The sequence below is a fragment of the Chenopodium album genome, chromosome 24 (genome assembly GCF_948465745.1).
Source record: "Chenopodium album chromosome 24, dcCheAlbu1.1, whole genome shotgun sequence".
NCBI lineage: Eukaryota > Viridiplantae > Streptophyta > Magnoliopsida > Caryophyllales > Amaranthaceae > Chenopodium > Chenopodium album.
Window position 1 is genome coordinate 12,328,394 of NC_137857.1, and position 144,179 is coordinate 12,472,572.

At 34.0% G+C, this 144,179-nt stretch overlaps 5 protein-coding genes and 2 long non-coding RNA genes across 9 annotated transcripts; 5 read left to right on the top strand and 2 right to left on the bottom strand.

Moving 5' to 3' along the window:
• Positions 1 to 7,816: 7,816 nt before the first annotated feature.
• LOC145612390 (uncharacterized) lies at positions 7,817 to 8,962 on the bottom strand. Its single transcript, XR_014106596.1, has 2 exons — positions 8,822 to 8,962; positions 7,817 to 8,233 (listed from the first exon to the last, which is right to left on the bottom strand). It is a non-coding gene; the product is annotated as an uncharacterized LOC145612390 (long non-coding RNA).
• Positions 8,963 to 31,731: 22,769 nt separating this feature from the next.
• LOC145611917 (uncharacterized) lies at positions 31,732 to 39,095 on the top strand. Its single transcript, XM_081667298.1, has 6 exons — positions 31,732 to 31,879; positions 32,742 to 33,976; positions 34,540 to 34,671; positions 36,747 to 36,791; positions 36,877 to 37,671; positions 38,612 to 39,095. The coding sequence occupies exons 2-6, from the start codon at positions 32,746 to 32,748 to the stop codon at positions 38,827 to 38,829; spliced, it is 2,421 nt and encodes an 806-aa protein (XP_081523424.1). The 5' UTR covers positions 31,732 to 31,879; positions 32,742 to 32,745; the 3' UTR covers positions 38,830 to 39,095.
• Positions 39,096 to 42,661: 3,566 nt separating this feature from the next.
• Positions 42,662 to 69,305, top strand: LOC145610406 (putative cyclic nucleotide-gated ion channel 20, chloroplastic). Its single transcript, XM_081665752.1, has 14 exons — positions 42,662 to 42,792; positions 44,653 to 45,166; positions 47,022 to 47,213; positions 48,087 to 48,185; positions 49,502 to 49,639; positions 53,371 to 53,619; positions 57,188 to 57,451; positions 58,248 to 58,393; positions 59,856 to 59,933; positions 62,355 to 62,484; positions 64,444 to 64,696; positions 65,513 to 65,675; positions 67,989 to 68,975; positions 69,089 to 69,305. The coding sequence occupies exons 2-13, from the start codon at positions 44,669 to 44,671 to the stop codon at positions 68,098 to 68,100; spliced, it is 2,322 nt and encodes a 773-aa protein (XP_081521878.1). The 5' UTR covers positions 42,662 to 42,792; positions 44,653 to 44,668; the 3' UTR covers positions 68,101 to 68,975; positions 69,089 to 69,305.
• A 40,575-nt stretch (positions 69,306 to 109,880) lies between these two features.
• Positions 109,881 to 114,249, top strand: LOC145611255 (protein HEADING DATE REPRESSOR 1-like). Its single transcript, XM_081666567.1, has 3 exons — positions 109,881 to 110,239; positions 113,126 to 113,451; positions 113,732 to 114,249. The coding sequence occupies exons 1-3, from the start codon at positions 110,128 to 110,130 to the stop codon at positions 113,933 to 113,935; spliced, it is 642 nt and encodes a 213-aa protein (XP_081522693.1). The 5' UTR covers positions 109,881 to 110,127; the 3' UTR covers positions 113,936 to 114,249.
• Positions 114,250 to 114,599: 350 nt separating this feature from the next.
• On the bottom strand, positions 114,600 to 120,442 carry LOC145611883 (uncharacterized). Its single transcript, XM_081667264.1, has 6 exons — positions 120,190 to 120,442; positions 119,678 to 119,911; positions 118,539 to 118,712; positions 118,320 to 118,426; positions 116,290 to 116,609; positions 114,600 to 115,549 (listed from the first exon to the last, which is right to left on the bottom strand). The coding sequence occupies exons 1-6, from the start codon at positions 120,340 to 120,342 to the stop codon at positions 114,855 to 114,857; spliced, it is 1,683 nt and encodes a 560-aa protein (XP_081523390.1). The 5' UTR covers positions 120,343 to 120,442; the 3' UTR covers positions 114,600 to 114,854.
• Positions 120,443 to 123,018: 2,576 nt separating this feature from the next.
• On the top strand, positions 123,019 to 127,827 carry LOC145611537 (uncharacterized). 3 transcript variants are annotated; one of them, XR_014106399.1, is made up of 6 exons: positions 123,019 to 123,635; positions 123,885 to 123,934; positions 124,134 to 124,192; positions 124,293 to 124,704; positions 125,294 to 125,409; positions 125,502 to 127,827. It is a non-coding gene; the product is annotated as an uncharacterized LOC145611537 (long non-coding RNA). The 3 variants fall into 3 exon arrangements; XR_014106398.1 differs by having other exon boundaries at positions 123,019 to 123,934; positions 125,502 to 127,826; XR_014106400.1 differs by lacking the exon at positions 123,885 to 123,934 and having other exon boundaries at positions 125,502 to 127,826.
• A 7,811-nt stretch (positions 127,828 to 135,638) lies between these two features.
• On the top strand, positions 135,639 to 138,469 carry LOC145612107 (aspartyl protease family protein At5g10770-like). The gene is made up of 2 exons (XM_081667479.1): positions 135,639 to 135,857; positions 136,883 to 138,469. Exons 1-2 carry the CDS (start codon positions 135,683 to 135,685, stop codon positions 138,148 to 138,150), a joined length of 1,443 nt encoding a protein of 480 aa, XP_081523605.1. The 5' UTR covers positions 135,639 to 135,682; the 3' UTR covers positions 138,151 to 138,469.
• Positions 138,470 to 144,179: the final 5,710 nt, after the last annotated feature.

Below are 144,179 nucleotides of genomic sequence, written 5' to 3' on the forward strand. Positions count from 1 at the left end.
ATATTTGTTATTTTAAAATATAAAAAATGAAGACGAACAAGCCCTTAAAGTCCTAATTTATAAGTGTTGTATAGTATATAAATTACTACGTAACGTACTAGGTATAAAAGAGAGTGAGAGATAGCTCAAGTGGTTAGAGCTTCCTTCCCTATTTCTCATCCTCACCCTTATGACTCTATTAACACCAAAAAAACGTAGTAGGTATTAAAAAAATGAGTTAATCTTGTTGGTCTTATGACTCTTATCTTAACAAATATAGCAATGTTGTGATTAGAGACTGTTATATTGCTTTATCATTGTGTTGCTTTCCCCTTTTGTTGGAAGCTGAACCGGCTTATTATGTTGTCTAGGGGGTTACATGTTATATATTGTTCAAGTATTTGCCTTATTCGTACACAACCAAAGTCCTACTAAGCATTAGTCATTAGATTTATCACACACAAAAAAATAAAAATATAAAAATCAACCGCAAGCATTTATCATAAATGTACCAATTAAAGAATTAATCCCACAAACGTAATTGGTAATTAACCAATTCAAAAAAGAAAAAAAAAAAAAAAAAAAAAAAAAAACCTCAATTGCTAATTTGCTATGCAATTAGCCTAGTTCATGATTAACCACCAATTCTTAAAACCAATCACTCTTTTCTTTGCTGATTAAAAACATTAAAACAATCATATTATCCTATATGACATCATAATTTATATGCCTTAAGACATGTATAACCAATTAGATTAAGAAAGGAGTAGACCAGAAGCAATGTACAACATTGAAGAAATGGTGAGAATGATGGAAGTAAGAGGGTGGACTTCTAAGGAAGCGCCATTCGATTTCTTATAATTTGGTGGATGATGAATTGCATTCGAACCGCCTCCACCAACACCCCTCCCAACACCCGAACCACCACCACCACCATGTCCTCCTGCCGCGGCTTTCTTCATATAGTAATGATACTTATTTGCTTCATTTTCATCATCACTAACCTTGTTATTTGCTTCCTCTTCATTTTGTAAGCTGTTATTTTCACCTGCATTTAAATGAATGCTTAACTATGATTGTAAGTATATATAAGAGCAACTCCAATAGTTGTAGCTAGGGACTAGCTTGCAATTTTAAATAGTCCCTAGCTACTAGCTCGACCATTGGAGCCAAAATATGTAATTAGCTTAATCAAGCTAATTTGCTTGAAAAAAAACTTGCCAAAAAGAAAATGTTAAAAGTCAATTAGTAATTAAGATATCAATAATAAATTGATAATTTAAATAGTAAGCTAATAGCTAGCTATTGGGGATGAAACTAGCTACAAACATAATTAGCTTGAAAGCTTATATGGCATGACAAGCTAATTTGACAATTGGCTTGCCATTAAAGTTACTCTTACAACTAAAATAATTCGAAATGAAGTGAAATTAACCTACTAACAAGTATAAATTTGATATAATAAGCTAAGTTAAAACCATATGCTATGAATATAATTTCTCTAAAATGAAAGGGAAAAATTTGGACCGACCTTTATGTTGTAGGAAGTCATTCATTTTAGGAGGATTATTGGATTTTGTGGAAGATGAATTATTCAACACAACTAGAGAGAAAAAGATGAGGAGCAACAATAAGAGATTTTGTAGATTCATGGTTTCTCTAATCTAGCTTTCTCTCTTAGTGGTAATGTTTGTAGTATACTAGTATCTAATAGTAGGCATCATAAGCAAGGAACGAATGAGGTTTTATATATGTGTGAATACAAAGCAACTAAAGAGGACTGAAACACGTTTTATATGGATCTATACTAATATATTGTAAAAGCGTTTTTACAATATAATTTAAACAAGCAAATTTCACAAAAGCTGCGACATGACACTCTTGATTCTTCTTTTAGTTGTTTTATTTTATGTCATCCATATATAAATTAAACGAACATACTTTGTACAAGATTTGATCATGTAATTACATCTAGTTTATATATGAAATTTGTGAACAAAAATCCCTTCATTATTTAATCCTATATGTTAAAAATATTGGTTGATATGGATTAAAGTTTTTTCGAAAGTTATAAATAATAAATTTCCTAATAAATATTGCATACTCCGTATACACTATACATATAACTTCGAATTTGTTTGTTATTTAACGAGCTGAGTAATTTTATTAAGGACTTATCCAACTAGTTGTTTGAATATTTACGATCCAATTTGCACATGATTTCTCCCGCTTAGGCATTGTAACAAAGGATATGTACCTAAAGGTATTTGTGTGATATGAAGTACTCCGTGTATAAATATTATTGCTATATATACCTTATACAAGGCCGGAACCCCATAAAAACTAAGTGATTTTATCATATCACAACTTTAATTTATGTTGTGCAACAAAAACGAAACCAATTCAAGTTTAATTAATCAACGACGTAATATTATTAAACGATGGAAGTATATAATAAGGAGCCAAAAGATATATATTTCATTAATACGGAGAAACATATAGAATAAAATCTTGTTTACTTTGAAAAGCTAAGTTGTATCTTGTAGGGAAATGGCATGCATTGACAGTCTGGCAAAGGATAGTTTTGAAATGAATCACTGTCCAAATTATGCTTACTCTTTGAAAGTGGTCATCTATGGTGTGGTGGACCTTATCAAGCTTCTGGAATTTGAAAACGGCTTTGCATTGTACAGTAGTATAAATTCAAATGGTGGGGTCTAAGATGTGACCATTCATTTGGCTTACTATCATACAATAATTAAAGCTTAATAATGTGGTTGTTAACGTTCAAATTCTTGTTTATCGAGTGAGTAACTAACTTACAAAGTTTGAATGTTAGGCTTCCCGTTCATTTTCCAAGTTCAATGGAAACTGAGATATAAAGATAGGATTATAACATCCTTTTCATGGAAAAAACAAATAGGTACACATCTAGTTTAGGAGTGCCTAGATAGGGGCTTCGCTAGCAACGACTTGTGGCAAATTTGGCTATATAACCCTCATGCAACAATTTTGTATGAGTATTTTTATTGCTCTAATCACAGTCCAATTTTTTTTTTTTTTTTTTGACAAAGAGATCTATAAATGAAAAGCAAGATTACAACCTAAACTAAGTAAAGAAAGCAGAATTACACGACAGAACATTGGGGGACGGACCATACAACTTCTTATGATTAGGAAACCAAGTATACCCGATAGGACAGGATGCTATTCTTTTAGAGCCGCTTAACCTGCTAAATAAAGAGTTAGTAAACCCGGGAGACCAATTTTGCAAAGTGGCAAATTTCCTTCTAAACTTGGGACGGGAAGACGAGACAAAACCCAACAATATTTTAGAGGAGGGCGTTGTTGGGTGAAAGGAAGTCTGTAGAGGGGAAGAAACCGGCTGAATTGGTAGGAGCGTTGATGTAGCTTCACAAGATGACTCGAGACTTGCCATTCCTATGGCTGGATCTTCTTGCATCAAATCTGGAGTTGTTTCACACCTATCATGCCCTTCCACAGGGGGGTGACTAAACTCCATTGGTGTAGAAGCATCTTGAGTTTCACCATTATTCATCTTCTTTAAAGGATTGGCTACTCGGATGGTGATGAAATTCTTATGGAGAGAACAATAGTAGTGTATTGTTCGCCCTTTGGAAATCGCTCCGTATATTGTTGGAGTGAGATGCAAATAGGAATCAATTCGCTTTCGGCTTGAGAACCGAAAACCTGACCCTTTCAGATTTGGGTTTTTTGTTTCTGAAGTTTCCTTCAGGACACAATTGGTATCAATAATGTTGGGCCTAAGATCTTGGTTGGTAGGGTTGACTTTACCCTCCAAATCCAAAGAATTGCCATCAACATTCTTTTCCATTTTGGTGTTGTCATTCACACCTTTACACCTTCGAACATGGCCATCACCATTACCATCTCCTTCCTTTCTTTTTCCTTTTTTTCCTAAGTTCCTACCATTATCTTCCTTCCCATATTGAACATAATCTCTAAACTTCTTATTCTCCCTTGTTACTGCAAGTGACTCATCAACGAACTCCGGAGACCAACCTAATAAGGAGATCACCTCCTTTAGTTTTTGATTGAACTCACTATTAGTGGGATCTAATTTTAGGGATTGTGCAAGATCCATGAAAGCTAAGGTAGGTTTATTAAGTTCTAACGCCGCAATCGCTCTTCTGTAGTACGCTTTCACATTCGTAGTATCAAAACACAAAACCGCTGAACATAATTGACCCACTCTATCATAGTCTTTTATCTTAATGAAACAAGCACCCAAATTCAAATTAAGGGACACAGCTATGCCCGAAAACATCAATTTATCCTCATCGCTACAAACCGAAGCAAAGGACAACAACTTAAGAGCAAGAGAGTATTTTGCTATAGCAAACCCTATTTGATTCTGTTTGTAAAACTTGTTTCCTTCATCTTTTAGACTTTTAACAAAATTGATAATACCATGAGGATTCTCCAAATGCCCAATTGTAAACTCCAACCCATGAGAAGAGACATCGTTCTCTTCAATATGTGAAATACATAACATCCCCCTTAGTTCTTCAAAGCTTGCCATACTAACTTAAAACTAGCAGAGTAACACACCAAAGACAAAGCTGAAACTAAACCACTAGGCTTTCCTAACTATACAAAAGAACTTACCATACCAGGAAGAAAGAAAGACGTCGATGAAGGAAACCCGTAGTTCGCAACGCCTTCACCAACGGGACAAAAGAGGTTATTGGAGGCTTCAAGAAGATGCTTAACTAGCGTACCGTTGAACCTTGATACAAGTTGCTTGAGGAAACCGAAGACAAATCCCCAATTGAAACCCTAACCAAACTATACTCCGAAAAATTGAAACCTAGTGAAACCCTAACCAACCTAGACTTTGGAGATAACGAAGTCTATTCAAGCAGGGAACCTTCGAAGACTGCTCGCCGGCGACCTTGTAAGAGCAGCAACGCTCAGGTCACCGGCGGCAAGGGAAAAGTACGGAGGTGGGCTAAGGCTCTGTTTGAAGAGAGAAGGCAGAGGATTTTTTAGAGAGAGAGTCTAATTTGAATAGAATTAGGTTTTTACAGTCCTATTTGTTTATACGTTGATGATGTAAAACCTAAAAAAATTAAATCTGAAATCTCAGGATCCGTTTAATATCGTTGAAATTTTCTACTATTGGTCAAAATGGTAATTTTGAAATTTAATAACTACAACTAGTGTGTGGCTCGGGCGCTGCCCCGAGTTGCTAGTTTGTAATTAACTTTTGATTATTTTTGCTTAATGTATTAATAAATTATCTTCAAAGTGTAATATTTTGAATAAAGATTTGTATTAGGAAAACCATATTCAATATTTGTAACAAAATTTAATATAAGTTGTTAAGTTATCTTATGATATGTAACAAATTATGCAATTAAGGACAAATTATCTTATCCAAGTTAATTATTATTTTGTTGGATAAATTCACACAATATGTGGTTAGCTAAGGTAGTAAGACTTGTATTGTAGTACTTATTGGTCTCAAGTTCAAGTCATGCTGTAAGCATTTTTTAAATGTCAAACCTAATTCTACGCTTTTTAATATATAAGTATAGATTGATTATCATTTCTATTATTTTCTAAAAAAAAAAAATCACGAACAAGCCCCAAATTTGTTTCCAAATCACAAACAAAGAATTGGTCTTAAAAAAAAAAAATTGACCTAGATATTTTTTGTATTGCAAAAAAATTGACAAGGTTAACGACAAATTTTAAACATTGTAATTTTCACAAATGTGATATTATACAATATATCTCCACAAACATCACTCATAACTAATATACATGGAATTTATGGTATTACCTCTATTTTCATATTATTTGAAACATTCTTAAAAAATATAATGGATGTTTTATATTATTTGCAACAATGTTTCTTTCTTGTATAAGTTGTCATTTCTTTTATCTCTTTACTAGGTTAAAATCCCATGCCATGTACGGTAATTTTTAATACTTAATACTCCCTCCGTCCCAAAATTACATTCCTCTTTCTAGCATTTATTCCTCACATAATAGAGAGAAAGAGGAATGTAATTTAGGGCGGAGGGAGTACTTATCATTAGTTTAACACTGTTATTTAATTATAAAAATTTATACTTAATTGCAAAATAGGATAAAAGTTCTGTAATTATAAAATAAATTTTTTTAAAAAATTTATCACACTAAAGAAAACAGGGAAAATAATATATGCATCACTAATAAAAATAATTATGAATTACAGTACAAAGTATAGATTAGAAACTATTATTGCATTATATTGTATAAAAAAAATACTTTTATATCTTTGTTTGAATGTGTACAGATAGAATATACTTATCAGATTGGAAATGAAATATTATTGTATAGTTTGTATTAAAAACTTCTCTAAGAAACTTTGGCCAGAAAAATTAAAAAAAAATAAAAATAAAACTTTTGGAGGGAAAATATTTAACCAGGAGATGACATGTGTCATTCCTGGTTTCGCCTTTAGTATAAAGCTATAGATAGATTATCATATGCATCTCTATCTTTTGTTCTCCATTTAACACTCACAAACAAATTTTACCTATTAGTCCATGCAACCTGACCTCCAAAATTGCAATTAATATGAAATTAAAGTGGTATAAAATGTTGATTTTTAGGATATAAAGCAACAATCCAAACGTTAGATATGTAAGTGTCTAAATTTAGAGACAACTAAGCTTTGTTTCTACGTCATTTTCTAATCAGGTAGCCAAATCCTCGTCAATCAACTCTTGAAGACTTCAGTTTACATGTCGGAGGTTGATGGCGTGCTAGATGATACTCAGTCTTTTTGTAGTGATTTTATGCTTTGTTCTTGATCTCATGTCAAAATGGATGGCAACTTTGTTGCACATTCACCTTGCTAAGCTAATGCCGTTTAGTGTTGAACAGATTTGAGTTAACCATTGTCCACCAATGATTTCCCCTTATGTACTATCGAACACATTGTCCATGATTAAATGCGTTAGCTCGGTATCCCATTTAAAAAAAAAAAAAAAAGAAAAAAAAGTATGGTTCTACGTGTGTGACTACTTCTAGCTGCTTCCTCTTCTAAATTCAGCCCCTTATGTGTGTTATAACTCCATAAATGTATTCACGTAAGCCCAATGTCATAAGACCCACAAGGAAATTACAACTGGATTTAAAGTAGAGCACATTAGTAAAAATGGACTCTTCCATTTACCCAATGTCAACAAGTAGGAAGCAATTTTACCCAACTTGTCTATGTTTTGAACAAATTAGAACTAAATTATCCAAATCAAATTAATCCGCCTTAATCCCATAACATAACATTACACAAAATCTCAAACATATCAAACCGATCCGCCTTAATCTATTACTCTATATACTAAAGCGGAATCATTTTTTGGAGGAAATTTCCACTTCTAAACTCTGATTTATTCTTTTTTTTTATTATTAATTTTTCTAAGAGCATTATTATCTTTTTTTTTTTTTTGAATGGAAGAGCATTATTATCTAATTATTTATTGTTACACATTTCTACACACTTCAAGTTAATTAATTAAAAAACTTCATTATTTATATATTTATTTATTATGGGTTGACTATTGACTTACTTTTATATAGAGATATCCATATTTCAATTACTCTTCCGTATTATTTATAAACCGAGCATGCTCGGGCATTATCTAGTTCCATAACATAACATAAAATCTCAAACATTAATGTGGTTCACAAAAATAAGGAATCCAAAATCCTTGAGGCAAAAATATCACAAGGCAAGGATATTCGACCACAAAGGATAAGCTTCCTACAACATGAAAAGTATATTTTTAAAGGCTGAAGATTAACACAAATATGTAGTTAACAACCATTAAAAAATTGTTCAAACAATTACATGAAAAAAAACAGAAGAGATTCCATCTTAATTAAGAAGTTATAAATTTGCCTAAATATTACAACAATAACACATCAAAAGATAATCAAATCTGAAAAACAAGGTAGGCAAAGGTAACATAAGCAAAGAAGAAGCAATTGTTGACAAGCCATGGTGCATTGCTTTTACGAGTCGTAGGAGCACGATTATATAGGTTTCCTCCGCCACCAGCGCCTCTGCCGCCTCGGCCACCCTGTCTCCGGTAGGCATGGATGGCATGATTTTCCCAATCAAGGTTATTATTTGTAACTTTGTTACATTTGATACCATTTCCATTTGAAGATATTTGTTGTCCATGGCATGACGTCTTATTTACTATTGTCTCATCTGTAACATATAAATTATAAGCTTACAACAATACATTCTTAACAATATAAATTCATAAAAGTAATCTTTTTAATGGTATAACTTCATAGAATTATAAATTATTTTATTAAAGTTAGACAACTTTCACCAATTTATATATTATACTATTATATACTTCGCTAAGTAGATGTGTTAACACTATTCAAAAAAAAAAAAAAAAAAAAAGAGTAGATGTGTTGACAAATCAAAGCACGTAAAAAAAACGTAGTAATAAGAGTTTTGATTTTTAACAATAATTATCAGATAATTCTCTTAAAAAAAAATGAATCGATCAAAAAGATGAACTATATAACTAAATATATATAACCAAAATAATGATCAAGAATCACTGAATTTGATAATACAGTAGTAGTTGATTATTGATCTAATGAAATTTTTACAGTACTCTATTACTAAAGTTAATGATCGAGCATAATTATTACTGTAACAATATGCTGCCACAGCAATTCGGAAATTTAGATCTTACACACGAGAGCAAATATATAGCAAAGATTTACGAGAAAATAGTGAGATGAAAATAATAAAAGAAAGAAGATTTATTACAAGTACCTTTAAAAGATGCATCGTGAGTAATTGGGGAGCTAGATTTGGCTACTGATACCAAATTTGAGAAGGCTAGAAAGGAAATGATGAAGAACACAAAAACAAATTTCATGTTTATTTATTTATTTCTTGATTGGGTGAGTTTAATTTTTACTTTGATGAATGTTATTTAAAGTTAGTTTGAGAACTAAGTACGAAACTACTTCATTGAATGATTGGTTTTGCTTTTGGAAAAGCGAAAGGTGCTTTCACGTGTCTGCAGTACGGTTCTTCAATCATTAGTACAAATTTTAATTATCTAATTACAATTATGATGAAAATTGTAGATTAACTATTGAAAATAATATTGGTGGTTGAACTACTAAAAATCTGGATGATTTAAGAATGTATGGTAGTTGAAATACTTACTCTCTCCGTCTCTAAATTAAAAGTCTTTTTCTCTTTATTACGTGAGTAATAAATTTTTGAGAGAGCCTTTGTATATTTATACTTTTATGTTGACTAGGGTAGCTAACGCGCGCGATGCGCGCACATAGCTAGTCATATCTAGAGACTCTTTCGACTTGGTCTTAAAATCATAAATTTAGTTGTTGACAGATTTAATGACAAAAAAAATATGTAAACAACTATGTTTATGAGTATATAAATGTCCAAGACAACTAACATTAAAGCATGAGAGCAAATAAGTACATAATTAAATATTTTAGAGGGTATAATTGTCCAAACACTATTCATTAAAAAAACTTGTATACATTAATGAGGGTATATATGTAAATACACATTTTAAAGGGTACACTTGGCATTACACTATTCATAAGAGTAATTTTCTACTTTTTATAAGGTAGGGAAATAAAACTTAAGCATGAAACTACTATTCACTTTAGAAAGCAATTTTGGTGAGGCATAGACTAGGTAATACAGAGTATATATTTAACAACAACTAGTCTTTTGGCCCGTACAATGTACGGGTTGTTCACAGAATGAAAACTGCATTGAGAGATGAGTGACGAATATCAATATGTCATTATAGATTTATAGTGTAATTGAAAATATGATTAAAGAAATTAAATTGTTGGAATTTTAATTGAAAATGAGGCTTAAATAAAGGAGGTTGGGGGGGCTAAAATTAGAGAGAAAGTCATCAAACATAATCTTTCATCTAGTGGAGATACATTGTCTTTGTTCCGTACAGTCATGAAAGATGCTGATTAGTAATTTCTTTTACGGTTTTCTCCAAATACCTAGCCCTATTTTTTTATTTGATGAAATAAAAATACTCAGGGTGACATTATAAATGACCTACATACTCTTATATAAATAATCCCTTCTTCCCAATTCAATCTACCTCATACACCACCATCTCTAGCAGCCGCCACCCACAACACCCTCACAACTACTAGGGACATATGTGGGAGATGTCCCTACCACGTTAGGGACATCTGTTGGAGATGTCTCTCCCACGGATTGAACATATGTAGGAGACGTCCTTACGGTGGTTAGGACATCTCCCACAAACGTCTATAATATTTACCGGTAATAAACTAGTATTATTTTCAATATTTGTTTAATTAACCTCCGGCGGTGTGATGGTGGTGGTGGTGACGGTGGCGGGGTATTAGTGGTGGTGGCAGTGTAAGTGTTGCGGTGTGGTGGTCTGAATTTGTAGTTTGAAGGTGAGGATGTAACAACTTTTGAAAGTAAGGGTAACATGGTCATTTATAATGTCAGCTTGAGTATTTTTTGTCGTCAAATAGCAATTCAGTATTTTAAGTCCACCATATACCCCAAAGTTTCTCAAAAATGCATCAGATGCTCTTAATGACTAACAACAAACATTAACTTTGTTTTATTATGACACGTGTTATAGTACAATTGTTTTTAAAAAATAACAATTTTATTAAAATTAATATGTGAATTACTTATTAAAAATAAATTTAATTTCTGCAAAATAAATAAATTAAAAAAAAAAAAATCTATGTACCCCCCGTATATTGAGAAGGTGAATGTAAAGTTGGAGCATAATGAGCTAATTCAAAGTAGCACTAATATAAAAAGGTTATCTATAGGTGGTAATTATTTTTATCAATTTCTTTTAAGTAAAATAATTAATTTTATTTGATTTGATTAATCTCTATTAACGTATTATGAATTTTTGTGAAATTAGGGGTACATGATCAATTTGAAAATGTTAAGGCATATTTGGTGAATATAATCAATAAATGGTAACTTGGTCTTATTATGTATTGTCCTTTATATGTAAAAGCTTGATTCTGGTTTTTTGTTTTCTTCCACCCTTCTGTTAATGGGTTGAAATCCTGTTTACAGTTCTGAATCTAAGATTGATCCAGTGTATACCTCATTGATGTTCTTTGCAAATCTCACTCCTGAAGAAGTTAAAGGCTGTCTGGTCAGTGCAAGAGCCCTTGCCCTTTCATCAACTTTCTATGGCAAGCATACAGTGTATGTGGTAATGTTACATGATTTTTTATGTTTTCAGGCCTGGATTCCGTACACCGAGGGTGACCCTGTTCGCCGGTGGTATTACGACAGTTGCATTGTTGTGGTTGTTGCCTTTTGATTTGATGTTGGTGTAATCACATGTTTCCTATAGTAATAGGAGCATTGCAAACTGCATATATGGATGTAATAGGATTATTACAACTAGGATATGGGTATTTTGGCAGTTGAATCAATGTGCTATGGCCTTGTGGTTGTGTGGTGTCGATAAATGTGTTTAAACCTGTTCATCCTTTTGTAAGCAAGAGGATTTACATAAACCAGTATCTCGGTATCGTAAATATTTCTTCAATGGTTTCTACTTCCAACCATCAACAGGTCCATCACATATCCTTTTTCTCTATGCCAGATTGCCTTGCCAACGCAAAAGAATGAAGTAAATACAAATTTTGTAAAGGAAGTGTCAAGAAGGTTAGTGAGAACGTGTCGCATACACTAAAGTGACAATTAAGTCTCGACACAAGACTTGTATATAGCTATATCATCAGTACTCCCCTCATGAGAAATCTACCTCATGTTATGCGGGTAGACAACTAGACATGAGGGCAGACGTTAGATAAAGATGCCAGAAACCCAAAATTTTCCATCAACAAAAGATTATGCTGGATTATTCAATTTGGTATATGATGATTCTCTGTTGCCATGTACTTCATTTAGCTCCAAGGAGACGCCTACACAGCTCCACTACCTAATATCCCTTGTTTCCTCGAATCCGGGCTCGCATATCAACCTGAATAAGAAAAAAGATTTGCTTTGTAATAATTATTCCTTTTACTCGAAATTTAACTTTCAACGAAAAAAGAATCAAAGATTAATCATTGCACCATATAGTTGTTAGAATAATCTAACATGACAATTGACAAAACAAAACTATTGCAAATGGACTATTTGCTCTCTGGTAGACTTGAAATCCACCAAATATATTAAGTGAGGCACCAGGTTAGCAGTAATAACTCTGGCTTTAATTAATTTTATTATTAGCATAATACGAAGTACAGCAACAACGTTCACAGCTTCACATGAGAGCAACATAATTAAGAAAGGAGTTCACATGTAAACTTGAGACAGCCATGTAGCCTTCAATTGTCATACGAGCAGGAGCTTCAAGCTCCAAACAAAAGCAACAAACAAGTTGTTCATCACTAAACTTTCCCTTTCATCGTAAGAAACAGTAAAGTCACTTAAAAAGTCAGAATGATCAAGACGATTACTAAACACGGATAGAAAAGTTTAAGCAGATACAAAAGCATTGAAAGATAATATCTAATATGAGCATCTAAAAGCACTCACGACTCACAGTTAAGATTTTTTTAAACTTTCAATATGTAAATATAGAACCTAAAAAGTTTCCTGTCCCAAATTACATACATACTACTCCCTCCGTCCCATAATATAGTTCCTATTTTCCTATTTCGAAGATCCAAAATATTGTTCCCGTTTCTATTTTTGCATAGTATATAAAGATCATTATACCCTCACTTTTTTAACTTTATTCATTGTACTTCCTAAATTACCCTTGAATTTTGCACATGCCTTGTACTTTTTTCCACTTTCTCTCTCTAACTTTTGTTTATAATTGTACTTTTCACTTTTATTATTGTATTTCATCCACTTTCTCCTCCTATTTCTTAAATACCGTGAAAAAACACAAACAAGAACTATGTTATGGGACGAAGGGAGTACAAATTAAACTGCTTTTCAATCATATTCATACATCATATAAAAGTTCCTTGTAAATTTAAGAGATAATCAAACATTTGTTTTTGCATGGTATAATTCAGGAGCAACAAGTCATAGATGATCAGAAAATTGCCCAACATGTCTTATAATTTCACGTAAAGGGGCATAATAGATGTGCTAATATAGGTTGTTCCTAAGCCTTACCCCTGTTCAATATATTTAAGACAACTTAGATAAGTACTTTTGCATATTTGGGCCAAGTTATTAGCCATTTTGGTGAATGTCAATCAAAATTCAATTGGTCGGAGTTGGAATTCTAATTTGACAAACTTTGAGGAGGTGGTGTTCTGAATTTTGGCTTTGTAAGTCTCCTTTGCTTCTTTCTTCTCTAGTTCGGCTCTTTACTTTGGGTCAATTTCAATGTTAGTTGCATTTAGTGCCTTATTCATTGGTAGTTTCCTTACGTTAAGTATGTTTCAGGTAGTGTTTGAAGCTGATTTGTATGTTTTTAGTTTAAAATTCTGCTTTGTGGTTGGTTGTCTCCTTTTTGGAATTGTTGGTTCTACAATTCCCTAGTGGAGTGTTGGATAGCCATGGTAGGCTTGTCCAATCTGGAAGAGTAAAGCAGGAAATAAATTTGGGTTCAGACTCTAGAAATAGAGTGGTGGGAGGAAGAGATGCCCTGCTCTTCTCCAATGTTTCGTGTCTAGAAAATGGAGACGTTGTCCTATTTGTAGTAGGTAAAGACTTCCTTGTAAGTGGGTTTGCTTTGAAGGATGGGTTTTGTGGAGGTCTTTTGTTTATAGGTCTTCGTCTATTAATTACGTAATTGAGCGGAAGAAAGGTTTGGTGTGTACATTCTTTGGGTGTTGACTCCAATTTCAAATTTAGAGGTCCTTAGGATTATTTAGATTTGTGATGGGTTGTGTTCTCATCGCATGCAAAAGCACCGCTCCTAAATTTTCTGGGGTTCATTGCATGCTGTCGATCATGAATTTCTTTCCTATCAATGGAAGAATTCGATAACCTATATACCGTGAATTACTTTCCTTATGTTTCTTGCTTTGTCTCTATCTTTCAAGCTCCAAAGGTTATCACAAGATTTTTCTCAAGGTCAATTACCCAAGCACCTTAGTTAAATAAAGAAAACTGGGAAGAATATGTTGTGTTACTCAAACTCTTCATTTCACCTCGAGTACCTATGTCGGACCCTTGACACTTGGACACGAATATGACACTGGACACTTTAGTTCAAAGTCAAGAAATTTTTTCACGAAATAGCAGAGGTGGGCACTTGGACACATACCCATGTCGGATACCCAAGTCTAAGTAACATAGAGAACATATATTTTAGGCTTCAGCTTGCTAGAATCAAGGCAGTGTTACTGTTACCTACAAAGTGGCTCCAACAGTCTAAGCCAACAAAAAGAGCAGTTTCATTTACTTCAGTTTTTAATATTGTGTTTATAAGAGCAAGTGATGATCATCTTGATCTTGTTAGCTTTGTTCTTGTTTAGGTCTTTACAGGCCTAGTAGTTCTTATTGTATTAAAACTATTTCAATTTATGCAAATTAAGTTAATGTTACAAAAATATTACAAAAAAGGTTATAGAAAGATAGATATAGAAAGATTTTCATAGAGTTGCTTCTTATGGCATTGTGAAGTTTTATGAACTCATATTTCACTAGCTTGCATCTCTTCCTACATTACAAGATCCATAATGTCCTGGAGCCTTGTTCCATTATTTCAAGCAGCTCCCTCTCCATAAAAGAAATGGGAGTTAATTTAATGACACTGTAATTGAATTGACTTTCTACACCAGAAGTACTATCTACTAAAGTGTGATGCATATGGTAGGAAAGCAGCACTAATATCTACATACTTTAAATATATATAAGGCACCTTTCATGAAGTAAAGTTACTTTGTATGTTCTGCAATTTCTCTTATCAGGTCCCAAGATAAATTTGCCATACATGTTCTAAATTTTTATTCAAATTTCTTCTGTTAGAGAAATATTAAGGCTCAGCAGTGTGCACAGAAATACACATCACATATATTCAATAATTTTTTTTTTTTTTTTTTTTTTTTAAACTAGATGAAATTGTGAAGATTGGCACAAAAGGAAGGCATACCTGGCCCCTCTTACAATTGAAGTATGTTTCTCTTAGACCAACACAATCGCTAGGTATACAAGGGGTTGTCTCCCCTGCACATTCCCTAAATGACCTCTTCTGCACCTACAAGTGAAACATCAAGTCCATGAATGTGCCTGCCAAAGATAGCATCCAAAGAATCACAAATACCTAAGTTTTCCAATCAAACAAGTAGGCTACATGCAATGACCAAGATATCTTGGAACAAATTTTTAAGCACTCGTGCTAGTTCTTTAACTGAACAGGTCTGTACTCTGTAAGAGATTCATCACAATCATCAACAAGTGGTTGCAAACATGGTACAAAAATAGGAAATTAGGAATTGCTAATATAAAGGAAAAAATTTCAGTAGTTATCTATCCTCCTTAAAGGATATTACTATAGGTTTAAAAGAATGGAAAAGGAAAATTTCAGTCTCATTTTATCTGCAAATTTATAAAATTAAATAAAACAAACCCTTAGTCCCAAAAATTTTGGGTGTGGTTCACAGAAGTACTTGAAAGTTGGAAAAGCAGCTATAAAGGTGACTGAAAGTTGCTTACCAGCTCAGAAGGTATCTAAAAGACAAAAAGGTTGTAGATGAAATAGTTAAGTTTGCCTAATAGAACCATCTTAAACGTAAAAAGGTAGTTTAAGATGACAAGTTGTCAAAAATTAGAACGGTACTGAGTTGAAATTAGCTGAGATAGGGGTTACTTATGAATGTAGCTGAATTAAAATGATAAGAATTAATCCATGTTAAAAATTAGAGTTTTTTGAATCTTTTGATTAATGAATGGGAGCTTACAAATCGTCTGTAAATATAACGAAAGGCAAAAACTAATTGGTGGATATGCATTTATTAACCTAAGAAGATAATATAATCCAAGAAACTAGAATACAGAGAAGTATATACTCAGATTGTGCAAAGGTACCAAAATGATGGAGGATATTAATTTAAGTTTGCATAGATATATCCAAAAGAGTTTGATCTTTAATTTATTAGTATTGCTTTGAGGGAAGAAAAATCAATAGAAGTAAACAATTTAAGCTTTAGCAGTCATTCAGTGACACAATAGGTCATGGTGGTCTTTCCCCTTTACAGAAGAATGCAATGTGAAGATACACCAGAATTTTACTATGAGCATGCAGCGTCAGTTAAATATTATCAACCATCAGTTGCACACTTGCACCACATAATCAGTCATTACTTGCATATTTAAATTGCGCCATCAATTCAATATTTGGCTGCTAATAACATAATATAAAATTTGACTAATGACTCCATCCATCTCACATATAATAACTTCGCATCTCTCTCTTATTGCTTGTCACACAAAAAGCTTCCCAATCTTCTCTTAGCTTTGGATCTACATGATATAATAATGTTCTCCCGTCATACTAAATTATTTTACTCATCATCTCTCTACTCCCTTAATATAATATGGCCCTCACTTTCCCTCACCTCAATAGAAAACAATATAGAATACCCACTATTTAATTTTTTAATCCATGTATACTCCTCAAATAATTAGAAAAATTAAATATTGTGCAACATGGATATGGATGAGGAAATATAACATGAACTATGGATATAATTCATTCATGGATACCTTTAGCATTATCTAGTTGTGCATAGACAGATAAACTTACGAATAACTTGGGAGCAAAATTGGTCAAAAATTGCTCATAAACAAACAAGCATACATGGACGGAATTCTGAAGCTCAATTACTTTGATCAGCACAGTGTTCGCTCAGAATAATAAATCAAGAATGTAGTTTATATAAAACATACAGAGTGGTTTTTACTTTGATCAGCATAGTGTTCAGTCTGAGTATATTCATAGTGAATCAAGACTGTTATTTATGTAAAACATACCATAATGGTTTAACATACCATAATGGTTTTCCTTCAAAGACTACAGTCTGCTTATTAAATTAGTTAAAATTCAATATTAAATATTTGATATGCTTAAACTTCAAGTAAAGTCACTGCAAAGACACCTTTTGCCTTAAAAAATATGTAGAATTCCTTATGCTGGCAAGCAAGCTCAAAATATTTTTCTGGACAAGAGTATAGATTAAACAGAAAATCCTACCCTTGCCAAAAACTTTTTGCTATACTCGACATTCAGCTAAAAAATAAATTAAAACATGAACATCCCAAAGCTAGTCTCAGGTTGTTAAACCGTAATCATGGGTAGTTGAACGCATAAAGTGAGTACATAGTGAAAGATAAAAGGGAGGAAAGGTGTGAAACAAGCCGAAAAAGGTTATTTTTTGAGATTTTTCCCAAGTTATTGAACTTTTGGTTTTCTAGCCTTGGTTATGTCACTTACAGGCATATATTCTAAAAGTTGAGCTGAGATATCATCTCTTGTCTAAACCCCATGCCCACCCCATGTATAGCTTCAACCACCCCTCTTATTCAATTTCTATGCCAAGTATACCTGAGTGCTTGACATAGTTAATTTTATTTTATTCTTTCAAGAATTAGGTAAACAGAGAATTGCTCCCGCAACTCACCATCCTTTCAACTCACCCTCCCTAATGTGCTAGGGATGGTTGGAACACTTGGAAGATAGGGTGAAAGACATACAATCCAAGCTAAGAAAATCAAGAAGGTATAACATAATCTATCTCCCGGAGGTTGGGATGGAAAGAGTGCTACCAGAAATCTGACTAAACACTAAACTTTAGTGGAAAGCAAAGCTTGAACATTGCACTAAATCATATAAGTGGCCCAATATTATGATCAACATATCAAGAAAGTTTCTAGGTACAGAAACATGGAATTCAACAAAATCCATTACTAAAGGGAAGACTATTCAATGGATACAATACATATGTAGCCATTGTAATTGTTTTTAATCTCAGCCATTAAAATGTTAAGAATAAATCTTTTTCATTTATCTGTTTGACTTTGGAAGAAAAAAAACCTGTTAGTATTTTAAAAAATAACTGTTAGTTTTAAAAAAAACCTGTTCATTTATCTGTTCATTTATCTGTTTGACTTATTTTTAAAAAAACTGTTGTATTTTAAAAATAACTGTTAGTTTTTTTTATGAAAAATAAAATCTGTTTTTTGTCGCCAAATACAAGCAGTTTCGCTTTATATACAAAGCAAATCTCTCAATCTCCATAATTGTACAGCAGCAAATTACCATTGTTGAATTTGTATTATCATCAAGAATCAAGTTATTAGATATTTTATCCTAAACTCTGTATCTTCTTTCCCACTAAAATATCACCCAACACTAATGTTATACGAAATACATTCTACGGAAGTCGAATTTCGGAATCAAACGAGAATCAATGGAAGAAAGGGTTTGAAATAAACTTTAAGGCTAATTGATCGAATCTTAAGTGTTTATCGCTACTAATTTTATTTCAAATAAAACTAACTTTTATTTATTTCTATACAAATGTATCAATTATTTAGTCAATCCTATTGTTGCCCTTGATGTTTTGATGATAACACAAGTCAAATAAACGGACTAATGCCTTGATAAGTTGTGTTGTTTGTTTGTTATAAGTTGCAGGATTAATTCGAGGCAAAGGAACAGGAGCTTAAATGAATAGAAGACTTGTTGCAGTGTTCCTGTGAAGGAACAAAAGGTTCAGAGTAGAAGCTGGAGAAAGAAGACTTAAAGTAGAGACTTCTTAGAGAATTATAAAGTCTAAAATATTTCATGTTCCAGGGATGTAAGTGAGAATAATTAGGAGTTGATACTTAGTAGAATGCGATTTGAATTTTGATAAAAGAAAGAGTTTTATGGATTGCTAAAAAATAGGAAAGTTGGTTTTAAAAATATCTTTCTGATTTTATCTTCAAAATATTATCTTTTTCTTTCAGAAAGTTGCGTGCAAACTGACTCCTAAACTTGCGCTACTAGCTTTGAAATAGTTCTCACCACTAAACAAGGAAACTGCTTCATGGTGGCCAAACGTGTCCTGAGGTTTAGGACATGTTTGAAGTGCTGTGAGTCGTGGAGATTGGTGGCATTGAGGTGCAGCAGTAGTGGCGTAAGTGGAGGAGGTTATGGCGTTTTCTTTAAGCTATGTTTTCCCTTTAAATATTGAAGTTAATTTCTGGAAAATTTTCACCTTGCTCAATCATATTTTTCTATCTTCTTTGTTTTCTGAAAGAGTCAAGAGTTGCATTCTACTTAAGTTGTTAACTTTCTTAATTACTTTCATTAAAGTATTTTCTTTTGTGAATTGTAATTGGGAATTGGGAGTTTAAGTGAACTCTAAGAGAAGTCAGAAGAGAAAGAGAGAGAAGAGAAAACTTCTTCAAGTTGAAGCTAGACTCTTTAGCTTGTAATAGGTTGTTTGCCCTATTATAGTGAAGAATCTTTCCTAAAATCCCAAATGGTCGTGGTTTTTCTTCTTGTTAGGGCCAAGAAGTTTTCCACGTAAAATCTCTCTGTGTGACTTTAAAGTTACTTTAGCTTAGTTTTATCAATTCCGCAAAAAGTTAGCTAAATTCTCCCTTACTACAATTCACCCCCCCCCCCTTTTGTAGTATTATTCTAAAGTAACATTTATGAATGGTCAAGATTTAATATTAAATTTTAAAGGTCTAAATTGAAAGATTACAATGGCTACAATTTTATTGTGGCCATTGCAAAATTGTCCTTGCTAAATATATTAGATAAAAACCATTTTTATAGCATATACTCCCTCAGCCCTCCATTCCCAAAATTTTGACACACTTACTTAGGGAAGTTTGGAACATGTAAGTGGGTGTAAGAAAAAGATGTACCAAGAGAAGTGGAGTAAAAGGTGGATGGTGCAAAGAAAGAAAGAATGAGTGGAAAGGTGTAAGAGTGTGGGATACAAGGAATGAGGTAGTATATGGGGTTTGGCAAAAATAGAATAAAGTAAAAAAAGTAGTTGAACATTCTAAAGCACTAAAAATAAAAAGTGGAGCAAACTTTTAGGGCGCATTATATAATCACATTTTAACTTTAGTTAAAGCTCTCATACAACCACATTAGTCATAAGAATATATTGTTAAACACATAGGCTCATTGAAACTATTAAGATTCAAACTAGACTTATATATCAACCATTACAAACAATTAAAACCATTAAATTCATCACAAAATAAGAAGGTATACTTCATTGGATTACAATGATATACTGTTATTCCAATTTGTCATTTCATACTATGATAAATAAGAAGCGAAATGCAGTCTTTCACAACCCAAAATAATTTTTGTTATTTATGGAAGGATCTGCCTCAACTAGATATGTATATAGATTGATGTTGCCATGAAATAAAAAAATGTGTTGAGAAATGGATTTGGCCATCTTACAAAAATTAGTATAATAGTATATGTGTCTAGCGGTATAGCCCAAAATGAAGTGGTGTGTACATTTTTCATAAGTTCTAATAAGTTTTTGAAGTTGAAGTAGTGTTTGAAAAGGTGTTGCTTAGGCAAAACGTATTAGGAGCCATGCGCCTTATGTTGTCCAGGCAAAGAGATTTTGGTGAAGCGCAATTGTGTTGCACTGAGGCATTGGTGCACTATGAGATAAGTGAAAGTCGGATGAATAGAACGCACCCTTAGTAGCATAGATAGAAATATATGCAAATATATCAGCCATATAGGCATACACCCACCAAGTATCCATATCATATCATCAAAGTAACAAGTTCCGACCAAATCAATCAGACTATTGCCATTGTAAATGTAAGCAGAAACATACTATGTCATCAAAGTAACAAGTTCCCACCAAAACAATCAGATTATTGCCCTCATAATTGTAAGCAGAAACAAGTCTGTGCCATATTTTTCCTACATGGGACATGGGTTTATAGCAATTGAACCAAGAATATCAGAGTTCTAACAAGCATAAACGGGAATAATAACAAGGCCAACCATGTAGAGCAGCAGTTTGCGTCAATGCTTCATTTGTAGGGCCGAGGGAGCGAAAAGAACTACAAGTCCACAACCATACCCATTTACAGAACAAGGTCATAATTTACATAGCAACATTAGCAGAAAATCCCTACCAAAAGTACAAATTAGATGAACATAATGCCAAAAAATCAAAAGGGTATTCCAAAATTCCATCTCTACCACACACACCAATGTAAAATAATCAAAAGGGTATTCCAAATTCATTGAATATCAACATCTCCACCTATTAATTAGTCAAATATTTCATCAAAATATAAACCCAGTATCATCAAATCTGTCAAAATACAACTGTAATCCAATACATACAGCATTCAAACAACAAATTGGGATGTGATAAAGATGGAAATTTGAACAAAAAAAACGATTGATACAAAAAAATAAATAAATAAAAATAAAATATAAAAAATAAAAAAAAATTAAAGATGATAAGAAATACCTTAACACAATCAGACTCGCTAAGACACTTGACAAGCTCCTCTGCCAAGCCTTTGCAAGACTTTGCCATAACCAGCCACTCTATCTCTTGCTTGTAGCTCCGAGGATTTCGCAGGTGAATTTAGCAGCAATTCTTCTTCTATGCTTTCGTCTGCCTTATTAGAAAAGTTTTTCTTGAACGATTTTTCAAAATCATATATGATATGACGTAGTAGCACGTAGATCTATTAGAAATGGACCCAAACCCGAAACTGATTCGAAATGGAGAACTATTTGAAGAATTGGGCTTTTGAATCCGATCCGAACTTTTTCTTTTTTCTTATTTTTTTTTTTTACAAGCAACAAACAATATTATCTTTTTTGAGTTTGCCCCATCCGGTTCACCGGAGCTTAGCTCCGATCCGACCCGAGTTGCACACCTAGCTTATGGTGGGTGAGTCTCCCAACAAGAGTTTTCTGCATTCGGTGAGGCTCGAACTCGAGACCTCCCTTAAGCGACATCAAGCTGCTTACCACTTGAGCCAACTCTTGTTGGTGCAACAACAATATTATCATTAATAAACAAGTGAATTGTTTTTTAAAAAAAAAAAAAAAAAAAACAAGTGAATTGCTATTCCTCGCTCCCATTTTACATAGTAACGCTCCCATTTTGACTTGAATGGACAAATATGTCCTTTATCCAAGTTGTAATATAAAAAGAGGACTTTGTTCCCTTCATGCACATTTTACCTACTATCGGTCCCCTCAAAGTAGTACACCGTGAATCCCGAGCCCACCACATCGGTCCTCACGACTTCAAACCAAAGCGGTCCCCACGACCACCTTAAATATTTTTTTTTAAAAAAATTTTAATCATCAAGTTTTTTCCGACGGATCTAGGATGATGGACGGTTGGGACGACTGGGACGTTCGTACGCCAGAGAATGCGGAAATTCCAGATCTGCAAAATCTGGGCGGAAGTCGGTTTTGCAGATTTTGTTTTTTTTTCATAAAGTTACCTGCTCGCCGCCGCCGACTCCGCCATAGCCTCCACCGCCGTTGCCTCCACCGCCGGCCAAACCCCTCCCTCTGTGTGTGATCCTTAGTCGCCGCGAACCAGCCATCCTTTTTTGTGTACGATCTTGTAGATTGTTTGTTGATGATTGTTGATTTTTTTTTTTAAAACAATTCAAATTTCAGATTTTGAATTTCAAGTTTTTAAGAGAGTTTAAAGTAAGAGAGATGATGAATGTGGTTAGAGAGTGAGCATGTGAGTCGTTGAGTGAAAAAACCGTGTTTATATATTAAGGGTAAAATTGGAATTTCATACAAAAAATGGGAGCGTTACCGGAGCCACGAATAACAATCATACGTCATCTACAATAATTATAAAGATTGATAAACCACGCATTAGAGAAAATAATACGAAGTATAATTTTACAATCAAAATCATAACTATATGGCATATTGGGTATAGTTCACACTCCACCGCTTTAAACTTGACCTTATTGAACATATTGAAACTTATTGGATTTGATTACACCTTATAATTATTATTGTTATTATTACTATTATTACTACGAAGTACGGATTATTATAAATCAAAAAATTTACAGAAAATCAGTGGGAACCCAAGAAACAATTTGAGCCCTCACTCCTTTAGTTATTGCAAAATTAATCTTAACCAAGATGTGGGTTGCTGCTCAAGCCCCAATATCTTGGGTCTTGAAAAAGTTCTAAACTTATTAAGCAAAGTAACGGCATCCGTTTCTAATTCTCCTAATGAAGAAAACGAGAAAGGAAGACATACATACTCACTTGTCTCAGACTTAGCTTGATACTTAGCACGCTTACGACGAGCCGTATCTATTACCACCCACCCGAGTACAAAATCAAACATTGCCAATTGTGTCATGGGCAATTATATATTAAATTCGCTGGGTGGATAGGTTTGTCCACTTCACCGCACCACCCAATATCAACCTCTACATCTTCAGAAATCCCAGTCCTATAACAAATATCAACGAGAGTGTCACGAACAATTTTATGCCGGTGTAATGCCAACAATACCAGCACAAGACACAATATTATCTCCATAAATGTCACCAACGAATACCTTGGAGCAAGCAAAGCATAGCCTCAATGCAGTAAACAAGGGGACATCCAACCAACCGGTAGCATAACACACACCGGTAAGTTTTGTCGTTCATAATCTGACCCAAACTTGATATTGGGACCGCCCTAAGCCAATCAGAAGTATGATCTCCATGTTGAGATTTCCACAAAGCAATTTCCCGAGGAGTTAATAAAAATACATTTTTAGTAACGTGTGTGAAATATATATCTGCCAATTTTTTCATGAATTTGGGTGCAGCAATCTCACATGAGTTTATTTAAAATGTCAGTCTCTATAATTGTATTAAACAGAACCACATGATCATCAAAGGTAGGACTAGATGCAACAATCCTAGCATGCTGAAGAAGTTGTATACTATCCCCCTCAATTTACCCCCCTCTTCATACTATTCATGTAATACCCAAATAATTTATGATTTTACAAATTATAAAATTAGAGTTGTATACTTTAAATTTTATTTTCTTATCTTATTTGATAGTATTTATATCCTTTAACCCTACATTATTATTTTATTAAAAAAAAAAAAAAAATAGAAAACTGCCGTTCCGTTTTTTGTGCGTGAAGTTTTTATATATATGAAACCCAAATCTTTAGTCTTATTCTGATTCCTTTTTATTTGGCCATATTCTTACAAACACTTGTTTTCCTAATATTGTTAATTTAGTTCACAAAGTTTGGTTGTGCGATCAACTAGTTTGATCTACAAGGTAATCACACATACCTTAGAAGTTGTTTGTTAAATTTACGATTAAGTTTTATAGTGTTGTTGATTATTTTATTTTCATGTTTTTGATCAGATTTTATTATATGTGTAGTATGATGTGAAACTCGTGTATCATCATTCTTTTGTGTTATCGTGTGATGATTGTGTTATTATTTATAAGGTTTCTAATGTTGTTGTTGCTATAGGGAGTATTGTTTTGAGATTTAGGGTTACTAATTTAATGCAAAGTATTATTTTTTTGGGTTGAGATATGATTATATTTGGGTTATTAGTATGTAACACCCTAGAAATTCCTTTCCTTTAAAATACACTTTACTCTTTTTAAAATACGATTTAGGAATATCTAAGACATTACCGCCACCGTGAAAACGGCTAAGGCAATTATCAAAGACACACAGCGGAAGACTTAACTCAAAACCATTCAAAAACGAGTCAACTTAAAAGTCAACCAAACGAAAGTAAAGATTAAAACCAAAGTCAAACGAAGTCAAATAAAATCAACCTACAACTTGGAACCATTGAAGGCCCTTATCAAAACCAATTAAATTATGAAAACTTTTGCGTTAGTCTCATGAGAATAACATAGTATAATATTTGAAAGAAATAAACCACATCTCAACTAATAGAAACTAGCATGATTCGCTCTTCACTCATGCCCCGTCATGAATATGCTTCAACGCCTGAAAAGATTATCTCCACTTGTCCCCACTACTCTCCATTAAAATGGATCATCGTAGGGCCAAGATAAAGACATAGCCAGACACAAACAACACACACAATCAGCAAAGCTGAGTACATAAGCGTATTTAAACACACTAACATGCAACTCCTAGCATCACACATACTTACCTCATTGCACCTGTTTACAAGCACACACAACAAACAACAAGACTCTTTAACTGGACACTAAATAATTTATTTAGCGTTGATTACGCATCGAACGGGTTTCCAACTAAACCAAACCTACCTCAATAAATTGAGGCCCACTGACACGGGAGCTAACCGTGCCAGCATCACCTATGCCACACCCATTGGTGGCGGAATTCCAGCGCATAATAATAATAATAATAATAATAATAATAATAATAATAATAATAATAATAATAATAATAATAATAATAATAATAAAAGGGAATATACAGCGTCCTGTACTCCATTAGAAGTTATGATCAAATATAAAGTCACATAACTCCCCCCATATGTTCATACTCAAGGTATATACGTTCCAAGAGTTTTGGTGCGTAATCTCTTTCACTTTACGTTATTTACATATTATTAGACTTGGTGATGACTCTCAAAGCATAACAATTCAATCATCAATAATAATTCAACCATTCAAACATACCAATTTAATTCTTGAATATTTAGTGACCACATAATATTTAATGTTGAACCCTTTTTAATTCTACCTCAGTGTCAAAGACACCTTAAATGCATAAAGCGCCAACAATCTTATCCCTCGGTGTTAAAAACACCTTAAGTGCACAAAGGCGCCAACATACAATTTATTCCTTGTGTACATAGACACTTATATAGCTCCTTCCTCATGCTTAAAGCATCAATAAAAATTATATGAACCATAATAAAATTCCTTTTCAATAATCCAAACATAATTAAATAATTAGTATGATTAAACATGCTCTCTATCATGCCTTAAATAAATATGTAGTCCATATAATCATGCCAAAATATAATTTTCCAATCCATAGATCATCACAAATAATTCATGCTTCACAATTCAATCACCGACACCAATAATTCACAATTCAACACATGAACCTTAGCATGATACTACTTGTAATTGATTGAAACCAAACCTAACATGATTCTACATCATCAAATATGCTAAGTACGCGAACGTACCTCAATTAAGCCCATAAAGTGGCCGAAAATACTTCAACAATTCCCGAATCAAGTCTCCTACATAAAGGGACAATAATACTAAATTAATTACTCTTGTATACACAATTTCCAGCAACTTAAACTCACTTTAAACTATTTAGAATAATCTGAAAATTATTTAAAAACCCCTAATTAAACTCCTTTTTAATAGGTTATCACACCCTTTTATTAAAATCACAATTATACTACTTTAAATAAAATTCCAGCATTTTAAACTAATCAAAAACCCCTTTAAAACTTCATCAAAATATAGTTTCATACTTAAATTATCCATAGAAAAATTAAATTATCTCTTACCCTTTAAACTCAAGGATAAAATTTAAAAAAAAAACTTCGTTAAAAATCAAAAACTGCCCGAAAATCATACTTAGAGGCAGAATTTGGCCACGAGAGGGTTGTTTAGAACCTGATCGGGATTAAAACGGTATTAATATTAACGAACGGGAATCTATAAATTAAAACACGAATTTATGTGTTCAAAATAATCTGGAATTAAGTTAAACTAATTAGTAGTTATAATCACCAAAATTTCCAAAATATCATTACTATAAAAGCCCTAAATCAATTGTTCATAAAAACCCTAAAAATCAAGTCTTTAATAATTTTAAAACCCTAACTTATAATTTTATGAAATCTGAAAATAAAACACTTTATTATTTAAAATTTACAATCTTTAATCATCAAAACATAATTATGATACTAATCAAACATACTTTGAATAATTAAAACCAAAACCCATAAATAAAATCATCAAAATAGCTAGAATGAAAAGAGGAGAGAAAAAGGAAGAAAATAAGACTAACCTTTTTGTGTGGGAAATTTTGGGGATCTAGTAGATATATATAGTGTAGGGTAATTAGTGTAGGTTTGGGCTTCATATAGTCATGGACTTTAAATGTTGAAATAGGTGGCCCAAAAGTAAAAATAGGGTGATTGGGTTCATAAGAAAGATGGGCTACATTTGGATTAAATACTTGTTGACCCAAATATAAATACTTGATTAATCTATAATCCAATAATTAAAATAGTTTGACCCAAAATATACTTCATAAATAAATAAATAAAATATAAAATACGTTAAAAATACGGGGTATTACAAGTATGTGTTTTAAGAGTTGAGATATTATGAACCGAATTGTTTGTTATTTATTTGGGAACATGTGCCATTGTTGAGATTGTTTATGAATAATTATTTGATCGATGTGTGAGATCAAAAGGTTGAGAGTGATTATTTTATTATTGGTTTGAGGCTCGGCGTTATATACTTTAGTCCTTGGCATGTTGGTAAAAGGATCATAATCATGAGTTAAGAATGAGGTACAATCTTTACTATATATTTTTCTATGGTCCCCTACAGTGGGAATTGGCCCGTATGTGGTCTGGTTTAAGGTATTTTCTAGTTATTAGGAGTATTCAAGTTTTTATACTTGTTGGTTTTATTCGAATTACCCATGTCCAAGGCTAGGTATTGAACAATGAGCATGGCACACTTATGGGTTATAAGAGTTAATTGAGTAAAGTTCGTATTATTATTCGAGGTTACTTTCAGAGTGTGAAGTTAATTTTATCCTTGTATATTTGTGAATGTAGTTTCGGGCTACATTGCTAAGTGAGCTAGTTATGTTGAATTGATTATTATATTGTTTAATTATATTTTGGTAAGTGGTGATTACTCATCTTTTTGCTGACGTGTGTGTGTTATTTTGTTGTGCTACTTGTGTTTGCGGCCATGTCTTTTTCTTATGGTGGCCCTGCGACGATCTATTTTGGAATTTGTCCTTAATGGTGAGCAGTCAAGATTTTCTAAACAGGTTAATGAAGTGATGTAGCTAAAGGAGCTCAAGTGTTTCGATTAGTACGTTATAACGAGTTTGTAAAGTTGTAAAAATAGCTCACTTAGATTTATTGGGTTGTAATTATTAGGATTTTTGTATGCCTTAACACTCGACAGGTTGTGAGTGTGGCGGTAATACCTCCGATTTAGGGGTATGCTTCCGCAATTTTATTTAAAGATCGTTAATTTTCCTTTAATTCTTGTTTATTATTAATTAGTAAATCGGGGGTGTTACAATCCACCACTGCCACGCCTCTTAATACTACCCACCACCTCCTCTTCCTCTTTTAACAACCAACTCTTTACCTCCAATTTCACGATATACATAGCCACGGTAATGACGAGTAAGGACAAAGGGAAGTCGGTCGCCGGCAGAGAAAATGTTTGTTTTTTTTTTCTTCTGTATTCGCGGCAAACGCCTAGATTTTTCACACGTCTTAGGCTCAAACACCTAGTTCATGCGAACAACCGTGTGGTTGTATGAAAAATCTAGGCGTTTGAGGTGAAACGCCTAGTTTTTTAGAATACCCTAGGCTGAAACGCCTAGTTTTTTCGAATACCCTAGGATGTTTCGAAAAATGCGTAGTTTTTTCGAATACCCTAGGATGTTTCGAAAAACTAGGCGTTTCAGCCTAGGGTATTTGAAATTTTTTTGGCGTTTCCTGGGTATCGAATTTCTTAAAAAAATTATCGCAACGTACCGATTTCGTATGGTTCGACGAGCCTTCGGCGAGCGTCTAAGGTTATGTTTCTGGTATTTCATCTTTGTCCATAAGATCTAACGAATTTGATTTTGCAAAATTTTAAAAATTTGTTTGATTTTGAAACTCACGGTAGTTGGGGTGGTTGTTCGATGAGAGTTGGTGGCCGTTGACCACTAGAGTAAATAGTAAAAAGTTTTGTGTACAGTAAGAGTGTGAAATTGAGGTAAAATTAATTATTTTTATAATTGTTATTATAAGGATAAATACGAAATTTTATTTTATTTTGTGGGCGTTAGTTAGATATTCGAGAGCGATATTTAACAACCCAAAAGAAATGGAGAAAAAAGTATATATTATAATCAACGGAAATTTCACCAAATGCCCCTGAGTTATTTTTTTATTCACCAAGTACCCATCAAAACTTTTAAATTCACCAAATACTCTTGAGTTTAATAAAAATGTCACTAAATGCCCTTAATCACTAATGGCGGTTACCACCGTTAGTCATTAATGATTAACATGCCACGTGACAACCTCTAATTGGTTGTTGTAATATTAGTTAATTAATTTTTTAGGGCCACTATAAGAAAAAGACATGGCCGCAAACACAAGTAGCACAACAAAACAACAAACACACACACGTCAGCAAAAAGCTGAGTAATCACCACATATCAGAATACAGAGTATAGCAAAATAATCAACATTACTAGCTCAATTAAACAATGTAGTTCAAACTACATTACACATTGTACTCTGAGAAAAGTAACCATTGATCAACTCAACCTCGAATAATAATACGAACCTTTACTCAATCATCAACTCATATAACCCATAAGTGTGCCATGCTCATTGTTCAATACCTAGCCTTGGACATGGGTAATTCGAATAAAACCAACAAGTATAAAAACTTGAATACTCCCAATAACTAGAAAATACCTTAAACCAGACCACATACGGGCCAATTTCCACTGTAGGGGACCATAGAAAAATAAATTATAAAGATTGTATCTCATTCTTAACCCATGATTATCATCCTTTTACCAACATGCCAAGGACTAAGGTACATAACGCCGAGCCTCAAACCAAGAACAAAGTAATCATTCTCAACCTTTTGATCTCATATATCGATCAAATAATCATTCACAAACTAATAGATTACATCTCAATAATGGCACATATTCCCAAATAACATAACAATTCGATTCAAAAATATCTCAACTCTTTGGGAAAATAATACTAATAACCCAAATATAATCAAATCTCAACCCTAATATAATAATTTTCATGAGTAACCCTAAAACCTCAAGAAAACGATACTCCCTAGAGTAACAACAACATTAAAACCCTAGAAATAATACAATCAATCAATAATATAACAAAATAATACGACAATTAAATTATTTATATATATATCACGTAATCACGACATATTAACCAATATACATACGAAACTTGATCATATAAAAAAACGAATTGTAAAATTGCACACAATAGTACGATGTAATACAAACATGCATCTCCAATAGAAGTTGCGTGATTACCTTCGAAGTACCAAACTACATAAACAATCAATGGCATTCACTTCCTTGGACTTTGGGACAAATAAAAGAATCGGAGAAAATGCATTATCATCATCAATGATCGCAGCGGCATGCATAGAAATATAGAATAGGGAAAATACGAGCAGTATATACTCCTTGGCTGCATTAAAAAAATAAAATATCTTTTGAGGTTAAGAAAATCTATAGGGTTAAAAGTAGTTCATATACGATTAAAAATATAGTATCCTATATAAATTAAAATAGGGTTTTAAAACCTTCCGGACTCTAAAATAAAAATATGAGAATAGGAAAGTTATTTAATAAATAAATATAAATTATATATAAAATCATAATATATTCGGGTATTACACAGCCCCCACCCACGAACCCAACCCCCTCTCCCTCCGTTTCCCCTCCCCTTAAACCCTCCCCATCCCTCGAAAAACCCCCTCCTTCGCGGCCGGCGTTTAAACCCCCTCCCCGGCGAACCTTTTTCGCCCCACCCCCCGCCATCCCCACCCCCTTTCCCCCCTAAACCACCACTGAAAAAAAACCGAAAAACCCCCAAATCGAAACCCTAGATTTCGATTTGGGGTTTTTTCGATTAAGGGGTTTAAGGGGTTATTAATCCATAAAATACCCATAAACGGACATTTATGATTGTCAAGTGATTATTAATCCATGAGTAAGAAATTCAAATAACATATATATTTCAGATAAAAGTTTTATTTTAAAATTCAATAAACAACGCGGGCATCGCATGGGCACAAAACTAGTGTCACAATATAAAGAATGACTTGATCTAAATTAAATATTGAAATTTGACTAGTCTCAAACCGAAGTTTAGTCGAACTCGAACCCAATGGGTTTGAAACGAAAATTAGTTCGCTATTTAAAGGAGCAAATTCATATTTTTTTTTACTGGATATGATATGACGAAGTAAAATCAACGCGACACCGAATTGTACTCACTACGACCTTATCCGATTCGAATATAAACTGATCCCAAATAAACCTGATCAAAATCAAATCCGAACCAGACAGATTTCAACCCGACCTAAACCGAGGTGGGTCAAGAGATAAACATGACCTGAACACACCCGATTAGAAAAGACTTTGCTCATCAAGAGTCAACCCAACCAAACTCCATCTGATAACTCAATTTGACACCTCTATGACGAACATTCAAAATCAAACTCGAAAACACGACCCAAACGGACCCGACTTGATTCCACAACTCTACCCCTCCAGCCCCAGGACACAGGCCTAGCTGTATTACATCACATAAGACTTGACAGAATGCTTCAAAGGGACACAATCTTACATCTTACGTCTTTCTCTCTCCTTGAACAAGTATGAATACTACTAGTAGTAACTAGGTCCCACACCGAACCCTTTAAAACGCTTCACCCTTTCTTCAGCGCCAAAAACCAAACCCCCATTTCTCTTTCTCTCTCCTCCCTTCTCGGCTTCCGTACACTCATGTTCACTCCTCTTTCTTCTTCTTCCTCTTTCAGTTTCTTCCGATTTCTTTGATTTTCTGGTAATTCTTTCTTACCCAATTCTACAATTGAATTACCTTTTCTTTTACTTTTTCATTTTTTTAATTTTTTTTTTGGTTTTGTCTTTTGTTGTAATTTGAATTTGAATTTTTATATGTATTTTTTTTTATTCCGATGATAGAATTTTGTGTTCTGGAGTGAATTTTGTTTGATGGGTGTTCTTGATTTTTTAAAAAGATTATTTTTTGAGGTGGGGTTTGTGGGTTGTGAAAGTATTTATTTGATGATTTTTATTGGCTGAAATGAACTTGAATTAGGTTAGATTTTTGTTATAAAATGTAGAAATTCATGGGTTTGAATTGTGAATTGTGCCTATGCATCTGAATTATGGGATTTTACCGAATTAGGTACAGATTTTGGCCTTTTGATTTGTGATTAATTCAAAAGTGGATAGCTGAGTTAATGGGTTTTATAGTGCTTGCTTTAATCTGGGTGGCTAACTTTGTTTTGAAATTGGATTGCTTTAGTGAAATATTTGAACTTTGAGGTTTTGGATTAGTGCAGTAATTGAGGAGTTTTATGGATTGATATAGTTTTCTCAGCACATTGAAGGGTGTAGTGACTTGAAGAGCTGGATTTCGATGTTTTGGTTTCGTTGTCCATGGGTAATTACTTGATCAGTGCAAGCTTACCTTAGGGAAAGTGGTAGATGACACAATTAGTCATAAAAAATTTGGGATGTTGATTTTGTCGAGTTTGTTGCCTAAATGTGGTATGCTCTGAGCACAAATGCTTGATTGATAAAAGTATATCTAAGTTGATTTGATAGTTAATCGTTTACAATGTTTTTTACTGTTTATTTTTGCTCTTAATCTGATAGTAGTATCTTTTATCTTCATTCAGAAGCATGGCAAATCGCGATCAAAATCAAAGGCAAGATGATTATGAGGGCTTTATTAGTGTACCTCAGTTGCAGAATGATAATTCTCAAGAAGCTTTGCCTGCTAATGATAGTGGTACTAGTGGCCGTAATCCCTTCACTTTTATGCCGCTCCAATCTTCTCCTTTGCCTGCAATGAATCTCTATGGATACCAAGGAAATTTACCTAGAGCCTCTGTAAATGATTTGAATATAGGTACTAATGTAGATGAAAATCCAATGAATATACCTATTGACCAAAATGTAATTGTTATAGATGATAATCTCATTCTAGATAATCAGGGTTTCAGCTTTCCTAGTGTAGGCGTGGATTCGATGAGTTCTGGATATCATATTCCTAACAATGTGATGACCTCTTATCATGGTATGAGTAGGGTATCTCAATTCGAAAATGTTGGTATCATTGACAGGAATTCCATTAATGCTGTTAATCGTGGGGTTGGAAACTTCCACCTGGATGCAGAAACACAAAACAGCATCAGACAGCCAACAGGGCACTATAGAAATGTTACTAATTTCAGTGACAGTGCAGCTCAGGTCAACCAAATTACTGTCCCAAGAGTGTATGATAACCAAGTTAGAGCTAATATGTCTCAACCTAACAGATTGGACAGACTTGATGGAAGATTTTTGTCACTTGGCAATGTTGCTTATGGTGGGAGAGGCATTCATATGAGTGAGACACCCCTTTCTTCGCATGGTCAATCACCTTATAATTCCTTTAACAATGTGCGGGGCTTGGCAGGGTTTCAGAATAATGCAGATGGTCTTGTCACGAGATGGGATTCTTCAGGCTATCAAAACATTTCTGGTGGTGGTAGTTCGCAATTAATGAATTCTAGGCATGATATGAATCCAACCTCCAACCTCTATGGAGGGCCGGTGAACATGCACCATTATATTCCCACTCCAAGCGGCAGAACCTCAGAAGCTGGAAATGAATCTGGCTCAAGTATGTATTCAAGTGATCCTTCTGATTGCTGTAGAGCTGATCAATGCGTGCTTACCAATAACTCCAGTCATAATCAAGGATTGGCCAAGAACGTAAGAAGAAGGATGCAACGAGTCCCATTCAACTCTACTGTTCTGAGAAGTAATCACCAAATTGCTGCTGCTCCACCACAGAATGCATATCAAACTACCAACCTCATGCCACCTCCTTCCGGGATAGAAGAACCTGATAACCATGACAAGTCAGGTGAGCAGTCTGTGCATCTTTAGTCACTGATGTTAAATGTGTGTCTTTAATTTCCCAGTGTCAAGAAATGTATAAATCAGCTTGCTAGAAGTCACCTATTCCATTATTTGTTGATGCTTTAATGTTGCGTCCTAGGATATAAAGAGCTCACATTGATTAAGAGCTAAAAAGGATTTTAAACCTGCTCTTATGAGATTCAAAGACCTGCATTGCTTGATTGAAAATACTGAAGCTCTCTGGGACATTAGTTCCTGATCTAAAGCCAAGCTATTCAGTTACTTACTGCATCTGCTGTTAGAAGTCACAGTTCATTGACTTAACAATAAATATTTATGGCTAAATCTTGTGCTTTAAGTGTTGCTTGAAAAATGGTAGCTCAGTCACTGCTGCTTCATGGAATGTATTATATGCCGCTTCTTTTGTCCAACAATCCCCACATCAGTAATTTTCGCTGTTAACATGTCACAGTCATTCCTTTGAACTGAGATGTCAGGCATTTTTTACCTCGTGCTGTTGGTTTGCCTGTTCCTATCTGAATGTAACCCTAGCTCTCTAATTTGCAGGCCTTGCACTTGGATCCTGTGCAACCAGTTCTGCTGTTCAGGCTATTGGAGACGATCTTGTCCCCCGGTTCAGTAGGTTTCTTTCTACTGTTATGACTGGCCGTCAGTTTTCCAGTGGGCTTCTTCCACCAGGTATGTCTGTTTTCAGTGCTTGCTTGCTAGCTACGTTCATTGCTTTATTGTGAAAGATTATTCTGAAAGATCTAGTTTGCTATCACAAAGATGTTGGTAACTTGGTGCTATACATCCTTTTCTTTCAGCAGTCTAAGTGAGGTTTGTTGTGGATATGTGGTTAACATACGTTTCTGAGTTGATGCTTGATACAGTAAATTTACTGTAAAGGCTCATCTATATGAAAGCTGGACATGCCTTTTTCATGGCTGACTGATATATAGTGGTATCTTGCACAAAAAGCTATGTGAAATGTTGTAGCATCATTTTTCATTCATTGAATAAGGAAAACCAATTCATTTAAAAGACCAAGATATATTGGCTCTAGCTTTTGTATGCTTAGAAGACTATATGGAGAGGTTTGAATTTGCTCTGCTACATTGAATATAATTATTCCAAAATTTTGTTGATTTATATTTTATCATTTTCATCCTAAGCTGTGCAGCTATAATTATTATTTCAATAATCTATTTGATTTTTTTAATAAAAAATCGAAAATGTAGAGTAACACATTTTAAGCAAAGGGTGAAATAAAGACTAAATGCTTTTAATTATTGTATGCTTTTCAAGCACAATCTGCGATAACTTTTGGTTTTAAATGAATGTTGATGCTTTAGGAACTTTGGTTCATTGTCCCTATTATTGACATTGGAAAATTCTTTTAGGTTGGTTATCTATGATATTGATATGATATCATTGGTCCATAGATACATCTAATAACCCAAATCTATGTATCAATGTGTCAATATGGTTGGATTTTATGATATAATATTATTTGTTGCAAAGTTATAACTTGTTAATTTTGTAAAGCAACTATAGTGATTTTGTTAGAATTATTAATATTATTCAGTAAGTCGCGTATAAGACGGACTTTCGTTTATTTTATTGAAAGACGGTCATAGGGTAATTTTTAACATTATTTATGGTAACTTTAACACATGTAAAGGTAATTTTTTATTTTTAATGAGTTTGGTTGTATATTAATGTATATTTTCTAATGGATACATGTTATTAAAGCTGATATGATTAATCTAATACATTATGAGTGTTTTTTAAGTGTAATCTTTTGTTAAAAGTTGTTATTTTTGTATATAAGGATAACTTTAAATACTTTTAGGGTAACTTTAACCCTTCTTACAATAAGTTAATGAAAATCCGCCTTAGTCAAGTATTAGTGTTATAGTGTATACTATTTGTTCATCCTATAGAATGTATAGTCTACTTATTGACTCATACAAAATCGTACTTTTGAAGTGTTTTTTTCGAAGTGTGTTTTTCTGAATATTACTTAAAAAGCTAACTGCCTTGTATAGTTGCAGTAAAAACATTGACCTGGTTTGTATTGCCATTTCAGTTTCATGTGTTTAGTTTTTCATTCACTATGTTAACCACATTAAATGAGCTGCCAAATGATTTCTAAACAGTGTAGGTTTCATTCAGATGAAACATTACTCAGTAATATTCTGACAGTACAAACTGGTTTGATGATAAATTAGATATTTGAAAGTGAGGTAGCTACTGTGCTGCCGCTGATTCCACAATAGTTACGTGATACTAGCATGCTATAGCATTTGCCAACTGCGGACTAGAGGAAAATTTATTACTGAAAACATAGTCAGGCTCTTTTGTTTGATTCTCTTTATCACTTAATCATCAGAAAAGATGATGCCAAAACATTAATACATTAATTGTGTTAATAAGGAAAGACTGCCATTGAATTGGGTGGCTTACAGTCTGCAAGCTGATTGTGTATCCTTTGTTACAGCAGAAATATCTTCACCATGATCATTTAAGTAGTTTAACCATCTTAGTTACTAGTGTTACATGTTATTTTTCGTACCTAAAATGCAAGTTTACCTGCATTTTGTTTCTTTTTTGTATGTATGCTTTATGTTTGCTGCTTTGATGAGACATTTTGTGGATAGAGGCTTTGAGCTCCGAAAAGTTAGATTAGCTGAACTGCAGAATGCCATGTTTCAAAGAGTTATAACCTCACTGATGATGATATGTCATGTAATCTTAACTTTCAATCACAGGAAAAAATTATCCACCTTACACTGGGCATGGTCGGCATTCCACAGGTTTATATGTCCTCCTTTTGATTTTGATATATGTTATGTGTAAGAACCTACATTGGTCTGAAGTATGTGATTTCTGATTTATTAGGTCAAACAGCTGACTTCACAGTGAAAAATGAACACCCCCAGGCTTCTACAGCTGTCACTAGAGATTCTCTCAAACGAAACTTAAATTTTCCTCCCCGGGCTTCAATACATGATCAGCGCAGGAAAATCATGCCTCAAACATCAATGCAACAATTTTCACCAGATCTACTGCAGAATGCCCTGGGTCAAATTGCTGCTACTGGCCATACTATGCCAGCCTGTACTACCGCTGTGAACTCCTCTAATATCTCTAGAGCTACTCGTGATTGTACCATGAATATTACATCTATTTCTCCTGGAGCTAATACTGATGGAGCCTCTAATACAGCGAGGGTCACGCAGAATTGTGCAACTTCTGCAGCTACTCGTAGTTTTTCTGCAGAGGTGTCTTTGGATATCCCCAGTTCAATGACGAGCTCTGCAGCTGCCCCTTCAAAGACTTCCACTGCTGCTATGGTTGCAGCTGAAAGTCCTACTTTTGCATCACCACCCATGGATGCACCATCATCCCCTTTAGTTAGGACAATAGAGAACCGCTCTGGCTCAACAAGAGTTCCAATCCCAGCAACTAATTCACAGAGAGTTGCATCAGCAGCTTTATCTTCTTCTGCACGTAAAGCGGCTGCTTTGGCTGCTCTTCGGAATATTCATTTGCTCCAGACCAACTCAAATATGACTCGTCAATCTCTGAGTGACTGGAAAAAATCTCTGCCTGCCTTGGCTGCTTTAGCAAAGGCACCTCCAGGTTTCAGAGCATCACAAGTTCCTAGTTCAATGCCTCATATAAAGTTTCAAGGTATGTCGTCTCTTGCATCCTTCATTTACTAAGATGTTTATCTGGCTTAAATTGGGGAAGTTTTTGCTTTTTTGAGTTGCTTCTTCAAACACATATATATTGTGAGGTTAACATAGTAACATTTTCCGTAAGTGTGAATGTTGTTGCCCATGCTTCAAAGCTTTTGACAAAGACTTTATTACTTAATTTATTCCAACTGTTAATTCGAAATTTTTACTATCCAGATCCGTTGATAATTTTTTTTTCGAAGTGTATATGTGTAGACCCTTGGGTGTTCTTTGTTTGGTACCGTCCCATTTCTTGCATGACCTTCATTACCATTTTCCAATTACCGTGGGAACCAGCAAGAGAAAAGATTAGTTTTGCTGATTATTCGGAACAATGTGTCAATGTGGAGGATCCCCTAATTTTTTTTTGTATCTCGGAGATTTATATGTAGATTCTTCGTTGGAATTGGTTAATAATACTGCCCAGACTAGGTTTTCCTTCATAATGCTTTAGGTGGCATCATACTCTACAGTCTACAGACTCTACACCTTGCTCTCTTGCTTGCTGTGCTGAAATAATATAATTGATGCACTCTTGCTTTGTCTGATCCACTGAAATTTACTCTACTAAATCAATACAAATAATTCTATGGTCTCTAATTTATCTATTGATTTGATTTATTCAGCTAATAAAAACTATACAAGTTTTCTGTTCATGATAGTTTCGACAAAGCTGAGCATTGGCCCTTGCTAGCCCGGTCCCCATATTAGCTTCAATTTGTTGATTCATGCAAATTGTCTTTGCTAATCTTGAAATTTTTAGCTTAAACTTGCTGTCAAATTTTTTAGTTGTCATGCATGCTGTGCGTTCTGTGGTTTCAAGATTTTGTTGTGCTGGTTAGTGTGCATACTATCCAATACAAGAAGTCGTTAACAACGGTTTTTGCTTGTAGGTTTTGATCTCCCTCCAACAGTTGGATTCAAGTGTCTTTTGTGCAAGAGAGACTTATCATTTGCACCTGAAGGCCCTATTTCACAACCGCCTATTCCACCAACTGTAGCTACTCTACCTTGCGGCCACACCTTTCATGACCATTGTCTGCAGCTTATTACTCCAGAAGATCAGTCAAAAGATCCACCTTGCATTCCTTGTGCCATGGGTGAGACATGAATGTCTTCCCAATTACTACTAATCAATTTTCAACTTTTGCCGTAGTTAAAGTAGACATAGCTCTATTTTGAGGATGTATTTTGATTAATTAGTCGGTTGATAATGAAAACATATGGGATTCTTGGTAGCGTATATAGCTGAAATAGAGATTATGCAGTCTCTTTTTTGGGTCACTAATTGAGAAGGTTAGAAGAAATGTACTGTATATGTATCAGAAGAACAAATAGAAAAAAATCACTGACATTGCAGTGTAAATATATGTGAGCGCATGTAATCATGTAGCTCTGCTTTTGAATGCACATCTGAAGATAACGATTGACTGAATAAAGATTTTGATGAACTTCGTATCTATATCATTTCCAAGGAGTAGAAGATGCAGCCTAGAGTAGAAAATTTTGAAAAATTCTCACAAGTCATAACAGGGAATCTAATATATATATATATATATATATATATATATATATATATATATATATATATATATATATATATATATATATATATATATATATATATATATAAAGGGGAGTTTTTTCCCGAGTTTTTAAAGAGTCATATAGGATCTAATTTTCTTAGTGCGCCACATAGGATTATAAATCTTAGTAGTAGCCAATTAAATAAGAGATTATTACTTATATATATATATATATATATATATATATATATATATATATATATATATATATATATATATATATATATATATATATATATTAAAAGTAGGCATTTTTAGAGAGCATTCGGAACGCCACATAAGAAAAGGTATATTTTCGACCAATTAAAAATTAGATTTCTGTTTTATTTAAGAATTAAAAAAATCACTCACCACCTAAGCAAAAGTGACGAATGAAATTTTAAATTTTTGCTACGTAGGTAAATATGACGAATTGTAATTTATTAGGATTTTAATTATTTAAGAACACAAAATTTTATCATTTTTTTTGTTACAAAACTAAAAATTATCTATAGATATTAGGATTTATATTATTTAAAAAACTAAAAATTATATTTTGATATTTAAAAATATAAATTATCATTTGATGTTAATGGTTTTGTCTAAATATCCGATGATATGATATTTTCATACGAAATTTGAAAACTTATAATGTAAGAAAACAATTAAGAGATTACCAAAAAAATATTTATATACAAAAAGTATATAAAAATTCGTGCATCACACGCCACATAAGCAAAAGTATTATTTCGACCAATGAAAAATTAGATTTATATTTTAATAAGGATTTAAATTTTCATTCGCCACCTAAGAAAGAATTAACAAATGAAATTTGAGAATTGAAAAACAAAAAGTAGTAATTTAAGATTTAAATTATGAAAAAAAACAAAAATTATCTTTTATATTATCTTTTACATTAGGATTTATATTATTTTAACAAATGATTTGAAATTAAAAAATATATTTTGATGTTTTCAAAAAAAAAAAAAAAATTTTTGATTTAATGATTTTATCTAACTATTTGATGAATGAGATAACATATATTTCAATTTATCTATATACGTAAAATTTGAATAAGAATAATTTAAAATTTACCAAAATATTTTACCTTAATTTAATGTTAAAATAATAGAACAGAAAATAAAAACAAAAAAAAAAAAAAAATTGTTAGATATTAAGAAATTACAAAAAATATACAAAATGAAATATTTAACAAACCGTGCATCGCACGGGCTCCATCTAGTATAGGTCTATAAACATGATTGAATACTCTAAATACTCCATTCGTTTCAAAATAATCAATCCCTCCGTCACATAATATATTTCCGTTTCTCTTATTTCATGAAAATTAAGAGATAGGAATAAAATTATGTAAAACTTCTTAAAAATCAGTAAAAGTACATTGTTAAAAAGCTAAATAAAATCTAGAACAGTGTAGTGTAGATATGATTAAAGCGAAAAATCCAATAAAGCATTTAATAGGTGCAAAAACTAGAGAAAACGTAAGGTGATTTGCTACCTATCAAAACTTTTATTTTATTTTATTACCTAACATATGCCCTTTTTTTAACTTTTGCTACCAGTTAACGGAATCAGTTAATAATTCCGTTAAGTTTATTTTAAAAATAAATAAATAATAATAAAATTAAAATTAAAATTATAAAAAAAAAACCCAAATACCTAGCCCTCTCGTCAGCCACCCTCCCCCTCCCCCCTGCCGGCGACCGGCACCCAAAGCTGCGGCCGGCGCCGGCAACCCTCTTTTACACCCTTTCCCCACCATTGCAACCCAGCCCCCTCCCTTTTCCCCTTCTTGTTGCCCCGACCCCAACCACCACACCAAAACCACAATCGCCACACACCAATCTGTCTCCTCTGTCCTCTCGGCGTTTCTCCAGCGAACCCACAATTGCCACTCCGATTTCGAGCTCGGTTCTTCAGTCAACAACAATCGAAACCACAGTCGCCAAACGGAAACCACAATCGCCAAATAAAAACTTACAATCGCAATCGCGAACCCAGAATTCATGATTGAATTGATTGATTGAAGAAGAAACCCTAGATTGAGAAGGAGGCAAACCATTTCTTGGGGGAAATCTGTGGTGGCTGGTCGATTGTGGCGAATTGGTGGTCGATTGGGGGAAATCTGTGGGTTAGGTGGAGAATTGGGCTGCTTGGTTAGTTGAAGGAGGAATTGCTGCTGCCCTGTTGCTGGAGTGAGGTGGTGGGGGAAGGCAGGGGCTGTGAGCCTGCGATGGTGGGCTAAGGGAGGGGGCTGCGATGGTAGGGGAAGGGGGGGGGGGGCTGCGTTGGTGGGGGAAGGGGGGTTGGGTTCGCCGGCGCCGGCCAAGACTACAGGAGGGGTGGGCTTGGTGGCTGGTTTTTTAAAATTTTTTATTTTTATTTTTTTTAAATTTTGGTGGCTGACGAGGAGGCATTTAGGGTGGCTGAAGAAGTAGTGGTGGTTGGAAGGTGGTCATGAGGGTGGCTGGATTTCACTAACGGCATTATTAATTGAAAACGTTTACTGGTAGCAAAAGTTAAAAAAAGGGCATATGTTAGGTAGTAAAATAAAATAAAAGTTTTGATAGGCAGTAAAAGTGAAATCGCGTTTTTAATAGGTAGCAAAAGTCAAAATTTCCAAAAGAAAACTAAGGGGGTACAAACCGTGGCAGAGCCACACCAACTATATCATTATGCAAAATACGCCCTAGAGCTAAAGGGGGACTTGAATCAACTGAAATTGGGCTTATTCACTTCAGCTTAATATCAGTTCATTTCAGTCCAGTTCAGTTCAGTTCAGCTTCAATCAGTTCAGTTCAGTTCAGTTAAGTTCAGTTCCAATCAATTCAGTTCAGTTCAGCTCTTAATTTCCTTCTCTCATAAAATATTCATTTCAGCTTAGTTCACTTCAGTTCAGCTCCAATTAGTTCAGTTCAGTTCAGCTCCAATCAGTTTAGTTCAGTAAATGTGAATAGACCCTTTGTTGCTCTGAGCTACTCCTTGATTGACTAGCGAAAATAATTGCTACACTTAAGGCTTGTTTTCTTCAGCTTAATTTCAGTTCAATTCAATTCCTAATTTCTTTCTCTCACAAACAATTCATTTCAGCTCTATTCAATTCAGTTCAGTTAGTTTAACTCCAATCATTTCAATTCAGTTTGGTAAATCAGAACATGCCCTTTTACCTTACGCATCTCCGTATTCTGTATAGGTAGAGGGGGCGAGTTCTTAATTACGGAGTAGTGTTATGTCCAAAACAATCGGATTACCACGGCAGTTAAAAATTGACCCATAGAATAGTCAGCCTTAAGTCAAGCCCAGTCTCTATTAAACTTGTTTTGTCACACTCTCATACTTTATTTTTTTGTCCTTCTAAAAAATTCTCAATTAAGACATCAATTACCTTCTCCTTTCTTCTCTTAATACCCACCAAACTCACAATACAGTTCGATACTGTGTTACAGAACACGCTACTCAATTTCATTTCACAACAGTGTATTCTCCAGGTTTTCTTCTTGAATTCCTCTTCTTTATCTTTAATTTCATCTTTATTGTTTGATTTCTGCATTTTGTTGTGAAATTTTAGTTGATTTTTTTGCTGAATTATGTAGTGTTTTTGAATTTTCCTGTGTTAATTAATCTGAAGATTTATGCTATGAAGAATTAGTTGAATGTAATAATCAAAGATTTCTGCAGTTAGGTTGTCGTTATTGTTGGTGGTTGTTTTTGTTTATTTATTTGCTTATTTCTTGCAGATGACTTCTTCAATTTGCAGTAATTGTATTGATTTTGTCTCCATTAAAAAATCCAAATTATTAATATCGCCCTAAATTTTCGTAATTGTTTTTCTTATTTTTTTATTATTCTTTTTTTATTTTTTTATTTTTGGTATGATTAATAATTTTAAAAGAATGTTTGCTTCTGTGATAAGTTTCTTGCCACGTCACCAATTCCGGCGGAATTTCAGATTCCCGACCATATTTGGGCTTTTGTGCTTCAAAATTATAGACACGTCATTTTTTAAAATAATAATAAATATAATAATAATAATAATAATTATTATTAGTATTATTATCATTATTTTATTTTTTATATTATTGTTTTTTTTTGTTATTATAATTATTATTTAATTTTTTTTATTTATAATTTTTCTTTTTGGAAATGCGAATGAGCCACGTGACCATTAAAAATGAGGATGGGCATTTAAACAAACTCTTAATCTTAACCATTTGACCAAGACCTCGTTGGTGAGTCGGTGGTAGTAAGTTGGCGATGATAATGATTAGTGAAAAATGGTACGTACGAGTTATTTACTTTTTCTTAGGTAACTTTTTACGTCTTCACCGTGTCACAAAGGTACTCCGTTTGCAATGGAGATGTCAGTTTTTGACCCGACCTGTGAAACGTCTGTAATTGACCTGCACCCAACTTGGTTATGAGTTTTGACATAGGAGTTGGTTATGACCTGGTGACTATCAGAAACTGAGACCGAATAATCTAAGACCGGAGTCAAATCTGCAATTGACCCGAATTGACCCATAATAGACTTGATGCATATGTAATGACTTGCCTAGGGTCTGGAACTGAAAATCTGGGAACATTATTTCTCCTCCTTTTTGAGCTAAAATGGTTGGAAATACTCGCTCCTACACAAAGTTGTGCACAACTATGCTTACAGCCGTTACAGGTGGAACATTGGCATCACTTAATTTAAAGATGTGGTCTGATGCCCTAGTCCGAAACTAGAAATGATATTTTCTGATGTGTAGCCTTGTAGGCAACGGCCAAAATAATGTTTACTGATATTGGCTTAACAAAACCTGCCCCATGTTTGTCCCAATTAGAGAAGTGTGGGTCACTCAGATTAGTCAGAAACCAAAATCACGGTGATACTGTGACAATAAGGCCTGGATGGGATCTGAGGCCGAATAGATCCAGGTGTCTAGCTGCTTTTAACTACCTCAACATCCTTTACTGTTAGGAGATAACCATACCAGTTTTATGTGTTTAAAAATGTCTTTCATAAACGGCTAAGTTTACTGTCACCAAATTCTCAAAGAAGACATTAGACTAATTTACTTGTGTACTCTAATTTTGGTCAGTCTATAGTCTTAACTGGGACAAGTTGGATATGCTATCATTGTATTTGATATGATTTTATGTCAATCCCCCCAGCCACACACCCAATTTTAATTTCGAATAAGATGGTGTTCAATTTGGGACAATAACTGCCATAGCACCATCAAGTTATAATTTTCTACAACTCTAGTAGAATTGTGAATTTCTGTACTTGCTATTATACTGTCCTGGTATAATTGAGGGACTATGACTTACATGTGGCACCATTCTATGTTGAAATTTGGCAGGTTCGGGAGCATTGATATGGATGCTAATGAAAGGGATGAGGTGCCAATGCTGTCTGTTAGCCCTCGACTAATTTCCGATGATCCGGAAGATTCTTCATCCTATAATTTTACCTCACGGGCTCGAAGTGCATCTATGTCTGCTCGTATGAGTTCTTCAGAGTCTTGGCGGGAAAGTAATTTTTTAGGACATACTGGTCCTTTAAGAAGTGAAAGAACTTCATTTGTACAGATGAGTGGTCCTTTGTATGTTAGAAGTAAGGCAGAAAATTCTTATGATGACAAATCTGAATCAACTGATAAAAAATTGCAGTTGAGTCACAAGTATCCTGTGAATAATGGAATATTTAAGAATGAACAGGTTCATGGTAGTTACCCTGAGAAAAATGAACACCTATTGAGATCTGGTCAACTGGGAATGTGCAATGACCCTTACTGTACAACTTGTCCCTCATATTACAATTACAGGCCTCCACAGGGAAAATTTAGGAGGACTTCTGATATATTTGATACAAAGGTGGTTTCTCATTTATTCATTTTGAATGACTTCTCTTTCTGTGATACTATTGTAGCTCTAGATGAACATGGAATATTTTATGCATCTAATCTGCTTCTTGCTTTACTTATTTTTGGGCTCAGTGCATCCATTTTCATTGTTCTCATCTTTGTCCTTTCCCTTTCTTCATTACTTCAGTGTTTTAGTGATTGATTGTTGCTTGTTGGGTGCTACTATATCCGAGGAGCCATATAGGTAGCTTCAAAATTAATGATAATGTTATCCAAATACCTCTAAAGAAGATCTTATTCAAAGTTGAATGGGGGTCAAATATATGTAACCTTACCATCGTAACAACAGAGGTAGTTTACTTAGCAATTTTAATATGAAACACAACATTGCTCTGCTATTTCACAATTACTTGAAATGCAAATACTTTGGAGTGATTTTGATTAGTCCATTAAAATCCAAATATCTGCAACAGTGAGTTACCGAATTGTTTGATTGTATACATTATGAAGATATGTTAAATGTGGTTGATTATAGTTTCAATCCCTTTCCTCCAGTTTCAATATGTGGACAATATGCTTTTTCTATTTGTGTTGATGTGAGTGTTCTAATTGTCAGACTGTCTCAAATTCAATCTGTCAATTGCTTTACCTATATGATCATAAGTGGCTTAGTTTTGTATTACTCTGTAGTTTCTGTTTGAGAGCAATTTGTCTTCATATTTTGTATTCTCTGGTTGCTATTAATATATAATTCTTATTGCTACAGAATTACTATAAAAATAAATAATTGCATAATTTGAGATCTTAACACTAGTGCTATATGACATCTTGCTTCATCAGTTATGTGCTTTATATACTGGTTGCTAGCAATGTGACGGGTGCATGTTTGTCAAATATATGTAGTAAGTTAAGTGTTCTATAACTGGCTGTTGACATATTTTATCTCCCTAAGATGAATACATGGTTTCAAGCTATGTATAAAAAAGCTCAAGGTGCACTGAAGCGAGAGGGGCTCTGCTGTGCCTAGTGTGCCTTAGGCACGCTGAGGGTGACTCTTTGAAGTGAGGCGCACTATATGGGCAGTTAAAAATTTTTTGGCTGAAGCTTGACTAATTTGTGCCTCGGGTGCGCCTCGTGTGCTTTTTGTGCCTAACCTAAAAAGCCTCGCCCAGACCAAAATAAGCGCTCACCCCTGATCGCCTTGCGCCTCAGCGCCTTAGGCTCGCTTTTTCAAACACTGGTTTCAAGTTAATGAGTAGGATGCTAAAGTTGACACCGATAGCTGGAAGCTTGTATGTAAATATTTATCTATCTACTTGTTGTAATTTGTTTGAGGCAATATTCTTTTGCACATGTTTTTAGAACAGCCTTGCTACTTCTTACTTTATTCTAAAGGCATGTAGACGGGTCTTCCTTTTGCACTATTAATTTAAAAGCCAAGTTTAGCCAAAAAATTTTATTTTATTTTATTTTTTAATTTTTAAATTCCTGTACTAGTACAATTTTCCATATTGAAATCTCTAATTTCATCCTGCTGAAATGGAATCGATACAAGAAAGGCTGCATGTTGTTAGACATTGACTTTCACTTCAAGTGTACGTGCTCCTTTGTCTGGATTTTAGCTTAATGTAATTGTAGTAATTTCTCATAGGTTGGGGAAAAGTTCCCAGTTTATTTTTTATTTTTTTGGTAGTTATGTCATCATTTATACGGTACTTACAAATATGCATGATTTAGCTTATGATCTCCCTATAAACATCAGGACTTGTTTATCAATTTTCTTTCAATCTATAAGTTTTTCTTTTTCTTTTATTATTGTTATCATTATTATTATTATTATTTTTTATTATTTTTATTAATTGCAGTTTCATAATGCGCTCTATGGAGATGCCAAAGGATGGGCAAAGAGATTGTGTTCTTTTCTGTACTCATATCTCCCAGGAGTCATGAATCCTCATGCCCGAATTATACAGAAGTGGAACAAGTTTTTTGTCATCTCTTGCCTTGTTTCGATTTTCATTGATCCATTATTTTTCTTTGTGCTAGCGGTTTTAGAGGTAACTCTCTTTCTTTACCCTTTGTTCTTTTCAACTCCTTTCTTTATCTCCATACCTAATGTCTATCAAAGTGTGTACTTCCATGCACAAGCATGGCTGCTACATACAACAAGGTGTATACAAAGTAGAAAAAATTCAGGTTACTAATGGAAACAAGAGGGTTTGAGCAAGGGATTCGATTTGCCATAAGGGATTAAGGGAAGGTAGGGCGGAGGAAGCTTATGGAGTTGTGCATGCAGAGTATTTTTTTTCTTGTCTTTTTCTGTGAGCTTTTCAAAGTATGTCATGATTGTTATCTAGAATGCTTTTGTATGTGCATGTGGTGATTCTGGTGAATGTTTTGGGGGGTTATCCTAAGAATTAAGTAAGCTTCCCTAGCAATACCACAATATTAATTTGAAAGTGAACATTAGCAAGAACTTATCTTGGGTGTCATCTCAAGGGAGAGTTACAATTCTAAATTGTGGGTTTTGGTAGAGCAAAAAAGTTTCTATAGCGAAATGCACTGGCAGCAATCTTGTGGTGGTTTGGCTAGACATAGATGATAGAAGGTTACCGTCCTGTGTGATTTGCCATGGGATAATTTGACGGTATTAGCTTCATTATAGGTTAAGATGGCTATGGCTTTCCTAGTCTTTTTTTCAAACAATGTTTTTTCATTTAAATTGATTAAATCTATGTAGTCTGGTTTTGTTCATAATGCATGCTACTTTCTCCTCAGCTCACAAATATCTTATTGGAGATGTAAAAGCTCAACTGATTTATCATACCAGTTATATTGGACTGTGTCTTAAGGAAAAGTTTATTATGTCCTATTTTGGGATTTTGATAACGCTGCACGTCTATAATTGGTATAATTCTTCTCTTTTATAGGATTCAAAGTGCATAGTCATGGAAAAGGCTGTGTCGACCACATTGGTAGTTTTCAGAAGTCTTACAGACTTCATTTACATATTACATATCATTCTTCAGGTAAATAACTCAATTTCTCATACTTAAGGAGTCATAAATGATTAAGATTATTGTAATGTGAAGCATCAACATTTGCTGCTTTACGGTGTGTTTGGATTGAAGGAAATGGAGGGAAAGGAAGGGAAGAGAAATGGAGAGATGGAGTATCTTTCATTTGGATAGCAAATGAAGAAGGAAGAGAATTGGAGGGGAGAGAAATGGAAGGATCAAATTGTAGGAAATTGATCCCTCCAACAATGGAGAGATTTGGAAAGAAAACTCACCATTCTTCCCTCCCCTCCCTCTCCCTCCCCTCCTCTTCTCCTTCCTCCCCTTCTTTTCCTTCCCCTTTCTCTATCCAAATAAACTGTTAGGTTATCATGTAATAGATTCTTGCAAAATTCTCTTCATATTTTGTTTGTAGTTATGCATCATGGGAAGTGACTTGGTGAAAACATGTTCATGCTCAGTATAAGTCGATAAATAGTCAACAATTTCTATGTCCTTTTTTATTTGCTACTCCCTCTGTCCCCAAAACTTCGACCCTTGTGGCCTAATTTTAGTCCCAAAATGATCGACCCATCACCAATTTGCAACAATATTTGTGCAAAATTAGCTTCCCCATATAAAATTTTGTTTTTCCATATAATTTTATTACTATCTCTCTCTACTTTTTTACAAGTCCCATCTAAATTTATCTTTCCAATATACTTTTAATTTTTTTATTTAACTTTCTTAATACCCATGAAATCAACCCAAAAGGGTCGAAGTTTCGGGGACGGAGGGAGTAGTAGATAATCTATTACTATAATAGCCCATGGTATATACTTTTATATTTCTAGAAAAATGGAATTACATGTTTTGCGTTGAGTGTTCTCCATATCATTGTTTACCCTTCTGTAAGAATATGTTTCCTCTTGAGGCATTTTCAACATGAATTTTGGTAGGTTCTCATGTTGGTGAATATGACCCTAATGAATTCCAAATAGCAAAATTATCCAGCAGCCAGAATTTTGCCACTGACAAGCTTTACAGGATCACCATCATGATAGTTGAAATGTCCAAAAAATTAAGCTGAAGAAAAGCACAACCTGAAAAACACAGTATTGGGACTTGGGACCTTGTTTAGGGAGCAAAGCCTTCGATTCCGCCATCACTGTGAAGAATCCATAATAATTACAAATAACTTGCAAAAGGGGTGGGTTTGCTTAAATGAATGTGACAGGCTGGGCATCTTAAAAAAATCAATTCTAGCTACATTACTGGATGTTTTGTTTATTGTTTTTTCTATTGATCTTCCCAGATTGAAATTCTGACTTGCTGTAGTTTAATGACAGTTTCGGTTGGCTTATGTTGCTCCTGAATCTATGGTGGTTGGTACTGGAGTCTTAGTTGATCAGCCAAGCAAAATTGCCCGTCATTATGTGACTGGATATTTTTTTATTGACTTGTTTGCCGCGCTGCCCATTCCTCAAGTAAGGTTCTTTTTTCCCCCCTTCTTGCATGCTTCTGTGGTTAATTACAACTAAGCAGAGTGCTTTGGCTTTGCTGAGTAAAAACATGCAATTAGTCTTCCTTGTACAGTTGTACTAGAATATGTAACACGGATTGCGTGCTGTATGGATACTGTCCTTTATTTTTTTTTTAATTTTTTTTTTTTCTGGAGAATCATTATGGAATCATGCTGTGTATTTTTATCGGTGCTTATTGCATTATATTTTAAGAACAAGAAGTATTTGTTCTGAATTGATATCACAAGAGTAGATGAAGTAAAATTTAGTGTGCAGTGATGTTGACAAAGTAATGCCAAGATAACTTTACCCTTGTAATTTACTAGCATTCTTTTCCCCAATAATACCGGTGAAAGGATTTCCTAATGTGCAAAGCTCTAGAAGATCTCTCTCTAAATTCTCCTGAAACTAGTATAACTGCACAAGTCCATCCACATCTCCTCTATGCATCATTGTAGGCCATCACCAAGTATACTGCCTCCCCTTCTCCCCCCCACTCTCCTTCCCCCAATCTCTCTCTCTCTCTTTCCGCTTTTTTTTTTTTTAATTTTTTTTTTTATTTTTATTTATTTTTATTTTCAAATTTTTTTTTTTTTTTTTTTTTTTTTTACATAGCTTAACTTTATTCCGAAAGAAGGTGGCCCTGTTGTACAATAAGAAAAACTTATTTCTAGCACATAACTCAGTAAGAAAAACTTATTCCTAGCACATAACTCGTATGCCCGGGTGGATTTATTTGGTTTTCATAGTTGCATTTTGTTATTAGTGTTGAGCCTCTACATATGGCCTGTCTATGGAGAAGCTTGAATCTTCAAAATTTAAGTGAAGTTGTATGTTGGTTTCTAGAAATTTTTGGCATGAGCATTGTAGGAGTTGAGCATGATTGATGAAGCATGTGATATTGTGATGTGGTATTATGTGTGAAGCAGCAATTAAGATGTTGGTGACTACACAGTCATGTGACTCATGGTACATGATCATGTGCCTCTTTGTTAAGAAGAAGGTTAGTTATATGACACGTGATCGTGTGACTTGTTCTTTTCAGAAATGTGTGCGTTTCTCACTTAATTTAGGGCCTACTCTACCAAGATCATTGATTGTGTAAGTGCGTGCTATGGACTTGGAATTTCAGAGATTAATATTCAAGAATTAGGATGTAACTAGACGAAAGCTTGGATATATGATTAATGGCCAATAGCTATTTGAAAATAACAGTTACAAGGAATATAGCTTAAGGTTAAACTCAAGGAAGATTAAAGCTACTTCTACACTATAACTATTCTCACAAATCACATGAATACTACTGTTTCATTGCTGCTACTTTTTATACCAAGCATTCATCCATATACAAGTACCCAATAGTAAAGAGTCTTGTCTTGTTCTGCCATGGTGGCTTTTGAAAACAGAACACCAGCTACCACTCTCCAAAGTGCTTCATTAATAAGTTGTGGCCTCATTCTCTTTGTTGATTCTCCTTGAGACCTTGTCCCCCAATGTTGCTCTGCTGTCTCTTTCTTCTTTCATAGACCCTAATAGCCTGAGGTTGTGGTTTGACCCGGTTCATTGTAGTGCATCTCTAAACCTAATATGATCTGAAAAAGGCCTTTAATTTAAGGCCTACTCTATTAAGCTCATTATATTATAAGTGCATCACTCATTCATATTGTTAGCTATATTAAATAGCTTGCATTGAGCTCCTATGCAAATGCATGATCCATCCTAGGAACTCATGCTTAGGCATCAAATGCTTGTGCACGATCCAAGACCTTGGTGCTTTGGTCACTCTGTATCCCATCAAGCACTTCATGACTCCATGAGTCATTGTATAGCATATGCAAGTGGCTTCAAAGCATTCTGTACGCCATGCCATACTAAAGACATGATTTACATGCCTTGCCTACGTTGACTAAAATGGCAGGAATCTTGTTGCATGTTGCTGCTAGTTAGTTCTATCGCTTGGACTCACCCTCTGGCCTCTTGGGTGCCCTTTTTTTTAAAGCCATTAATATAGTAGGAATCCAAAATTTACAAAATGTTAGCAAGCTTTTTAAAGAGGAAGTGTGAGGAAGGAATCACATCCTTACTAATTATGAAATTTGAAATAGCTAAATTATATAGGAAGAGAGAACCCAATGTTTTTTTGATAAACGAATTGAAAAGTTAATGTACTTTCACATCTATACTACTCCCTCTATCTCAAAATAATTGGCACAGTTAAATTTAGTGCACATGCCAATGCTCTAATTTGACGAATATACTTACATCCGTTTTTTTTAGTTGAGACATATTTCTTTTTAGGAAGTTTATTTTTAGTTGACACGTTTCCTTTAAGGTATTTTTATACCTTGTTTTTTTAGTGTACCCCACTTGCTTTATCATTCTCTCTCCACTCCTTAATATGTGTGTCTAAATAGTACTTGTCAACTAAATAGAAACGAAAGTACAAAATAAATGAGAAATTATAAAAAAATTTATTATCAAAGCAATATTTCACAATGAAATTTGTGTTTAATGCTTAGACCACTCTCACTCATGGTCAATAAAATAAAATGTCATTCTCTCTCTACCCACTTTTTCACTCCTCTTTTCCACTTTTTTCATGGCCTTGTTTTTTAAACAACTCCTCAGACACTCATGGGCTAAAAAAACCCACAACAATAGTAAATTTTTTTTAATAATAACCAATTAAGTAGAAAAATGTGATTCTTCGAAGTGCACAAAAATATAACAAAATGGGTGTCTACTTTAGATAACAATAAATTATGAACATTTGTAATTTTTTTTTTGTTTTTAAATATGTTAAATTGGTCAAAATAGCTATTTTTAGATTTAATTAGTGGGCTCCAGTTATTGTAGCCTTTAGCATTTCAAAGGTGTCATGGCCTTGGGCAATTCTGATTTTCCTCATGGGCATTTATTCTTTTGCCCATGAGTGGGATACATGTTTTTGGGTTTTTACCTTAAATTTCGCCTCATGGGCATATTTTTGACTATGAGTGAGAGTGCTCTTAGTAAAAAAAACTATAGTAAGTTAATATATGAAAGTGTAAAAAAGTCAAACATGTACATTTATAATAAAATAAAATTATAATTTCCTTTAACTTCCAACATTTGTTTCCTTTGCAAGTTTGACATATTTACTACATGTACAAGAAGAAACAAAATAGCTTTCTCTTTTATCCCATTCATTAGCATAGTTACATGTTAGGAAAAATTGATTGTTTGTACTTTGTATTATCTTGTGTTAAAGAGTGAATTTTTGACAATTTGCCAAATAATTTTTTTTTCAATATCCACGTGCTATACAAAATCTTCTATACGTGCTTTCCTGAATTTATTTTAAAAGAGTAACTTTTGCATCACATAAGCTGAAAATAAAATCTGTAATCGATTGGAAGGTTATCCATGATTATAAAATTTGTGTTTCCTAGAATGATAGATAATGTGACTATGTCCAATCACATAGTGATTCCTGTACTAAAGATTTAATACATAGTTCATGTATATTAGGAATCAGTAGAGGGTGTTGAGTATATTAATATACATGTGTGCATGTGTATGCAAACACAACGTGGAATATATCTTGTATTTTCATTTGATTCATGTGGAAGTACACAAATTAGAGATGCTCGCTTTTTGTTTGGTGTTTTCCAAGTTCTTGTTTTGACTAGTTTATTGTTTTACCTTCCTTGCAGATTATAATATTGGTTATATTGCCTACATACTTGGGTTCATCTGGTGCAAATTATGCCAAAAATCTCCTCCGTTTTGCAATTCTTGTTCAGTATATACCAAGATTGTATAGGTTTCTTCCTTTGTTAGTTGGACAATCACCCATTGGCTTCGTATTTGAGTCAGCATGGGAAAATTTTGTGATTAATCTGCTCACTTTTGTTTTATCTGGACATGTGGTGGGCTCATGCTGGTATCTTTTCGGTTTACAGGTAAGTGAGGATGTTAAAACCCTAGCATATTTAATTTTATACCATTTATTGCACGTCTCTTCTCTAGCTTTTTTTATTGGATGAATTTCTCCTAATTGAGCTCTTTAAGTCATGATAAGTACTTTGAATTATAGAGGCAAGTTAATAGAAAGCTAAAGTTATACTAAGCCCTGTTTGCAAAACATAGCTGCAGGGGTAGCTGTAAGTAGTTGTAATAGTTGTGTTAGCTGTGGGAATAATTGTTAGCCGTCAACAAGAAGATATGTTAGCTGCGAAGGTAGATAATATGAATGTTTGGTAAATTAGATGTTGCGCTGGTAGATTTTTTTGTTCCTATAATTGTAGAAAGAATATTAGCTACTACTTTATGATTTAAAAGCTAATGATATTAGCTTTTGATAGAAGCTACCTCCACCACTAAACACTATCCCTGCCATTGCTTTTCCAAACACTTAAAAACTACTTCCTCCATTCTCATCTACTCGCAATGTTTGGAAACTTGCACTATTCATGTTTTATCATTTGACCAACTTTATTGATTTATATGTTGGGCAAAATCTAGTCATATGAGATCTTGTTATATTCATCTCGATTTATATTTTCATTATGTTGAAATCATTGTATTTTAACTTTACTTAAATTAGAGATATAAAGGGTTTAAATTATGCTTGGCGAACGTGAAACTGCGAGTAAAAAGAGAACATAGGATGTAGTCAAAACATTGCTATATATTTTTGGTTGTCTCTTCTAGTTTCTCTTTATAATTAATGTAGTATAATTTACCCTTTGATTATCATGACATGGAACAAATAAAAGAGTATTAGGAGATTAGATGAGAAGTATATAAATTTTATTTCCCAGGCACAAGATGATCACACTACCTAGTAATGTTAAAGTAAAGAGAGGTGGAGAGAGAGATAATAGAAGATAACAAAGGATGAGTCTTTTTTGAACATCATTTGCTTGCTGTTTTTAGTTAGGTCAGTCTAACACTAGTCTTTAGTCTCAGTCAAGCTATTTTATTAAATTTGCATAACTAATTCGAACTTCAAAAAAATTGGCATTATAAAAATGGTACATTATACTACTTTAAGATTTTCTGTTATTTATTTTATTTATTTATTCCGATTTTTTTTTTTATCCTCTCTTGGACATGAGCTCATTCTAGTTAAAAAAAAATAGTGATGATAACTATAATACTCCCTCCGTCCCCTTTTGATATTGGGTATGCAAAAAAGAATAGTAATAGAAGTACAACGGGAATTAATAAACACAAATAAGAATAGTAAAAATACATTGAAAAAGTAAATTGACATTGGGTATGCAAAAAAGTAGAGAGAGAAAGTAATAGAAGTACAAGGGGAAACAAAATTTACGTTAGAAAGTTAAATTTGCACAAATATTGTTGCAAATTGGAGGAAATTTTGGTAAAAAAAATTAATATTAATGGTTGTTGGAAAAAGCAAATGGGGTGAACATTTTGGGACTAAAATTTGCCCATAAGGGACTATCAAAAGGGGACGGAGGGAGTAAAAAACTCTCTCATAATTTTTTTTTCCTTAAAAAAAACTACCAAGGTTAACTTTACTAGCTCTTACAAACCAAATACTTTGATGGCCTTGATTGTTGGATGCAACTCCCATATGAAAGTGGTGAAACCTGCCAAAACAAAATTTGCTTGTACTATTCATTCTCATCATCTTGCGGTTGTGCTCTGTTGTAGGAGATAGTGCAGAAACTTGAGAGAGATTATTGATCTGGAACCCTTGTATACCTACGGATGAGACAATTAATGGAGGTAATGAAAGGAAAGAAACACCATGGTCTGATTGCGATAACCTTGTGGGCAAGACTTGATGCTCACAAAATGAGCAATCCCGCGAACCTTATGAAAGATTAATCACTTGGGATTCTTGGCTTTAAACAATTTGAGTCACATTAGGGGGTGTTTGGTATAATGATTTTAGATGTAGGAAACGGATTCAATTAAGTGTTTCCATTTCTAGTTGTTTGGTATGGGTTAAAAGTAACAAATACCGTTTCCTAAGGATAACAAAACCCCCTTATTTATTACCCTTGACAAACTAGTGGAAACAAAATACGTTTCCTTACTTAATCACAATCTACTCAACTTGTTTTCATTCCACTAGGATACCAAACATATAGTAAGGGTAACGTTTATTATTACCATTTCCCATATTTATTTGAATCCTTTCCGTTTCATTAACAATGTTTATACCAAACACCCCCTTAATGTGACTCAATACCCTCTTGAACCAGTACTTGTGGTCTCTCTTGGGTTGAGGGTGGGACTCAACTTCATTAGAGAAATGAATCCTAAAACATTATATTTGAGGAGCCTCCTTCAAAAACACAATTTTGAAAGCAATGATTTAATTCATCATTGCCAACCTACGCTAAGCTGGGTATGTTCGTTCTTTCACTAATCCGATTAATATCGAGGGAACTCAATCATTGACCAAACTAGCTCTCACTTTTCACTTATCCATCATTTTATCGTTCTGAAGTACCAAGTACCAACTGAGGCACTTCTAACTTCAGGACCATGACCTTGAAGAACCATGACACGTGAGTTTTTCTTCACATGAGATTCAATAAAACCTCCAACTTTTAAACACCTAGATTTGAAGTTAACACAGACAAACCCATGCCCAACAGGGATTGAACATTTCCTTAAATCCCAATTATTGCCAAAGCTGAGCATATCCAAGAAAAAGCCAACCTTGAGGAATGATTATGCAACTACAACCAACAGCCAACAACCTCAACCAATAGATCTCCTCTAGCAAGATACAAGATTGCCAAGAAAACTAAGGATAACAACTGAATCTAACACAAGGAAGCTATAAAACTCCAAACACTACATTAAGCAGAGAGTGAATTACTTAAAAGGGTTCGTACGTAAGTCGCTAAACCCTTGAAATCAGATCTGAAATTCTAATTGGAAGGTAAATGTATTCGAAATAGAAATTCAATCCCCAAATTTTCTGATTTGACAGCCAAAAGCTTGTATCCTTATCATTCTCTACTGAGATTAAGGGGTTGCTATGCATATTCGAAATTTACTGGGCGTCCTTTTCTAGTAACCTAGATCAGCAGGAGGATCAGCCTAGCTTGGGACCGGTAGTGATTGACACAATGTGACATGCACATGCGGAGTTAGAACTCTATGAAAATAGAGATAACCAATTTTCTGTTATCATAGCTTCTTGTTTAACTATTCTCGTGACCACTGAATTCTTGACTTATACTAATAGAAGGAAGAGATGAAGAAAGACTATACCATAGTAAGGGAAGCAGAAAAGGAAGGGAAGTTGGAAGAGTATGAAATATGAGGGAAAAAAAGTTGGAACATCTATTAATGATCTTCATTACCCATTTACCCTTTTAATTTTTTATCTCCATAAATTATAAAGAAATAAGTGGGAATTCATGAGTGCATGGCACATATAATTTTGTGTTTGTATTTTTGTATATTAGGTTTAGATTGGTATATGTATTGAGTATTGACAAATTCCGACTACTTTTCTTCCTTCCCTTATTGCAGAGAGTGAATCAATGCCTGCGAGATGCTTGTCACCGTACTCGGTATAGTTCATCATGTATGAAATTCATTGATTGCGGATATTCCGATCCAGGGCAGCATGAATTGGATCGAAATTGGCATAACTGGACCAGTAATACAGATGCTATTGATTGTTTTGTCAGCTCAAATGGTTCATTTGATTATGGTATCTATGAAAAAGCAGTGAACCTTACATATCGCAAAGTTGTGAGCAGATATATATATTCCTTGTTCTGGGGATTCCAGGTATGTATTTCTCAAAAAGTGTATGATACACTACCATTTTTATTTCAAGAATGGATTTGTGAACATTTAAAGCATCCTGAATTCTATGTTCATGTTATCTTTTCTTTTCTACTTTTTTTTTTTCTCTCTAAATTTTCTTTTTACATTCTCTGCTGCTAAAAAGTTGAAGGGGTATGTAAAAAGGTTGGATTAGTATGCAACTGCTAGTGAAATGTGGATTGGTCCTCAACTAGTTTGGTCCCACTGACCCTTGATGCACATCGTCACCATCACCCTATCATTGCATCGATTGTTAGCCATTAGACATGTTTATGTTCATGCTCCATTTTTGTTCATCTCCTCTTCTTTACTCTATTTCTCATGCCTTTACCAGGTATTGTCAAAAGATGATAAAGGCTATTATTTCCCCGGTGAAACTAAATAAATTAAACATGATTAGTGGGAATAATCTTTACTCATCTCAAGTGAAATGTGATGTAACTTTTTCGGTTTGGTGTAACATATGCATGCTATAATGATTACTGTAGAGACCAATGAACATTTGCTGTGGAAGACTTGTGAACAGATATATTTTATTAGCTCTTTCCTTCTTGCATAATTGCCAACATTACCTGATAAAGGTATCATGCTTGATTACGTGTTTGAATTCTCTCGTTGTCATATCTTTCTTCAGTGATATTCTGTGGAATGCGTAACCTTTGAAGTTTATGTCAAACCAACTATGTATTTTTGTTTGTAAAAAGAACTTCCGCATTCTGTATAAGACTGAAATTGATTAGCATGTGGGCTTATGCAGCAAATCAGTACTTTGGCTGGGAATCTTGAACCAAGCTACTTTGTTTGGGAGGTTCTTTTTACTATGGCTATTATTGGGCTTGGTCTACTGCTCTTCGCTTTACTGATTGGAAACATGCAGAACTTCTTACAGTCTCTTGGTCGTAGGTAACAATCTAACAATATTTCCTTGGCACCTTCTACTGTTCTTTCTTTTGATTTTTTTGTTTATCCACATGGATGTTTTTGGTTTGTCCCTTTGAATGTTGTAAGATGGTCATGGTCATAGACATGTACTACTTAGGATGCCTTATATTTCCACAAGTATGACTTTTATGTGATGGATCAAGAGCTTTGATCTTTAAGTTGCTTGCTATACTAATTTTTCCTTTTTATTGTGAATTAAATCATGGACAATGTTTGGATTATGCTTTAATTCCATGTTCATTTCATCATGGGTAAAGGGTATGGGTTCATCATGGAGAGTTGGTTAAATTTCAAGCCATCGTTGATTCTTTGATGTCCTAGTGGTTGCAGAAGCATTACACCAAAATCACCTTGGGATCCTTACTGTTGGTAAGAACTTATGGTGAATTCTGATAAGCATCAAGCTAGTTCATATATAAATTACAACAAAATAAATGTTACGTAGTTTGCTTGTTTGTGTTGGGTCAGGGATGCCCTGACACCATGACTGGTGATTTAGGGGTTGGAATCTCTCTTTTTTTTTTTTTTTTTTTTTTTTTTTGGGGGGGGGGGGGTCATTTGTATTTCTTTATCATTTGTTGGAGTTCTTTTCTGTTGTCTTCATAAGTGAGCCGAAATAAGGCTAAGATTTTATTTAAATTATTTTTTGTTTCATAGTGATTAGGAAAGGACAGTTCAAATCTACCAAACATGCAAGGGCAATATATTTCAAGCTGCAATAATTGTTTTGCTATATATCTCATGATATTTTGCTTTGATCTCTAGCTAAGTGATTCAACTCCCTGACCTTTGTTTCTTTATCCTCAATATTTCTAAAGGTAAAAATGTGAACCTCGGTTATTAAAACTCTCCTCAAATCTACCCAAATTGAAGAGTCCTTCATCTCCTCCTAATTCAATCGTTGACTGTCATGATAATGCATTTTGCAATTAAACTGCCCATGGACTACGTCAATTTCCTTGTTCATTGCATGCTTTATAAGTTCTGTACTCTATCCATTAATCTTGTGTGTGTTTGATGCAAATAAAAGCTTTATAAGAGCTTGTAAGTGGATAGAGCTTCAATAATGCAACTGTTCATAATGATTCAAATTGGCAAGCTTTTTTCTGCAGCAATGCTTATTGTCAAACCAGTCAATCCTTATGGAAATTTATATTCAAATTTCATAATTGAAAAGACTAGCTTTTGTATGTAGATAAATTGAGTTGCACATATATGTTGCTGCAGACTCCTGAAAATTTACCAAGCTCAATACTACACTGTCACATGACTTACATTTCAACCACAGGCACAGTTGTAGAGAAAATTAAAGAATTGGGTCATTTGGGGCTTAAGCTTAAAAAGGACAATAATAGTGAGGCTTAAACATGACTTGTGATTCCAATTTTACTTTAGTTTACCGTACATGTAATGCTTCATACAGGAGGTTGGAGATGTCACTAAGAAGGCGTGATGTTGAGCAGTGGATGAGCCATCGCCGTTTGCCTCAGAACTTAAGAAGGTATTCTTGCTTTACTTTTCTTGTGAAAGAAGCTTCCCAAGGCTTATACTATCTCTGCACAATATGACTAATGTCATAACTGTTATAACGAATGCAAGAATGAACGAATATTTAATGTTAATTTAACAAGAATAACACAAACATATTTATGTGGTTCACCAACAATGTGGATCTTGGGGAAAATAGAATACAGATTCCAGACAGATTGAGACCAACTACATAAGACAGATCAATTGTTTCTCAGATTTCTAATGTTCTCTCTTTTATAACTCAGTGATACGGCTAGGAATAAGCCTTAGGGGTATAGATAGAGTCATAGAACCATAGAAAAAAATTGCGGATGTGGTCACGATTGCGTTAACGTTTGCGTTGTCGCAGGAACGTCTAGTAACGGACGAATAAAACGGATCGCAGAAAACGCAGTTTAATGGTTTAAGTGGTGTTTATGGTTTTTTAGTTAAAAAATTATTCTTTGAACATAATATAACCATTACTATATATCATGTTTTATACACTGTATAATTAATTACTAAAATATTTAACGGATGTAATGGGTTGAAATAACGTTCTAAAGCAGCGACTTGCCGTTATGGAATGGATAACGCGGGGTGAAAGATGTGATTTATGTTGTGGCGTTATATTACGGGGTTTTGCGGAACGCCACACAATAACCACGGACCATATACGCACGCACAACGACACGGCCTTGTACCTGAACCACACGGCTGTGCATATCACAGAGTAGAGAGTAGTGCGCCCAGCTACAAGGAGTGTACCCTGAACCACATAGCTGTGTATATAGCGGAGTAGTATATGCTACATGGTCATGTACTATGAACTTACCTAATTGATCACTGATTCAAGGCATATAACTTAGGTAGCCGGAGAAGAATTTTGAGCTTATAGGTTGAATTGAATGTCTTAATCTCATAGGTTTTATAGGGTTTTTTTTTATGGGTAATATAAAAGTGTGAGACTGAATGTTTAGTACTTAGTGATCTAGTATTCAGTTAAAAGTAAATTACCAGTTTTCAATTTATAGTCTATACTATGGGTGCCACTACATTGTTTATTTTACTTAGTTTTGTCAATTGACTCGGGTGAACCAGTAAGAATTAGTCCTAAAATCAAGATAGCAGAAGGTCATGCCCTTGTAGTAAATGAAGGCTAGAGCAAATCATTCAAGAGCATATACTACGAATCCACAATCCATTAAATTAAGTTCTCTTTTTAGTCCTACAATTCTTATCCACACAATATATTTTACCTGTAATTGAAATGGATTATCTTGATTCATGAATATGCATCAAAAAATTAAAAACTGTATTTATGATCATTATTAATATATGGAAGAGGCTAACTAACAGTAACCACTATAGGAATTTATAGATGCGATTAGTGGAATATCAGGAAACAATTCCCTAATATTTAAACTGAATCTCAAGATATACACAAATCACAAAATAAGATTAGATGTATTGCTTATGCTTTTTCTATACCTCCTTGGAGATCTAGATACTCAATTCTGGATCCTCTACTTAATCTATAAGCACAAATTTGATCCCTGCCTATGCTAGTGCGCAAGGAGGAAGAAACCCTCTGTATTTCTGATTGGGTGCCGAGTATGGTGAAATATTAGGTTGATTGCTCTTTTGTTATATGCCACAATTACATAATAAGAGATAAGTTACTTGGGGAGCAGTCCTACTAGCCCCAACAACCTACCCTATGGGCTTAATATGCTTTTGATCCAACATCATTTTTATATTTGAGCTCACAGATTATAGTTGGTTAAATCAAGTCATTACTCCTAATCAATCCTATTTCCTATACTTGATTGATTTACATTTCCTTCAAAAATCGATTCAATCCAGCTTATGGAAAAAAGAATTTACAAAGAAAATTTTCAACACCACAGTTGCCTACTGAAGTTCAGCCTTCATAGCTGTGCACTTGTGCAGTCTCCCGTTAAGTTAATGGTCATGACTGGTTGCATATCTTCAAACCCCATGTCCTCTGTTTTGATCTTTTTGTATTGAGGAACCAAAAAAACATTTTGATGGAATTTTCTAGAAGGGGAATAAATATTTAATGGAAAAGGTATCAATGACACAAACAAACCATATGTATTTTAAGTTGAACAGCCTTGACTTAATTCTGTGGTAGTTTAAACAACATATATGTCCATCCTAGCATGTGATACACCAACACCTTGCTGTTTACAAGTGAAAGATTTACAATTCACTTTGAGCTTATGGATATTTTATTAGATATCTGGATGGTGTAGAAGAAAGGTAAAATATGGAGAATGTCGATGATATGTATGCACTGATATTTTTTTTTAAATTGCTAGTACTAACACACAATGAAAGGTTGGTTGTGCTACCTGCAGTCAACTAATTCATGATTTCTTTACTGCAGAAAAATCATAGAAGCAGAACGTTACAATTGGGCTGCCACTAGGGGTGTAAATGAGGAGATGTTGATGGAAAATCTTCCGGAAGATGTTCAAAGAGAAATAAGACGCCACCTCTTTAAGTTTGTTGAAAAGGTAAGATAGTTACTGATGATGGAATAAATCTTATTAAGGTAGGAGGCGTAGAATTTCTCATGTTTCTCAACTTTTCCACTAATTTTTAAAAGTGCATCTATTTTATTTTATTTTATTCTAATCAATTTAGATAATGGTAAATCTTGTGTGGTTCTAGTCACACAGTCTGGCCATATTGATTTATAAGAGTAACCCCATTTATTTATAAAAATAACCCTATTTATTTATAAAAGTAACCCCATTTTGTCCATAAGAATAATACAAATTCATTGAGTGATATCAATTTATTAAAAAAAAGTAACCCATTTGTTCATTCAAGTAACCCTGTTCTTAAAAAAAAAAATAAGAAAAAAAACTTTACTTATATGAAAGTAACCCCATTTTCCTATTGGAGTAACCCCACATCCGTCAAGGAAACCCCATTTTCCTATTAGAGTAACCCCACATCCATCAAGGAAACCCCATTTGCTCATTGCGATAACCTATATTACCAGTTAATTACCTTATGTCCTTATATGTGAAGTGGACACACCATGCGGCTAGCCACATTCCACATATAAGAATTTTTGTTGAGATAATGTTCAAAATAGCTGTTTGTCTTCAGAGTCTGATGGGATGGTACATTCTTAGTAAGAAACATATTTGGTAAATCCGCAATAATGTTTCTGTATAATGTGTTGTGCTTCAACTAAAACACTTGCTGAAGAGTCCAACTTGGGTGGACTACTCTGAAACTGCCACCTAACATTATTGTAAATTAAGTTATAATTTTAAATTGATTGTTTTTAAAGGAGCGTCCAAGTTAGGGGTAGGGTCATGAAGTGGATGTATTACAATTTTTCTAATCCCTCCAATTCCTCCAAACTTTTTACTGTCTAAAGCAACACTTTAAGTTCTTGTGCTGGATTTGACATGATGAGGCATTATTAGTTCTTTAGAATTTAGACCCTATGTTACTCACACAAGGGTGTGAGTTATAGTACAGGTACATATCCAATTGCTGGAACTTGGAATTTGTAGAGAAGACATGGGGAGGTAGAGAACAGTGTCCTGAAACTAGACACGCATGCGGTAACATGTCTTTTATACAAATACTTTATCCTCACGTAAATACTTCATCTAAGAATGGCAAACTTTCACGGTAACATATAGAACCTAGTTTGGTGTTGGATGTGCTGATGAAGCACATTTATATGATTAATATGGACTACATAAAATTCTCTGTAGTTTGTTGCTTACTTCTTATTTAGTTGAAGGGGTAAGTCACGTAAGTGGATCTGGGTTAGATAAGCGATAACAACCTCTCTAGTATTGTACCTGTAAGATGACTTTTCTTTATATCTAATTGCAGCCATTCTGAAATTGTATGCAAAGTGGGTCAAAATAACTTATGATTTTGGGTTTAGGTCCTTTATAAAATCATCCTCTTTTATTTTATTTTTTCTTCTTATTCTTATTTGGTGAAATAATCAAACACGTTTAGCAAAATCAGGATAATATAACCAAAAGGATTATGCCTAAATATATCTTACATGGACTATGTATGCAACCGGTCATAGTGAAAATAAGGCTACACAATTTTGGCATCCTCCTTGACCTAGAGCAATGTTTAGGCACTAGAGTCATGGTATGGAATAGTAAAGATTTTAAACACTCCCAAGTCTATCAGTACAGCCATGAAACATATTGGTATGTGTTTATTCTTTTGAGGTTTATCCTCAATTCGTCGCTTAAGTAGGATTTTTTTTTTTTTTTTTTTTTTTTTTTTTTTTTTTTTTTTTGGAAGATAAGTAGGAAATATTTTAATATCCAGAGTGTATGTAGTATTATTTCTTTAGTAAATCTTGTTCCTTTTCTCAGTTAAAATTTACATCAATATTCATAATCTTTATTTATCTTCACTTAAGTGGAACAAAGCAAGAACTTACATAATCTCCTGTATCAAAATTTTGTCTGCAGGTTCGAATTTTTAAACTGGTGGATGAGAAGGAGCCAATTTTAGATGCTGTTTACGAGAGGCTTAAACAAAAGACATACATCAAGGACAGCAAAATTTTATATCAAGGAGGTATTATAGACAAGATGGTATTCATCGTACGAGGGAAAATGGAAAGCATTGGAGAAGATGGTATTGTTGTTCCCTTGTCTGAAGGAGATGTGTGTGGTGAAGAGCTTCTTACGTGGTGCCTTGAGCATTCTTCAGATAATAGAGGTCTCAATACCTTGAATACTCTTCTTGATGCTTTACTCTTTTGTTGGTGACTGGTATAGTATATTGTCTTACCACATCTGACATCATAGTTACCTTAATTCCCCCTACCCCCCGCCCCCACGATTGTGGAAATGTCTTCTAACCTTTCTTTTGCTATCCTTAGTTGGTAAACTTCGAATCTGGTATGAAGTTGTATTTACCGATAGGAATGATACATCGTACTCCTTTTGTTCCATAAGTGTCTTCCCACTTTTCGTTTTGGGTTGTTGCTTGAAATATTTATGCACTTTTTTTATTCTTTTTTGTTGTCGATGAAGGACTAAATCTTACCCCAATTTGGCCCACTTTGTAGGACTATATATTTTTTTTCTTATTACTCTATCTCTCTGTTAAAAAACTTAAGAACAAATAAGCACATACATTACTATATTCATTTTCCTTGGTGGTAGGGTGGGTCCACAATAAGTAGGAAGAAAATTTTGTGGATTTTTTTTTTTTTTTTTACTGTGTATCTACACTATATAATCTGTAACTTCAAATTGCTGTGTGACTGATCACTTTCCATTCTAATGTTACTTATCTTGTGCCACCTACTTTTAAACATATTTTGGTGCTACCGAACTGTATTCAATCAGTTTCTCGGCCTTTTTTGCTTTTGACTCTTAATACTCAATGCACCCAAACATTTTGTTTTAAAATGTCTCGCATTTTAACTCTTGCTTGCTGTGGTGAATTCTTGACTACCAAGTTTTTTGTTTGTTTTTTCCCTTTTTTGAACCTGCTGATAATCTGTATTTCAATTGATTTGTGTTTTAGATGGGAAGAAAGGTAGGATATATGGACAGTGGTTAAGGAGCAACAGGACTGCAAGATGTTTAACAAATGTTGAAGCATTTATACTCAGAGTTCGGGATCTTGAAGAAGTCACAAGTTTATTTCCAAGAATCTTGCGAAATCCAAGAATCCAGGGAGCTATAAGGTATGTTTTCATCTGTACTTTTTATATTGGCTTTGAATATCCTTCCTGCTACATAATATGTTCAGAATCCAGGGAGCTATAAGGTATGAGTTTTTTATATATATGTGAGATGCTAAATAAGTAAGAAAAAGGTTGTTCTGCGACATGTTTTACTTTATCATGTCAACTTGAAGTCCATGAGTTCAATTTAGAATAACATGTCTGTATTTTGGTTAACAAAATGATTTTTTTTAAAAATTCTTTCCTCCTCACGTGTGAGAAAATGCGTAGAAGAAGCTTTACATGCGCTCAGCCCTTAATTGAACAAAAGCCTCACTAAGGCATATACTATATAGAAGAAAAAAAAAAAAAATCAAAGCTAGACTATAATCAGCAGCCAATAAACTCAGCAGCAGACCTACACCATCTGGAAAAGCACTCTACAGTTTTTTGTTTCAGAAAAAACAATCTGAGAAAAAACATTCTATTCCCGCAGGCTTTGGTAGCTATAACAACTTCAGAAAGACTTTGAATTGGTCTAGCACATTTAGGTAGAAATAACACCTGATGCCAAGTACCAGCATGACAAGATTATGCAAAAAAAATAAGTGCCCCATGCTCCACCACAAAGAGAACAAGTGTAATCATAAGCTACGTTATTGCACTGCAATAGTCTGTCAGTAGTAGCAGTTTATCATGAACAGGCTAGGGATTAATAAACTCTTTGGACTAGCTTTTGTTTTGCACATAAGTCTCTTCCAAGTTACTTAGGATAACTCCTCCTGTTCAGCAGGATAGAGATTCTTGATAAAGATCATGTTAAATACGGGTATGGGCCGCACCCGTAAAACAAGAGATAGTTCACTTCACAAGACCAAAGGAGGTTCCATCCCAAAACCATATGGCAATAGGAGGTTTGGCCCCTTAGCCTATAAAGTGTTTTGACTCTCAACTTTTATCAATGTGGGACACTTGCATGTGTTATTTGGTAAGATATACATCAACAGATCTCTAGCCAGCTTGTTGACAGGTCCGACCACCAATATCATCATATTGGATAGACAACCCAAAATCATTCTCATCATCTAGGACATGCAAGTTTCTTTCAGTAGACTGTAGACCTCTTCACATAATTATTGTGCATTCTTTCACTCATTAATAAAGATTCTTCATATTTATACTTTGTGCAGTAAAGACATACTAACGGTGTTCAAAGTGACTGAAGCTTTTCTCAGGAGCTTCATTGCTCTTCATCCCGATAAACATTATACAGAAAGACTCTACCTCCTTTTGAAATTTAGGCATAACAAAGAGCTGGGACCAAAATGTTTACGTGCCAATTTAAGTTCATAAATTTAAGTTCATAAATTTGAGGATAATAGTGCTGTTGTTAGTGATTAGGTGAGGTTGATATTGAAGACAATGTCCAATTTTTCGTTTAAAAATTGGAGGTGCAGTTTAATTGCTGGTGGAAGAGAAAGCATGCCCTTAAAGAAAATTAAAGGAGAAAGTATCAAGTCTTTGAGTACAAGGGCCCTACCACCCTACCTCAAATGGTCCTTTTTGGAACAGTATGTTACTTGCAAAATCGGTGACTGTGTTACCTGGACTCAGGGTTGGATGTTCTATATAGGTACCTGTTTGAGTGAGAAGTTTTTAGATTTTACTGTAAAAACACTTGCCATTTAAAACATATCTACTATTGCTGTGCATCAATTTCTCAGGTTTGTAGGATCGAGCTTTCTGTTTGCCCAGGTTTTAATTTTTTATTTTATTATAATTGTACGTACCTTCTTGCTAGGCATAGCCTTGCTTCATCTCAAATGGGAAAAGTTCAATCATTCAGAATTGTGAAGAGAATTTTCTTGGTTCAATTATGGGATTCTAGCTCCGAGGTGGGTGTTGACACTTTATGGCAATTCCCCATCTTTTGAGACCCAAAATTAGCTGGAAAAGGCAAATTACCATGGATAATAGCTTTAGAGTAGTTATTATCTTGTGATTGATGATATTTTGCTCAAGTGTGATGCGATTGTTGAGAGTAGTTATAAGTGTGATGCAATTAGTTTGCAGGAAGAGGATGGGTGTAGTTATTTTCTTGTGATTGATGATATTTTGCTTGTTGGTGAGTTGTTTTCTAGTGTGTCGTAGATTTATAATAGTAGAAGCGTTTGGTGTGTTGATTTCCATTTCGAGTTTGTCATTATGTGTTTTCATCTAATGGTTTATTACTGCTCCTTGAGGCTTCCTTCTTTTTCCCCACACAACGAATGTCAGGAGTTAATGCTGCCTTAATTAATATCAGGAGCTTGGCATAACGCCTTCTTTTTTCAGGTATGAATCCCCGTACTATAGATGCCAGGCTGCAACAACAATTCAGGTCGCTTGGAGATACAGAAAGAAGTGGCTAAATCGCATAAAGTCTAGAAGTAGTTCAAGAGCCTAGAGTCAATTGTACAAAGCTATTTAGTGATTTTCTGTAGTTGTAAAATAACAAACCTTTTTGTATACTTCGTGTATAGAAACTCTTTTGCACCTTTATACTTGTAGACCAGTGGTGACTGTTGTTAGTCTTATAGAATCTTTGTTTTCAGAGAATGTGAAATGTGATGATTACTAACTGGTAAGAGGAAATCTATCCAAAGCCACATACAATTTGACATGTCACATTTTGATTGGGTGTTAAATTGGGGTCCAATATTTACTAATTTTGAAATTTCATTTGAATTCAAATGAATTTTCTGATTACCCTAATATTTGAAATTCAAAGTAAATGTCATTTTCAATGCTTTTTTTTTTTTAAAAAAAACTTTTTATTTTTCAGTTTTCATTTCACTTGTTTTCATGAACACCTTTGAAAGCCCAGAAACTGGATGAAATATCGATTCCTTCAAAAGACAAATCTAAACATGTTATTCTTTGCAGAAAATTATGATTTATTTCTTCTTCATGTAATTGATTTAGTCTTCTTTGATTAAATTTGGATTTTTTTTTTTTCCCATTTCTTCACCACCATGAACGTTGAACGGTGAGCAGAATACTTCATGTTTTAATTGGGTGTTTTTAATTAGAGGGTTTTTTAATTGGGTGTTTATCGATTTTGGGGTTTTGTAATTGGGGGTTTTCGATTTGGGGGATTTTAATTGGGGGTTTTTCGAATTGGGGGTTTTGTAATTGGGAATTTTTTTAATGTTCATCTTATCTCTTTAATTAATTATCAAATTGTGCATCGATTCAAGATCTAAAAATAAATTGCTATAGAATTCCTAAATATATTATTCATCCTTGAGAATGCAGTCTAGAAGTTTTATACCCAAAATCGTGAGTTAATCTTCTTACTATATTTTTGTTTGTATATGATGAAGTTTGTTGTAATGTTTCAAGTACTAGATTTACCTTATTAAAATTCTATTGTTTTGTTTTTCTTTTTGCAGTCTGACGGTGAAATTGCATCCAACCAAATGTAATTGAAGGGATTAAAATGAATTACCTTGATGGCTCAAATTATGTTTTTAGAGGTTAATTCAATGTAATTTTTCACTTGTTAAATCAATGATTAAAGGAGTATGATTCCTGGCGTATTATCGAGTACCGATTACATGATGGTGATTATCTTTTGGATTTGCAAATGGAGTATAAGTTGTAAAATCATTTTGTTGGTAGATTTATTAGTTATTTAGTTTCATTGTTAATTATGTTGATTACTTTGTACTATTAATTATGTTGATTACTTTGTACTATTGTTGGCAGTTCTAGATAATTATCTTGGCTACTTCATTATATATGACATGTACATTTTCTTTGGTATAATTTGATATTTTACAGATCTAAATATTGATATTATCTCCCATATTATTTTTCATTAAAATATATTGGATGGAAGAGTAAAATGCATTTTAGGGGATTCACTTTCCGTACTTTTCATCGTTTGGGAACTCACTTTTCACTTTTCATCATTTGGGGATTGCAGATAGATATTCAAAATTTTCCAATAAAGTAATTATTATTATTATTATTATTATTATTTTTTTTGTATAGCTAAATAAAAATAATGACACATACCCAACAATCAGTTAATCACAATCAACTCAAGGTAGCATTTCATCATCAAACCGTGGCTTTATTTCTCTGAATGGCAGAAATTACATAACAACTCAAGCACTAAGGGTATTATTTTCACCTTTTTTTTTTTTTTTTTTGCTCCACTCGTGTCAATTCGGTATAAAGTTCAAGTAATATATAGACTATATGCTAATTTGATAATTTGTTCTCTTAATGCAAGGATACGGCTAACAAAAATATTGGACCTTACAACCATAATCTCAATCAATGATATGAGAAGTTACATAATAAATCAAACTTGTGGCTCTGTACAATACTACAATATATGCTATGGGATTTTTTATGTTAATCAAAATATTATTGTGTTAAAAAATTCTCATTACTAACCCAGTTATTATTATCATTTATTTATTTATTTATTATTATTTTTATTTATTTATTTATTTATTGCAAAAAATTTAACATTTTGGGGTCATCCAGTTATAATTTTTAACACTTTGGACTCTACAAGGGTTTTCTACCAATGTATTTTTTTTAGATTCAAGGACTATTGATTAATTTTATATTAAGAATTTTATCTCTTTGACAGTTGTAATCAACAAATTTAGGGAGATTTATTATTTTTTTTTTTATCAAGTGACCGGATTTTTGAATTCTAGTGATCGGTAATCCCCAAACGATAAAAAGTGAAAGGTGAGTCTCCAAACGAAGAAAAGTACAAAAGGTGAATCCCCAAAAATGCATTTTACTCGATGTAAAACAGTAAAATATGGAATTGTTCGTCATCTTTTGATGAATTACTGAATGCATTATTATTTATTAATTAATTAGATAAAGATCAATGAGAATACTTCGCCATGCTTGTTGAAATGATGACTATAATCTCGGCAGGCCAGTTAATTACTTTAGTACTACTTATTTTAATTATTTTTTTTAAAATAAGGGAAAGAGACTGGTTATCACTAGACACTGGTGTCTTAAACTCTATAGGAGAAACCTGTTATCCAAAAAATATGGTGCCTTTGCCTTGTTATTTTAATTCTCTTGTAAACATCTAAGAAACCGGTTATGAGGCAAAATTGGTCTCTTGCTGAATTTAAGAAACCAAACAATAATTCCGGTTTCTTAGGCTAAGAGACCTACTACCTAGGCACCGGACATTTTGCGGTTTCTTAGGCCTATTTTGTCCGGTTCTTAGGCCATTTTTGTAGTAGTGATTGGTTATTGATGCTACACACATAAATATTTGCCTGCTATATGGTCCTGCTACACACATAACTTTGTATCCATTATATATGAGTCAAGTACAATTTCATAAACTAACACCGTTAGACAAGTGAGATATCTGAAAAATTTTCTGTATGATCTTATTAGGAGAATAATATATTTAGGTTTATTTACGTTAATACATTATTTAGAGATAATATTTTAGGGTTTATGATTATCCTAGTATATCTTTAAAAAATATTGTTTCCTATCTATCTTATGACCGTAGGTTTTGTATAAATACTCTACCTATTGATGACTAATAAATAAGTCATTTCATTCTATTATCTCTTTCTCTAAATTTGCCAAACACTCTTATAGTAAAATGATTTTGAATAAGGAATATATGATTCAAATATAATTTTACAAAATAATATTTTGTAGTAACACGATTTTGAATAAGGAATATATGATTCAAATATAACTCTATGAAATAATATTTTATAGTAACACGGTTTTGAATAAGGATATAAGTTGTAAACACATTAGAGTACTTTTGTAATAAATTAACCCTTCTTGATTTAATTATAACTCTCTAGTAGTTGATTCTAGCCCTCCAACATTTAATTTAATCGTACAACATTTTATTGTAACTCTCAATATTTCGAATTTGACCGTCCACCCCCGCTGCCCCGCATAATTAAATGCCAAAGTTATTTTAATACTTCCTCCGTTCTAGTAATATTGCAACACTTCGACTTTCGCACTATTCATCAAGATTGTTTGACCACACATTATGATTTATACGTAAAATAAAATATATCAATGTGAGGTCTTGTTTGATTCGTCTCGTAAAATATTATCACAATATCAACTTTTCATAATAATTACTCTAATATAGATATTAAACATATAAAATGTGATTTGAGATGTGTAATTTCATTATTATAACAAAGAAAGTATTTAGTACTCAAAGTAGTCTTTGATTCTATTTAATAATTGTTGATTACATTGGTTTCATGATGAAAGAAAATATTGAAGTTGTTATTCAAGATGCACTTTAGGACATCGATTGTAGAAATAAAGGTAAGCAAATAGTAACAAATGAGATATATAGAAATAATTATTCATAAGTAATTATTCAAGATGCACTTTAGGAGTTTCGCAGTATGCACAAGGCACTTACGTTATTTTTTTGCTAATTCTGAGTTCAATTCGGACCCTTAAGGGCTAAAATGGCCCCTAAAACCTTCACTGAATATTTTTCGACATGTAAACCGATGAAAAAGTTGATACGGGCTTCAATTTACAATTTATAAGAACTTTTGGGCTGCAATTTGCAATTTTTTTTATATGGCTGCAATTTGAAAAATACAAACTTTAAATGGCTACAATTGACAAATTTTCCTAATTTTAAAAATTGTTTTAATTATTTAATAAATAATTAATTTGTAATTTTGCTGAGTTTGAAGGTATTTTTTCTAGTAACATAATGTTTATTGTATATGTAAATCTATTAATTAATTTACAAAATAATGATGATGTTATCTAGCTTAAATGGTAAGGAAAGACTAAAGAATGGTATCTTAAACTATACCTTACATTTGTGTTCAATTTAATTTCAAAAAATTTAAAATTTCGTAGTTACCTTATCATCGAATAAGAAAATATATACTAAACACACGAGATTATACTGATTATAACTTTTCGATTTTTTTTAATTTTTTATTTTTTTTATTGTGTAATAAGTGATATCAATAGTTGTGTGCACCTCACTGGCTCACTGGTATTTGATTAAAAACCTAAGTAACTTTAGTGATGTTGGCATACTTTTCAGATTTTTTTTTCTTTCCTTAATATAAATGATTTTTTTGCTGCTACCCGAACTCGAGTCGATACTTGACCCGATCATACCCAAAACTGAATTGACCCGGCTCGACCTGCACCTGACTCAATTGTTAGCTGACCCGAAAGTGACTCGACCCAAACCCGTCCTGAATGACCCGTTTGCCAAATCTAACATTATGTATAATGTATACATGGATTTATAATTAATTTTCAAAATAAGGATGATGCTATCTAGCTTAAATGTTAAGGAAAGACTAAAGAATTTTATCTTAAACTATACTTTATATTCTTGTCAATTTAATTTCAAAATTTTTAAAATTTCATAGTAGCACAATCATCTAATAAGGAAATAAATTTTAAACACACAAGATTATACTGATTTTAACTTTCCACTGTTTGATTATGTTTAATAAGTGATATCACTGTGTGTACTTCACTAAGTCGCTACTCTTTGATTTAAAACCATAGTGACCTAGGTTATTATTTATATATTTTGGCAAAAGGATGACATTGTGAAAATCCCTTAACCTTGGATACAAATGGTTGTATATAAGAACATCATGTTGTTTTTGGTCTTGAGTTCAAAATTGTTTTCCTCTAGTGATGTAGGCCTAATTTTCCAATATTTTTCTCTTTTCTTAATATAATTTTCTCCACAAATAATTGACAATTTTCAAGTAACATACCTTATTATTTTACTTGTCATGTGTTCTAAATCCTTTGTTTTGACAACATTGAAATAAACTTCAGTAACGAAAATTTTAAAACCACATCAACTTTTTTTTTAGAAAAGATGATGAATTTATGTCATTTAATTATTGTATTTTAACCCTCTAATATTTTACTATAGCCCTCCCTTTTTTTTAACCCTCTTTTTTTTTTTTTTAAACCATGGATGAAGATAAAGAAAAACCACAAAACTATACTACGTATTAAGGTTAAAATCGTCCAAAATATAACATTTTTGAAAGTATGTCGATATTGATGTCTATAGATAGAGCATAAAAAGAGAATTTTATTAGTTTGGTCATAATAATTTTTTAATTAGTAGTTCATGAAATGTTGTCAAATGAAATATTAAAATAATTTTTATACAAATCATCTCTCTTCATTTATGACGCTGACTAGGACTCATTAACTCTGATAAAAAAATTTGTATTTAGTAGTAACATAATAAATTTATTTGATAACGATTGTAACGTTATATATTTTTTTGGTAACATTATATATATATTTGGTAACGAAGTAGTATGGCGCCAATAAAATTCGCCATTAAAAATCCCCCTACTTGTACTTTTTGGCGCCAAGCACCAAAAAATTCCCCCCCTATTTTCCCTCTCATTTTTTTGGCTTATGGTGAGTTGGCAATTTATAAGTGGTTGTATACTTAACCCACATACTACTATTGTATCTGTACCACTACTCTTCATTTAATTCCACTAATAACACCATGTAACAAAATTTGTCTTACTCAACAGAATTGTCTCATAGTAATTAATACTACTACTTTTTCTATCCCTATTTGTTTGTTCTATTTGACTTTTTATGGTCTTTAAGATACATCGTAGTATCTTAAAACATAAATATTTCTAATTTTGTACAGCAAAACATTTAAAAAAATTTAGGATTTTTTTTGGAATAATCACCCCTCAAATCACCCTACTTTGAAATAACCATCTCTTTTTTTTGAATATTTAAGATAACCACCCCGTAAAAAAAATAAAGTTAGAATTCACCACCCATTACCTGGGTCCATCCAATTTTCCGTCAATTGGGCTCACCTAACGACTATTTTTTCATTTAATATACTCAAAGCCTCAATTCTTTTTTCCGCAATCCATTTTCACCAACAACGGTAATAAAAAAAATAAAAAATGACTGAAAAATCTCTATATTCTCTTAAATTCTTGTGTAAATTAACAAAATAAACAAAAGAAAGTCTATCAAAAATTAATCAAAGAAGCTAATTTGAATAGTTGGAGCAGGTAAACAGGTAATTGATTAACAACCCATATCTTTCGTTAGTTGCCCTAATTAATGAGCAACAATCTAGTAGTTGTTGTTTGAGTAATTGTTGTTAATTATATGTTCAATTATTGACTCAATTGTTTAATTGTTGTATGCGACAGTGAATTTCACCTAAAATTGAGAATAGTGGTTTATGAAAATGAAAAAATGAAGTGAGGAAAAAAGAATTGAGGCTCTGAGTATATAAAATAAAATAAAGAATATCTATTAGGTGGGCCAACTTGACGGAAAATTGGTCGAACTCGGGCAATGGGTGGTGAATTCTAACTTTATTTTTTAATGGGTGGTTATTTTAAATATTCGAAAAAAGGGGTGGTTATTTCAAAATAGGGTGATTGTTTCAAAAAAAATCCAAATTTTTATGTTGATAAAATACATTATTACAGAGTATGAATCTAAGAGTATCCCTAGCCATTAACCATTTGAGGTGGTTATTAGGAGAGAAGTTGTAAAAATAAAAAATGTAAAGAGAGAGATCGGAGGATATATAAACCAATATCTGGTTGAGATGATTATCGGTTCCCAAATGTTGGTTATTGAATACAGTAAAATATAGTGCCAACTGTCAACTTGCATAGGATTCATTTCCTCATTTGTAATCTAATAATGTGGAAAAGGGAGGTTTTGACACACAATGCATTGATCAATGGCCAAGATCTATGTTACATTGACATGGATACGAGTATCCGATATTGGTACGAATCTGAGAGTCCAATACGGCATTTTCAAAAAATTTAGGACACGGGACTCCGTCTTAACTTTGGACTCGGGTACGGATACAATAGTATAAAAGAAAAAAAAAAAAGATAATCCTGGCAAGTTCCCATAAAATGTTAAATAGGTTTTATTTTAAAATAGACTATTAGACTATATAATATTGTAACGTAGTAATATTTACCATTATACTGTCAAATGTAATACCAATATTAAAAAAAAAAAAATAAATAAAAAAAAAATAAATAGTACAAGCATTAAAAGGCATAGATTAAAGTAATATTTTGTAAAAAGAGACAAAGGAGTGTGGGTCAGTACTTGTCGGTCATTCTTAAAAAAAAAAAAAGTAGTACTTGTCAAGTTGTCAGTCTTTATATTTCTCTCTCCAACTATTTATTTTTTATTTCTCTCCTCTTTCTCTTTCCTTTATATTCTTGAGTCCTCTTCTCCGCCATTTTTGAAGCTCCAAAGAGCTTGAAGCCATGAACTCACAAAGCATAAAATGTATAGTTTGAATTAACGGCCGTATCTAAGAGCAAAAGGACGTGTCCGGAATAGATTTCATACCCGGATATGTACACGAGAGTAAAATTGTCGTGTCCAATTAACATAGGCCAAGATGCATTCCGAAATTATAACAGTGTAATTTTCTAACGACCATATAAAGTAAATTTTAGATTTTAACACCACACAAACACCCAAAAATGGTTTTTAATGCCCCCATAAAAAATAAAAAAATTGATTTTAATACCAGACAAACTTACCAAAAATGGGTATTACCACCAGGCCACTTAACTGTTTTCGTTCAAAAATTCCGTTAAAAGTGGTCCACATTGACACGTGTCACCATTTATTTGTTAAAAAAATAAAAAATAAAAAAAACCTAAAACGAACTATCCCTGCCACCACCACGGTGCCACCACCGCCCTCCCCCAACCCACCACAGCCCTCCCCGAACCCACCACCGGCGACGCACCTGTACCCAACCCACTTGAACCCTCCCCCCTCTCTTTCCCGCAACCGTGTCGCCCCCAAAAACCACCAAACTCAAAACCCTCCTTTCCCAAAACGGCCACGAATCTGGCCACAAATGGCCGGTTTTGGAGCTGAGTGGTGTTAACTAGCCGATTTCGGCCTTTTAAGGCCGGATTCGTGGCCGTTTTGGGAAACGAGGGTTTTGGGTTTGGTGGGTTTTGGGGGCGACACGGTTACGGGAAAGGAAGAGGGAGGGTTTAGGGAGGGGATGTGCCGCCGATGGTGGGTTCGGGGAGGGCAGTGGTAAGTTGTGGTGGGGCAGTGGTGGGGCTAAGGCGGCTGGGGTAGTTTTAGATTTTTTAATCTTTCTTTTTTTTTTCTTTTTTTGGCCAATAGTAAAGCAACACGTGGCTTATGGGCCCACTTAATGGATTCCTTAACGGAATTAGTTAACTGGTGGTAATACCCATTTTTCGAAAATTTGTCTGGTGCTGAAATAATTTTTTTTATGGGGGTGATAAAAACCACTTTCGGGTTTTTGTGTGGTGTTAAAATCTAAAATTTTCTAATTTAAAAGATATAATAAATTCTAAGAAAAAAATATTATACCAAAGACTATTTCATTTTCCTCTATAAAATGAGACCAACATTGGGGTATATTGAAACAACTTTTATGATATTGAACATTACAAATTGTGGAGAGATGAATATTCGAAAATCCAATAGCAAAAAGACTCACAAAGTCTCAAAACTCATCACAATCCCAAATATCCAAATCTTCAAACATCCTATTTTAACCTTCCAATTAATCTCAACTCTGATTTAGATACAAAATTTTAACATTTTTTATTTAGATTCAAATATTCAACAATTTTTTTAATTATGGTTCACATAATCTTAATTTCTCAAATCCAAGTACTTTAATTCATTTTGCTTTTCAACCATCACAAAATCCTAAGTATTCGATCCAGTGTATCCATGATGAGGATCGGGTTCGAATCCATTGGCATCCTTAGTCTAGAATACTTAGGATTCAAACTCTAAAACTCTTTATATGTGTAACTTTCATACTTAATTTCCCACTAGATCAAATAATGTAACCTCTAAGTAATTGCACAATAAATTACAATTTAATTTATTAAAATTAATCATAAACTAATGGTTGTTGATTCCTTGGATGTTACTTTTCTAAATGCAATATCGGCTTAGCAATTAGACGGTAACATTTACAAGTATATTATGCAACTCTCTTTCTATTCTCATATAATTTTTCCTTCTATACAATTTTATTTTACTAGGGATTCCAACTCGCGCGATACACGCGGTATAGCTAGCCCTTTGAAAAGAATTATTACAGATGTTCTTTATGCCCTATGCCAATTTGTCTAGTATTTTATCAAAACAATTTGCATATAGACAATAAATAATGTATTGGATGTTAGTTGTATAGTTGTGTAATGTTCTAAACTTTAGTTGCGCTATTTTGATTAAGTGATTAAATGGTAAAATGATATTGAGTTTGATGTAGATATATAAATGTCTAATAAATTCGAAATTGGAAAATTAAAACAAAAAAGAAATTTAGAAAGTTAAAGATGGATTTAAACCTAACTTTTAGAGTTACAGATGGATTTAAACATAACTTTTAGAGTTAAAGATGGATTTAAACATAACTTTTTAAATCAATTTAAGGAATTCAAGAGATGATTATAAGGCTTTTGAAATTAAATGGAGGAATGTAAAAGAACATATTTAGGGATATAAATGTCCATGCACTATTCATAAGAGTTTTATTAAACTTTTTATACGGTAGGGAAACTAATGTATTGTTTTCAAAATGTTATTTAAAATTAAAGAAAGTTTTTCATTTAGTATTTAAACAAAACCTGAGGTATCGTCCGTGCCACAAACTAGTTCATCATCATCAAATCTTCATCACCAACACACTCTCAAATCTCACTCCTCAATGAATTTACCTCTCCTTTTTTTCCGATTTCAACTACTATTTTGTTGAAATAATTTTTTATATAATATTTTTCTTCAAATGATTTAATAAAACTACTCGTGACATTCATTAAATTACGTTACTATTTTTCCTATATGATCGTGAAAGGATGATTTGGATTGTTGTTGATCAAATTATTAATGACAATTTCATATTAAGGTATACACTCTTCATTTCATCATGGATCCTTCTATATGTATAGATCATTTGAACCTGATGTTTGACCATTACATAAATATTTGGAATTTTGAAATAGAGTTGACAGAGATGCCTTTAAAAGAGAATATTAACGTCAAATTTCTTCTTCAAGTCATAAAGAAATTGAATAAATACATCAAGTGAAGTATTGAATCTTATTTGCATCTATGATTCAATGATGATGCTTTTACGTCCTCCGTTTTTTAGTTGCATCACTTTGCAAATTGCTGAGTACTCCTAGGAAATTTTCTGAAAAATGATAGAGATAGAGAGAACAGAAAATGGACCCATATGATTGGAGAAAAATAGAGAAAGTTCATTCACTATAATAAAAACTTATGCAACTAATTTGAAAGTGCTGCAACTAATTTAAAATTTCCACTTTATTAGGAAGTACAAATATTACCCTAACTAACTTTGATTTAATTTTTCTAGATTAATTAGTAGTGTTGTGTTAAAATCATTAGATTTCTTGACGTAAATAAAGAGGGGGGGGGGAGATTTGTCACATGCAGCAGTTTAAAGAATATACTCGCTTTGCCAACTGCACCGTTATAAAATAAAATGGCAAATTAAAGTGCAGCTCAAAAAGTATTACTAATGTAATCCCCCGTATTTTTAAATAATTTATAAATGGAATTTTATTTCATTTATAATATATATTTGAATTTTTCCGGAATTTAATTTCAAAAGTTTCAATTTTTAATTTGGGTTGAAAATTATTTTAGTACAAATTATTATATGTACCTTCATTCTATAATTCATGTCCAAACAATCAAAGCTAATCTCACTTTACATACTTAATTGGCCCATTAATTTTATGAGGCTCAATCTGACAACTTATCCTACACCACTCTCTCTCCTATAAATACCCCATACATCTCCAATTTTTTCCCCACACTAAAAGGTTAGTAAATTCTCTCATCTTTATTTTATTTCTTGATTTTTTTTCACTTTATTTTTCTTTCCCTTTTAATTTTTTTCCTTTCTTTTCTTTTTTCCTTTCTTTTTCTTTTTTTTTCTTTCTTTCTTTCCCCGTCACGTGAGAATTGCCTCACTTCCACCGCTGCCACCTGCTGTCCGCCAGCCACCTGCCGTCCCCCGGACTCCGGCGCCGCCCCCCTGGTCGCCGGCTGTGGTACTCCATTTTTGACTAATTATAATTAGAAGTCAAAATCCCACGTAAGTCGATAATTTGACTAAAAAAAAAAAGAAATTAAAGTCGCCACTCTATTTTTGCCCGAATAGAGACGGACTTTTTGTTTATGATCGTTTTCAAATAAAAAACGACATTGACTCCATTAGGTGAGGCACTATATAAGTATGGTCTTAGCAAAATTAGAGATGTAGGTACGGGGTTTAAGTTAGGAAGATCGAACGTTTGGAACTCGTCTCTTCCTCTGTTCTAATGAACAGGCTCTTACTAGTACGTTGTTAATTGGCTATGGTTATTCACATACTTTTCTTTAAACTAATGCATAAAAACACGAAAATTTCCACATTGTCAATCACACTCAAATGTCAAATAAAAGTGAATTAAACCTTACGATATATGGTGGGTTTGAGCATTAAAGTTACCCTACGTACCGTTCATTGTGGGATTTGAATCCACTCCCGGATCAAAACCCTACGTAGTTCTTACGAACGTCCATTTGTACATAGTCAAAGATTCCATACGAGATTTCAAGAAGGTTTATATTTTTTTGGGAGGGGTGGTCGATCCGTATAGGGTTTTTGAATGAGGCTATGCAATCTTGCTTTCAAAATGGAGGTCAATTTATCAAGGTTGAGGAAGTCACTAGAATTAGCGACACCATAGGAGTTTCTTTGAGGAGAATGCTTTTTTATTTGTAAAATGCGTTTCAATCAACAGCTTTACTTAGGGTTGACCAACTTCTGAAAAGAGATTGTATGGGCTTATTTGAGTCTGATAAAAAAAGGGTATTTTAATTTACTTGGTATGAATCAAGAAGAATACAAAGGAAATGTATTTGGATTGTAGGAAATTGACTTATGCAAAATGGAAATTCCATATGGCTTAAATCTAAATGATAGGTAGTTAATTGAAAACCTTGATCATGTCAGATTACGTAAACGATCTATCAGAGATAATAAAACTTTAAAAGTATAATTCTCTGTGGCAAAAGATCATCTTATAACCTATCATGATTGAATATTCAATTTTATCCTCTTATTTAAATATAAGAAATAATAAACTACAACTCGAAAGGTTTATTTTATTAATAAAATATACAAGCATGCAAAGCCATATTTCACTTAAATAAAAATCAGTTGTCTCTTTATTAAGAAATGCATAAGGAAATTTTGCTCTTCCGAACGGTGATGGAATTAAAAATTAAACAAGATTTATTTAAAAAAAAGTAAGACATTCTATTCCAAAATAAATGAATTATTTATACTGCCCCTTTCATATAGCCATAGGATGTTAGTCTTAAAGTGATACATATGTGTCTCTTTTTTGGATTAATATCAACTTGAGGCATGAGTAATTTATAGCTTCCTCAAATGACTTAAATTTAAATATTTTATAGGAAAAAATTACCAGAGGTGTATATAATAGGGTGACACAAATTATATAATAAAGTTCATTCTTTCTTTCCAAAAACAAAAAAAAAAATAAAAAATAAATAAAAAAAAAACTTAAGGGTTTAAAATTTCCCTAATATTTTGGACACCATAACTCATGTTTTAACGGTCCGATTTGAGCATATGATAGATCCCTGGAAAGGTCTATCCGTCTTCTATAACATATCAAAAATTGGGATTCATCCAACGATTGAATTGAAAAATAATGAATTTTCTTTAAAAACACTCCAGTTTGGGACGTTCATGGGGAATTGGGTGATAATGGTCAAAGTACTTCGAAATTGGCATGATCCTTTAATCCTTTTAATGGTATGTTAAGGACAAGCATATAAATGCTCTGTAGAAAATTCTCCCTTTTAAGAAGTCATTTGATATGCCAAATAAAAAGAGTATGATTGGTTGGGGAAAATAGCCTCAAATCAGTTTATCATTTTAATACCTTGTTTTGTAAAAATCATAAAAAAAAAAAAAAAATAAAAAAATAGAGTATTTATCCTATGGGAACGTGTGACCCCAACTTACAAATCTTAAGGAATCTTCTTTCTAGATATTCAATTCAAATTTTATTATTAAAAAAGGATATTGGTAAATTGGCAAATAGACAGACCTGTAGTAAGAAACTTGTGGTGTAATTCCATCATTCATTCTTTGGAGCTTCCTTATGGATTTTGTACAATTATCATTGCTTCCATTTCATACTCTACATAATGATGATACATACAAGAAAAGAAAAATCAAACAAACCATGTATACTCACTCTCAAACTCGCTCGCAGTCGGTCAAATTCTACTTGGTTTCCAAATTAGGAAACCGGCACGTATAGTGCCCTAGGAGGTTATGGAACACACAAAAGTAGAAAAGTTAGTAAATGTATGTAAAAATAATATGAAATCACAAATAAAAAGAAAGAAAATATTACCTTTGACTTTGAGTAGCTATCTTGATGAGTTAGTAAGAGTAGCGTGATAGTGTCAAAACGATCGAATTAAAATTAGGCCAAGTCTTTCTACAATATTTTTTTATATATTTTTTTTACTGAAAATTAAAAAAAAATTATTGCTTTTTTTTTTAGTCTAATAATAATGCTGAAATAATTTATCCTTCTTTTATGGTTTTTTTCTTCTTTAACTATTCTCTTCGATATTTTTTTTCCTCTTTTCGTGAAGAGTAAGGTGGTATATATATGGGAGCAAATGGGAGCTAAAATACAAAATACAAAGAATATACTGTTATACGAAATAAATACGTATGAATACAAGAGTTAGGTAGAAATTAGAACCAAAATTCGTCTTAATGAAGTAGAGGACAAATAGAATAGCCTACTACTTTATGTAAAACTTAATTACTATTGACTGAACAAAAGACAATATTATTAATGACTAAAAATAATCAAAAGTACTAATATAATTTAAATACAATGGTTAATTGGTACTACTTTCTTTTGAAGAGTGTACTTACTCTTCGTATATTAAACTTACCATAGCAAAATACGACTATTACACAACCCACTTATCAGAAAATAACAAGGAAAAAAGTTGTTTGTCGTTGATTGTGGATAGTCATATCACTTTACCGTTTGGGAAGAAACACGGCTTAGTGATACAACGTATTGTCATATCACACCATTTTCTTATTCTCGTTGCTAAATTACAACCATGGCTTACCATTTTCATTTTCAGTAGAGATTTGACATATCAAATGAGTGGTAATGGCAGAGGTATCTTTGCTTAGAGCCACTCTTTTACTGTCAAATATTGTCGTCATTGCAATAACCCGGAAGAGAAGTAGCATGCATACTTACACTTGTTATTTCTAAGTATATGAAATAGAGAAAAGATGACTCATGAAGGTATAGTGGTAATGGTGTTTTGGTGAAGAAGGAAGAAGATGAAAATTGGAATAGTAGTACGTTTTTGACAAAGCAAAATGGTAGAACTAAAACAAATTATAATTAAGGAAGTTGAACAACAACAACAACAACAACAACAACAACAACAACAAAAAAAAAAAAAAAAAAAAAAAAACAAAAAACAAAAAACAAAAAACAAAAAAACAAAAAAACAAAAAAAACAAAAAAAAAAAAAACACAACAAAAAACAAAAAAAAAAACACAACAAAAAAAAATAATAAAAAAAAGCAATGGGAGTCGTGACTTGTGCCATTTGCCAATTACATTACATGCATTTTAGGATTTTTTTCACATTTGCTACCACCTAAAACACCTCACTTCAGATTCACTACCGTTTTAAATTTTTTTTTTACTTTGCTACCACCCTAAACAGAGTTTGCTAGAAATCACTACCACTTAACGGAATCCGTTAGGATTTCCGTTAAGTTTATTTTAAAAAAAATAATAAATAAATAAAAAAAAAGAAAAAATTAAAAAAAAAATGAAAAAAACCCCAGCCACCCCTCACCCTCCCCCCCTGCCGGCGACCGGCGCCAAAGATTCGGCCGGCGCCGGCGACCTCTCCCCCCTCCCTTTTCCCCACCCACGACACCAACCCCCCCTCCCTTTCCCTCACCCACGAAACCCCACCACCCACGAAGCCAATCCTCATCAAAATCAACCCCCTCCCCGTTTACCCCATCGGAAGCGACCCCCCTCCCCTTCCCCCACCCAAAAATCGACACTCCTAACCCTAAACCACTAGCCCGAAACCACTATTAACGAATTTTAGGGTTTCGCTCATAGTGGTTTTGGGGTGGTGGTTTATGGTTAGGGGTGGTCGAAAAGGGTAGAAATAGGGGAGGGGGGTCGATTCCGGTGGAGGGAACGGGGAGGGGGGCTGAATTTAGTGGGGGTTGGCTTCGGTGGGTGGGGGAAAGGGAGGTGGGGGTTGGGTTCGTGGTGGGGGAAAGGGAGGGGGGTTAAGTTCGTGGGTGGGGAAAGGGAGGAGGGTAGGGTCGCCGGCGTCGGCCGTTGTTTTGGGCGTCGGCCGCCAGCAGGGGGGAGGAGGAGGGGTGACAGTTGAGGGGAGGGGGTGGTAGTGGGGTGGCTGGACGGTGGTTGGGGGCATGCTGACGGAAATTGTAACGGTGTAAGGCATGGGTAGTAATTTCTAATAAACACTGTTTAGGGTGGTAGCAAAGTAAAAAAAAAAATTTAAAACGGTAGTGAATCTGAAGTGAGGTGTTTTAGGTGGTAGAAAATGTGAAAAAATCCTGCATTTTATGCATGTTTCGTGTCTTATTATTATCTTATTATTGTATTAAACCGTGACCTTGGGTATTGGTAATAGCTTAGTATGCATGCTTTGCATTCTTTTACATAATTAAAATATGCTAATTTGTCCTTTATGATTTGTATTTTTCCTTTTTTTTTTTAAAAAAAAAAAGTGATTGAAAATAATAGAATAATTATAATAACAATAGGATACAATAAAAATCAGTAGTACTAAAATTTTATCCGTGGTTAGAAAGTGATACTATAGAAACGGTCACAGTTTTAAAAATATACATATTAAAGGGTCAATATTTGATATTCTCAACCAGGATATGTCAAACGGAATAAGTGTTACATATGTCAGTGGTAACACATTATTTTTATTTTATGTTATTTTTAAAAGATACACTTACTATTATTATTAGACTAAACGATTACATAATTGGGATATGACAAAAATACGGATAAGATTTATCTCTTATAAAAGGGAGATTTCCCTTATCCGAAATCACCCTTTACTCAAAAAACACACCCCTTGCCTTTTCCTCTTCGGTTTCCATGGCTCCCGGCAACCAGAATCGTCAAGTTCCATCTCCGTTCGACGAGCATTTTCGAGTGCTAAATTTATATTTAACTTTGATTATGGCGTTAGTGGTGCTACTAATGGCGTTGGCGTTAATGATTTAATAATCATGAATAAATGACGACTTGAAGTTCCCGGCACGGAGTGTACAAGGTTCGAGTTATGCTTCGAATTAATCTCGTGTTTTGTTCGTAAATTAGAAGTACAAATTGTAAGAGTTTTGTATACTCCAAAATTATAAATAAACACTACTTGAATTGTCTCTTATGCCCACTTATTGTGGTTGTCGTTAGCAAAATTAGATCTTATTATTATAATTATGAAATAACACAAAATTTATTAGTTAATTGAAAGTTAAAAAAAAAAGTATGGAAAATAGGGGATCAAAATTTGGTGTCTACATCGGCGAACCACCAGCATCCCAGTCGGCCACCGTGGCTACCTTCCTCCCCTTATTCCTCCTTTGTTTTCTTGTTTTTGCTTAATGTTTATTAAATTGTTTTGAGTTTTGATTTTGTAGTATAAAGATTATATTTTTAGTATCAAAACTATGTTTTTGATAGCTTACACTTATAATTTCATATTTTAATTATGTTATAAATTTTCAGATTTTATGAATTATAGACATAGGGTTCTAATTTATTGAAATTGGGATTTCAGGGTTCTAATGACTAATTGATTTGGGGCTTTTGTTCCTATTGTATTTCTAATGATTAATTAAGCCTAAAAAAATGTTTTTAATTAAGTTTTAAGGAGTTTTAATCTAAATTGTATTGCTGGAAATTTGGTTAAGTATTAATTTATTGTTGTTGGTTGTTTTCTAGTAAGTGATTATTCCTTAGGAGACTTTTAAGTGATTAAAAGAGACACAAAGGATTGTTTATGCGAGGTACGTACATGTCTACTTCGTTATAAGTAGTATCATGTTTAGGTACCAAAAGGAAAGAACTTAGTTTCATGATTAGGAAACACTTGGATGGAAATTGTTTGGTTACACATTGATTTAATTCATGTGTTTATGTTTATGAGACATGTGTTTGGTTAATTGATTATGTTTGTATGGAATTATGGATGCAAACATGTTGAATTATATTGGATTAATTGTTTGTATGGAATGTTGATACAAGCATATTTTTATTGGGTTGGTTTGTTAACCACATTTGTATTATTGAAGGATTGGAATTGAATGGTTTAAGTTGAATAAATTTATTAATTATTCCACAAGGTTATTATTTATATATATTTATTACTCAAGCATGACTTATTAGTATGTTGAGTAAAGGTGGATTAAGATGAATGGCTAGATGAGTTGACTATGTTCAACAATTTTGGATAATTTGGAAGCTTAACGGAATTAAAGGCCAACTTGTGATGTGATCACCATTGTCCTAAAAAAGATTAAAAGTGAATTGATGTATGATTGTTATATATGGTCTTCTTGAATGAGTCGGCTATTAATTAAAATTGTAATCACGTAAAGTGAAACATGGATGAGCAATAAAACTCTGGAAAGTGTGCACTTCTAGAGTATTGACAATTATGGGTTGGGGTAAACGGTGACAGCCGTGGCTTTTCGAGGCTTGTTTGATCAAAATGTCCTCTTCTCTTTTGGTATTTACATTTTATTTTTTAATGAAAGTTAGATGGGATCCTAAACTAACTTTGTGAGAATGGAGTCGCGCCCATTCTTGCATCGCGCTAAACTTTTATTTCAAATGGTCATTTGGGACCAAAATGGTTTGGTGGATTGGAAAACCTCGTCTATTGCTTACTCCAATTAAATTAATTAAATTAAATATAAAGAGTCAAGTGTTTAGAATTGGTTAGTAAGTATGTTGAGTTAATTGAATTGTTTAAGTGTGGAGTCTTGATTAATGAATTCGTGTTGTATGTTTATTTACTTTAATTAATTGAGCATGCTAGGTTTGGTACGTTGTAGCTTGTATGTACTCAGCTTTGCTGATTGCGTGCTTTTGTGTGTGTTTTCTTTTGGTCATGGTCTTCGCCTTTCAATGACTCTGTGATGATCCAATTATTACACTTGTATCATTGGGGAGCAGTATTGCACAGGTTAGCTTGATGATGTGAAGTTCAGGGATTTGACAAACACATTGTCAAGGGATTGGTGTGGTTGAGAGTATTCGATTCTTGTGTTGAACTTATTTATACTTTGCTATTTTGTTTAAGTTTTGGACTTTGATTATTGGTTTGGTTTTAAATAAGGGCCTTTATGGTTCCAATTTGTAAGCTTTGACTTATTCGTTTTCTAAACTGTGTTATTTTAAAGACTTATGTTTGGTTTTCCGCTGCAATACTTTGATAAAGCCTTAACGTTTTAACACGTGGCGGTAACATGTTAATAGTTTTCCACTATTTTATTTAAAGTAAGTGGTTTGGAAAAGGGAGAATTATTGGGGTGTTACAACTAACTTGTTATATTTTCATCCATTTTCATTTTATAGTCGTCTGAGAATGTGTGGTGCATGTAATTTGGATACTAGCTATTATTTCTATAATAATGTTATGTGTATTTTGGAGCGAAACTTTAAGAAAAATGATGCAAAGAATCCAAGATTGATAATTAAAAAGTTATTGTGATTGGGGAAATTTTTTTATCTTAATGAAATAGTGTGATACTTAATTTTGGGAGTGGAAAAGAAGTGCTAGTAAAATGCAGGGGGCGACTGAGGTGCGGTGCAACTTGAGCAACGAATTGTACAGGGCCTCCTAAATATTAGGATCCCAAAATCAAATTTAATGTTATTATGAGTAAAAAGTTAAATAAACATCTCCTTGGTTTGCTGGTTTAGACAAATGGATTTTAGAAGGCAAGTAAAAAGTTCGACTCTCATATCCATGATATCAAACTTTTTAGATATACTCTGTCACCAGCTGTATCCCACTACCCCATGTGTTTTTTTGTTTTTTTTTTTGTTTTTTTTTTTAATTCACAATTATTCGCACAATAAACTTTAGAAAATATTCCCGGGAATAATCCCACCTTTGGGCATCCGCGAAAAATAATCCCACCTTTGGGATATTTTTAAATAATCCACCTTTATACCCAATTTGCTTCTACTGGTCCCAAGTGACCTAAAACTGGTTGAATAAGTAATTTTTTTTAATTAAGTTTAATTTACAAATGTCACTACTTGATTTGTCAAAAAATAAATTTTAATTTTAATTTTATTTAATTATTAATTATTTTAATTAATTATATTAAAACAACCACCACCATCCCCAGCCACCTTCATCGCCACCATCAGCCCAGACTAGACTCGTCGCTGAGCTTAGACCATCGGCCGAGACACGTCGCCGAGCCCAGACCACCAGCCAGTCGCCGCTAGTCCTCTACCTAGTCCAACGATGACGACGCAAGCTCCGATCTAGTTGATGCAATTCGGCGATCAAGGAAAGGAGAGGGAGACCGCAACACAGATCGGAGCAACCAATAGATTGGAAAAGGGGAGGGAGGCGAAATCGGGACGGGGGAAGGGGAGAGATGCCAGAATTAGAACGGGGGAAGGGGAGGGGAGCCAAGATTGGGGTGGAGAAAGGGTTTTCGACGATTGCCGGATGGTTGGTTTTCGATGGTACGGGGGAGGGGTGGTGTCGGTGCTGGGGGAGGCGGTATGGGTGGTCGGCGCTGTAGGCAGGGGAGTCCGACAGCAAGGGTGGCTGAAACAAGTGGCGGGGAGGGTGATTGGGGCTGGTGGGTGGTTTTTTTAGTTAATCAATTTATTTATTTTTCTTTTTTTTTTCCTTAAAAAATTAAAACTTTTTTAATTTTTTTTTAATTTTTTTTTACCAATCACTAGTCAACACATGTCTGGTAACTATGACCGGTTGGGACCAATAGGACCGGATTGGGTATAAAGGTGGGATTATTTAAAAATATTCCAAAGGTAGGATTATTTTTCGTGGACGCCCCAAAGGTGGGATTATTCCCAGCAATTTTTCCTAAACTTTACTCCTAATTTTTTTGGATTGTTTCCTTTTTTAATTTTTCTATTATTCTAGAGTACTTTTTTTAAGCTTTCTCTTTCTATACTCTTTAACTATATATCTTTGCTTCTCTCTTATTCTAATGTCTAATGATTTATGATTTATCTTTTTTTTCTTTAATTTCTTACATAAAATTACATCTAATTTCACTAGTACAATCAACGATTAGTTGAAGAATCGATCTATGGGTAAGTATTCTATTTTGTCCTTTTACTCTATCGTATCTTGTCTATAAATTTAATAAACAGTTTTTCTAAATACAGCTTGTTGAAAATTCTATATGATAAAATCTTTTGCTATATTATTGAACTACCAAGATAATTGGCTTGAAAATGTTAGGGTTTTATTTCTTGTAATTTACCATGTAATGTGACAATTGAAATTAATATTACGAAGTATTATCAAACCAAAACCTCTTTTGAATTATGAAAAAGGGCCCCAAATTTAAAAGTCGCACTAGGCTACGAAATTCTTTGCCCTGCCCTCGGTAAAATATTGTATACAAGTCATAGGAGCATGCATGACAACAAAATTGGGACGGGCATACTAAAAGTATGTGACAATAAAATTGGGAAGAAGATATTATCACATATCATGTATTTTGAGTGCACACTGATGTTAAACTCTTAATTTGACTCATTATCGAGATCCTTGTCAATCTAATGACAATCTCGGATGCATGCATGGGTACTTCAATGGATCATCGCTTGTACTCATATCATACACTTTTATCTTTATAAGCACTAGCGGAACCAACATGGGACAAGGGGGGAGGGGACAGATGTCCCCCTACTTTACAAAAAACAAACAATTGAAATACTACCTCCGTTATATATTATTTGCAACGATTTGACATAAATTAGAGGAAAAATGTCTAATCATTGCAAATAATATGTAACGGAGGTAGTAAATATTTTTGTGCAACATTGTGTTATACCAAATGAAATGGTGTAGTGGTGAGTAGAGTAAGCTTGTGTGTGCGTAAGATAGTATTCCTTTTATTTTTATCTTCTAATGTTCGAATTCTTCAAATTTTCGAACCAATGACCAAATATTTCTTTAGAAGAATTGGTATAATTTTGAATTTTTTTTTCTAAGTACTCCGTGTTTTGGATTTTTTTAGTTTAAAATAAACTTAAACTATTAAATTATCTTTGTGTTCAAGTATTAATTTTTGTTTCCAACATTTATGTCAAACTATGTGATGTATATTTGTTCTCTGGGTTTGAAATTCTTAGCTTCGTCAGTGCTTATAAGTACTAGATACTTTAATATATTATTTTATATTTATTTTATTAACTTTTTAACATACTTTTCATTTTGATGAATAAATTAAATATTGTAAAAGCTTTCCAAAAAAAGAAATGAAGCAGTATTTAAAAACGGCCATAAAAGGAAAGTGGAGCAAGTATTTAAAAATGGAGGAAGTAATAAAGTAGTATGTGAGCAATAATGAAATACTTGTAAGTGGTAAAAGGCTGTCAAAAAAATTAAAAAAAAATAAAAAGTGGGAAAAAGGGTGGGTCACGTGGGATAGATTGTGAGAAACAATTTGTAGGGTTAAAGATGTAGTAGAGTCAGGACAAGAGGTCAAAGTTAAATATCCAGCTGTATCCAACCTACTTTTATATAAAATAAAAAACTTTTTATATGGCCAAAAGTCTGAGATTAACTGCTCGACATCCATGAAGAAGCCAAACAACCTTGCCGGAAAAGTGTACAGGAGATTAAATTATGGGTTTTTCTTGAGATCTTTGCCAAGAAAATCATTTTCAAGACGATAATGTCGTACCCAAGAGCCAAGTGGCGTGTCTGGAACGAATTTTCACACCCGGATTCGTGTCGGGTCGTACCGACCCAGATATGACGACGAAGTTGTCGTGTCCGAGTAACATAGTTTGTGAAGTATCTTTTGATGATGTATGTTGTAATGTATTATTTTTGGGTGTTGTATACTTGGAATAAGATGTGTATGATATCTCTTTATGACTGTGTGTTGCCCTCCTTTTATAGGTCTTTAGGTGGTAGATTTCGATTACGAGAGATGAGGGTGACTTCCTTGATTTTATGAAGTAGTTAATTGACTTCAAGACATTGTCCTTTGATGAACGTAGACTAATTTTGGCTTCATATTTATGATAACTTACGTGACTGGTTAAAGGATGGTAGAAATGCTCTCCTTATTTTTAGGAACCACTAGTAACTACCTTGACTTGTTTCGGAACATTGTGGCCTCACACTACGAGTCGCATCCTTTTTGGACGTTTTAGTAACCACTAGTAACACACTAACAACCTCAACTTGTTTCAAAGCATTTTGGCGTCGCACTACGAGTCGCGTCTTATTCGAACGTAGGATATTAACGTCATGTGTCATCTTCTGATATCGTCCGACAATGTCACGTTTGTAGACACCTTATTGTGTCTCCCCAAAAACCAAACCCAGTGATGAGTACCTTTCACGCTTTGATTGACGAGTTTGGTAAAGAGTTGAAGAGTCTCGTAGAGTTTCCATAAACCTTGACCATATTTTTAACCTTACCTAAAATGTTTTTATCCAAAATCTTTCATTTCGTGTCTTTAAACCCAAAATCATCTATTTCATGTCCTTAAATCATCCATATTGTGTCCAAATTATAAAAACATCCAAACTGATAGGCGTTAGAACGGTCGCACATTCCACAGTCAATCAAACACATTTATTAACAAACACCTTACAAACCAAGCATAATGATAAGTAAGAGTTCGGTCCACAAGGAAAGTAAAATGATTAATTTGATGAAAATTAAGCTAAATTATTGTTGAATATAAAGTGTCAATCTTGAGAATAAATCTTGAAACCAACTATTACAAAATGATTAATTTGATGAAAATTAAGCTAAATTACCTAAGAGGAATGTTTCAAACTAAGAGGAGTCTCTAAAAACTAGGCTACTTCTGTCTAGGTTACAAATGAACTAAAGGGGAAGAATTTATACTCCCCGAAACACATAGGGAAATCCGTCAAAAGAAAACGGATTTCCTAGCGAGGAGCGCCCGCTCCGGATTGCTGCACGCCCTCTCCAACTGACTTCAAAATTTCACAGATTTGAAAAGTAGGGGAGGAGCGCCCGCTCCTCACAGGTGCATGCCCGCTCCAGTTAGAGCGCCCTCTTTTATCTCTAATTTCCTTGTCTTGAACACAAATCATGCATCGAATACTTGCCAAATTGAGTCAATAGACCAGCAAAACATGGACAAACACAAACCAAGAGGAGGCAAGGCCGAGACAAAACATTTTCATTAAAAAACGGGTTAGAAAGAGGGGAAATGAATGCAAAACCGGGTTTAAGTTAACACAATAAGTGGTCAAATAAACCACTTATCACAAACCTGTTTATTTTGTTCAATATTTCTAGTCTAGTTACTGATTCGATAGATGGGGGTTGAAAAGAGATTTTCAACGATATATTATAGGCCCAAATCCATCTTAAAACAAACCAGTTATGGCCAAGATAGGCATAATCTTGTTTGTTTTAAGATGGATTTGGTATGTCTTTCTTCTTTAAACGCAGCCCATCCCAAATCATGACTTTCTCCTCTAACGTATCTTCCTACCTACATTTTTTGGTTTCCTTTTTCCCAATTCGCTTTTCTCTTTTTTTCTTGATTCTCATCAAACGTTTTGATCAAAAATTTCATTACAATTTTTTCTTCTCTGTTTTTTCTCCTTCCTACTTTAATTTCTCTCTCCTCTGTTTTTATATTTTCTCTTTTTTTTCAATTTTTCGATTGAATTTGTTCTTTACAATATGAATTTGGTTATTTTTCTCGACAAGATCGTCAATGCAAGTTAGTGGCTTGTTTTGCGATTTGTATTAGGTTTTATTTAGGTTAGTTTCAATTTTAATTGTTTTTTGTTTGATTTTTGGTTAGCTTCGATCAATTTTGATTTATTATGTTTCAATTGTAATTGTTTCGATTTATGTATGAATTTCGGTTTGTTATATGATGGATTTGTGCTTATTTCCGATTGATTATGTTTTATCTGGTTTTTTGAATTCATATGAATTGAATTTTTTTTAGCTTCGACCAGTCTCATCTGTGTATGAATTTCATTTCATTTTCTACATTTTTTTTTATCAATGAACATAATCATGCAAAATATGAACATCTGCATAGATTCCCTTAAATGTGAACATTAACTTTTCAGAAAGTGAACATAGGCATAAAAAATATGACCATATGCACTTTAGAAAGTGATGAACATAACAATTCAATATATGAAAGAAAGCATTGGTTTCCTTAAAGTGAATATAAGCATTTAAAAGTTGAACATATGCGTAAAAAAATATGAATATATGCATTTAAGAAAGAGAACATATACATAAACAGACTTAATGAGAATATTTCATGAACAACACATATTTACATCATGAATATTTGAAACAATCTATGAACATATAAAAATATTATTATGAATATAAGGCATTTGATAATGAACATTAAAACTAAAGAAATAAAAAAAATATATAATTATGCAACATATGTATTATAAGTATTAAAAATATGTACATATTAAAAAAAATGTGAATATATAAATTCCAGAAAAAGAACATAATCATGCAAAATATAAACATATTCATAGGTTCCCTTAAATGTGAACATTAGCTTTTCAGAGAGTGAACATAGACATAAAAAATATGAACATATGCAGTTTAGAAAGTGAACATAATTATTCAAAATATGAACATAAGCGTTGGTTTCCTAATATGATTATGAAACAAAAAATTTGAACAGAGTATCGAAAAATTCGAACGAAAATTAACGACAAAAGTAAGTAATTTTTATAACAACTTACATAAATTCGGACAAAAATAACCTTTTTTAGGACAATCCTTTTGATTTTGCATCTCTTCTCGTATATCCATTGTCGATTTTTCAGTTTTTAGTGAAGTAAATCATGTAGAGGAGAGAGAATGGAGTTTGGAGAGAGAAAATCAGAGAAATTAATTGCGGAATTTCATTTTTGAAAAATTAATGAGAAGTAAATAGTGTTTCTTACAAAAAAAAAATGAAAACCAAAATATGGATTTGGAATGGGTCGTGTTGGGAAGTGAAGGTTTGGGTTGGGTCACGTTTTCGTTTTGGGGCATTTGGGCGAGTTCAGCAAGTGGGTTGCTTCTTTATTGGGCTGGTGTTGCATGTATATATCTTAGCTGCACTAGGATGCATGTAAGACAAATTGGCCAAAATACTAAATTGAACCCAAATCGAGCCTAGGTCCACCTTCAGTACAACCAATGATTATATGGAGTCCAAATTTTTTTTTATTTAGGCCCTATATGATCATACCCCTAATCCTACATCAATTAGGAACTTTTAGAATTCTCTAGAAGGTTTTTATCTATCCTTCCCGAAAAGATAAAAATCAAGAATTAGAGATTAAATAAAACTCCTCATATCATTATCCTATTCGAATTCAAAGACGTTCGGATATATTTTGCATAGAAAACCCATCAAAAACAAACTGCGTACAAACAATTTCTATCTTAGGAACCATCGTAGAGCCATGGGTTCACCGTAACGCGACAACCTTATCGCAAAACGACAAGTGTGACGTTGTAGTGCGACGAAATTCTTGGATAAAATCTAATTCTTTTACTTCGTCGCGACGCGATACTCCATCACAACGCGATACTTTTGTCACGACGCGATAAGACTGTCGTGACGAGACAAAGAGTTTTATCTTAGTTAGAACTTCTGATCTTTTTTCGATCATTCGACTCTATTATTTTTCCTTATAAATAGAGGTTATTTTCCGTGTTTCCAATCATCAACAATCATTTTCAACAATCCTCAACAATTACCTAGCTACAATACACATTCCCATGTTCATAGGCTTAGCCTAAATACATCCTCGATACATCCTAAATCATATACAATACTTCCTTTGCGTGATTCAAATACTCCAAACCATACTCGATCTTGCTTCGACCTCGACATGTGATGAATCACATTTATATAGAGTTTGTAGGCACACTTATGCTAGTTTTATAGTTGCTTTTTGAGTCTTTTATCGCTTTTTAGGTCGCAATTGCATAAGTTGTCCTTTTTGTGCTTTATTAAGCTTTGTTTATATTTTTTCTTAATGTTTCAGGTAGTTTCTATAACTATTTGGACGCTTTCAAAGTGGTTTTGGAAGAATCGGACAATGATGAAAAGTCGATGAATCGAGGTTTTTCAATGAAGGATATATGTTTGTGGAATCTTATTTTGAGATTTATATGCATGAGGAATGAATATAGCATCCACAAGCGTCGCTATGCATCTTTCAAAAATGAATTTGAGTTAGAAACGAAGGAAAACGATGTTTTACAAAGTGGCAAAACTGACCTTTTCTCACTCTTTTGATCATAACTTGAGTTCTATAGATTTGATTGAAGCTATTCAAGTTGCATTGGAAACTAGACTTGAAGGGCTTTCCAATGATAGGTCACACGCCCCAAGAAGCCTCCTAGAACAGAAGATATGACCGTTTTAATCCGAGCATTGCAGTCAGCGACGAGGTGTAAAACCGCAGGGCTCGCTGCGCCTCAGCCCCGCGCCCACTCGTGGCCACCTGATGCTACTACCAGGCCGCAGCTAGGCCTGCGCCCGCAGGTCTAGCCGTGTACCCTTGAAGCATCGATTAGCCTCGTCGTTCCACGATCGTAGCAAGTCTTGTGACACGTCATCGCTTACAATCCAATAACATTCTAGTTTATGTTTTTAATTATTTATTTTTATTTTAATTAGCCCAATTTTAGGATAATATAAATACTGAAGGGATTATTATTTTCCCTTATGCCTTTTTATGCTTTTTATTAGTTTACGTTTTTTTGAATTGAACCTTAGTTTCTCATGACATCTCCATGGATTCTTCCATGGATGATTCTTGGGTTTATTATTTTAATTCATTGAGGTATTTTTATTCCTATTTCTTGCTTCTAATTATGTTTTTTTTCCTTAGATCTAGATTTAATTATTTCTTTCATGTTTGAGTAGTTTAATTTCTAGGGTTTGAGAATCCATGTTTATATTATAAAGTTTGATAGATGTTATTGATATTTTGATTATTGTTTCTTTAATTGATAGTGTTTTATTGTTATTCTTGCAACCTGATCAATTGTTAAATTAATTATTGTGTAATAAGAGTTTGAATTGAAAGATCTTTCTTTTAGAGGCTTACCTACAATTAACAATTGTTATTATGTTAGCGACCGAACTACATATGTTGAATTAGGAGTGTTAAGACCCGACCGTAGGCTTAGCAATTGCTCTAGATAATTGATTGATTGAAGTGTTATTGACATTTGATAGATTTAGAGCTATAAACATAGTGAACCATAACCCTAGGTTTTTTTTATTAATTGTTTTATTCCTTTTTTTAATTTAGACTACTTTCTTATCTCAATTACATGACATAGTTTTGTTTCTCCATACCTTGAAAGCTAGATTGAATAGCCATCTCTCTGTGGATTCAACCCTACTTACCCTACTACATTGTTAGGAGGTTTTGTTAGGATTTTATTTTTGACAGGTGTACGACAACCTATCAACGTGAAAGGTTGATTGTTCCGAGCGAGGGTTTGGTTCCAAAATCTATCTTTCAATATTTCTAAATTTCTAATTAATTGAGTTTTACTTTATTGATTTTACTTTCTTGAATTTTACTAACGTGTGTATTATTGATTTAATAGCCGCAAGATGGTCGAGACATCAAAGTAAGTAATTTGATTACTCCTTTGATTATGAATAGAAATCATGTTTAGAATATGTTGATTTTGTTATTAATGATATGCTATGATTTATGTTATTAATCTATTTAGTATCATGCCTAGGATCTTACTACTAGATTTTTTTATGATGCTGATTATTATGTTAATCATATGTTGCTTGATTATTCGATGATTTGTTGCTATTGCTTGATCACGCCTCTTTTTGCAGGTTTAAAGGGAATTTGTACTTGAAATCCCGCTTAATAAGATAATTAATAATTGGATTAAGGTTTAATATGATTTTAATTCAAGTAATCACTAGTATTAGAATTAATTGTGCATTAATAAGCAACCAACGTAGATTAAACAGGTTTAACATTAATTTGATGTGTGTGTATGTTGATCGAAAAGCGCACATGAATGAATATCATAGGAATTAAGTAGATGCCTATTTAGGTCGGGGTTAACCTCTTTGATGGTTGAATTCGTACCATCATCCTTGAATATCCAGTCATGGTTGCGAACCACTATAGAGTTAGCAATCTCTGTGATTGTGAATAGGGTATAACCTTCATAGTTGTAGGAAAATTTTCAACTCAACTTGAGCCCTATTGTGGTTCATGTTTTTAAGCATGGCGGCGCTCCTAGGGTATGAAGGTTACACCCCATTCACATTAGTCTCTTTGGCATTTTCCACCTTTGAACACCAAGACTCGTCTATCATGTGATCGTCTTGGTAATAAGAAACCCCTTCGGACTTCACTTTGTGTTGTGGAAATTACGGCCATAACACCCTTTACTTTTAAAATCGTACTCTTTATTTTTTAAAATTAATGTATTATGTACATATATCATACACATACCTGATTTTTTGCCCGTTCTTGTGTAACCGAGATGACCACAATATTCATTTTCCTGTATTTTTCATTAAAAAATTGATTTAATTTTAAGTTTGCCACGACATATAATATACTCCCTCCGCCCCCTTTTGTTTGTCACTTTTGAAGGAAAATCGCGGGAATTATGGTGGAGAATGTGAAATAATGAAAGTATATGGGAAATTGAAATTTCTAACCAATAAAATAATAAAATTACATAGGAAAGAGACACTTCAATTAAAAAAGTAATTAAAGTAGTACATGAGAAAGAGAAATTGAGAGATTCAAGAGTATGAATTATTAAATTAGTCAAAAGTTGGCAAAATTTTTATGGCAAATGTTAGGGTAAACTAAGAAGATAACTGAATAAAGACAAAAAAAAAATAAGGGTATAAAAGTCTTTTTACATATCTTGATAATTTTTTTTTGGTGAAGATAAATGATAGTCACTTTTCCCATTTTTAGTGACTCAAAATGTTAGGAGCATTTCTCATCCTCAACTAAGTTGAGGCATGAGAGACTCAACTAAGGGCATTTGTGGAATTCCACAATTTGCCTCAGAAAAGATGTTGGAAAGGGTGTGGTCCCCCCCACTGAGCACACGTTTATGTATTTTTTTTTTTAAAAAAAAAATCCAAAAATTTTGAAAATAAAACCAATTTCAGAGGAGAGAGAAAACCAGTTAAAAAAATTGAAAAACCGATTGAAGAGGATTGAGAATGGGAGGCGAAAAAAAACCGCTAAGTTGGAGTTGAAGTTCCGATTTTAAGCGTTGATTTGGGGTCGGATTGAAGAAAAACCAGGAGCATTCAATTGTGGGTTTGTGTAGCAGTGATTTTGTCTCTCTTTGTAATGTAAGTATGAACCCTAGTTTAATAATTTTCGAATGATATGTTGTTATTGTTTGATATTTGTATGAAATGTTGTTTATTGTTTGATATTTGGACTAATGTAGTAGTAGTATGTGCTTAAATTGTTGGGATGATTTTGTAAAAAGTTAGGGTTTGAATTTGTGTCCAATTTTTCGAATTTTATGGTTTTGCTTGAAATGATGGACCTTATTTGTATGAAATTGTGGTGGTTTGTTGCGGTGCAAGTTGATATTTCTGAATTGTATTTGAAATTTACATTTCGAAAATTGTTATGGGTTGTTTGAAATTGTGGTGGTTGTTGAATTGTATGTGAAACATGTTTGAAATTTACATGTTGCGAAATTTGTGAAATTTGTGAAATCTATGGCATTTATACTGTTGTGTTTGATGGGGTAAAGATTTTTGCTATATTGGGTTGGGGAAGTTACATGCAGTTCAACTTATTTACTTGAAGTATGTGTATGTTTGCTTGAATTCCTGTTAGAATGTATTAGAAATTGGTTGAAATTGGTTGAAGATGAAAGTGTATTAGTAGTTGTACCAAAAGTTTAAATGTTTGATACCATTATGAATAGACTTGAGATGATACCATGTTGTACCTTGTTGGTAGTACTTATTTGGACGCATGTACCATTATGAAGCATATTGATACTATTGAACTCATAGGTTTGATAATTCATGATGAATTAGGTAGGTATGTAGCTAAAGAGACTTTTTTTTCCTCCAAAGTGTAGTAAATTGATTCAGGTTTTTTTGTTTGCATGTGGTGTAATGTAGTTAGTGATGTCGGAGCAGTTGAATGAGAGTTCTGTAGGATGCAGAAGTAAATGGGGGGTATGTAGTTAGCCTGTGGTTGATTTCAATCAATTTAAGCAGTATATATGTATATGTAGAAGAAAAAATTGTATATATAACTGGCTGTTTGTTGTATGAATTTTGTAGTGTACTTTGAAGCAAATTATGAGGACTAGAAGTGGTACGTCTGCTGCTTCATCTAGTAAACAAGCAGAAGAACAAGTTGAAAGCAAGAAAAGGAAGCTTAAAGCGCCTGTTGTCGAGGATGTCGATGAAGAAGGAAATGACTACGACGAAGTATTTAGTGGTGATGATGATTCGGACGATGCAGACTATGAGGTGGATGCTGAGGAACATCAGTACGCAGAGGATGACCTGTTTGGTGGTGACTATGAGGTGGAGTCACAGTACTTTGTTATCGAGCACACTGATAAGAAGCGAAAACTCGTTTCACAGAGACCCTCTCAGAGAACCCCTCAGAGACCCCCTCAGAGACCCGCACAGAGACCACAAAGACCCCCACCATCCCCTCAACCTAGAGTTGTGAGAAGAGTGCAGAGGCCTTTAGTGATTGAAGAACAAGATGCTACGATGGATGAGGTGAAGAGTTATTATGTAAATGAATTGTCCTGTTTACTGTCAGTTGTAGTTTATTTTTTTGTTGATTATTTTGTTTGTGTTTATTTGTAGTATGTTGTTGGAGGACAAACGGGGCAGACGTTAGGTGAGACTGCCCAGAAAAGAGGGCTGTTAGTTGCAACACAGCTGAGGAATTGCAGCTGGAAGGTAAAGTTTATGAACCATAGAAAGGAATAATCTGTTATTTATTTTTATATGCTGGAATTGTGGTTTTTGACTTACAAAACTCCATTACATGCAAGTGAGACTGGTTTCTATTAATTTGCCTGAATTACATGCAAGAGAATAGAAAGGAATAATGTCTGTCCTTGTTAGATATGACATAATGACGACATCCTAATGATTATTGAAATTAAAAGTAGATAAGTATATGAGATATGATGTATGATTGTGGCAGAATAACATGCTCACTTACCTTGCATATTGCCTCCTGGTTACTTAATGTGTGTAACTATTTTTTGTGCCTATGGTGGGGGTTGGATTTTGAAAGTGGTATATGTGCTCTTTCAGAAAACTTAGGTGTGTAAGGTGTTTCCTTTGCTAGAATGTAGATTGCATGAATTATGTGTCCAAATTTATTATAAAAGGAAATGTAGCTTTACTTTTTCTTTGAATAATTGATTTTGCCTCTGCAAACCTTTGCAAATGTCTCCAAACCTTTGCTTTGATAACTTGTTGATGTTACTGATACTTGATATTTGCTTTGATAGTTCAATTTTAGTGTGGATACCTGTTGTAGTATTGTTTAGTTTTCTTTGTATATCATCTATGGTTATTATACCATCCTGATACTGGATAGTATGCATTAGTTTTGCTGTAAGATACCATCCACAGTTGTTGTCATACCAGCAAGATAGTAGATGGTATACCATTTTGATAGTAGATGGCCCTAGTTGTAGTTTTACTTTGTCACAAAAACTGATTTACTGAATGCTTAATGCAATCAATGCATTGTTTCGATTCTTTGTGAATGTTATATGCATTTAGGGGGCTGCATTTAGGGTGCTCCTATATGTGTTGAACTTTGTATGTTGCTCCTATATTTGTTGAACTTTGTATGTTGCTCCTATATTTGTTGCTGCCGTGTTGTGTAAACATAAACTTAGACTTTTGAAACTGAAAATTTTGAAATTGTTGCAGCCAGCAAACTTTAATTGTCGTGTGAGTGCGTTTGTTGATCTCATCAAGGCGATGAAAATAGATGAGAAGAAAATAGAGTTGCTGCAAGATTGTGGGTTTGGGACTTTGGTGAATCTGCCTTCAACCAAGATTGATAGGAGATTCTGTTACTGGCTCATGGCAAGGATTGATCCCGAGAAGAAGGTTCTCACTGCGGGAGATGGTAGAGAGCTACCGTTGTGCCCTGAGCAGTGGAGGTGCATTTTTGGCCTTCCTCGGGGTACAAACCAAGTTCCTGTTAAAGTGACAAATGTTGTCATGCAAGGGAGGGTTGACGCCATAGTTAGCCACTATGGTGAGGTGAAGCCAGATGGTTCATGTCACATTAAGATCCAGCAGGCAGTTGATGAGCTCCCTTTAATGCCGATTAACACTGAGAATGACAAGGATGAGTTCATGAAGGCGTTCTTGGTAGCGATGCTGGGACTACTCATATGTCCGACAACCAATGGCCAGAGCCTAGCTACACCATTACTGCCCGCTGTTTCAATAGGGGATGGTGCGCAGTATTTTGATTGGTGTGCATGTGCACACAGTTGGTTGATGACTTGTGTGAGAGATTTTAGGAAGAGGCTTAACAAGAGAGGGTTTTCTGCTGGTGGTGGTGGATGTGTGTTATTCCTCCAGGTATTATGGTAGATAAGTGAATTGTAAAACCTCTCCCTTGTTTTTATATTGTTGTTTAAATCTGCATTTTTTTTTTTTGCATATATTTTACTTGGACCACCTTGCGTTGCCTCCTTTGAGTTGGGGCCATTTTCCTAGAGCGGAGGTGTGGATTGAGAAGAAGTTTATTGCTGCAATCCAAGAAGATTTGCTCCCATCACTCGACTATGGGAAAGTGAAGGTGGTGAATGTGTTGTATATTGAATTTGTTGCAATTGTGTTGTCTGAGCAATCTGTTTATTGTTACTATGTTTTTTGTGAATTCATTGTAGACTGTTGATGTAGCATATGGGGAACGGCATCCATTGGTTGGAAGAGACTCATGCCAGCCGCTAGAAGTTCGTGTTGCCGATGAGGTAAACTTTGTTGCTGTCGTTGGTTATAGAGTATGATAGTTCTTTGTGTAAGTGTATACATATTTCTGACTTGAGCATGTTTACTAAGTGTAACTGTGTAAGTTTTGTGATAGTAGTCTGTAAGTTATAGACATACGAGTGTGATTGTATATACCATTAACTTACACATGCATGATGACTACTGTAATTAAAATGAATGAGTAGTCTCTTTCTTGAATCATATCTTGAAGGGCAATATCTTTAAATCTGGTTTCGTTGAAGGAGATTGATAACGTGACAATAATCATCTCAATTTTGGTTTAGAACGAGAACGAGAATTATTCTTTGGTTAGAATCTTGGTTGGAGTGGATTGAGTACTTTAGATTATCTTTGGTATAATCTTGGTGTAAAGATGTTATTCACTTACACATGCATGATGTCCTGCCATGTTTCTGCATCAAGTGGAGTAATAGACCTGATGGTAGGTAATGGTACACCATCAGGTCTATGGCTGGTACCCCAAGGTAATACTGATGGTATCATCAAGTACCATCAGTATTACCTTGGGGTACCAACCATAGACCTGATGGTACTTTAGGATACCATCAGAGCTAATACCATATTGTTTTTATGTTACCAACAAATTAAAACATATTGTTTTTATGTTGTGTTTTGAAGGTATTGGATATGATCAGGCCAATGTATGACAGAATGGAGAAGAAATTGGAGAAGAAAATGGAGAAGATCTTTGAGAAGAACATGGAGAAGGCGTTTGAGATGTACATGGAGAAGCACATGGAGAAGGCGTTGGAGAAGAATATGGAGAAGGTGATAGAGAAGAATTTGGAGAAGATTTTGAAAGCAAGCAACAGACCTACGGTTAGGGGTGCGCCGAAGGAAAGGTCTCCCGTTCGTAGTTCCCGTTCCCCTAATCAAACTGGCTCTGGCTCAAGCTCAATCAAAGAGCGAGAGTTGGACAAGGGGGAAATTGGCAACTCTGTTTCTGGTACTTTTGCTAAGTTGGATGACTTTGTTGCTGTTGGGAATGTGTCTTTGAAGGTTTCAGAAGTGCTTGAGGGTGTGACCTCTAGAGTGCGGTATGAATTTATTGATGATGATGATGGGGGGAGTGGTGGGAATGGGAAGGACAACACTGTCCTGGATTATGTGCCCAAAGATGCTGCAGATGATGATGGTGGGAAAGGGAGGGACAACACTGTCCTGGGTGAAAAAGGAATCACTGGAAAAGAAGATGATGGGGGTGAACCTGAAGGAAAGAAAGATGAAGATTTTGTTGATGCGGAAGATGATTTTGAGGGGCAGAAGGGTGATGGGGCAAAGCGTAGTGACAGCAAGAGGACATTGAAGCCTTCGATGAAGGTCATATCTGGTGAATTTGTGGGGAATCGAAGGGCTAGACTGTCTAAGCTGAAGGCACCTGATCAGAATCTTTTGAAGTGGATTCGGTTGGGGTCCTCTAGAAGTTCCAGGTTTGTATACTTTATTAATGTGATGATAAAGTGTTGATACTATTTTGGTTTTTGATGATATTTGCAATGATATGTGTGACCATACTTGATATTATTGTTTGCTTTGATATTTGCTTTGATAACTTGTTGATGTTACTGATACTTGATATTTGGTTTGATGGTTCAATTTTAGTGTGGATACATGTTGTAGTGTTGTTTAGTTTTCTTTGTATATCTATGATACCATCCTGATACTTGATAGTATGCATTAGTGCTGCTGTAGGATACCATCCACTGATGTTGACATACCACCAAGATAGTAGATGGTATACCATTTTGATAGTAGATGGTATTCTTACAGTATACTACTCTTGTGTTATCATTTAGGTTGAATGAATTGTTAGGACTAATAATAGGTATCCATTTTGTTATTGCAGTCCTGTGTTGTTGGAATGTGAAGGGGAGTTTGCTGATAAGGAATGTTGCCTTAATGTGCTGCACGTTCGGTGTAGGGTAGGGACGGAGTATGTGGCTGCGGTATCCAAGCTGTATACAAAGGAATGGGGTATTAAGTATGATGGTCACAGTAAAAGGATCATGCTCCATCCTGCATTTGTTGTACGTAACTTTTCGTTTATGAAAACCATTTTGAAATGATATAATGATAAATATGGAATATTTATTCAATAACTTGTTGTTGCAGATCAAGCTGGTGACAGACATGGACGATGCTTCGGCGCTGGCAAAAAAACATGGACACCCATTGCGTGGGGTGGATAGTCAGCAAATTGCTGTGGTAAGGACTTGGTAATTTGGGGTGGTTTTAACATGAAGTGTGTTTTTCTTTGAGATTATATTGGTATTGAAAATTATTTTGATTATGCAGATCTTTGTCCCTGTTCTAATGGGGGAACACTGGTGGTGTGCTGCGTTCTCCTTCAAAGAACAGAAGATATGGCTAATTGACTCCATGTACTCTGACCCTGCTACGGAACATGAACCTTTCTTAAAGAAATTGGTAGAATAACTTGTCTTTAGTATCTTTATTTGTCTAACATTGATGTCTGTGATTGAGTAGAAACTTGTAGAAATTGGTAGAAACATGTCTTAGTGGTTTAAGATGATGCATTTTGTGTTACCAGGTTGGGGCGATGGAGGTGTTGATTACCACCCATGACAAGAATTGTGTACAGGGTAGTTTTGGAGGATGGGCTATCGAAAGCGTGGAAGTTGTGCACCAGCCTGATCTGTGAGTTCACCACTGCTACGCACATTGTTCAACTCTTTTAGTGTCCAATTTGTTTTTAGTAACATTATTTTGCTCTTTTGCACAGTGTCAGTTGTGGGGTTATCATGTTGGCTTGCATTAAGGCTAGCACAGAGCGTTTTCAGACTAAGTTTCAAGTGGTAAATGTGACATTGCTGTCGTTGTAGTTATGTATGGACTCTGGCTATGAGTTGTTGATTTATGAGCTATAGACATTTACTGTGACATTGCTGTCGTTGTAGTTATGTATGGACATATTGGTGGGAAACCCATTGTTGTTGTACACAAAGGCTTGAGGGGGAGGGAAATGTTGTTGGCCATGGTACACGTTGTTGGTGAAGTACCTAACTGCATCATTGTGCTCGTTCATGTGAATTCCACCTGCTAAAATCCTTCCACCACCAAACGCTGACGGCCCACTACAATTACTTCCAGCTCCATATTGTCCCTGGTGGAAGCAAAAACAACAAACACTGTAACGACCACGACTACTTTTCTGGCACAAATAGGAGCATATGGATCGCCAAGTATGTGCAAAAAACGTTACCTGCTGCTGCTGGAACAGTTGTTGTTGATGATATGGACCACCAAACATAGTGGGAAAAGGAACCTAACACATGATCGCCCCAATAAGCAAGCATACTTTACATAATCAATCATTACAAACTTAAACCAAACACACAACACTTACCTCGTTCTGCAAGCTGAAGGTCTGTTGAGACCCGTTATCCACACCAGTCTCTTGTCCTGTCATCTGTTTCTTCTTACCGCCACCCGTCTTCGCCTGCTTATTCGAAGCCCCTTTCTCTGCAGCTGATACAAATCGAGAAGTTCTTGGTCTGCCCTTTTTTTTAATGCGAGGTTCAGGATCTTTGACATTAGAATTTGGTGAATCTTCTGGTTGTACACTGCTCCCTTTGTTCACTGAGCTAGGAGTTTTTGGAGTTGGAGGAATGGCCTGTTGTACCATTTCTATTTCACCAGGCCTGTCATCGCCACCGGAGCCTTGACCTGACCCCTGTGCCTTCACCTGAAGTTCATCAACCTTTATGCTCATACACTGAATCATATCCATCAACACTTCAACAGCTTCTTCAGAAGACGAAGCTCGCATAACAACAGGTTCAAGAGCTAACATCAACTTATCATATCTCATCACATCTTCCGTTTTGGACGCATCATGGTAAGCAACTTTGGTCAGGGTATGTTTCCTAGTAATATCCTTTCTCCACCTATCTAGGATATACATAGGAGGGACCTCAGTCACACCATTCATGTCTAATACCTTGATTATGTGTCTGCACACAATCCCATGACATTCAAAGTGCCGACATTCACAATACGCCTCTTTCTTCTCTGTGTTATACAATACAGTGTACTCCTTCATCCTATTTTGACCCTTATTTTGCAAGGGCACTTCTCTCCTCCTTTTCTTGCAATATATCCAAATACGATCTGAAAAAACATGCTCTTCTTCGGTTGGTGACACCATCTTCTTTGGCCCAATAGGGGTCAGATATGCCACTCGGTTGCACTGATTTTGTACCTCAACAAACTTTGCATCCGTATACACTTTTTGAAACTTACGTTCCAATCTGAATTCCGATAGCAAAGGCCTTACATAACGGGCTGAGTTTGCATCTGCCTCCTGCTCATCAGTTGCACGGCTCTCCATGGCCTTGCAATAATTTGGGGCAAATTCAGAAAGCCGAGTGTGCCTGTGAATATACCCATCAAAAAAACTATTGATGCTCTCAACCCTTTGAGTTGTCTGCATACCCGCCCAAAACACATCCTTCACATAGCATGGAATCCACATCTCTCTTTCCTCAAACAGGCCTACAAACAGAACAACACACAGGTCGAATTTTAGTTATACAACACTGACTCTTATATAATGTCTCATGTGATGGTATTAACTTTAGGAACCATCCAAACCCCTAATGGTTTTATCTTTAGGTACGGACCATAGCTCTGATGGTATCATGAAGTACCATCAGTATTAGCTTGGATACCAACCATACACCTGATGGTATCATGACCACCTAAAATCAGGGCTATGACTCCAAATTCCAAATGAGGTAGAAACATGCAGGACAGAACACAGAAACAGGAAACAGAATGAAAAAAACATCAGTAATTACTTATAGGACTCACCTTCCAGCCATTCATAGCAATCATACTGTTCGAGCTCGTACTTTTTGATCACTTCCCACCAGGACTCAACAAACTCGTCCGGGATAATGCTATTGTAGATCACATTTTGCAAATCCTCTTTCACATCTTTATAGTTAGCCAAATTGCCAAGTTTAGTGCCAAACTTCTTCATGATATGCCACATACACCAACGATGGCGTGTATGAGGCATGGGAAAGACTTCAACAATCGCCTTCCTCATCGCCGCACACTGATCTGTCATGATCGCTGCCGGGGCCTTGCCTCTCATGCATGACATCCAAGTCTTGAATAACCATTCAAAGGTCTCAGCAGTTTCATGAGAAACCAAGGCACAACCAAGAAGGATAGTCTGCCCGTGGTGATTCACACCAACAAAATTCGAAAATGGAAGTGCATACCGATTTGTTAGGTACGTCGAATCAAAGCATACCACATCCCCAAAATAATTATAGGCCTCCCTACTCTGAGCATCAACCCACAATATGTCTTTCAACCTTCCCCTATCATCAACACGGTGCATATGAAAAAAAATTTGGTTATCCGCAGTCATCCGATCAAAATAATCCAACATAGCAGAGGCATCTCCATTTTTCAACTTCAACCTCCTCTTTCTGTTCACCAAGTTGTGCATATCTTTTTTAGTGAACCCCATATTCCCAACTCCATGTCTTTGAGTTGCCATATTGTTGAAAATCTGACCAATTGGAGCGCCAGAACCATGATCATTTTCAATCCTATTCTCCAAGTGTTTTGTAATATTCTCCTTCCTATACATAGCTATGTGTTTGGACATCTCAGGACTCACTGCATGATTGTGCTCATTCACAGCCTTCTTCACAATCCACCCACCTTCATCATTACCTTGCCCATACAACATAACGGGACAATCACATTTTTTTGTCTTCTTCTTGACAACTGGTTCTTCCTTAACCAAAACCCTCTTACCATTAACCTTCCTCCTGTATGTTACCTTCCCATAGCACTCACACTTCCATACATAAGTGCGATATGAAGTTGACTTCCCCGCATTTTTCGAGGAAGGCTTCCCACCACCTATACATACAACACCAAACCCTTCTTGCCTCCCATAACCACGATAAAACTTATTCATCTCATCCCAGGTGCTGAACACCATTCCCACTTCTGGTTGAGGTAATACACTACCTGTACAACTATCTAACTCCCTATCTACACCATCATTACAGTCTTCATTTAAATCAATAAAATCACTGTCCCTATTCATAAATAAAGAATGAACACCCTCAGATGGAGGCTCCTTATTCAGGTCAAAAGCCTCCCACCCATCATCATTCACAACACTATTAGGATTTTCCTCACTGTCTGAGCTATCTGAACTACTATCTGAGCTATCACAATCATTCTGCTTAATAACATAACAACACCAATTAGGGAGGGGAATGACAGGAACAACAATTTCACCACAATTTAAATCGCAAAATTTCAAAAACAAAAACACATTTCCAAACAACAATTTACAAAATTTCACCAATATAGATTCCCAAGCTACAATTCACAAACTACACAATTTCATTTACTGACAAGTTAACCTAACTACTACAAATCTTATCCAATAATTTCAATTTCAGAATTATAATCAACAAAGACCAACATATAAATTAGCTAAAATACTTTAAAAAACTTGAATTCATACACTAAACTATCTGAATTAATGAAAACTTACCTCAATTATTTCAATTTCTCTATTCACACAATCACCATCATAATCCATTTCCTCCAAAACCTAATAAGCTCGCGGCTCGCCACCCACCTCGTTTCTATCAGCTCAGCAATAAGGTTTACTTGGAAGCTTCCCTCCCGCAATCACCTCCAAACCTTTAATTAACACTCGTCGAGAATTATTAAATTTGGGAAAAAAAATGGTTTTTGTCTTAATTCTTGGGACAATTTTGGACTAATTGCAATTAGTGTAAATAAATGGTGATATGAATGAAGAAATTTATTCTGGAGTAAATGGGGAAAGAATAAGGAATTACATTATTAATTTTCGGTGTAAAAATTAAGGAGGGAAAATTATTGTTCACATTTTGGGGGAAAAAATTTGGGGGAAAAAATTTGGAGACAAGCTCCCCGCCATTAATTTGGGTGTGGTGTGCGGTGGAGTCTTTGTTGTTTCTTCAGACAATTAGAAAAAGATTCCTTCACTTTTGCTGACTAACTTTATTAGTGGGACCCACCTCTTTATTGATTTCAGAAAAAAAAAATTTCCTTTTTTTTTTATTTTAGTTGAGTCACTCATGCCTCAACTTAGTGAGGATGAGCATTTCTCAAATGTTAGTCACATTTGCTTTTTTCAAGTACCATTAATATTATTTTTTTTACCAAAATTTTCTAACATTTGCAAAAATATTTATGTAAATTTAACTTTTCAATGTAAATTTTACTTTCCCATATACTTATCTCTCTACTTTTTTGCATACCCAATATAAATTTACTTTTTCAATGTATTTTCTTTAATTCTCCTTAATTCCCGTGATTTTTCCTCAAAAGTGACTATCAATCGGGGACGAAGGGAGTGATAATAATGAAAATATAAAATGTGACAAATTTTTTGAGTCACCTAAAATTGCATAAGTGACAATCAAATGGAGACCGGGAGAGAAATTACCAAGAAAATCTGGAAGACGAATTAAAAATTTCTGACATTGAAAAAAAAAAATGCGAGTAAGAGTAAACGATAAGAAATCAGAAGTGTAGGACTCAAACACACAATCACACAACACAACACAACGAAAAAAAGTTAAAAAACGGACAATTCTCTGTCTTTCTCTTTCTCATTGTCTTTGTCTTAAAAATCACACCCACCTCCTAATCTCAACCGCCCATTTTTCTGACATTTTCATTATTTCCCTTTTAAACAAATTTCCTTGTTTCATTAATTTTGAGTTAAAATTACGGACTATTTCTGTTGAGATAATAAAAGTGTCCTGCAAATTTACAATATCTCAACTTCAAATTCAATCAAAAATAAAAAGGGAGCTTTTGATTATCATATTTTGAGCTCAAATTTTCAACAAAAAATGGGAGAAGCAGCAAATTCAGAGAGAAACAATGGTAGTAGTAGAGATTCTTTTGATGGGTTTTCACCAGTTTCTTCAACTCGTGTCTTTTGGCAATCTCGTAAGAGGCGTGGTTCGTTTTCTCTCTTCTTTTTTTTATTTTTTTATTTTTTTTTTTATTCGTTCATGACTAATTAATTGAAGCATATACTAGTATTATTTGTGTGATTAATTGTATTTCATTCATTTTTTTTTCCTGAATTAAAAGGAACAAATTTCTATAAATTACAGCTTTGATTATGTCAAAAACTCAAAATACTAGTTGAAGAAAAATTAAAATTGGAAAAATAGCGGTTTAGCTATTGATTAGTATGAGAAGTAAGATATTGCGTGAGATAAACAAAGACTTTGTTGGGTTTTTGTGGGGATTATCTTTTGTTTATTTATATATTTTCTCCGTTGAAAGAGTATACGTGTAAATTTACAATAATTTCAAATATATGTATCAAGCTAAGCTAAGCTAATCTAAGTCAAATTAGATGCAATATTAAGAAAGGGAATTCCATCTTTACTTTGATTTTAATTTTGATAATTATAGCCTTATTAAAGAGATTTCGTTTTAAGTCAAGTTTTGTATGTTCAATTGCTGAGCTTGTTGTTTGGAAATACTATGCAAAGTTGGTCTTGTAGCTTGACACGCTTCGTAGTTGTTGAAGAGTGGTTGTTTCATTGTTAGGGACTTTGATTTTATGACAGTGGTTAATTTTGACACCAAACTTCAACACTTCATGTATAAGCATTGCCCACTTTGTTGCTTATTGTATAAGTTAGTTGCTTGGAAAGTAGTGTTTCCCACTTTGTTATCGTCTCTAGTTAATTTAGGAGATATATATTGGATGCGACCTAGACTAGTTGGTTAAAGTGTTCAAGATGTTATTGTAGATTTAAATCTCGTCTACTTCACTGCCTTGCTCTCTCTGTTCCATAAATAACTATGGAGTATCTGACTTAAGGTTATGTATACACATCCAGGGGCTAGGGTAATAGAGTATAATACTACCTCCGTTACATATTATTTGCAACGATTGGACATTTTCCCTCTCTACTTTATGTCAAATCGTTGCAAATAATATGTAACGGATGTAGTATTTTAAATGAAAGAACGGATGGTGCATTGTTGTCATATGTCCATGACCGTTAAGGATTATTTGAAAAAGTTAGCTATATGAATGTAGGGAGCAATCTTCTCCGAGACTAAAGAAATGTAGTAATATTTGGAGTTTGAGATTGAAAATAATGTAGAAAATTTATGATTTTGCTGCATGAGGAAAATAGTCTATTTTTAAGAAAAAGGATATACAAAATAATTTTAAAAGTTTTCACAAATTAAACCCCATTGTATTGGGAAATATCACTTTGTGTTATGTTAAGAGCTTTTCAACTCTTGGACTGACCTTTATGGTACTACAAATCCATAAATGACACAACCTAACGTCCTAACCTGATTTGGACAATATTTGTGAACCTTTTTTGTAAGCTCTTGAAAATGCTCTATTGGTAAATGCTAACGGTTTTCTATATATTCCCAAAATATAGTTACTAGCTTGCTGCTCTACAATCTTTTGGCAAATGATGTGAATTTTATTTCCAAAGTCGGTAATCAATTGCGAGACTACAAACAACCCCCTGAAAGTTTTTACTCTTTTTCAACGGGAGAAATCAATTGAAATTATGAGAAAACTTCTTAGTCTAGCCTTTTTCATGTTAAACATTGTCCATTAAGGCCTTAATCATTTTAATAGACTGAACTTGTCTAATTTAATTAAAAACTAAGCTTGTCTTATACTCCATACAAAGTATATGTAAAACTAATTTTTGATGATTCACTATTAATGTATATTACTGATTAAAACTGAATTACACTTGCTACTATTTCTTTTTAGTGTACCTTACTGATTAAAACTGAATTACTCTAACTACTCTTTTTTTAGTGACACTTTCCTTAAACCTTCGTTTTTTTATTGTGACACTTTCTCTATTTGGAAACATTCTACTATTTTTAATTAAATTTTTCTTCTTTGCTCCCACTACTAAGTTTAAAATTCTCTCTCTCTCCTCTTGGTCTTCACTTCTACTTTTTTTTGTTTTTGTTTTTTGTTTTTTTTTTTTTTTTTACTTCTCTCATCTCAAGTCCTTTTTTTTTTTTTGAATGGTCTCTCATCTCAAGTCCCAATATACAGAGTATAATTTTCCAACAAATCACAGTACCCATGATTGCACTCTATGCAATTCTCATAAAACTCTGCAAAAGCTATCTTGTCAATTCAAAAAACAAAAAATAGAGTTCTTTTTTAAAAAAAAAAAATCATTATTGATGTAAATTAATTAAAATTGATTTTTACCAAACTGAATCAAGGCCAATATGGTACTGTTTGATAAATCATGACATATATAGTATTCAATGTTCATAGGGAATGTTTGGTTTGGTGTAAAATGTTATCTAGGTATTTGTTTGGTTTGTATAGGGGTGGATTTTACTTTGCTCTCAATGGTGGAAAATAGCTCCCTCGAAGACAGAAAACAGTTTGGTGTTAAGTCATATTTTCAACCCCCCCCCCCCCCCCCTCCTCTCTCCTCACCTCTTTTATTAAGTGTTTGCTATTTGCTCGGAAGCTTAGAATAAAGGTATATTAAAGCAGAAGATGAATCAATTCCTTTATATGGGTCAACTGGTAATTTGGGGAACTATGTATTTAATCACAACAAAAGCATTTCGAGGAGGAAGAAAGAAATTACTAGCCTACTAGGTCACTAGGTGTGCATTCCTGTTCAAAGATGCTTCTTGCTATTTGTGTGAAGAGCTCATAGTGTATTTTTAATAATGTTCTGCTTAAATTTGCTAAATGTTGAATGCACGTGGTCTGCTTGATTGGCATTAATGCATGGGTGCTGCAACAATTGTTACTACAATGTTAGTTTCTGGTTAATTTTATTCCACAAGACTAGCTTCTTGTGACAGCTAGCGCACTGAATGTAACCAAGCCAAGAGATGAGCCAATGTTTGAAACGCCAACAAAACCAGAAACTTCAGAGGAAGAGAAGGCACCAGACTCTACTCCTCCAGATACTGTTCTTTCAGAGCGCAGAAAGGCTCTATTTGAACCACTGGAGCCTATTGATACTCTTCCAAGAAAAAGACCCTCAAATGAGAGCTTGCTTCCTCCTCCAGACTTCGACGCAACAGCATATCCTAAAGGATGGTTGATAGGTAAGAAGCGGAAGCTGGTGAATGTTGATGTTGTTGAGAGCATGCGGAGGATTGCCATCCAGGAAATGAATCGCAAGGTGGTTTTTCAAGTCCTTGCCCCTGTCTTAAAAAACTCATACTAAAAGAAGAGCTTGAAAACACAATCAACAAAGAATAAAATGTGTCAAGAGAATTCTCTCACGTGAGAACTCTTACTAGGAAGACTGGAAGAGCATGTAATTGTGGCACAATGGAATATAGGAATCCATCCCCCAACAAAAATGTAAATAATTGTGATCACCTAATTTATAAATGGGGAAAAAATGTAAACTGCTTTGTATTTAAGAATGGTTTAACAAGCTAGAGCTATGTGTGCAGGATCGTGAAATTGATGGATTAAGTGAGCAACTAGACGAGGATTCTCGTGTTCTTGAACATCTACAGGTCCAGCTTCTAGAGGAAAAAAGAAAGCGTTCAGATGTTGAGAGGGAAAATACAATGCTGCAGGATCAAATCAACATGTTGATGAACATGCTACAGGAAAACGAAGCTGCAGAAGAGGAGGATGCAAATGAGCCTTAGTTGGCTCTAGAAAAGTATTTTAATTCTTTTGTATAGTTTTTCCTGAAGTTAAAACGTACAGTAGGGGTGTTGTTGAGCAGCAAGTTTTAGTTGCTGCATGGAATTTACTAGCATTTGTTTGTTTGTTTGTTGCTATAAATTTAGAATAAACGCTTGTACACTTTAATGATTAAGGATATAGCGTATGATGTACAATGTATTGTCATCTGGTTTTAGGATCCTAATGACAAATATTGTGTGTAGTTCTTGAGCTTTAAAGACAGATTTCGGTCTTTTAAGTGCAAATTACAGTTTATATAAATAATCCTTCTTTCTGTCGTGATGAATCGTTCTTGGTTGACATGGTTGTCCTTACTCTCTTCAACCATATCTATTATAATTTCTAGCCATCATCTCAACATGTTACTTGTTTATAATGTCAATAATTGAAGGATTTGTTAAGAGGTCTATTTTAAGTTTTAACCATTACTAGTTATATCCCCTCTTTCAGAAATAGTAGAGTGTAGGTACTTATATGACACTCCTTCCATCTCTAAACGTTAAATCTATTTTAAATCTAACGTGCAACACTACTGAATCTGTTAAATAATTATTAATACTTAATATATTTCGTAAGATAAAATAAAGTCATGTGAGTTCCGGTTTAAATTGTCTCAATGAGTGATTTTAGAACATTAAATTTTTATTAATGTTCGCTAATACATAACTAGTCAGTAATATTTGCATCAACAAAATAGGATCTTAAAGAGAGAGGATAACTAAACTTTTTCTCAAGGGTGACAAACATTGGTTGGATTATTCATAAACAGAATTGGCATCAAACCTGCAGATGTCAAATTCAGATACTGAAAGCTAATATATACAAGAGATTTACACTGTTCTAGTTGTTTTATCATCTTAAGGAACAGCTGCAAGTATGCTATCTGCCTCGGATTCCTGAATCTTCTGGGAACAGAAACTGAGGTAGAGATGCTATCCTTGGAAGATGGAGAAGAAGCTCGCCAACTGAATCCTTCCTTGACATGCTTGGTTCCTGTTGGAAATCATTGCCTAGTCCAGTCTCATTTCCTGCTGCAAGAACAGTCTTTGTAGTTCGATTTTCACACAGTTGTTCGGCAACCAAATCCTTCCTTGACAAGCTAGTTTCCTGTTGGAAATTGCCTAAACCAGTCTTGCTTGCTTCTGCAAGAACAGTCTTTGCAGTTTGATTTTCACACAATTGTTTGGCAGCATGGGTGTTTCCCACAGCCAGATCTCGTACACTCTCTAAGCTGATCTGTGCATTTTGAACTCCTCCATCATCCATTTGCAGGAGGCAGCAAAGGGAGTTAACTTTTGACATGATACGCTTTTCATCGGAATTTGTTAAAGTTTGGGAGTCATTTAGCAGATACTGAGTGATCTCATCAAGAATTTCCCACTTTTGAGGCTCGTTGATGGAAAGACTAGGATTGTCAGATCTCATCTGCTCTGAGATACAGTCACCAATATGATTTACAAGATCACCTACTGACATGGATGGATTAAGACCAGGAAGTTTGATCTGGTTCAGAAGTTGGAGTCTATCAGCATCGTTATACTTGCTGCTGACGTCTCCTTCCATCATGCGCATATCTGTAGTATTATTTAAATTTCATGAGGTTATTCATTACTGTAAGCAGTACTTCATAATAGGCAATAGCAAGACTAACAACTGCAATACCACCCCCTGAATGGCAAAAAGTGCTCCTGCCTGAAGGCGCAGAAATAAGGTCTACTTGTCTAGATAACCATGGGCCAAGGCATTGGTTGGGCTAGATTTGAGCCTAAGCTGATTTGCAGAGGTGCAAACAACACAAACTGGCCAGTAGAGGGCTGTTACTAACTTATTGTAACATTCAATCACAAATAGGAGAATAAAACAGATATAAATGTTCTACACACAAAATCTGCCAATCTCAGGTTTCAAATTCTAAAGAAAAATATTTGAAAGCAGAATGACAACTAGAGCTGCTTCATAAATCAGGTGAGTTTTCGGTTGGCAAGTCAGAAAAATCATCACCCATCTGTAGCTTTAGCTACCATCCAGTAATTATAGTTAACATGTAACGTTGTTGGGATTATTAAGTAGGAAATGGCTTGTAATGTAAGGAGCCCCATTAATGGGGACACCGACATCCCTCATGACCAACCAGATAGTAGCTGTTCAAGTTAGGGAAGAAAGAGGAGGTCCTAGCCCCCAGGCCATCATGAGAAACATTAGCCTACCTAAAGGTATGGTTGATAAAAATTATAACCCCAATCAAAACTAGTACCTAAGCATATAAGTATACGAAAATTGGACAGTAAAAGATGGTCCATGTCAGTTCAAATACCTGGAATGAGCTGAGAATTTTTGTGAGAGCTCTGTGTAGGTGAGCCAATATAGTTCTTGTTCTCAATATCTGAAGAGGATAATCCAGAAACTGAAACTCCATCCCTAATGCCTGAATAACTAAAAGACCTTTCAGTCTTCAATTCAAAACCATGTGCAGGGTTACTGTGATCACCAAAAATGGAAGCCCTTGGTTGAAAATATGGAGTATCTAATTCTATCTGTGGCTGTTGACTTAGGAAGCTGAGGCGAGGATCACACTGTATAAGTTTTTGAAAATGCTTTCCTAAAGTGCCCTGGGGAAACTTTAGAAAATGTTGCCTGCAACAAAAAAAATGAAGCTATCAGGATGCCATTCGACAAATTCAACCCATTAACATTACCTACTTCTTGAAAGATGGTATCAGAACACCATTCAGAATTGTATTATGTAGACTCAAAAACTACATAGGTGTAAACTGAACCAGCATTCTAAGCAAAACAGCATAAACCAGCCACTCTGGCTCATGGACTATCATTCTAAACATGCCAAAATATTTTAAGCCATAGGATCCTATCATGGATATCACCCATAACTGCAAGAGCACATAGCTATGTAACAAGGTCCATATATATTCTGAGAACGCCATGACAGTAAAACAGTCTAGTCAATCCTGAACATACAATCTGTAGTATTCCGTGTATATTACCAAGGTAGAGCACATGACTCAAAATACTAGTTGCAGATAATTAGTTATGGTCATCAGGTCATGTGATGTTATGATAGTGCACGAGGGTTCATCCAATGTATGGATGGTCCGGTGGTGGAATATTAGCATAAAACTGAAAGCAAGAGTTCAATCAGTAAACAGACAGCCCAGTGGTGGTCTATAAGGAGGGAGAAAATAACCCGCTTTCAGGAAAGCAGCAATTCTCAGGTAAATTGCTAAGCCATACGTTCATTAAGAGGCCATTCTTTGATTAGGACAGGGCCAATATATGACTCAGCTCAAGTAAGAATGCAAATCCACATGAAAACCACTCTTACATATGATGATATATAGAGTTCGTAAAGTTTTTCTTATGATTTTATAACTTGAGCTGATGAAGGAAAAATTGCAACAAGTTGTCCAAAATTTTTAGTTTTACCATTTAATGAATGTTCATGAGGATATTCTAGGCAATCAACCTACTCCATTTTTATTTTCAGGGTTACTAGAAATCACTATAACTTAAAAGGTTATAAATTAATTGTATATAGCATATACTTTCTCCGTTTCTTTTTACTTGCAAAACAGCCTTGTGCCACGTGTTTTGAGGTCGGGTTTATGTAATGTAAACGGATAAATTATCCATTATAATTTTTACAAATGATACTTAACCCTATTCTAATCTTCATGTAAAAATTATATTGATAAAATCGCTCGTTTACCCTCAATAATCATCTCCTAAAACTGCGTGCCTAAAAGGTGTGTTGCAAGTAAAAGAAAACGGAAGAAATATATATATATATATATATATATATATATATATATATATATATATATATATATATATATATATATATATATATATATATATATATATTTTTAAAACAAACCATAAGCTGAAAAATAACTTCAATTTACAAATAAATGACACAGATGGCAGATTCAGTCTCATCGAATTATTACTTTAAAAGGAATTCTGAATATAAATTTTATGGTCTTAACTTTCAATACCTATTTCTTATTTTAAGCTATATGATAATTGTTTCATTAACATGTTGTACAAGACCAGGGTCTAAAACAGTGTCAATTCAAAGAACTTACACTCTTACAGTATTAACTCCAAAGTAACATGTTTATTCATTTAGCAATAGAAAATATATCAAGGCTTGTTAATTGATATCAGTGACTTGTAAGTTGTTCTTCAGATATTCGGCAATCAACCCTCATAACTTTTACACATAGTTTGATGCAGCCAACAACAGAACAGGGAACGAAACCAAATTCCAAATTGAAACAAAAACTCAATCAACTAAAACAATCAATTAGGCTTTGGCAATTGTACCTATGGAGTGAAGCCTGCCCGGTAGTAAAATCTGTCGTTGCCTGCCACAAAGTGTGCTTCCTTGGTTGTGGATTAATTTCTCTAAAGAAAAGAGGTTGCCGCGAAAGCTGAAACAGAACATAACATCTTCTATCATTATACCATTACAACAAACAACAATACATGAAAACAAAACAAAAATAGAATGACATATTTACTCATAACATACAACTATCTTACCACAACATCTAGTGTTCCAGGTTCATTATCAGGATAGTTTGCCTTGATAGCCATAATGTCAGACCACTGAATCTCAATCTTATTCTTAAGTCCACCATCAAGCACTTCCCATACAAGCTTATGCTTAGCAAAATAACACTTTGCCACTAAATCGCCTTCGTACCTAGATTTATACTGCAAAGAAAAACATACCAATTTTCCTTTATATATAAATCCACACCAAAAAAGTAAGCCACATATATACAACCTTCAAATTCAAACTGTAACCAAAATTTAACATTAAGAGCAAAGACTTAGGGAGACATCATCATTTTAAGTCTTAAGACTTATGCTTAACACTTTTTCCATTTTTCTTCTTAAATCCCAAGCAAGTCTCAAATTGAGTCTTGAAATTTCAAGACTCAACTTAAGACTTAAGATTGGGACCTACCTCGCTTTTATTTTTATTATCCTTTTTTTTTACACTTTTCTGCATATAATATATCATACGTAAGTATATTTGAGTCTTAGGGCTAAAGTGATAAATTTGTGCAAGTTTTAATAAGTCTTGACAAGAATTTGATGACATCATTTTCAATGAGGACCACCAAAAATGGGGCTAAACTTGCTCTAAGAGCCTTGGTACATATCATAGCATATGACAAACCAAATGCATTAACACTAGATCAAACTCACAAGTATAAAGTTCAACATTTTACCACAAATCATTGTCAAATACTGTAAAAAATTAATTTATAAACATACATTAAGAATTAAATTAAATAACACCGATTAACACGTAATTTTGTCATAATTTCCGAAATTAAAAACATATTGGAAATAAATTTAAATTTCATATTCCCTCTATCCCATAATTTAGTGCCCAATTTCGTTTTTATGGTCAAACTTTTAAAACTTTGACCAAATTTTTTCATTACGAGTATTAAATTTTCTCATTAGTAAAAAAACATAATCGTGTAAGATCTTAGACTTGTTATATTGGTCAAATGTACGTATTGGCATATTGAAGACCAATTTATAATAGTTCCACATATCCGCGTTAGGGCCAACTACGTACATCAAACATTAATAACACCAATCAACGCGTAATTAAGACATACAAACCGGCAATTATCCAAAGTTAATAAAAAATGAAGTACCTCCCAAGAGCCAATTTTAAGCAAAGTAGCAGGAAAATTGGAAGCCTTAAGCTTATTATCAGCAGAAGAAGCACCCTTTTCTTTTCTAGCAAGTGTTTTTGCTAAGGAAGCACTCCTTTCTTGAGTCAATTTCATATGAATCAAATCCAAAAATGATGGACTCTTTTTCAGCTTTAATCCCAAAGGACTTGGCTCTTCCAATGGATTATACTCCATTACCCCATCATTCTTTTCCTGCAAAACCAACCAAACACACCCTTAGAATTACCATTACCCCATAAATTAAATACTACATCCGCTTCATTTTATAATCGTTGCAAATAATATGAAACGGGGGTTGTAAAGTAAATTCACAAACCTTATTCAATGAATCAAATTTGGGTTCAATACTACCTCCGTTTCATATTATTTGCAACCATTTAACATAAAGTGTGAACAAAAGAAAATAATCGTTGCAAATAATATAAAACGGAGGCAAATTACATTGAAATCTATAAGAAAAATTGACAAACCTTATTCAATGAATCAAATTTGGGTCGTTTGGAGAAAAACCCAAGTGAATTTTCAGCGGAATCATCGAATTCTGCCTTGACTTTGACCTTTTTCCGGCATGATTTTTCCGGTGAAGAGAATTCTTCGACGGAATCCATGATTCTATGAACCATTTTTTTGAAACTCGAAGAGAGAGAATCGGAGACTCAGTGAGTTAACTCGGAGAGGATGTGAGAATGAGTATTTTGATTTTGGTAGTGAGACAAAAACGTCAATTACAGCTATTCAACTCTATCCTATATAGGCTAGACCACGAGTGTGGCGCGTGGAGTGACGTGGTACTGTTCAGTGTGCCACGTGTGATTGATGTGGTACTAAGCACCTGGCTGTTATTGTTTAAAGATGTGAAATTACGGAATAGCCCTTTTGTCATTTATGGTGGCTAGAACATACCCTTATATTGGCTCTATATGTCGTTGGAATGAAAGTTAATTGGATTATTTGGATGTGATGATGAAATAATAATACGAGTAAAATAAAAACGAAGTGTATATAACTAGATTTAAAGAGTAAAGGTTTGGAAGCTTTTTGGTTTAAAGTTGACAAACGACTCCTAATTTTGTCTAATTTATTTTACTTGCAAATTACTCGTATAATTGTATAATGTAAATTACTCGTATTGTGTTACTCTATAGTGTAGGATCTATCTCTTTAGCTTAATTTCAATTCAGTTCAATTTGGCTCAATTTATTTCAATTCAATTCACTTAAGTTCAGCTCAGTTCAGTTTCTAATTTCCTTTTATTATAAACAATTCAATTCAGCTCAGCTCAGTAAATAAGAACAGACCCTAATACATACGGAGTAAGTTGAAGTGTTGGACGTAAAAAAAAAATGAAATTACAAAAAGGACAATTGGTCGTTAATGGCGGCTAAATTTGTCTTATACGGATGTGAGAGGGGTAAAGTAGTCTAATGGGATGAGCTGGAAGAGTGGATAAGACACGTCAGCAATATTTGGAAGTATGTGGAAGTTCACATTCACACTCGTGGCTGTGATTGTTGTGGATAAAAAAATGGGTCCAGATTCTTGAAGGTTCTTCATTGCAATTGCGAGTGTGATGCGTGTGAGGCCGAAAGTTACGCTTCTCATCTAACCAACTTCTCTTATTGGTTCTAATTTTACACGTGGTTTATTCTAGCAATTAATGTTTTTATTTTTTAAAATGTTTTTGGATTTTTAATAGACTATTTGGTCGGAGAAGATTTGGATAAGGTTTTCATCTTTCTAAACGCCAATATTTTTCTAAAGGTTGTACTTTACTACTATTAATAAATACGGAGTAATTGAAATAGTCATGTCAGCGCTTTTTAATGCCTCACAAAGTCACAATACATAAGCAAATACGGAGTACATAACAATGTAAATAATGACATTTTTAGATTACTGGAGGGGCGCATGGATTGAGAGTATTAAATTAAGGGGTAATAAAAGTCAAACCAAGCAAAATTAAAGTAAACATAAGAGAGGGTAAGAGGGGGAGCTAGTGATGATGTGATTGTAAGAAGATTTATATAGTGATGGTGTGGTGATAGGTGAAGAAAGAGAACTATTACCCTTATTTTGATTTTGAGGGTGATAGGTTATACTAGGGGCATGCTTGGATTGGGAGTAATACATTAAAGGGGTAATAAAAGTCAAACTTGAAAAAACAAAAGTAATTAAAAGCGTTGTTGTAAAAGATATGGTGTTTACAAATGAAATAAGGTAGTTGTGCCTTGAGGAAAAGAGAGAGATGGAGGAATAATTACTCTCACAATGAGGGTAATAGTTAACGACTCTCTCACTAGTGTAACTATTACCCCCAAAATGAGGGTATTGATTCCTCTTTCTTCACCTCACACCACACCATCACTATATAATTTCCCTACCATCACTACCTCCTTCTTTCCTATTTTCATATTAATTTTGCTTAGTTTGATTTTTATTACCCTAGTAATACATCTTCCCCAATCCAAGCATGCCCTAGGGGGAGGGTGGGTAACCTATTATCCTCATTTTGAGGGTAATGATTTCCTACTTCTCTCTTTTCCTTATATCACTACAACCTTAATTCATTCATAAACACCTTGTCTCCCTACAATAATACCTCTAATCAACTATGATCTACCTAGTTTGACTTTTATTACCCCCTTAATTTATTATCCCCATTCCAAGCGCCCCCAAGAGATAATATAGTTCTACTAACATTCTCGGTAGTTCTTTAAAAAACATCTTAGTAGTACTATTAGGACCTTCAGTAGTATAAAAGGTTGTTATGCAATTTAACTTGTATCTAATGGTGATATATTAGGACTTTGATGAGTCTATTTTTATATATATTTTATTCCGCGTCCCACGGTCATATTTATGCTTATTTGAGCTCTGCGGAGCTATTTTTATTACTAATATACGTTTCTTAGTTTTTTGTAGAGTTGGTATTATTTTACAAGAATTTGCAAATTTGTGACAATTATAGAGCTTATTAAAACACTACGAAGATATTGTAGTTTGATTGTATTTTATAATCGTATATTTGAAGCTCAAGACCGAGTCAAAAGAATTTGCTTCGGTGATTAAAAGAGGTCCAACGTTCCCGCAAAAAATACGAAACAAGCTATTTGAGAATTGGGACTCAAGTTAACAAGGTAGTTAAAGCCCAATTCTTGTGAAAAAAGTCCAGCTCGCTGCCATTTTGACCGGGCCCGATCGAGTGCGTTGCAAGTATTGCTAATTGATTAAATATGTTGGCTTTGATTTCCTTGGGAGTTTTATAATTAATGGAATTTATATGTTTTTGTTTATTCACTATATCTACAACCCTTCAAAAGCCACAACATGTGTTACTATTTGAAATTAATAGTGTAATGACGCCTTTACCCTTGTGTCTTTGTTAAAATACTTTTATCTCCCAATGTATAGTGTGCTTTCGTTTATACCCTCGAGCTATTTTTTATTTTCGAAATTGCCCTTCAGGCTTAATTTCAGCACTTTGTCTTCTCCTTTTCCCCTTTTCATGCTCTACCATTCAAACTTTCCATTTGCTTTCTCTCTCCTTTGAACCAGTCTTTGTTAAAACCAGTCTTTCTCACTACCACTCTATCTTTCCTCTCTCTCTTCACTCTCCACTATCCACTCTCCACTCTGCACGCATCTCTCCTTAATCCATTTTTCCCCTAAATAAACCCAAAAACACAAACTTTCAGAATATTAGGGTAGTTTCTTCTCCATTGAAGCGTATTACAAGTTTTGTTACTGTTTGAAATCTATAGTGCTCTTTGACTCTTTCATTTACTCTGAACACACCCTCCCCAATTCCCTCACAGCCACCCAATTCTCCTCTATTTCATCGGTTCAGCCTATTTTATTTCCATTTTTCAACTGAGACAAACTCTTCGACTCTCCATTGTAGCGGCTTCTGATGAAGGTATGGTTCTTTAATCATTTTGTTGAATTTTAAAGTTTTTAGCTTACTTTCAAGATTTGTGAAGGTGGATTTTTTTTTTTTAAATGAATTTTGTCGAAACTGATGAATTTTGATTTTTTTTTTTAATTATTTATTTATTTATTACATTCATGAAGATCTGATGAAATTTATTTGATTTATATGGTTTTACGTTTTAGCTTACATTCGTTAAGAGCTGATGATTCTTATTTTGATTTTTTGGATTTAAAGGGAGCTCAAGGATCTATTAATGGAGATGATCCTTATATATTTGATTAAAGGTTACAAAAAAAATAAATTATATACTTGTATCTTTCTACATAAAATCATTTGAATATTTTTTCTTCAATCAGAGTATGCCGTTTTACATTTTACTCTGATTCAATTATAGATTCAGATAATTAAGTACTCTGTGTGAGTAATTTATTGTTTGTATGATTTTTTTTTTTTTTTTTTTTTTTTTTTTTTTTTTTTTTGCAGATTTTAATAATTTTATCTTCTTCGGAATCAATAGGTTAGTCTACTCTCGACATTGAAAGGTTTGTTTTCAATTCCTTTTCTTTCTATCCTTACGGTTTTAGTTACTGGATTTTTGATTTGAAATTTTGGGTTTTGATTTGGAATTATGGGTTGTTGTAGGGTGAGGCGTGTACGAATGCTCAAGCAATCAAAAAAATTTGTGGAGGATTGACATTCCGGCCACCACCCCAGCTCGGACAATCTCCGCTGTAATGTCTACATTATGGGAGGATCTAGCCAACAGTGCTAGCAAGGACTGCCCTAGGGAGATGATTAACATGAAGAAAATTCAGTGTGCTAAAAGATGATCAGAGGGGCTTTTGTGGAACTTTACAGGGGTCTTCGCCTTATAGAAACTTACTGTTATATGTATATGAACTTATGAAGTTTGTTTTTATTTCTTGCTTCATTGCCTTGTTTCCATATAGCTGGTGCATATTGCAATGCTAACCAAATGCTAATTGTGGTCTACCATTTGTTAGTACGCTGAATTTGGCAGCATTTCACGAAGATTCTCAAGAAGTTCAACAAGGTATATACCACTGATTATTGTCCTAATTTTCTTAAGTGGTCTCTCTTTGACCTGATTTTATTAAGTGATCTTTCTTAGGTGGGGGCACACACACACGCGCGCGCACGCACACACGCACGCACGCACGCGCACACACGCACACGCGCGCGCGCACACACACACAAACAATTTTTTGTATCAAGTTTAGGTTCTACATGCCTTTAATTTTTTTGTATCAAGTTTAGATTCTAGATCATAACATCAAAATTTCTTTCTATTATTTCTTGTTAAGAACAAAGTAACTAGGGCAATATGAGTCTCACATGGCATTCATTCTTCCTGGATTATTCCGAGTGGTCAATGAAATTAACGTCTTTAATCCCAAATTCTCTGTATTCTCGCCCACTTGAGTTAAGATACATGTTGTTGTATTTCAGTATCTGTTTGCCATAGAAAGAACATTTTATCTTGCATTGCTTATTATCGAGTCATTCAGAGCTACAACAGAAGCATAACTTTATTTATTATCCCTCTTGTTACTTAATTTTCTGTAGCACCTATATATGTTTTGCACTCATTTAATGACTCTTAACTGGTAAAAAACCTGCAGCTGCAAGTGCTTGATGCATTGAGAGGCGGACCTGTGCAACTCCTACTGTCATTGTCATTGGTGGTGGTATTTCCGGAGTTGCTACTGCTCGCTTTCTCACAAATGCGTCATTCAAGGTCACTTATTCTGTGCTTATTCTGTCTTGCATTTATTCTGGTGTCCTCCCTCAGTTCTTTTGCTTACGGAGCTTCCTGATATTTTTTTTCAGGTGGTTGGAATCACGTGATAGACTTGGTGGTAGAATTCATAGAGAGAGAAAGAAAAAGGGGTAGGGAGAGAGATTAGAGGGTGAGAAAAAGGGGTCAAAGGAGCCAAAAGAAGAGAGAGAGATAGCAAGAAAGGGGAGTTGGGCGAAAGAGCGAGTGAAATAAAGGGAGAATGAGAAACAAGGCCACGAGAGAGCAATATGGGTCAAAAGAGATAGAAATAGAACAATAAGGAAAAGTGGGGCTAGGAGAGAAAGATAGGTTGGGGAAGAGAGAGGAAAGGCCCGGGAGAGAAAAGGATAGAGAGGTCGGAATAAAGAGGCAAATTAAATAGAGAGAAGTTAGAGAAGTTGAGAAAAATAAAGGGGGTTAGGGAGAAAAAAGGGGGGGAGAGGGCTTGGGGGAAAAGGAAGCAAGTGTGGAGAGGGATAGGTGGAAAAAAGTAGAGAGAGGGAGGAAAAAAAGGGTATATTGGGCAGGCTAGGATAGAAGAGGAGGGGCACACCGTGAGAATAGAGGGGTCAGGACAGGGAGAGAGAGAGAAAGAAAAAGGGGTAGGGAGAGAGATAGAGGGTGAAAAAAAGGGGTCAGAAGCCGGAAGAAGAGAGAGAGATAGCAAGAAAGAGGAGTTGGGAGAAAGAGCGGGTGAAATAAGGGAAAATGAGAAACAAGGCCACGAGAGAGCAATAAGGGTCAAAAGAGATAGAAATAAAACAATAAGGGAAAGTGGGGCTAGAAGAGAGAGATAGGTTGGGGAAGAGAGAAAGGGATAGAGAGGCCGAAATAAAGAGGTAGATAGAAAGAAGATAAGCTAGAGAAGTTAGAGTAAAATAAAGGGGGTTAGGGAAAAAGGGGGGGGGGGAAGAGGGCTTGGGGGAAAAGGAAGCAAGTGTAACCTATAGTTTTCAATGTCTTTTATAGGATAGAATAGGGACAAAATGGATTAGAAAGAAAGAAAAAGACTAAGAGAAAGAGTATGGGCCATGGGATTTTAAAGGAATGAATGATATGGGAACAAGTTTGACCTATAATTTTCAAAGGCATTAAAAAAAAGTGGGAGAGAGAGATAGAGAGAGAGGTGAGAAACAATTTAAGAGATCATTCTAAGCGTTTAATTGTTGAAGGGACTTAGATGCTATGGAGGAAGGAAATAGAGAGAAAAAAAAATGGTATATGAAATAAAGAAGATAAAATAGCAATGGGTTTGAAGGAAGGAACAAGGATGAAAAACTGTTTAGTGTAATTTTTACTCTAATTAGTACACTATTCGTTTATTCTAATTAGTACACTATTCGTTTACTTGAGCTCTATAGCTCTTTTTGCTACTCAATACAGTCAATACCATATCCTAAAATTTGATATAATTATTATCTAAGACAATTTAATTAATTTTCCTTTTTTTTAGATTACTTCTACATTGTTGAATATTTTCCCCCTTTCTGTTTTTGTTGAATTGCTTGTTTATTAAACGTATTATTGTTGAATGTTTTCACACATTATGGAGTGATTAGTACGTATGATGGGTTTCTGTTGTAAAATCAATTGTGGGTATTGTATATATCACATGTGTTTTGTAGGATTTGCTTGTGAATGATATGTTGTTGTATTTTGCGTATCTATTTCTTATTATCCTATTTGAGTTTGGATTGTCTAGGATTTGCAGGTAAGTATTGCATTGAAGTTTTCCTGTATTCTGCTTTTCTTATTAACTTATACATACATGGTAATGTGTTTATTTTCATTGAATTCAAATATGTTTGGCAGGAAAGCAGTGGTGTTTATTTGCTTAATTATTTTATTTGATGCTGCAGGGTGATAATCATGTTAGATGAGGATTTGAAGCCAGTGAAGGATACCGACCATACGAATATTGCTCGATCTTAGATGTGAAATCAGGACCAATTAAGCTAGATGAGTTGTGATGTGTGTAACAGAGGATAGTGCTTTTTATAATTAATCAAAGGTAGCTTTTATTTGCACAAGAATATGTTGTACAAGATGCAGCCTTCGATGATGTATACAATTTTTAAAGGGCAAGCAAATTATTTTGGCATGAACAAACTATACGGAGGTGAGCAAACTATTTTAGGGTAATGTAATTTGAATATGATTTTTAGGAGTGAGAAAATTCTTTGGATGTGAACAAATTATTTAAGGGTAATTTGTATATGATTTTTAGAGGTAGGCAAACTATTATGACATTTAGGGGGTGAGAAAACTACTTAAAGGTGGGAAATTTTGTATGATTTCTAGGGTTTAATAAATTCTATAAGGATAAGTAAATACTTTAAGGGTGAGTAATTTTTAAAAAGGTGAGGTAATTTTATACAATATTAATATACTTGTATACAATATGAATAATATTTCTATACTTAATTACAAAATGCTTAATTATTTTTACATTTTTGACAAACATCAAAGTATAATTATTTAACAAAACAATAATAATCGTTTCCACTTCTTCACAATAAATATAACAATAAGTATTATGACACATTCACTTATGATACTATATTACCGATGCTTAATATTAGTTTATTGGGCTATCGCGCGCGATGGCACAACTAGTATTTATAAAAATTTAAAATTTACCAGATACTCCTAAGTTGTTACAAAATTCACTATATATATACCTCTAATGAAAAAAAGATGAGTGAAATTTGATTAATTATACCTCTAAATCACCTTAGATCTCTCCCCCTCATCCCTAAAACCACTCCTCTCCATTTTTCAGCCCTCGAAACCACTCCGAATCTCCATAACCATATCTATATGATTGATTTTGAGGATGAGAAAAGGTAATTTAGGGTTGTTTTGGGGGTGGGAAAAAAGGAATGTGGGTGGTTTTGGGGGTAGGGGAATGTATTTAGGATGGTTTTAGTTCATAATTAACTCTAATGATTGACAAAATTAACAATCATTAGTCATCAAGTGTATATGGTGTATTTTTGTGAAAACTCGAGGGTATATGATGAATTTAAAAAAGTTTAGGGGTATAGTATATGGTGAATAAACAAAATACTCAGGGGCATTTGGTAAAAATTCCGATTTTCGTCCATAATCTCGACCCAATAATGGCATAGTTGGATAGGGCTTGAAAAGAGCTTTCCAACGATATATTATAGGCCTAAATCCGACTTATAATGAAAGAATTATGGCCAAAATACTAAACTGGGCCCAAATCAAGTCTTACCTACAACCCAGTGATCATGTGGACGGTCCAAATGCTTTAATCCCATTCCTAAACCAATTAAGATTAATTAGAAATTCATAAGTTTCTAACATATTCTAATTATCCTATTGTTGAAAAGATACTGATTAAGAATTTTATTTCGGATAGAACAAGTGTTTTTAATAGATTTAATTTTGATTTAATAGGGATAAGTACGGATATTTGATTAACCCTTTAATTGGAAGTCGGATTCCGTACGAATCTTATCTTTTGAAAAGTCATCGCGACGCGATGACCCCATCGCGACGTTATAAAAACCTGTTTTATTCCGAATTGAATTTGGATCAAGTTATGATCTTTTCGGTCGTTTTTTCCTATAAATAGGGGACGATTTCCTCCATTTTCAATCACCAACAAACATCTAATCTTTTCTACAAGCTATAAGCTTATTCTTTCTTTCTTTCTCTCTTGATTTTTCTAAACCTCTTCCTAAACACACACCATACGACCTTTGCGAGACATTAATACACCTAGCTAAGCTCGAAATTGCCTTAGTCCTAGACGTGAAAGGTTGATAATTTTAAGGATTTGGTCCTAAATCTGTATTTCAATTATTTAAATTAATTGTTTGCTTATTGAAATTTACTAACTTGTGTATTCTTTTAATAGAAAAAGGTATGAAGCAACAAAGTGAGTAATTCCATTGCTCTATTCTTTTAGAAAGCATGCTTAATTTTATTAATTCTTACTTTCTTAGTATCATGTTAGGATGCTCTTTATTGCTTTCTAGTATCATGTATAGGGTGCCTCCTATTTCTTATATCATGCTAGTAACATGTTTAGGATAAAGCTTTAATTTTAATTAGTGACATGCTAGGATTTGTTATTAATTAATCATGTTAGTATCATTAATCATGTTTGTATCATGCTTAGGATCATGCTAATATTATTATTATTATACTTTATTGAGATTATGATTGTTGTATCAATATAATATTATGTTGCTTGATATTATTGTTATTGCTTGATCACGCCTTTTCTGCAGGTTTAAAGAGAATTTATACTTGAATCATGCCTAATAAGATAATTAATAATTTAATTTAGGCTAATATGATTTTAATTCAAGAGATGATTGCCAATCATAGATTTATTTGTGCATTAATAATCAACCAACATAAATTAAACAGGTTTAGGGCTAACTTGATGATTGTATATATGTTAATCGAAAAGCGAACATGAATATTATAAGAATAAAGTAGAGGCCTATTTAGGGCGGGTTCAATATCATTTAGGTTGGATTCATACCATCATCCCCGAATATCCAGTCATGGTTCCGGACCACTATGGAGTTAGCGATATTTGTGATCCGTGAATGGGGTGTAACCTTGACACCCGTGAACAGTTTATAAGTTCCTAAAACTTGTTGGCGACTCTCTTACTCTAGCTCCCTTCCCTTTGGATGCCACCATGCTTAAGTGCATGATCACAGTGGGGCTCAAAGGTAGGTTTTTGAAATATCCTCTACAACCTCCCACTCGTCGGCGTCCATTTCCTTCCCCTAAATCACCATAACCCGCTCTTAAAATACCCACTTTTTTCCGCAAAAAACCTTCCCCTTCCCTGCGCCGGGGAATGCAAATCATTTCTCTACCTGCAGTTTCCACCCGTTGAACCACCACGTCAAAACCCTAAAATCCAAATCAAGGGTTTCGATTTTTGGGTTTTAGGGTTTCGATGAGGTGGTTTTTGACATTCGCGACGATGTGGGAAATGGGGTCTAGGCTGCCGGCAAAGTGGTTACGAGGTGGTGACTTACAAAGAATGGTGTCCTTCGAAGAAGTGTATTATTTCGATAGAGGGTTTGGGATCAATTACGAAGTTAATTAGTTAGTGAAGTCAAGTGATCGAAAAGTCGGGCTAGAGGGCATCTCCAATCAGTGAGTGATTAATTTTATTAATCTCACAGCTTTACCTAATTGAACCCTTCAGGTCACACCCAAGCGTGCAACCAAACTAAGGAGACGAATTAAGTCGAAGGCTTTAATACGTCAAACAAGAGGAAACGTACTCCGACGTCGGATTCCGAGTTTAAAGTGTCGAAGCCGAAGTCAAACGTTGAGTTAAATTCTAGGAATCAACAAGACGTGCGAATAAGTCAAACAACAAGTGTAGCCCTAACCTCGGTGTGCCCGAGTCATCCGAGGACGAGGGCAATATAGCCATCAAGGGCTGCCAGCTTGCAAGGCATAATGAGCGCATGATATGTCTATTTTGTATAGTATTTTGCCCTCGTCCCTTGGTCATAATTGGTAGTTTTTTTTAGCTCTTTAGAGCCACTTTTATTACTAATTGGTGTTTTCTAGTGTTTTCATAGTTTTGATTGAGTTTTGTAGGGAATTGCACTTTTGGAGCATTTTCACGGGATTTTATGGAGCGACTACGTGCATTGGAGGAGCACAACCATCTTTCATAGCCCAAGTCCGATTGGAGTCATCAAACTGGTGATTAAGAGCTCGACTCATGAGATATAGGGGCATTTGGACCGAGTATTCAAGACCCGAAAAGGAAATCCGGATTGGGTCGAAGAATCGGAGCCCAATCGAAAAGTCCAAGATAGCCCAAGGTCATCGCCCGGTGTAAAGGGGCTTCGCCTGAAGGCGCGCCCAGCCGGGCGTGGCGGAATATATGTTGCAGTAGTCTTCGCCCGATTTCTTCTCCTTTAGTTTCAGTAATTTATTCTCTTTCTTTCATCATGACTTTTTTAATTGCTTTGATTAGTTTAGATTTAATTATGTGTGAGTAGTTTCTTTCTAGGGTTTGTGGGGATCCATAAATAATATGAAGGGGTAATTTATCGTTGTTGATTGTCAATGTTAGATTAATTTCCTATTGATTGATTTAATGCTCTGCAACTAGATTAGCACTCGTCTTTTATGTATGAGTTTAACAATATTAATTCGAGATTCAAAGATGAGAATTGATATTTAGGCTTAGTTTCAATAGGCAGGTTAATTTATAAATGGTTAAGTCGAGATTCAAGAGATGAGATTTAATACCGGTAGATTAATTATGATAAGGGACAACGAACGAAAGACATCAACGATTGACCCTTGAAGGTTACACCTCATTTAAAATCTATGAGATTAATAACTCTATATTTCCAGGGACCACAAATGGAGTATCGGGGATGATGGTACGAAGTGAGTCATGGAAGTCATCTTCGTCCGTATTAGCCTTCACTCGATTCTTATTATGAAAAGTATTTCCATCAATCTCAAAGGCATACAAACAAATATTCAATTTTCTCCAAACTAAATTAGGCTAAATTAGTTGAATATTAATGCACACATAATTCTAAATATTGTGATCACTTGATTAACAACAAGATAAAAAAAGAACCTAAATCGGCCGTCTAAATAACACCAATCAAGTCCATATTCTACAAAAACATTTTTCTTATTATTGTAACACCCTAGAAATTCCTTTCCTTTAAAATACACTTTCCCCTTTAAAAATACGTTTTAGGAATATCTAAGACATTACCGCCACCGTGAAAACGGCTAAGGCAACAATCAAAGATACACAACGGAAGACTTGAAAACCAAAACTTATTTAAATGACTCAAATTAAAAACCAAACTAACGAAAGTAAAGTTGAAAATCAACAAAACCAAAGTCAAATAAAATCCACTACAACTTGGACCATTTAAGGCCCTTATTCAAAACCGAACAACCAAATATTTGTATTAGTCCATCAAGAAATAAAATTAAACATCCAATGCATAAAATACTACACATCCTAATGGAAACTAGCATGCTTCTCTCTTCACTCATACCCCATCATGAACATGCCTCAATACCTGAAAAGAGTATCTCTACTTGCCCCCACTACTCTCATTAAAATGGATCATCGTAGGGCCAAGATAAAGACATAGCCCGACACAAACAACACACACAATCAGCAAAACTGAGTACATAAGCGTAATTAAACACACTAACATGCAATCTCCTATCATCACACACGCTTACCTCATTGCACCTGTTTACAAGCACACACAACAATCAACGAGACACTTTAACTAGTCACTAAATAATTCATTTAGCGTTGATTACGCATCGAACGGGTTTCCTCCTATACCTCCCTCAATAAATTGAGGTTAACTGACACGGGAGCTAACCGTGCCAGCAACAAACCTGTGCCACACATAGGTGGCGGAATTCCAGCGCATAATAATAATAATAATAAAAAAGAATATACATCGTCCTGTACTCCATTAGAAGTTATGATCAAATATAAAGTCACATAACTCCCCCCATATGTTCATACTCAAGGTATATACGTTCCAAGAGTTTTGGTGCGTAATCTCTTTAACTTTACGTTATTTACATATTAAATTATTAGACTTGGTGATGACTCTCAAAGCATAACAATTCAATCATCAATAATTATTCAATCAACAAACATATCAATTTAATTCTTGAATAATTAGTGACCACATATAATTTAATGTTGAACCCTTTTTAATTCTACCTTAGTGTCAAAGACACCTTAAACGCATAAAGCGCCAAAAATCCTATCCCTCGGTGTTAAAAATACCTTAAGTGCACAAAGGCACCAACATACTATTTATTCCTTGTGTACATAGACACTTATATAGCTCCTTCCTCATGCTTAAAGCATCAATAAAAATTATATGGACCATAATAAAATTCCTTTTCAATATTCCAAACATAATTAAACAATTAGTTTAATTAAACATGCTCTCTATCATGCCATAAATAAATATGTAGTCCATATACTCATGCCAAAATATAATTTTCTAATCCATAAATCATCACAAATAATTCATGCTTCACAATTCAATCACCAACTCCAATAATTCACAATTTAGTACATAAACCTTAGCATGATACTACTTGTAATTGATTGAAACCAAACCTAGCATGATTCTACATCATCAAAATATGCTAAGTACGCGAACGTACCTTTAATATGATCTTAAAATCGCCACGACTAGTAAAAATTGCTCACTTCAAAGTCTCCTACACATTAAAATTATAATAGAGTATTAAACCCACTCTAAACAAATTTCCAGCAATATATACTATTTTAAAACCCCTCATAAATTAATTAGAATAAGCTGAAATTATATTTAAAACACCATAATTAAGTCCCCCTTAATGGGTAATTTAAATTTCCTTCAAAAACATAATATTTAGGGTTCTACATAAAATTCCTGCACTTTATTTCTAATTAATACTTGCCGTAGTTTGGTCTTAAAGCACTTAAATTGAAGATCTAAACATTAATACATCATATACTTTCATAATTTCATAAATCAAGAACCTAGGGTTTCAAAAATTGGGGCTTTTTAATTAAAAACTAAATCTGAAAATTTATTAATATAATTACAACATTCAAACATCAAAATTAATCCCAAAACTCATAATTTATAATTAGATCTAAGCATGGATTAAATTAGAAGAAGAAAGATTAAGTTTTTTTTTTTTTTTCGAGTACCACCCACGGCAGCAGCCACCACGGCATGGCTGGGCTGCTGCCGCCTGCCGCCGCGGCTGCTGGCCGTGTGCTGGTGGCGCACGGTGGTGTGTGGTGGTGGTCCGGCCACGTGTGCGGTGGTGGTGGTGGCCGGCCGTGAATAGGGGAAGGGGAAGAGGAAGAAAAAAAAGAAAGAAAAGTAAGGAGAAAAAGGGAGAAGCTTACCTTGGGTTTTCTCCACTCTGGGCAAAGTTGATTTGCCTCATAAGTGGGATATTTATACCCCTTCTCTACCAACCCTTTTACCCTAAACTTTCCTCTTTTAGTTTTCCTAATCCCTTCCCTAATAAGACTTGTTAAAAATTAAACTTTCTTAAAATAAAACCCCAACTTTTAAATAAAATAATTAAATAAACTTTCCTTTTATAATAATATTAATTAAAATGCTTTAATTAAAATAATTATAACTATTTAAATATTTCATAAAATACATACTTTAAATAAAATACGTATAAAAATACGGGGTATTACAATTATTATCTTTGTTTGTAACCTTTACGGTGTTTTTGGATAAAGAAATGGGGAAAAAAAAGGGAGGTAGGTGAAAGGGAGGGAAGAAAAAGCGAGGGGAGGAAAGTACGATGGGTTTTCCTTCCATATCTCTCCATTGTTAGAAAGATCAATTTCTTACAATCTAATCCTTCCATTTCTCTCCCTCCCAATTCCCTTTTTCAATTGTTATCCAAATAAAAGATAATCTATTCTTCCATTTCCCTTCCCTTCCCTTCCCTTCCCTTCATTTTTTTCAATCCAAATAAAGTGTTAGTATTTGTTCTCACATTGTTTTATCATTCTTACCTCAGTTTTTTTTTTTTATTTTTATTTTTTTTTATTTTATTTTTTTGTGAAATGCTCTTACCTCATTTTAAAGATACAACTCTTATTGAACTATGTGGAGATCGATTTGGGTACAAAGGACACTTCAAATAGTACATTAATAAATAAATAAAACAAATGGATTAAGCTAATAAGAGGAGACAATAATCATGCTGTTCAAATTTATAGTAAAAAGAATAGCTATTTGATCTAGAATCCCTCAAAAATTAGTCGTTACATTAATATGACTCCCTTTAAACCAAAGATACAATCCAAACATATTTAGAACAATTAAACTTTATGAGTATTATAAATCAAATTTTTAAAATAAATATGTAACTATTAATTTCGTAATTGTAAATTAAATAATCACGAGCAATCAAAACAAGGAAAACACACATACACAGTTACCCACTCAAAAACAGTAGAATGCTTTGATTATAATTTAGTTAAATTTTAATCAAATGTGTTCACGTGAAACCCCAATAATGTCTCATGCACAAGTGGGTCCAAAAGCCAGCCATCCTTTTGTTCCCATGCCTAACTCCAGCTCTCAAGAATCTCCTCTATTTCCTTCCCTTTTTAACTTCACTCTCTTATTTTCTCTTTCTTTTTCTCTCAATTTTTATCACAAAAATGAGGCAATTAAGAGGACATTTTCCATTAATTACCTCACTAATTCTTCTTATAATCTTCAGTGTTGTTGCAAAGTGCTCTCAAGATAATAACAAGATATTCAATATCCACAAATTTCAAAGGAATAAACAGCACAATCAAAATGCTATTTCTAGTTGTTTTCACCTCAAATCAAGTAAGTATTGATAAAAATTAATAATAATTTGGTTACATATTTTCATTTATATACAATGTTCACAATTTTTTATTTTATTTTATTTTATTTTTGCATAATACTTTAATTAGGGGGTAGAGATTGTATAATTTTCATGATTGAATGCAATATGGTCTATCATCAAACTGGATATGGGTTTGTATTGAAGAGTCAAACTTGGTTGTATATTTAAAAATTTCAGTGTTTATGATTTATAATGAAGTATTAAGCTATACAATATGATGTCGCCGACTTGAGGTAAAATGAAGAGTCCGAATAATAGTACATTATATATACGGTTTGCCTAAATTGGGTTACATGCTATGAATATAACTGTTTAAGGATGTTATCTCTTTTTATTAGTTGATTTCATTTTCAAGTAGTACTATTGTTTGTGCACCAGAAAAAAATTCAATGGTAAAAAAGCAATCACATGATTGTATTTTCTGTTTGTCTTTCGGTGATTGTCTTTTTTTATTCTTTAGGTTGACCTTAATTATTTACACACTTTGACCTCCTAAGACCTTTCAAAAAGTGTGCATGCACCAATTAGAGTAAGAATTTTATTAATAACTTTAGTTTATAATTATGTATTTTATGTTAATTCCCCCTAAAAAAGTAAATAATGCTATTGTTTTAATGTATACTTTCACAGTACAGTTGTTGTCAATTTTGTTGTCGTGATTAGCTACAAAAAAATGTAAATAAGGGCACGAGTCAATAGGTTAATTATGGCGTAAGAACCTTATTATCTGGCTGTAGACCTTTAGAATTTTATGTATATATAAATGAATGTGACAACTGTGTTATACAGACTTAAACAGCTTAATTAAGCACTTAAATCTTGATTGCTAGTTAAAGTTAGCACATTATTGATGCTTTTTAGTGATTTTTACTTTGTTTTATACACTGTTATGTCAGTGCAAATGGCAAAGTATGATGATTATGTAGTGTACAGCTAGTTTCAGATCTGTAATTTAATGCTAAATGATTGTTTATACTTTTAGGAAGAGAGGAAGGTTCAACAACACTGGAAATGAAGCACCGTGATTTTTGTTCAAGAAAAAACAGACATGATTTAAACAAGAGCCTTCAAGAACGCGTAATTTTGGATAATGATCAGGTTCAGTTTCTACAATATAGGATGAAAAACCTCATCTCGGGTGAAGTTCAAACCCTTTCTAGCACCCAAATGCCACTTAGCTCTGGTATGAGGCTCGAAATCTTGAACTATGTGATCACCATGACACTTGGTGGAGAAAACATGACAGTGATTGTGGATACTGGGAGTGACTTGACTTGGGTGCAGTGTAAACCATGTAGTTTATGTTATAATCAACTCGAACCCATTTTTAATCCTGCGACTTCTCTGTCATACCAATCGATTACCTGTAATTCTACAGCCTGCAGATTGCTGCAGGAAACGAGTGGGAATCAGGTAGCTTGTGATTTTAACCCATCAGCCTGTAATTACTATGTTAGCTATGGTGATGGGTCGTACACTCGTGGTGAATTAGCAACAGAACGCCTTGATATAGGAAGTTCTCATGTAGATAAATTTGTTTTCGGGTGTGGCAGGAGCAACAAAGGTCTGTTTGGTAGTGCTTCAGGTCTGATGGGACTGGGAAAGAATAACTTATCATTGATTTCTCAAACATCTGAGTTATATGGTGGAGTATTTTCGTATTGTTTACCTTCCACAGACGAAGGCAAATCAGGATCACTTACCTTAGGCGGGAATACTTCAGTGTATAGAAATACTACACCCATTTCCTACACTCGAATGGTTCAGAATCCTCAGCTTTCTTCTTTCTATATGCTTAACCTGACAGGTATAGGCGTAGGTGGTGTGCATTTATACACTTCAAGTGTTCAACAGAACGGGATTTTGATTGATTCAGGAACGGTGATCACTAGGCTTCCTCCATCAATTTACAGGGCTTTAAAGGCTGAATTTGTGAAACAGTTTTCAGGGTTTCCATCAGCCCCATCATTCTCAATCCTGGACACATGTTTCGACCTGAGCTCATACAAGGAGGTTAAAATTCCTACTGTCAAGCTGCAGTTTGAAGGAAATGCTGAGTTAAATGTAGACGCAAATGGTGTGTTTTATTTAGTAAAATATGATGCATCACAAGCGTGTCTAGCATTTGCTAGCCTCGCATATGAGGATGAGATTGCGATAATAGGGAATTATCAGCAGAAAAACAGTAGGATCGTATATGATACAAAACTCTCTCAAGTAGGATTTGCAGAAGAAGAATGTAGTTATTGAGTAGCTGGAAAATTCAGTGTTTGTTTGTGTATATTGTTTACAGCTTGCCAGCAACTTGCTGAGAGAATCGTAGCTGTGTTAATCTGATAGTCGTCTCCTCGGATTAGGAGTATGATCAGCTGAGAAAATGTATACTTTTCATTTGTTACAGTAGATTTCAATCTTATGTAAGGGTAAAAGGTGCCCATCATTTTAATCTGCCAAACTTGTAGATTTAAGAATGTATATGTTGAGATTAAACAGTTAACTTTAGCCTCTCCCTAAAATCCGCTATATAACCCTATTTAAAAGAATCACTTATCATGTACCCGACCCAACTTATGGGATTAAGGCTTTTGATTGATTGATTGAAAAGAATCACTTATCATACAAGCCTGCTGTACATAAGTTCCTTTTACATGGCTCCACTAGATGGGATATTTCGACCGTGATCTTCAGTTCATAGACCCACATTTTTTGTGGACTTAATTATGTCATGTTCCACTGTAAGTATACAAGAAAAAAAAAAGGTAGAGAAGAGTGACAGATAATTGCTTTATCTAGCAGCAATAAAGTCAGGCATGTAGAGATAGAATAATGGTATACAGTATACTAGAATATTTTCTTAGCCTGAAAACTGGCCTTTCTATTCTTTGCTATCTTTTACAGAGAAGTTATCATTCATTACAACAGGTCAGCAGAGAAGTTTCTAACCATTAATTGTTTTTTCAGCCATCATGAAAACTGATAATGTCGATTTCGTTTCACCATATTTGATCATCAAGAAATGCTTACTCCAAACTGTAGAAATTTGGGCTCCATCGCGATATGATCATACTGGCCTGCAGCCAGTTCAGTTTGCAGTAACAAACAGCCAAAAAACACAGTGATAAAAATTGATCATTACCTCTGGCATCTGAACAACAGTGAGATATAACATTTTGATCAGCTGGTATTAAGAAGAGAGGCCATTTCAAGATTATCAGTCGTCAGCGTCTCAGTATCCATTTTAGTCTTTGATATTTCTGAAGGGAGCACTGGCAAGTTCGGATCAGTTCTCGGCACCAGAAACAGCACAAAAATTGGTGTCAACCTTACAAGATTACGAAGTAGAACTGCAAGCCACTATTCTCCAAATACCACCATTATTATTACCTCTCTGTAACACTCCAAATACCACCACTATTCTTATATCCGCAAAATCAATTACTCTAGGTCCATCTGATGTATGTCATCCTCAACGTACCTATTTAGATTATGCTTGTACTAAATATACAATGTAATTGTAATTATTGGCTTTATGCCCGTATTATAGTGGATTGGTGGCCTCATTGCCACCGGCACCCGCAGTTTTTACCCACCTTCATTGGGGTTTTCCGCGTCACCATCTCGTGTCTTTTTTCCTCTCCTTTTACTTTTCCGTCATTTACTTTCCGCATTCCATGCTCCTTATTTTAATTTAGTTTATCCGTAGCCGGTATCCCACATCAAATCCTACTTGACGAAATATAGCACAAATAGTGGTGATGGTGATGTTAGCCATTGAAGGTGATGGTTGAACAAGATGGTGAGAAATAAGTGAGAATGAAAGTACATGGGTTGATTGGGGTTGGAAGGATGAATCTGATTATTTTGGGGTTGTATTAGGTAAAATCATTAGATTAATTTGAGTTATCAATAACTTAATAATATTTCCTTTAATGTTTTAATTGAATTTTAGTAAGGGCATGTTGATAATTTTATTTTAAAAAGTTCACTAAAATAGAAAAGTTTCAGTTTGTTTTACATAATGTGTAATTTTCTTTTTTGGAAAATGTTGCACATAATATGTAATGAAGGAAGTATGAAAAGAGGAAATATTGGTTCATAGAATAAAAGAGGAAATATTTCATGAGATATGAATCATTTGATATATATATGGAAAAATTGCCAAAAAATATCCCAACTATGCTCTCTCCGCCCAAAATAATTTCAACTTTCAATTATTTTTTAATAATCCCAACTTTATACTTAGGGCATGTTCTCTTCAGCTTATTTTCAGTACAATTTAGTTCAGATCTTATCTTAATTTCCCTCTCTCATAAAATATTCAGTTAAGTTCAGTTCAGTCAATCAAAATAGGCCCTTAATCTGCCCAAAACAGTCCCAAGTGATGACCGATGACTTCTTAAACTGGTAATTTTTTAAAGTTTAATGTACAAATTAAAAATACAAATAAAAATATAATCTAATATATATATATATATATAAAGGGGAGTTTTTTTCCCGAGTTTTTAGAGAGCCACGTAGGATCTAATTTTCTTAGCGCGCCATGTAGGATTATAAATCTTAGTAGTATCCAATTAAATAAGAGATTATTAATTTCTTTTAGAATTAAATAATTCAAATGCCACGTAAGCAAAAATTGGCGAATGAGATTTTTAAGTTTAAAATAATTAAATATTAAATATTATCTTTTAAAATTAGGAATTTTATTTAAATATATGACAATTTTAGCTCATAAAAAAAAATCAAACAAACCGTGCATCACACGAGCTTTTAGAGTGCCACGTAGGATTTAATTTTCTTAACGCGCCATGTAGGATTATAATTTAAAATGTAGCCAATTAAATAAGAGATTATTAATTTCTTTTACAATTAAATAATTCAAATGCCACGTAAGCAAAATTGACGAATGAGATTTTAGTGTTTAAATTAATTAAATACAATTAAATAATTCAAATGCCACGTAAACAAAATTGACGAATGAGATTTTAGTGTTTAAATTAATTAAATACAAAATATTATCTTTTGAGCTTAAAAATTTTATCTAATATTTTAAAACTAATATAATAACAATTTTAATCACATAAATTTGAAAAATATTTTTTTAAAAAAGTACTAACAAACCGTGCATCGCACGGGCTTCATCTAGTATATATATAAAGGGGAGTTTTTTCCCGAGTTTTTAAAGGGCCACGAAGGATTTAATTTTCTTAACGCGCCATGTAAGATTATAAATTTTTGTTGTAGCAATTAAATAAAAGATTATTAATTTCTTTTAAAATTAAATAATTCAAATGCCACATAGGCAAAATTGGCGAATGAAATTTTAAGTTTAAATTAATTAAATGTTATATATTATCTTTTAATATTAAGAACTTAATCTACATTTATAACAAATTTTAGCACATTTATACAAAAAAAAATTATTTTAAAAAAATCAAACAAATTGTGCATCGCACGGGCTTCATCTAGTTATTATTAATATTTATACTATAAGTATTATTATTATTAGCTAATTAAGTAAATTAAACAAGTGATATGAAGGTAAATATATGGCAGCAAGTCAGCAACATAATGGTCAGACTTTTCTACACCAATTCAGAATGTGACTAAAAGTAAAATTATGAAATTAATTGATTATACGAACAACGGGCAACTATGACCAAAACGAGATCAAATAGTAAAGACTTACATTTCAGGAGGGTAGTCGGGGCGGTGCCAGCACCGAGGGAGGGGTAGGGTGTCTTGGCAGCGGCCGGTGCTTGGAGGCAGGGGGGTGGGCTAAGTGTGTGACAGTAGGGGTGGCTGGATTAAAGGCTTTGGTTTTTTTTTTATATATTATTTTTTTATTTTTAATTTTTTTTATTTTTTTATTTTGATTATTTTTATTTTTTGTTTTAAATTTTTTTTAACCAATAATAGAATGATACTTGTATGATAACTTGTAATAGCTAGTTGGATGATCGGTTGTGATTGTTTTGGGCGAATGGAACATAAGGCCCTTAGCATGGAATTTCTATAGTGAACAATTGGGGCTCCTTAAACTAGCATTTGTGATTCCTGTCATATGGTGCATCAGAGTAATAACAAAGGCCCTTAGCAATTTTTCTCAACTCTAATCTCTACTGGAATATATTTTGTGGGTTTGTTGTGTTTAGGGAATGGAAGAGGTTTCATTTGAGGTGTGGGAAGGAGTGCAGGTTTAGAGCTATTATTTTGGGCAGAGGTGGGATAGGATTTTTGGTAAGGGGTAAAGGGTTTATGTTTTGGCTGAGTTGTTTGAGGTTTAATTAAAAGCTCTAACAAATGCTCTAATTCCAAGTTTTAGACCACCAATGAAGCTCTCCAACACATACTTCTCAGGCAACATATAACTATTTTGCAGCATCACAACTCTCAAATTTTCAAATTCATCAACATAAGCTTCAATGGAATCAGTCTCACTCAGTTTATTAAACTCCTCCACAATATTGACCCCTACTTCATCCTTAAATCGTCCATTAACATCAATCACAAAATCATCCCAATCTACTGTAGTACGAGTAGATAAATAACTAGTCACCCAATTTTCAGTTTTGTGTGTCATATTTAGTGATGCTAAGTCTACCTTCTGCTCATCAGGGATTTCACATAGATTAAAGTATTTAGAGCATTTTTACCATTAAACTTAGGAAACTCAAGTTTAGGATTATACCCCAATTTAGGTCGGAATAGAGGCTCATCAAATTAAGCTATTGCTAGCTGATCCTTCATGATCCGCAACATTCTCATCAGATCCTCAATTTGCTTAGCAGAAGCAACGGACGTAACAGCTGAAGCAGCAGACTGAGCTTCAAGCTTCCTCTCCAATGCAGCAAGCTGAGAGTCCATTCTGTTCACTCGCGTAGTAAGAGATGGTGCCAGAATGTTAAGACAAAGAATGACAGCGGTGACTCTGATACCACTGATAAGGAGTGATTTCCTTATCAATTTTCTGATTTCCAAAAATCGAGCTCAATATTCAGAAAAAAGATGGAGTAGTCAAGAAGAAAGAAGAATTAGAGAAGAAGAGATAAGCGAGAAAACCGAATAGAGAGAGAAAGAGAGACAGAATGTAGAGAGAGAAAGTTGTAAAGTATTTTTAAATTAGTCAAATACAGCTCACCTATGCTTAATAAGCAAAAATGCAAAACAGTAAGATTCCTTTCTAACAACCCAACTAAGGCAGAAAACGACAAAAGCTAAAAGTAATTAACAAACTTTAATTCTAACAAACTTTCTCGCCAAATACCGTGGCTCAATACTCTTCATACTGTAACACCTCCTTATGGCTTGCCAACCCTATTTTTTTTTAAGGCAATGGGCACGCCTTTGCGATTGAATAATCAGTTGTTCTACTTGTTGATCAGTTATTGTTTGAGGTTTAAAAGCTCTAACAAATGGTCTAATTCCATGTTTTAGACCACCAATGAAGCTCTCCAACAAATACTTCTGAAGCAACACATAACTATTTTGCAGCATCATAGCTCTCAGATTTTCAAATTCATCAACATAAGCTTCAATGGAATCAGTCTCACTCAGTTTATTAAATTCCTCCACAACATTGACCCCTACTTCATCCTTAATCGTCCATTAACATCAATCACAAAATCATCCCAATCTACTGTAGTACGAGTAGATAAATAGCTAGTCACCCAATTTTCAGCTTTGTCTGTCATATTTAGTGATGCTAAGTCCGCCTTCTGCTCATCAGGGATTTTACATAGATTAAAGTATTTAGAGCATTTTTTGACCCACAACCTAGGTTTACTACCATTAAACTTAGGAAACTCAAAATTAGAATTATACTCTAAATTAGGCTGGAATACACGCTCATAAATTTAGCTATTGCCAGCTGATACTTCATGATCTGCAACATTCCCATCAGATCCTCAATCTGCTTAGCAGAAGCAGCAGACGCAGCAGCTGAAGCAGCAGACTAAGCTTCAAGCTTCCTCTCCAATGCAACAAGCTGAGCGTCCATTCTGTTCACTCGCGTAGTAAGAGATGGTGCCAGAATGTTCAGACAAAGAATGACAGCGGCGACTCTTATACCACTGATAAGGAGTGATTTCCTTATCGAGTTTCTAATTTCCAGAAATCGAGCTCAATATTCAGAAAAAAGATGGAGTAGTCAAGAAGAAAGAAGAATTAGAGAATAAGAGATAAGTGAGAAAACAGAATAGAGAGAGAAAGAGAGACATAATGTAGAGAGAGAAAGTTGTAATGTATATCTTAATTAGCCAATACAACTCACCTAAGCTTAA

What these genes read in the sequence shown, in the direction of transcription:
- LOC145611917 (XM_081667298.1), top strand. Translation starts at nt 32,746, where the DNA reads ATGGCAAATCGCGATCAAAATCAAAGGCAAGATGATTATGAGGGCTTT. An exon ending in CAGTGGGCTTCTTCCACCAG is followed by an intron (nt 34,672 to 36,746) that starts GTATGTCTGTTT and finishes TTTCAATCACAG; the next exon opens with GAAAAAATTATCCACCTTAC. An exon ending in GCATGGTCGGCATTCCACAG is followed by an intron (nt 36,792 to 36,876) that starts GTTTATATGTCC and finishes CTGATTTATTAG; the next exon opens with GTCAAACAGCTGACTTCACA.
- LOC145610406 (XM_081665752.1), top strand. Translation starts at nt 44,669, where the DNA reads ATGGATGCTAATGAAAGGGATGAGGTGCCAATGCTGTCTGTTAGCCCT. An exon ending in TTGTGCTAGCGGTTTTAGAG is followed by an intron (nt 47,214 to 48,086) that starts GTAACTCTCTTT and finishes TCTCTTTTATAG; the next exon opens with GATTCAAAGTGCATAGTCAT. An exon ending in TTACAGTCTCTTGGTCGTAG is followed by an intron (nt 58,394 to 59,855) that starts GTAACAATCTAA and finishes TGCTTCATACAG; the next exon opens with GAGGTTGGAGATGTCACTAA.
- LOC145611255 (XM_081666567.1), top strand. Translation starts at nt 110,128, where the DNA reads ATGGGAGAAGCAGCAAATTCAGAGAGAAACAATGGTAGTAGTAGAGAT. An exon ending in GCAATCTCGTAAGAGGCGTG is followed by an intron (nt 110,240 to 113,125) that starts GTTCGTTTTCTC and finishes TTCTTGTGACAG; the next exon opens with CTAGCGCACTGAATGTAACC. An exon ending in TCCAGGAAATGAATCGCAAG is followed by an intron (nt 113,452 to 113,731) that starts GTGGTTTTTCAA and finishes CTATGTGTGCAG; the next exon opens with GATCGTGAAATTGATGGATT.
- LOC145611883 (XM_081667264.1), bottom strand. Translation starts at nt 120,342, where the DNA reads ATGGTTCATAGAATCATGGATTCCGTCGAAGAATTCTCTTCACCGGAA. An exon ending in CTGGAACACTAGATGTTGTG is followed by an intron (nt 118,427 to 118,538) that starts GTAAGATAGTTG and finishes GTTCTGTTTCAG; the next exon opens with CTTTCGCGGCAACCTCTTTT. An exon ending in GGGCAGGCTTCACTCCATAG is followed by an intron (nt 116,610 to 118,319) that starts GTACAATTGCCA and finishes TTTTTGTTGCAG; the next exon opens with GCAACATTTTCTAAAGTTTC.
- LOC145612107 (XM_081667479.1), top strand. Translation starts at nt 135,683, where the DNA reads ATGAGGCAATTAAGAGGACATTTTCCATTAATTACCTCACTAATTCTT. An exon ending in TTGTTTTCACCTCAAATCAA is followed by an intron (nt 135,858 to 136,882) that starts GTAAGTATTGAT and finishes TTATACTTTTAG; the next exon opens with GAAGAGAGGAAGGTTCAACA.